Source organism: Rhinatrema bivittatum, chromosome 6, assembly GCF_901001135.1.
Source record: "Rhinatrema bivittatum chromosome 6, aRhiBiv1.1, whole genome shotgun sequence".
Classification (NCBI taxonomy): Eukaryota; Metazoa; Chordata; class Amphibia; order Gymnophiona; family Rhinatrematidae; genus Rhinatrema; species Rhinatrema bivittatum.
In genome coordinates this window covers 249,782,752-249,926,930 of record NC_042620.1, presented here as the reverse complement: position 1 = coordinate 249,926,930, position 144,179 = coordinate 249,782,752, and the positions used below count along the sequence as shown (strand labels likewise).

The 144,179-nt window shown below is 43.7% G+C and overlaps 2 protein-coding genes across 6 annotated transcripts; one reads left to right on the top strand and one right to left on the bottom strand.

Annotated features, from left to right (window-relative positions):
- Nucleotides 1–27,024: 27,024 nt before the first annotated feature.
- Nucleotides 27,025–73,308, bottom strand: ELOB (elongin B). Of its 3 annotated transcripts, none has more exons than XM_029606778.1 (4): nucleotides 73,238–73,308; nucleotides 62,994–63,128; nucleotides 62,682–62,790; nucleotides 27,025–31,623 (listed from the first exon to the last, which is right to left on the bottom strand). In XM_029606778.1, exons 2-4 carry the CDS (start codon nucleotides 63,114–63,116, stop codon nucleotides 31,511–31,513), a joined length of 345 nt encoding a protein of 114 aa, XP_029462638.1. In that variant the 5' UTR covers nucleotides 63,117–63,128; nucleotides 73,238–73,308; the 3' UTR covers nucleotides 27,025–31,510. The 3 variants fall into 3 exon arrangements, with proteins under 3 accessions (XP_029462638.1, XP_029462636.1, XP_029462637.1); XM_029606776.1 differs by having other exon boundaries at nucleotides 73,117–73,254; XM_029606777.1 differs by lacking the exon at nucleotides 73,238–73,308 and adding an exon at nucleotides 72,572–72,697.
- A 9,468-nt stretch (nucleotides 73,309–82,776) lies between these two features.
- Nucleotides 82,777–142,888, top strand: PKMYT1 (protein kinase, membrane associated tyrosine/threonine 1). Of its 3 annotated transcripts, none has more exons than XM_029606773.1 (8): nucleotides 82,777–83,423; nucleotides 83,959–84,449; nucleotides 94,754–94,860; nucleotides 115,834–115,973; nucleotides 132,773–133,047; nucleotides 135,180–135,278; nucleotides 136,907–137,050; nucleotides 141,969–142,888. In XM_029606773.1, the coding sequence occupies exons 1-8, from the start codon at nucleotides 83,067–83,069 to the stop codon at nucleotides 142,144–142,146; spliced, it is 1,791 nt and encodes a 596-aa protein (XP_029462633.1). In that variant the 5' UTR covers nucleotides 82,777–83,066; the 3' UTR covers nucleotides 142,147–142,888. The 3 variants fall into 3 exon arrangements, with proteins under 3 accessions (XP_029462633.1, XP_029462632.1, XP_029462634.1); XM_029606772.1 differs by having other exon boundaries at nucleotides 82,792–83,423; nucleotides 115,834–116,006; XM_029606774.1 differs by lacking the exon at nucleotides 136,907–137,050 and having other exon boundaries at nucleotides 82,832–83,423; nucleotides 115,834–116,006.
- The last annotated feature ends 1,291 nt before the right edge of the window (nucleotides 142,889–144,179 follow it).

The window sequence follows — 144,179 nt, the reverse complement described above, 5'->3', positions numbered from 1 at the left end:
AAAAGTGCATCTTTGAACAAAACTGCCTGCCCTTCCTGGAATATATCATCTTCGATCGAGGATTTACTATGGATCCCGAAAAGCTTCAAGGGATTTGCGACTGGCCCCAGCCAGTAGGCCTCCGCGCCTTACAAAGATTCCTCGGATTCACAAATTACTATAGAAGTTTTATTGCTAACTATTCCACATTAGCTGCCCCACTCACGGCTATGACTAGAAAAGGAACCAATCTCCAGGTTTGGAGTCCCAAGGCTTAAGCTACATTCCACACATTAAAAGAGGCTTTCTGCAACATCCAGACCCAAACCACCCATTCGTCATTGACGTCGACACATCCACCATTGGAGCCAGGGTGGTGTTGAGTCAGCACTCCTCCAAGGGTACATTGGTACTATGCTCCTTATATTCCCACAAATTTTCACCAGCGGAGCAAAATTACACAATTGGAGATCGTGAACTTCTCGCTGTCAAGCTAGCACTCCAAGTGTGGCGTCCATGGTTGGAAGGAGCACAACACAAGTTTACCATATTCACAGATTATAAAAATCTTGAACATCTAAAAGAAGAACAATTATTGAACCCAAGACAAGCCCGATGGGCGTTGTTCTTCGAACGATTCAATTGCGAGCTGCGCTACCAGCCAGCATCATGTCTTGAGCTGACTATATAAATGACTATACAGCTAATGAACTCCCTTAGTTGCAGTATTATTTGTTCTTTGACAGATCGCTGCGTTGTAAGGTAATGACTGGTTCTTCTTTGTGTGAATGCTAATAGTGGAAATGGTTGGGTAATTATGTTGTAAAGATTTTAAGATTTTAAGATTAGTAAGGTGTTTACACATTGTTTTATCGCACTGTTATCACTCTACTGTTACGTAATCATTGAATAGCATTAAGAGACGTCCTAGTGTTTGGTGCGATGTTTCTTGAAGAAGTGCTTATACTATTGATATTGAATAAATCCTTTTAGAGATCGCTAAGGCTTTTTGATTAATGGTTGTAGCATTTTTAAATATCTTGTATGTTTGAATATCTAGTATTTTTAAAGCTTTGCATTTTACTTATTGATTTGACTGCAGAACACATTTGACTGACATATTTGGATGAAAGTGATGTCATTTTTTATTTTGTCTGAGTGACTATATAAATAAATACATAGCGAATGAACCCTCTGAGTTGCTGCTTTGAAAAGTTATGACTCTCCCGAATTAATGTTAAGAGTTGAAGTGGTTTTGTTAAAGAATTTTTTGAGATCAGTAATATGTGTGTGTATATATATAATTTTTACCTATTTGCTGTCACTTAATCATGTTTTTTTGATTGAGCATAAATCTTAATTGATACAGTGACATTTTTTCCCCTTTTTTTAATTCACAAGGTAGTTTCTATACTGTCCTATAGAGTGATGAGCATACATTATTAGTTTCATGATGCTATACACTGTCATACTGCATATGTTTGTGCTAATGATAATTAATATAATTATAAATATATTTTAATATTATGTATTTTTTAAGGATATGATTACATTAGTTTTGAGTAAGCACAATATTCAATTTGCTGTTGAGAATATGAAGTCAACCTAATCATATATAAGAATTTATAATATATGATTGTTAATTTGTATAAACAAATTAAATTGTGTTTTTTGTTTAGTTTTATTGCAACAAATAATACACAGATTGGTATATTGACTCTTACTGTGGTGAGAGTATGTTTACAGCATAAAGGTAATTATTCCCGTTTTTTACCATTATATACGATTCGCTGGTTTGCATAAGTATGAGAAATTGATAAGCACATCTTTAAGATTTTGCTAGATAATATAAAAATGTTTGGTTATGCATGTCATGAATGGATGCTTTTACATTTTTATGATAGTTCATTTTATGAAAAATGTTTAATATAGAAATAAGTATTTCTTTATGCTTTTTGTAAAAAGTGTTTTTTATGATATAGGTTTTGGGTTACCCGAAGTGTTTTAAAAATCCTTTTATAAAAAATATTGATTGTTTTTTAACTTTTTTAGCCCCTGATGCAGCCTTGTTGGCGAAACTCAGTTCGAGACAGGCACCTCTAATAAAATCTTCCACGGTGTAAGGTAGTCCCTTTGTTGTTTTTTGCCTTGGCTACGTGGGACCGCCTTCCGATTTGCTTTATTGGACCTAAATTCATTGGGCCATTCCCAGTTCTCTGTGTCGGAGTAGTGACATACCAACTTCAGCTACCAAGATCCATGGGTATCCACAATACCTTTCATGTTTCTTTATTGAAACTTCTCGTACTGTCATGGCCATCTCATGAGGCTCCTCCTCCTCCACAAGTCTCCGCAGAACGAGAAGAAACTTTACAGGCACGAAAGGTCCTAGATGTCCGGAAGAGACACGGCCATTGGGAGGGCTTCGGGCCTGTGAACTCGTCGGAGCCTTCCCACCACATCTATGACAAACAACTCCTCCAGGACTTCCACCAAGACCACCCTGACAAACCAAGGCAGGTAAGGGGGAGGCCTAGAAGGGGGATACTGTTGTACTTCCTGGCCGTGTACTCTCCGAGGCCGGGCCTGCTCACCTCTCTCGGCCTTCTACGAGCGCAGGCCTCCCTTTTGCTGTCGGTCCCGGCCATCCACATCGATCTCCTCTTCCCGCGGCAGCTCCGGCAGCATCACAGGCCTCACAGCGGAGCTCTCGCCGGGGCTCCACGTCCAGCGCCTCCTCGGCCCTGCCCCTAAGTGCACAGCCAGCATCACGACATTTAAAGGGCCAAGCGCGGGAAACCAGGACCTGGCGCTCCCCGATGACGTATCCATCCCTCAGTATATAAGGCAGGGCTCAGACCTATGATCCATGCCTTGGCAATTGGGTTGATCACGTTGTGATAGCAAGTTTGCCTTCCTGTTCCAGTGTCTCCCCAGGTAGTACCATTCGGACTGTCTTCTCGGTACTGACCTCTGCCTGTTGCTTTGACTACGTTTGATCGCCGCCTGGATTTGACATTTGCCTGTTTCCTCGACCACGTCTGAACGCTGCCTGAACTGACCTCTGCTTGTCCATTGACCATGTCTGCACACTGCCTGGAACTGACCTCTGCCTGTCCACCGACCACGTCTGCACGCTGCCTGGAACTGACCTCTGCCTGACCACTGACCATGTTTGCACGCTGTCTGAAACTGACTTCTGCCTGACCGCCTCCTGGAACCTGACCTTTGACTGACTGACCATCCACGGACTGACCACTGGTATTGACCCCTGCTTTGGCTGACCACGCTATCCTTAACTCTGGCCCTGGTCCTCGCTCTTCATTCAGAGACTCTGTTCTGGCCTTCTCTGGCTCCTGAACTCCCTGACCTGAACATCGACTGGGCACCCTTGTTTGTGGTGGACACACCCCTGAATTTTATCTCTCAAAGATCCTGCGAGGCCCACCTAAGACCAGGTGGCCGAGGTAACCAAGGGCTCAACCTGAGGGAACCCCGGGTTGCTATTGGTGAAGCTCCAGCTAGCCTCTGTCTCCTCCTGTGCTCCGCCTCCTGGTGGCAGGTGCTTTCTGGGTCCGACCAGGGAGCCTACCAATCCTGCACCAGGCCAAGGGTCCACCTCCCGGCACAACAGAAAAAGCAGAAAATATTAAACAAATACTCAGTTCGGTGTTCACTAAAGAACACTCTGGAGGAGGACCATTGCTGGCTGGCAAGAATCAAATGAGAATGGGATAGATATACTTCAACAAATGGGGGGTGTATTTGGGTGGAACTAGCAAAACTGAAAGTGGACAAGGCCATGGGATCTGATGAGATACATCCCAGGATACTAAAGGAGCTAAGAGAGGTGCTGGTGGGTCTGCTGAAATACTTATTCAATATATCCCTGGAAATGGATGTGATGCCACGAGACTGGAAAAAGACAGTGGTGGTCCCATTTTAGTTCAGTAGTGGGAAAATTAATGGAGACACTGCTGAAGGAAAGGATAGCTAACTATCTGCAATCCAATGGGTTTCAGGATCCAAGGAAATATGGTTTGCATCAGAGGAAGGTCTTGCCAAACAAATCTGATTGACTTTTTTGATTGGGCAACTAGAGCAGGGGTTCTCAATCCAGTCCTAGCTAGTCAGATTTTCAGACTAACCACAGTAAATATGCATGAGATAGATATACAATGGAGGTAGTGCATGCAAATCTCTTATACATGTTCATTGTGGATATCCTGAAAACCTGATTTGCTAGGTGTATCCTGAGGATTGGTTGAGAACCACCAGATGAGAGAATTAGTTCAAGGACAAGGACTTGTAATTTTTCTGGATTTCAGCACAGCTTTTAACACTGTCTTGGAGGCTCATGAGCAAAATTAAAAGCCTGGGAGTGGGTTATAAGGTGGTGGAATGGATTACAAATTGGTTGACTGACAAACAGCAGCAAGTGATAGTAAATGGAACCTACCCTGAGGAGACAAGAGCGATAAGTAGAGTACCCCAAGGATCGGTTCTAGGACCAGCTCTGTTCAAGGTCTTTGTGAACAAAATGGGTTAGAAGGAAAATGACTTTTTGTGGACAACACCAAGAGCTGGAACAGAGTGGAAACACCTGAAGTAGAGAGAATGAAAATGTATCTAAGAAATTTGTGGAGTAGTTGAAGAGTTGTAAACTGGGATTCAATGCCAAGACATGCAGCATCCTGCATTTGGGGTGCAAAAATCCAACAGGGACAAGGCAGTGGCTATGGCCAGATGGTTGCTGGATTACAGAAAGGCATAACTAGCAGGAAAAATAAAGTAATAATGCCCCTGTTCAGGTTCTTAGCAAGGCGTCACCTGGAAAACTGGGTTGAGTTCTGGAGACCGTATCTCAAAAAGGTCAGAAACAGGATGGAAGTGGTCCAAAGAAGGGCACTGGAAGACCTATGTGACTGAAGGACCTAAATATGTATATCCTGGAGAAGAGGAGAGACATGGGAGATATGATACAGACTTTTAAATACCAAAAGGGAATCGAGTCTTTTCCAGTGGAAAGCTGTAGAACTAGGGGTCATAATATGAAGTTTCAAAGGGGTAGTCTCAGGAACATCAGGAAATATGTCTTCACAGAAAGGGTGGTGGAAGCATAGAATGCCCTTCTGGAAGAGGTAGGGAAGATAAGAATGCTAATGGAATTATAAAGGGAATGGAATAAAGACAGAAGATCCCTAATGGCTAAAGAATGGAAATGAAGGGGTAACCTGTAGTAATGGAGATAACTTGCATAGAGGGGAAGTTACTATCCTTAACAGAAGTCACAGATGCAACCTGCACAGAGCAGCAGTTACTCCTAGGCAATTCCTCCTAGCAATTCCTCCTAGGCAGACCACTTGGGCCTTTTTCTGCCATCATTTACTGTGTTACTGTGCCAGTTTCCTTAACCTATGGCTACTGACTTTAAAGAGATGGCCTGACTACAGCAGTGTCTTGGTAATGCCAAACTTTTTCAACTTTACAATGTTGAACCTGACAGCGTCCCAAAGGATATTCAAACACAATGAGATTTTCTTACAGCGTTGCACATACTGTCCCCCCTTTGAATATCATTTATTTATTTTATTTATTTAATCGTTTTTGTATACCGACATTCGATCGAGATATCACATCGGTTCACATACAACTGAACAGTAAATAAGACATGGGCTGCTTATTTTTACATTTATAACTTAGAACAGTTAGCAAGTAACTAATTATAAAACATGTGCCGCTCAATATAATACATGGGCTGCTTCTTTTTTACATTATAACTTAGAGGAGTGGTTAACAAGAACTAATTATAGTGCATATAATACATGTGCAAGGGAATTGGGGGCTTGCATCATGGGAACATAGATTAGGAACGGGTTGCATTTCCAGGTTAGGAGGGGTTTACAAGGGGCTGTTTTGTCAGAGGGGTGAGGGAGACCAGGTGATGCGGAATAGGGGTGAGGGAGGTAGGGGGGATGCTTTTACCTGGATTGTCTAGGGCTGAGGAGTGTGTTCTTGGTTATGTGGGGTGGGGGCTAGGTCTTTGGCGGGAAGGCTTTCAGGAAAAGCCATGTTTTGAGGTGTTTTTTGAAGGTTTGCATTGAGGTTCTGAGCTGGGGTGGGAGGGAGTTCCATAGTGTGGGGCCGGCTACTGATATGGCATGTTTTCTGACTGAGGAGAGGTGTGCTGCTTTGGGAGGGGGGGGGGGCGGCAAGGATTCAGGATTTGGTGGATCGGAGGCTTCGTTGTGAGGTGTGGGGGAGGAGTGCAGTGGTTAGCCAGTCCATCTTGTTGTTGATCATTTTTCGGGGGACGAGGGCAAGGGTTTTGTATTGGATTCTGTAGTTGATGGGTAACCAGTGAAGGTCTTTGAGGATGGGGGTGATGTGGTCGCATTTTCTGTTGTTTGTGATGGATCTAGCGGCAGCGTTTTGTAGTACTTGTAGAGGTTTGAGGGTAGAGGCAGGGAGGCCAAGGAGGAGAGAGTTGCAGTAGTCAAGCTTGGAGAAGAGAATTGTTTGGAGGACAGTTCGATAGTCTTGGGCTTGGAGGAGCAGTTTGAGCTTTTTTAGGATTTGCAGTTTGAAGAATCCGTCTTTGATCATTGTGGAGATGTGTTGTTTGAGGTTTAGTTCGTTGTCGATTGTTATTCCAAGGTTTTTTACGGCATGCTTGAGCTGTGTCCCCATGCAGTTAGGTGTGGGGTCAATGGGGAGGAGTGTGGGGTGGTCATTTGCTATGTATATGATTTCAGTCTTGTTTTGGTTGAGGGAGAGGGATAGTTTGAGAGTAGCTCAGTTATTTTAGGCAGGAGTTGGTCCCAGGTTTTTAGTGTTTTCAATGGTTTTGTTTAGGGGAAGTAATATTTGTAGGTAATCTGCATAGACATAGTATGTGAGGTTCGATTCTGAGAGGATTTTGCAGAGGTGGAGATGGTATAGGTTGAATAGTGTGGATGAGAGGGATGAGCCTTGAGGGACACCGTGAGGCAGTGGTATTTGGGGGGATTCTGTTGCGTTTATTTTTATTTTGAAGGTTCTGTCTGTGAGGTATGATTTGAACCATTTGATGGTGGTGTCGCATAGTCCGATTTCCATGAGTCTGTTTAGTAGTGTTTAGTGGTTGATGGTGTCGAAGGCAGAGGAGATTATCCAGGAGTATCAATAGGTTGGATTGTCCACGGTTGAGTCCTCGAAGGATGGTATCGGTGAGGTTGAGGAGGAGCTGTGCTAAATAGTTTCCTGAAGCCATGTTGTGCTGGAAGTAGGATGTTATGGTCTTCTAGGTAGTCTGAGAGTTGTTGACTTTTTTCAAGGATCTTGACTATGAAGGGGAGGTTGGAGATGGGTCTGTAGTTAGCTGGATCAGATTTGTCGAGGTGGGGTTTCTTAAGGATGGGTTTGACTATGGCGTTTTTGAGTTTGTCGGGGAATATGCCTTGCTCGAGGGATAGGTTGATTATATCAGCGATGAGATTGGGAACGAGTTTTAGGAGTTTGATGGGGATGTGGTCCAGAGGGTGGGTGGCAGGGATCATCTTTTGGATGATGGATTCAATTTTGGTGGATGCTGCTGGTTAAAAATGTGACCATGTGATGTTGTGTGAGGAGGGTGAGTTTGGTGGCTCCATGTTGACTGGGGGGGGGGGGGGGGGGGGGGGGATCTTGGCAATGATGTTGGTGACCTTGTCCTTGAAGAAATGTGCTAGGTTTTCACAGTTGATGATGGAGTGTCATATGATGTTGCATTCTGATATGGGTTAGTCAGGTCTGAACGTAGGAGAAAAGGGTCCTGGAGTTAAATTGGAATTCATGGATTTTTTTGTGTAGAAATTTCGCTTCACTTTGTCAAGGTTGGTTGTGTACCTGTGTAGTATTGTTCTGTATTTGTCTTTCAGTTCTGGAGTTGGCATTCTTCTCATTTCTTCTCTGCTTGTCTCAGTGTTCGTTTTGTGTTTTTTAATTCAGGGGTGTACCAGGGGGTCTTGTGTTTGGTTGTTGTTTTGATTTTTTTTCTTAGGGTGGAGCATTTAGCTTTGGCTATCTCTGAGTTGATGGAGAACCATGAGTCCATGGCGGAGTTGGCGTCGTTCTTATTAAGACTTTAGGGCTTTGGGTAGGAGTTCAGCAAGGTCATCGCTGGAGCAAGGTTTGATGAAATTGATGATGTTGTTTGGATTGTTTGGTTTCGTGAGAGGGTGTGTAGTTGCAACTTGATTTGTATGAGACTGTGATCGGACCAGGGTATTGCGGTAGCTGTGGGTGGGTGGAAGTTAGAGATTTTGTTGTTGATGAAGATTAGATCCAGGGTATGTCCGGATTTTTGGGTGGGGGTGTTGATTAAATCCAATTGCGGACATGGTGGTGAGGAGGAGTTCGCAGGTGGGAGATAGAGAGGTAGTGTCGATGTGGAGATTGAAGTCTTAGTATGATGGCGGGTATGTCCATGTTAATGTTGGTGGTTATGGTTTCGATTAGAGGAGATAGGTTGTGTTGGAGTAGGCCTGGGGGTGCGTAGAGGATTTGGAGGTTTTTGGACTTGAAAAGGTTTGTCGCGAGGGGGGGGGGGGGGGAGGTTGAGTGGTTGGGATGAGAATTTGAGGTTTTTTTGTGCTAGGAGGAGTAGGCTGCCACCTTTCTTTTTCGGTCTAAATATGGAAAAGATGTTGTAGATGACTTTGGGAAGTTGGTTTAGTAGAACGGTGTTGGTGTTTTTGAGCCAGGATTCAGTGATGCAGATAATGTCAGGGCAGCTGTCTAGTAGGTCATTGAGGATGGGTATTTTCTTGGTGATGGATTGGGCATTGATTAGGAATAGGGTGAGGATAGGGAGGACGGGCCAGTGGAGGTTGGGATTAATGGGGATGTTGGTGAGGCGTCTGGCGAGGAAAGTGTGGTGGGTGTGGGTTTTGTTGGGTTTGAGAGGGTGATTAGGTTTAGGATGTAGTATAGCCATGTTGGGGTTGTTGGAATAGGTGATCGTAGTTGCTTTTTTTGGTGCTAATGAGGGAGGGAGGACTGAGGGTGGTAGGAGATTGGGGAGGAGGAGGGTGTTCGAAGGTGGCGCAAATGGGCGTATTAAGGGGCAGGTCCCTTAGTCACGCTCTTCTGGCACGTGACGTGGAAGTCCGGTGTGGGCCCTTGAGGGCTCGGTGATGTTGCTGACACTGACAGCAGTGGGCGGACTTGCCATTGTTTGGGAGACATCCGTAGGGTCTGCGGGTGAATTGGGGGTCGGCGAATGGCTTCAGTGAGCCCTTAACCCTGGCAGGTTAGCGCTGAGCGCGCGGGCTAGTGGAGGGCTGGCCTGGAAGGGGGGCCTTTTTGCTAGCTGTCCCTCGATGTAACTTGATCAGGGAGAAGAGGAAGCTTTGGAGATTTGGAGGGGGCAGCACTAAGGGGCAGGCCCCCTAGTCGTGCTCCTTCGGCACGCGATGCACGGCTCAATGGGGTGTTTAAAGTCCCTCGTCGCTTCTTCGCCGTGGCTAGAGAGACGGAGTCGATCTCGGCAGACAGAGATGAGGTAGGCCTGTAGGGTGGGCCTATGAGGTGGGCGGGGCTCTCCGATGGCGGCAAGGTCTCGGGCCCGGCAGGCGCAAGAGGGAGTTCTTCTGGCAGCTCCTTGTTCGGGATGTTTTGACCTTTCCTTCAAATTCATGTCATATAAAGGAAAATTAGTTCTTACCTGTTAATTTTCGTTCCTGTAGTACCATGGATCAGTCCAGACTGTGGGTTGAGCCTCCTTTCCAGCAGGTGGAGACAGACTAAAACTGAAAGGATATCCTATATGAGGACAGAGCCTATCCTGTAACCCTTCAGTATAACCATTGTCAAAGCAGAAAACAACAAAACCAGAATAGGATCAAGCAAGTAACCAGAAAGCTCAATGGAGCAGATGTAGAACAATGTAATAGATATGGTATGACTAACCGCTCTTGCATATACTTGGTGCTTGAGCAACCAAGCTTCCGGTGTATTTGCTCAGTATTCATGCACAAAAAAGATGTGTGGAAATCTACAAATCTGCAACAGAAACAAGCTTTGAGAGGACAGAAAAAAAGACAAACAGGGAAGGGTGTCTGGACTGATCCGTGGTACTAAAGGAACGAAAATTAACAGGTAAGAACTAATTTTCCATTCCCTGTACGTACCCGGATCAGTCCAGACTGTGGGATGTACCAAAGCTTCCCTAAACCAGGTGGGACTGAGACAGTCCCGCTCGAAGCACTTGTAGCCCAAAAGAACCAAGAAGCGGAGCTTGCACCTCCAGGCGGTAGTGTCAAGCAAAAGTATGCAAGGACGTCCAAGTGGCGGCCCTGCAAATCTCCTGCGGAGAGACAGATTGACTGACGCCCAGGACGTAGCTTGAGAACACAGTGAATGAGCCGTAAGGCCCTCCGGACCCGCCAGACCTCGACAAAGATAGGCCAAGGAGATCGCTTCCTTCAACCACCACGCGATAGTGGTCTTAGAAGACGGCTTACCCTGAATGGGCCCACTCCAGAGGACAAAAGATGAACCGAGACCCGAAAGCCATGGGTAACCTGGAGATAGCGAAGTAGAACTCGTATGGTATCAAGTTTACGGAAATCGTCCCCAGTCGCAGGGGAAAACGCAGGGAGTTCTGCCGACAGGTTGACATGGAAGTTAGAAGAACCTTCACTAAGAAGGAAGGAAGGGCCTGTCGCGAGGGATACCCCGGAATCAGAAAATCGCAAAACAAAAGATTCCCGACAGGACAGCGCGTGGATCACTGAGATCCGATGAGCAGAAGAGATAGAGACCAGAAAGACAGTCTTAAGCGTAAGAGCTTTCAAGGTAGCGTGACGGAGAGGTTCAAACAGAGCCGCACAGAGGGCCTGAAGGATCAGATTAAAACTCCCCGACGGGCAAGCGGCCGAGAAGGTGGATGTAGATGCTTGACGCCCTTCAAGTGCCAATCACATCCGGGTGGCCCCTCAGTGATGACATTCTACCCGACCCAGGAGAGAGCCGAGAGGGGAGAAGATCTTCTGGGGGAAGAGAGGACTAACGAGATCGGGGCGGAGAGCGCTGAGATACCCGACTCCGCACAAACAGCTTTAAACACGTTCCAGATACGTGCGTACGCCAGGGAAGTCGACTGTTTCCGGGCCCGCAGCAAGGTGAAGACCTCCTCCTAATAGCCCTTGCGCCTTAGGCGTCGTCTTTCAAAAACCAGGCCGTTAGACAGGAGCGAGCGGCCTGGTCGAAAAATACAGGTCCTTGACGAAGGAGCCGAGGAAGATGGTGTAGCTGCAGAGGTCCGTCCGGCGCTAGGTTGAGAAAATCCGCAAACCACGGCCTGCGCGACCATTCTGGTGCTACCAGAACTACGGAACCCCGGTGGAGTTCCATTCTTCTGAGAACTTTCCCGACCAGGGGCCACGGGGGGGGGGGGGGGGGGGGGGAACGGGGACACACGTACAGAAGGACGTCCGCCGGCCAAGGGAGAGCCAAGCATCTATGCCCTCCGAGTCGTGTTCCCTCCAGCGGCGGGAGAACCAATTTACCTTGGCATTGCAAAGGGTCGCCATGAGGCCCAGGTGGTGGGGGACCACCTGTCGACGATGAGATTCATGGTTGCGTCAGAGAGTTCCCATTCCCCGGGATCGAGCGACTGACGACAGAAAATCGGCCTGAACATTCCCCTTGCCCACAATGTGGGAGGCCGCTGGGCACTGTAGATGTCGCTCTGCCCAGGCGAAGAGACAGATGGTTTCCAGGGCCATTAGCGGACTGCGGGTGCCTCCTTGGCCATTGATAAGCCACAGTGGAGGAGCTGTCGGACAAGACCCGTATCGCCTTGCCGCGGATGAGGGTGAGAAACTCTAGAAGAGCTAGGAACATTGCCTGAGCCTTCAACCGAATGATGTGCCAGCGAGACTGAGCTGCCGGTCAGATCCCCTGGGCGTACTGGGAGAGGCAGACCGCACCCCAGCCCGAGAAGCTGGCGTCCGTGGTTACTATCGTCCACTGAGGGACTTGGAGAGGCTTTCCCTGTAGCAAATGAGGAAGGGAAAGCCACCACTGCAAGTTGGCAACGGTAAGGCCCAAAAAACAGGAGGACTGTGTGAAACTGTTCCGACACTGTCTGCCAACGGGACAGCAAAGCTTTCTGGAATAGTCGCATATGAGCAAAGCCCAAGGGACAAGGTCAATGGCAGAAGCCAAGGGGCCCGAGTCCTGCAGGCAGACATAGGTCCTCGGAGAAGGCAGCAAGATCCGACTCTGAAACCAGCCGATCAACTTGAGAGCCCGCGCGTGAGGCAAGAAGACCTTGCCCAACCGGTTGTCGAAGTGGGCTCCCAGGAACTCTAACTCCTGGGAGGGCTGAAGGTAGCTCTTGGAGAAATTCAGTATGCACCCGAGAGACGCGAGGAGAGCTAACACACGATCCACCACCTGCCGGCAACAGCCTTCGCCTTGGCCCTGACGAGCCAGATGTCCAGGTAGGGGTGAACAAGGATCCCTTTCTGGTGGAGAGCTGCTGCTGCCACCACCACCATGACTTTGGTGAAGGCACGAGGTGCCGTCGCGAGACCAAAGGGAAGCGCCTTGAACTGGAAGTCCCGGTGGAGGATGTGAACGCGAAGAGACTACTGTAGCCGTGATGAATCGGAATATGGAAATACGCCTCTGTCAAAGCAAGTGAGGCGAGGAACTCTCTGGGGTGAAACGGCACGAGGACCACTCGCAGACTTTTCATGCGGAAAGCGGGATCTTGAGAGCCCGGTTGACTCTTGTGAGGTCTAAGATTGGACGAAGACCCGTCCTGTTAGGGAATGACGAAATAAATAGAATACTGGCCTGCGGCAAGTTTGCTGTCTGGAACCGGGACCACCACGCCCAGACACAGGGGCCAGGCGGGGGTTTGCTCCACCGCTTGCCGCTGGGACCAACCGCACGGGGAAATAGAAAAAGGATCTCGAGAATCTCGAGCAAAGTGAAGGCGTACCCGTCTCTGAGGACGTCGAGGACCTACTGGTCCGACATGAATTTGACCCATGCCACGAAAAACAGGGAGAGTCGACCGCCTAGGAAGGGGACCGAGGAATGAGTCAAGTGAACTTCATTGTGTGGCAGGCATAAGGATGGAGCTCGTGGGCTGGCCCTCGCGAAAGGGACGGCACCCACGGGGAGGCTGCGACCAAGACGGAAACCCCCCCGAGGAGTTACCCTGCCCGTGTGGGGTATACCGTCTCTGGCCCAGATAACGTGGACGAGAGGGTGTAAAGGAACGGGATGGTTTCGGATGGTCCTCCGGAAGCCTATGGACCTTACTTTCCCCCAAGGAATCCAGAGTTTCTCAAGGTCCTTGCCAAGGAGCAGCTTACTCAACAGCAACGTGCTCAACCGGGCTTTGGAGGATGGATTGGCCAACCAATGGCGCAGCCAGAGGAGCCGTTTGGCAGACCTCGCCGAAGCCATTGCTTTGCTGGATGTGGAGAAGGTCGTATGCGCAGCCTCTGCCCACGGGGGCCCCAGGTGCAGAGCAACTTTGAACCCACCTGAGACCTGCCCGCAGCATGAAACTGCTGCAAATAAGCGCACGCACCCCCGGGGCCAGGACATAAAAAATGCGCATCACATGAGCCTTGAGCATGTGGACCTGGGTGGCTTTAAAAGTCGGGAAACCCTCCTGTATCGTGATCGCATAAGTAGTCCATGGAGGGATTATTGTCTTGTTTTGTTTTTTTTAAATCTAAGCATACCTCCGGGAGGGGGAGCTTGTCTAGTGCACGGCCCGCCCAGAGTCCTATCTCGGGAGTGTTCCATTCCCGCAGGCGCTACAACTTGTGCGTGGGATGAGTGGGGAAGGCGTTTGCTGGATCCCTGATTCCCACCAGGACCGGGTCCATATCCTTGGGCAAAGAGGCCGTAAGGGAGTCCGAAGACCCTGGGGTCGTCCCCCTCCAGGGTTGGAAGGGTATCCACCACATCCGGATTGGCGGCAGGATCCGGGGGTACCGGATCCACCGGGAGGTCGGGGGAGGGGCACCCCCAGGACCACCCGTGCCCCAAGGGACCCCGGGGGCTCCGCAGCTGGTGTAACCGTCAACGGCGCGGGGGGGGGGGCAAGGGGGGAACCTTCCTTCTCCTCCTGCAGGCTAGCTAAATAAAATCTACGCAGGAGGAGGGCAAAATTAAATACAAAACGAGCCCTGGAAGTCCCGGGTGGGGGAGGGAGAGGGTGACAGAAAACCCATCCTGGGGGGCCAGGGGGCTAAAATCGGGGGGTAGCTGCAAAAAAAAAAAATCAGCCCCCCAGCCCCAGGGAGCTCCGAAAATGGAGCCGACAAAAAATCCAAAATGGCCACCATTCCCAGGCTTTCCCGACCTGGGAACGGCCTGGCCAAGCTCTGGGGAGTCGATCCCTGGGCTAAATTTGCCAGCCCTGCCGTGGAGGGACCTACCCTACCTGGCAGGGAGGCACAGAAGAGGCCCCCTCTCAAAAAAAAACAAACCACGAAGGGGCTGGCAGAGAAGAGGCAGGCTGCCTGCCGCGGCAAAGAGAAAGCCGCTCTGAAGAAAAAAAGGCTGCAGAGAAAAGTTTGATTGACAGCCTGGAGGCCCGGAGTGAAGCTGGGGGGAAATCTGCTGACTCCTGCCTGTCTGGCTGCCGGTTCAAGCCCAGGTGGGGGACAAAGACACAGAATATTGGTCTGCTGCTGTAGGAGCACTTTCAAACTTAAGCCTGTTTCTGTGTCACTTTTTTTTTTTTTGTAAAAAGACTGAGCATAGCAGTGTAGCATTAAGACCCTTCGGCAGCTGGGGGGGGGTGGGGGAGCCCTGGACAGATTCGGTCCCCACACCTGGAAGCGGTAACGGACACAGGCTATGCACTGCACAACGGGTAAAGCCCCCCTGAGTCCGGCAAGTGCCAGGAGACGGAACAGTCTCCTGAAGAAAAAATCCACACAACTTCCTGACTAAACTTTTTAACTTTAAGAGGAAGAAAACAACTACAAAATCCCTAAGGAATAAGTACTTGCTTGATCCCAGAAGGAAGGAAGAGAAAGAAGGCTGACTAGCCTAGATCAGGAGACCGAAGGGAGACGTGCTGCACCTGCTGGAGACAGACAAATACAGAAGGGTTACAGGATAGGCTCTGTCCTCATATAGGATATCCTTTCAGTTTTAGTCTGTCTCCAGCTGCTGGAAAGGAGGCTCAACCCACAGTCTGGACTGATCCGGGTACATACAGGGAACATCCATTATTCAAATCAGCTCTACTACTATCATTGGACACAATTCTCTTTTACTTACTATGGACCTTGTTTAGCTTTTGGTTAAAAAAAAATTTCCTAATCTCGGTTTGTGTAGACTTATGCAATGTAGGTTAGTAAAACAAAGACCTTCTTTATCACATTTTGATTTGTATTTTTTAGACAGCAGAATCTGAAAAAAGTACAAGAGTGCACATGCTTTTATAAGGCACTACAGAAACAAAGATGGAGACTTAGAAGCTAAATTCTCAAGTGCCTTCAGGATATCCCTAATGATATGCATAAATATTTGCATACATAGGAGGCAGTGCATGCAAATATCCCTAATGAATATGCATGATTTATCTCAAAAACCCAAATGGACAAGGGGGGGTGGCAAGGATCAGTTTGAGCACCCCTGACTTATTTGACCTTTTGAACAAAGCCCACTAGCCTACTTTGGCCTCAGCACCTCCCTGCTACTTTTCCAGTCTGTACCCCTCCCCCCTAGTTTTTTTTTTTGTCTTCCTTAGATCCAGTCTAAACCGTTGGGATCCCAATAACAGATAGCTGTCAATTCCTTTCTGGTCCAGCATTCAGGTTATGCAGCCGTAGCCACTGATGTGGTCATGCTGCCTAGATAAGACTGGAGTTAAGTAAAAACAATGCTCTGCCTTTTTTAGTGATCTGCTCATGTGAAACTATGATGCTTTGATATCAAACAAGATTTCTCTATTCCCACTAATGTCTATATTCTCTTATGGTGGTTCGTTTTTACTTGCCAAAAATCAACCTGAGCTATTAACACTCATGTAAGCTGAAATAATTTAGTCTTCCGTGGGATAAAAGGGAAATTCCTCTTTAATAATGTAATTAAAAACCTCTTACAAAAACCCTAAGTTACAGCATTAAACCTGATTTCTCAGAACGGGGTAGACTACTAAGACTTAATAGGAGCCAACAATTAGAGTATTATGCATAGTTATCTTTCATATACAAGTAGTGACACATGCTAACTCCTCTACTCTAGACTAGAGGTGTTCAAATCAGTCCTTAGGGGACCACCAACTAGTCAGGTGTGCAGGACATCTCTAATGAATATGCATGAGATTTATTTGTATGCACTATGTATGCAAATATCCCTAACAACTGTACATGAGAAATATCATGAAACCCAACTGGCAGGCGGGGTTTGAACACCCCTGAAATTAGTAATGAGGAGGATGAAAACAGAAGCAGAGGAACAAGGAAAAGTGAAGTGTGTCAACACACTTTGCAAGGATGATGTAGGAAGAGCCTGGTACAAGGAAGCAGAAAAACCCTCCCCCTGCACATAATACAGTAAAAGGGATATAATCAGTTTCATAGGAAAGTGGTTTTCTCAATACAAACAAGTAGCAACTCAGCTAAAGAAAATGTGGTCAATAAATTGAGGAAGCTTGAGTATCATCAGACAGGGGTCATGTGGACTGGTGTTGAGTAGTTTTAACGTGAAACAGGCCTCCTTTAATCCTCAAACTATAAACATGGGTGAAGGGGAATCATAATATAAAACAAGCATGAATGGATACTCAGACTATGAATACAGGGGATAGATCATAAATAAAAAAAGGACAGACATGACACAGCCATCCTGTTCCATACCCCAAAGATCCTGTTTGGCAGGGCTGGATAAGGAGCAAAAGCAGTTATCTAATAACATGTCCTGTTAATGATGACCATTGCACAGTATTTAGTATTTGAGGGCAGGCTGCAATTCAAATATACACAAACAGATAATTTTCAAAGGAGTTATACATAACGAACATATTATAGTAGCAATTTAACCTTGTTAACTGCACATAGGTGCATGTGAGATCTGCCACCTTTACACTAGGCAGCCAGGTTATTAAATGACCCTTAAATCCACCAGCCATCCCGCTATCTACATGCCTAATAACTGAATCCTACAATGGCCATCCTAATCCTACCTTCCTGGGCATGAGCCCCTGAATACATATCCTCCATGTGAGAGGATACTACATCAACTTGAGGGCCTAGTTACAGGATTGCTTCCTGCCTCACCAAGATGATGCTGTCTTTCCAGGTAACCTTTTCCTCCAAGGCAGCACAGGGGCTACCAGAGTGGAGGTAGGACTGTCGTATGTCACTGAAGGTCTCCTCTACATACCCATCTCCCTTAGCTCCTCCAGACTTGTTTCTCTAGCTTCTAGAGATCAGACTTGGTCTCTAAGGGCTAGGAGCTCTTTGCAGTTAGTGCATAGATACAACCTCTCACCAACTGTGAGAATCATACCAATGGCACTCAATGCAAGACTGAATAGCCCTCCCTCTTGCTGTTGGACTATCTGCATCTTAATTTTGGTATTGAATTTAAAATTCATAAGGGAGTAAGGATGAAAAGCTAAAAGTGCATTCAGTCTATTGATTTATTTTATATTTGACTGTCAGTGACCCTCAAAACACATGAATTAGTCTACTTATAACTACCTAGTTACCCACCTTGACTCTTGTTTTGAATTAAATTCTTTCTGTATTAAAGCTGTAGTAAATTTATAGTAAGGGGGTTTGGGGTGACACCGTTCTTGTCCTCTTCTGCTGTAAGGAGTGCAGGGCCTCCAAAGGCTGGGGCTGTGGAGTCTGAAGCCTGGATAGCTTGCGATGAGCCCTGGAGCTCTCTCCTGTGGATGAGCCTTCCACTCCTGTTCTGCTGCCTCTCAATTCACCCATGGACCTGACATTCCTGCCTTTGTTTGAGGAATTGGAACGGAGTTCAGAAACCTTATGGGGTAAAATGTGAATGGGCTCAATTAGGAGTCAAGTCTTGCCCAGTGGGGAAAAAAAGCTCTAGCTTAGAACAAGGGAGCTGTCCAACAATAAGAAGGGTTGAATTAGACATGATCTGTGGAGAATGTCATCAGGGGGAACTGGACGGAGCTGTCTCTCCAAGCACGTAGAGCTTTGAGTTCTAAAGTCATTGCTTCCAGAATCTCCTGTTTATTTTTGGCCGTGCTATCACAGAGAGGTCTGTATCCTCATGTATGTCTCCTCAGTTACAAACAGAAGTTAATAATCTCTCATTGCTACCTGTAGCGATTTTCAAACAGTATATTTCAGTACTTTAAAAAAAACAAAACAAAAGTATCAAGAAAACTGATCAGCCGATTCATGGCCTGCCCTTACAGAAGTTTCATGTCTAATGCGGACAACTATGAGCTCTGCTACCACAGCGTAGGTCCAAATCATGATCAATCAAATTGTGCAGCCTGTGGTATGTCTCCCTCTGCCCAGAGGGCAGAACATGAAATGCCTACTCTCCTCCCTGGACAGCTTATCAATTTGGATAGACTGAAAAGATTCTAGAAGCAATGACTAAGCAGGAACTCCCGCAACCACGCAGTAGAGCTCAAAGCTCTAGTAGCTTGGAGAGTTTCATGTGGTGCTACTTGATGACATCACCCATGGCTCAAGTCTACTTCATTCTGCCAAGGAAAATACTGTTTCTGGTAAGAAAACTTGCATCATCTTGCTACAAGTCTCAAAGGGGATAGGCTAGAGCAGGGTTGGTCAACTCAGATCAAGAGCCACATACAGGCCTGGTTTTCAAGATATCCACAATGAATATGCATGAGATTGATTTGTATAGAATGGAAGGCATGCATTAGGCATGAAGGCTCAATTAGGTACTCCACAAATATAAGCCACAGCCTTGTGCACTCAAATAGCTGCGGACTGGTACATCTACATCACACCACCACCCGACAATCATGCGCACGAAAATGTAGGGACGGCCTATCACGCAGCTTGAAGAACCAAGCCTGGAAGCAGGGCCTAGCCAGAGACCGTTCAACCTACCACTCCTGCGCCTTCACCACATCTCACTAAACTCACCAGAGAGAGGGAAGAAGGAAAGATGCCAACCAATGTTTTCTTTCCCCTATTCCTTCCATTCCAGGACTTCTTCCTCGGTGTAATTAGGTGGTATCTTTCCTTCTTCCCTCTCACTTCTGCTAACCCTGCTGAGAGCTCAACCAGGCCTCCTCCACCTTCGAGGCAGACGGTGAAAAGCCTTTACTGCTGAGCCTTCCTCCTTCTCACCTGAAAAGGCTGCAGCACTAAGGGCCCTCAACTGCAGCAGGGACCCACTGGTGTCATCTTAGGCATATAAGTGGCACAATGAATTTTATTTCTTCTTAAAACTTCTTTTTTTTTTCTTTAAACTACAAGCAATCCCCCATAGCGAAATGCATGTCCACCAGCTGCTGGAGACAGAATACTGGCAGGCTGTCAGGACAAGGCTATATGTCTGTAACATCAGCTTTTATTCAGTCTCCATCTACTGATAATGGTACATAACGCACTTGTCAGCCTTGGTCTGCCTGCGTGCAGAGGATGAAGCAGTGGATTTATTACACCACTGGTGTTTTTGGTGCAGATATTCTTCTGTGGCATGAGAACTGAAATAGACAATAATGGCACCAGTGCTTTGAATACATTTGACACCGACAGACTGTTGAGACTTGGTACTGAGCAAATTCTCCACACCACCATGTTTTAACAGCACCGATCAATAATAGGTCTCAAACTTCGACAATGGCACCGCACGTGATCTCTTCCTCAGGTCGCTATTGGGCCAATGAGAGTGAGGATGTGTAGCCCCAATCCTTGGATTTTGACTATTTGACATTCAATGTTGGTCTCCCTGCTGACAATCTGAAGGTAATGAAAAATGGTATTTAACACTGAGCTCTTATAGATCTGGGATCTTGGAGACAACTAGCCCCTCAGAAAGCAATTGGCCATCTGCAAGAGACATGTAAAAAGACATAATTCATATACATCTTGACATTTTGATTGCAATTCAAAATTCAAATGTTTTCAAACAGCCCCCACCCCTCACCCATAGCGTTCCTTTTATCTGGACATCTTGAACTTAACTAAATTAGAAAAGGGAATTTTTTTTTTTTTAAATTTGGAAGAAGTTTGTGCAAAAGTAAAGAGAAAACATGTAATAACGAGAACTAAAAGATAAAATATGGAGAAAGCCTGAAAACCCCCCCCCCCCCCCCCCCCCATTAAGCAGCAATTGCTTCCATTTGACTCAACAGAATTATGAATGCAGAGGGTGATGGGGCAGCAGATGCACAGAAGGCTTAAATTTTTTCCCACCTCACTTGGGTGGATGGTTTATCCTGCTTCTTCATATTGGGGAGGGGGGAAGTAGAAATCATGGATATGTGTTATTTAATAAATAAAGTTCATATTATAAGAGCCATATGCAAAAAGGAGGCTTCTTTCTATAGCAGTCCTAGCTCCTGCAGGCCTGAAGTACAGGACCTGCACCCCATACCATATGATCAACTACCATTTCAGACCGTGTATCCAGATGGACTCAGGACCTATGGGGTCATGGGTCCGTGCCTGCAGATGGAAACAGCAGCATGTTTCAAAGCTGACATTACCCTAGATACACTGTCTCCAGCAGATGTGGATGGCTGTAGCTTTTGGAAGAAAAAGGTTCTACTTTTAAATTGGAGAAAAGAAACTCCTGCAGTGATAGCTAAAGGTCCCTCTACCACTTGAGAATTCCTGAGGTGATTTCAGAGAACCCTGAGAAGTGTGCCTTGGTCCAGTAGCCGCTTCCCCGCATGGACTTTGCTGCTGAAGCTGAAAGGCAGCACCTACCAAGCCAAGCACGGCGGTGATGCCAAAGCTCTCTCCTCCAGCAGCAAGTGACCATCTCTGTACTCTGCCGGCAAGTGCTGAGCCCAGGTAAAAAAAAAAAAAAAATTACCCTCCCTAATCAGACTGTGGAAGGGTTTCAGTAAATTGCCTTCAGTCTTCTTGCTTGTCATGCCATACAGACGTCACTCCCAAGGCCTTTGGGGTAAGGGGAAGTGGACTTCCGCAAGGGTTGAGTAGTCCCCTGGTGAGCTAGGCTCCGCTTTAGGCTTGGTCGGCCTGTTGTATAGTAGGCCTTGGCAGCACCACTTTGCATGCATTTTTGTGCCTGTATTGCCCATCATAGAGCTTCGGTATGCACAGGGGGTGTTGGCTCTGTACATATGCAGTGCACATAATGCCACACACATACATTCACACTACTTATTAGGCACAGAATACATGTAAAGCCGGGTGCACGGGCTATGGTATAGGCACCTGCAAGCCATGCACATAAAGTTTTAAGCGCAAAGCATCTGAACTCACACTGTGAGGACTTTACTGGGGCCGCTGTTTGCTGTGGTTGTTGTTGTGTTTGTGATTGTGGTTTTCCCCTCCTCTGCTAGTGTTGTGGAGGAAGATGAGTCTGCTGTCTTTGATATGTAAAATAAGACAGCATTCTAAAGGGTTGATAATTCCTCTACAGTCTTCTAGAGAAGGGTTGTCTACGAGCTGTTTGATAGTATCGTTTGGAAGATGTTGGTGTTAAGGATTGTACTGCGAGAGCTTGATCCTTCAACTTGCTGACTATCATAGAAATGCTCACCGAACTTATCTCCCATACAAGGGAGATTAGCTAATTTCTCATGTAAGTCATCTCTAACAGCACTGGCTTTTAACCAAGCCAGTCTGCGTGCTGCTATTGCTGTGGCTGATGCTCGAGAGGAGTTTTCAAATCCCTTCATAGACTGCTCGAAGCAGATGACGTGAACATTCTTCCATGTCTAAACTAGAAGGAACGTTATCCCCAGTCGAGGTAAACATTCCTTTGGTTGCTTGAATACATTCATACATATACTGCATCATGTAGAATTGATGATGATAAATGCGAGCTATTAACATAGCATTTTGGTAGATTCACTTACCAAAATCATCTAAGCATTTATTATCCTTGCCAGGGGGGCTGGAGGCATGTGTTTTTTACTTTTTGGACCTCTGTAACGCTGATTCTACAACGATGGAGTCATGCGGTAACTGTGGAGTGGAATATGTAGAAAGTTTTTGTAGCTTAAACTTCAAGTCCATTTTCCTAGATACCGCTGAGACTGTGAATGGTGTTCCCCATGATTTTTGAAAGATCCTCCGGGGCAGAATACGGTTCAGATGGCTGTTCTGGCGGATCTGAAGGGTAGCCTGTGGATGAGGAAGGCGAAGATTGTGACGCTACTGACTCCCCTTGTGAGGAGTGGGAGCGAGTTGGAGACGAAGGCTGTGGTTGTATTGGAACAGGTGTTGGTTCTACGGGAAGAACTGTGGCTGTTCTGTCAGTTCCCATGGACTAGATATGTCTTCTGGTGGCAACATAAACAAAGACTGCTGCGTTTCGAAGAATCCTGCCAGGCAGTGTGAGAGATCCCAGAATGCCTTTTTGGTTTGTGCTGGCATCGGAGGGCGCTTATGAGATGTGCCCAATGCTGGCGGGCCATCCAGTGGCTGGACAGACTGCAGGGTAGGAGGTCTCAAACTAGTATTCTCTACTAATGTTTTAGCGTGATTCCCTGATTGTCGTCCGGAGAATTCCCTGTCTGTAGACTTTGAGAGGGAACGAGATGAATTAGAGGATGAAATTGGTATTGTTCATCCCTCCGAAGGTCTTGACCTTCCTGCATGATTGGAGGAAGATGAAGCTGGTGATTTGTCTCCAGTATAATCTGAGGAGCGGTGACGTTTACACCCGTGAACATGTCTGGAGGAGGAAGAACTTCTTTTATTATGATGTTTCGACCTCTTTCGTCTATGCGAATGTTCACTATCCGTTGGAGAATCCCTCCCGGATATTGAGCGTTTTGAAGATGTATGACTTCTGCCCGCCGAGGACTGTCTTTCATGCCTCGATCGGGGTTCTATGTGCTTTATAAGCTGTCGTCGTACCTGCATCAGTCCTGGAAGTAGTCCCGAGACCTGGCGTGACGTACTCTATATCGGCTCCAGAGATTGTTGCACCGGCATTCGCTTGTGCCGGCCTCAGTGTTATCTGCTCCGGTTCTGGTCGGCATCGGCTTCGGCCTTTCCGGCGCCTGCGTCTTGGGCGCAGTCTCCTGTGTTCTCGGCGCTGGATTCGATGCTCGCAGCAACATCTCCGGCCTCTTAAGGCCGAGCGATGCTGTTTCATCGACGCTACGTGCATCAGGCGGGCTTTGGGTTCCGATCGGGAATCTGCACTCTGCGATGGATCCCCGTGTGCCCATACGATCATCGGCACAGTCTTTTTTGAGTTGAGGGTGAATACTCCCTCGAAATCTCCTGTTTTGATACGGGGTTTTGTTTTTTGTTATGGTGTGACCCAGATCCTGGGTCTTCTCCTGTTCCATGGCCTTACCTTCGGTCCGGAAGGCCTGCTGGTCCCACGACGAGGCTCTTCTCTTCTGGGGTGGTGGCCGCGATGCCGGCCCTGGTGAGGAATGACTCAACGGCCTATTTGTGAGCTTGAGTTCCATCATCCTGTAGGCCCTATGACACCGGGCTCGCGGGGACATCCGTCCACAAAAATCACAATCTGACTGATTGTGATCCGGTCCCAGGCAGTGGTAACAGCGATCATGTCAGTCGGTGACGGACATGATCTTACCGCAGGGACGCTGTTTGAAGCCCGAAGGCTTTTTCGATATTTTCTTCTAAAAAAAATTTAAACTGTGTGAGGAGAATATAGCTCCTTGTGCGCTCCCGCACGCGGAAAAAACAGACTGAGGAGAATCTGTTACTTCCTGCGCAGCCGCAGAGTCTGAAAAAATCTACACTCTACTACTTAAGCTCCGCCTCCCGGGCCCTGATTGGCAGTTCCCCATGACAGCAGGGCTGAATTAGCCATGCTATCGACTGGAAACAGCTGTACAATCAGGAGAGTTCTTAACCTCCCAGGACCTATCCAAGGCCTACCTACATATTCCAACAAGAACATCAACACTTCGTATGCTTTGCAGTCCTGGGTTGCTGTTTTCAGTTCTGGGCATTGCCCTTTGGCCTAGCCACCACCCCCAGAACATTTTCCAAGATTATGGTGGGCATAGAGGCAGCGTTGAGAAAAGGGAATCCTGGTGCACCCATACTTTGACAACTGGTTGATCCATCAAAGTCCATGGAAGTCTCTGGGTGACCAACAGAGTGACCTCCTTGCTTCAGGAACTCAGCTGGGTCATAAACCTGGAGAAAAGCAATCTCAAGCCCTCCCAGTCCTTGGAATATCTGGGAGTCCGGTTCAACACCAAACAGGGCAAGGTCTTCCTCCCAACCACGCACATAAGGAAGTTGATATCTCCGCCCAATGGTGTGGAACTACCTGCAAATCCTTGGTTTGATAGTGACAACCCTGGAAGTAGGGGCATGGGCGAGGGCAAACATGTGACCACTTCAATGCTCGCTGCTATCACATTGGAACCCACTCAAGACTATTTGATTCACCTCCACTTACCAACTGAAGTATGCTCTCGGCTTCAGTGGTGGCTGCAGGAAGCTCATTAGGGCAGGGGTGTACCCCTGGCCCCTCTAAACTGGCTGGTCCTCATGACAGACATGAGCCTGTGGAACTCACTGTCAGGAACTGATAGCCGAGAGGCATTGGTCTAGAAAGAGGGCCTCTGGAACGTAAACCACCTCAATACTTGGGCAGTCAGATTGGCATGTCTACAATTTAGTCACATACTCCAGGCTCAAGTGGTCTGCGTACTGTCTGACAACGCAACAACGGTAGCCTACATCAACCACCAGGGTGGAACCAAAAGAAAGTGTCACAGGAACTAGATCTCCTTATAGAATGGGCAGAAATACATCTACAGCTGATCTCAGCCTCCCAACATTGCAGGAAGAGACATCAGAGCAGACTTTCTAAGCAGGTAGAGTCTGGATCCAGGAGTGTGGGCATTGTCAGCCAAAACCTTTCAGCTGGTAGATTGCTGGGGTCTCCCATCCATCAACCTACTGGCCACATCTCATAATGCAAAGGTTCCCCCGATTCTTCACTTGCAGAAGAGATCAATCTACGCTGGGGATCAGCACTTGTTCAGACCTGGCTGGAAGAGAAGCTGCTAGATGCCATCCCTCTGTGAACCTTCCTGGGCAGGGTCATTCACAGAATCAAGTGCCACAGGGGATTAGTTCTACTCGTAGCTTCAGACTGGCCCAGACATCCATATGTGGAGACCACCCCTCTACCTCTCACCACCCAGGCCCCTGCTACAGCAGGGACCGGCTCTTCATGAGGATCTACTCGATTCTGTCTTACAGTCTGGCCCTTGCGAGAGCTCGCCTGATGAAGTGAGGCTAATCAGCATCAGTAATTGCACTTTGTGTACGGAAGTTCTCTACGCGCAGGTCTGCAGAGTACGTGAGGCCTGGTGCAAGGAACATGACGTTTCCCCTCTGCCAATAAAAAATTCCACTAATTCTGGAATTTTTGCAGGACTCTGAATAAAGGTTTGACCCTTAACTCTCTCTGTTTCAGGGGCTAGGTGAACAGAACCTGCATGTGGGCTTATCCGGACATGGCCCATTTTCTGAAAGGGGTGATGCACCTCCTGCCACCCCGACGGTGGACGGTTTCCTTGTGGAATCTTAATCTAGTATTGGAGTTTTTGGCATGGCCCTCCTTTTGGCTACTGTGCAGTCTTTCTTGTGTGTTTATTAATCCTGAAAACTGTGTTCTGGTACCTATATGCTCAGCATATTGCATCTCTGAACTACAGGCATTGTCAGGTGAGGAACTGTTCCTCCGGATGACTCCAGGAGCATTACAACTTCGTACGGTTCCAGCCTTCTTGCCCAAGGTAGTCTCAGAGTTTCATTTGAATCAGTTCATTTTGTTGCCATCCCTAGATAAGCACCTCCAAGGCAAATCTCCACCTCCTCCACCATTTGAATGGCAGTAGGCTTTTGGTATAAGTTTCAGAACTGGTTCGAAGGATGGACCAGCTGTTTATCCTTCACTGTGGAAGGAAGCAGGGCAAACCAGCTTTGCGGGATACCACAGCTCGCTGGATTAAGGAGGTGGGCACAGAAGCCTATGTGGAAGCAGGAAAGCCATTATTCCTTCAGGTTAAAGCTCATTTCACTAGGACTTAGGTAGTCTCATGGGTGGAAGCTAGACTGTCTCCTGTCAACATCTGCCACATGGCAACATGGTCATCCTTCCACATCTTCTATCACCTGGACTTCAGGCCCAGGACGACTCAGCCTTTGCAAGGGCTGTGTTACTCGGATCACAGGCAGCCGCCCGCTGTGATCAGGAGTAGCATTTGTACATCACATTGGTCCTAAGTCCATCTGGCTACACACTATGAAATTGAGAAATTACTTACCTGATAATTTTGTTCTCCTTAGTGTAGACAGATGGACTCAGCCTCCTTCCCATGGCTGCCCAACAACAGTGACAAGGATTTACCTGTGGAATGGATATCGATTACGGGTAAACTGTCAGTCCCTAGATCAGGGCATCTATAATCTTACCCGGGGGGGGGGGGGGGGTCAGTGTTTGGTTGAGTACACTTACGGTTTCCTGTTTTAATCCAGTTTTTTGGATAGAATGTCCACAGTGGCTTTTAAAGAATACTGAAGGACTGAGGTCACTGCAGAGCTGTTCTAGTGTGACATTAGGTTTGAAACCTGACTCCATCTCCATCTGATAGCAGGGGAGCATAAACCCATTGGTCCTAAGTCCATCTGTCTACACTAAGGAAAACAAAATCAGGTAATTTCTCCATTAAGCCATTAGGATAGCTTGTCAAAATATTTTAGTACTCTTACAAAAGAGATGCAACATTACAGCAAAGTAGATGCTAAAAAATGACTTCTAAAGTGTCTTCAATATTTAGGCCCAACCCTTCCTTAGACAAAAACCAAGAATGTACACTATTCTACAAATTTCACACAAATTCAAGAACACAAGTCATTTTAAATCAGTTTATTGTCAAAAATCTGTTTTTCTGTAGGTCTGTGCACTGCAACCTAGGAAAGGTTTCCTTAACTATGGTAAAAGATGGGAGTCCAAGAAATGTTCCTTTCCCCAAAATTGACTTTTGAGCAGCAGGCCCCCATGTTCTCTGTTTGCAGGTAGCTCAGAATGACATTAAAGAATGTGGATAGTAACATTAAGAAAAAATGTGTCCACTCTGAGGAAGAGAATAGTTACAAAAAGGTTTACATACTAAATAATGGAAGAGTACAAAATGTGTTCTAGATTAAGATTAGAAGATTCCCCATTAACTAGCAAAGGCTGAATTAGTCTCCCTTTAACTTCTCAAGGTGTAGAGATGGCTCCTGCTCTTAAGGAAATAAAAATAAGTTCATGGCTGAATGGCAAAATAAGAACTGGAACACCATGGCATAGGATAAGGATCCATCTGGTAACCTGAGATTTAATACCTTCCTTTGCACCCAAGCTCATCAGGAGAACCGAAAGAGTAACCAGAAAGAAGCTGGAGAGGCACATTTTGATTGGACAAAAAGGCTGCAATAATTGAGTTATTTGTGCCTGCTACTTGATCAGCCACTAATATAAGCAAGTTAAACAAAGCTGCCAAAAAGCAGAAAATAAATCAAGGGGCACTTGTCTTTGAGCCTGTTAAAAAAAACCAAAAAAACAAACAGAGGGAGTGGCTGGAGGAGGAACAGTTTCAGTAAGATTATCAAAAGGCTTTAGGTAGAAAACAGCATGAGCCCATCCTGGGTTTTTCTCCCATTCAGGATGAAATACCATGTACTGCAGCCAGCACACCACTTAACACAATTGGCATAAAGGTCTGCCATGCTCAAGGGCTCATTGGAAAACAAATATTCCTGCTGTGATTCCTCCTACTTAGTTTTTGCAACAATACTCAATTCTAAGTAGGAGAATCATGTAAAACAAGTCATGGGGAAAAAAATGTTCTGGGTGCCCAACATACACCCACAATATTCATGGGCCAGGCCATGTATATTGTGCCGCAGCAGGCAAAAACAGACACTCCTATTGAGCATCCACTTCCTAACCCTGACAGCCACCTTTCCTGGGCATCTGATAAGGCAGCAGTAGGGCTGGACAGTTGCCCCTAGCGATTCCTTTTTAACCACAGCAACTCATTTTAATATTAAAGCACACTCCCGGGAGAGTGTGATTGGTCCTCTATCATGAGAGCCCGTTTATTGTATCAGGCTGATTGTGCAGCTGGACTTTTATTTGTACATTTTCTGTTCGTTGGGGGAACTGCAAGGCCCAGCATGTAAGTGAAAGATGAAACATTAAATACCAGCACTAGTTCAGGCTGTCCTTGATAGACTGTTGGCCCCAAAAGACCAGGCCTTAAAAAAAAAAAAAAAAGGGACAGGCTGAACCAGTCCTAGTTTTAACCCACTTCGTATATAAATACCGTATGCAATCCTTGCTTTTCTTAGGGAAAAATCAGACTTACAAGCCCATGCATGTAATGAGAGTAAAACCAGATCTGTATCGGTCTATCCTTAAAAACATGGATATGGCTGGTAACCTTAAGCAGGAGGCTTTTAAATGCAAACAAGAGATGGGGCAGCAGGAACAGCAGAGAAAGGAGTGGAGCAGATATTACGATTCTATACTAAAATCCAGGACATTTGCTTCCATTTTCCAATTGGTCATTCTAACAGACTGTATCTAAAAATTATTTAGATGGCAAATACACTAGGGCACAGTTCTACCTGAAGCACTATGTAGAGCTACTGGGACTTATGGTGATATTCCTTTACAGCCCTGGACCATCAATAGAAACCCCTGGGATGAAAGCTCTACTCTTGGGCTCTAAGCAGTTAGTGCATATGATGTTGGGTAAATCATTAGAGGACCAATTTATAAGCCTTCACCCCCCCCCCCCAAATAGATGTGGAATGGGAAGAAAGCATTAAAAAAAACAAAAACCAGGTCCCACCTCCCTGCACCTGTTTATCCAACTGTTATTGGGTACTAAAAATTCCTTCTCATCATTCCATTCTGGAAACTTATGAAAACTGGGAACCAAAGCTAGTAAAGCAGAGTGTAAGAAACAGTAGAAACCACCATAAATGTAAAAATAAGCATGACTGGCAGACAATATGCTAAGCAAGATTCACAAACCCCTACAGAAAGGGGACAGATAACGTTTTTCTTTGTACAGCCCATTAAAACCAGCTATCTAGGACAGAAACCAAAACAATTGCACACGCCTTTTCCGAGCTTGAACATACCACAACAGAAACCCCCACTGCATGCACACAACTTATACCTCATTTTTAAAATATTTTACTAACACCACACATACAATAAGTAGGACTCTGGTATTTTGTAATTACCAGCTGAAGTTAAGATGTATCTTCATGAACAGTCAAGCATAGGCTTAAAAGTTTTATAGGAGCTGCCCTCCTGGCTCTGGACACTGCATTGTGAACTGTGGTGCAGGGCATACTGGTTTAAAGTCTCCTCTGCAGAGGCCAGTCAAGCCTGGGCACACCGTGGAGGTTGTACATTTAAGCCTAAGGATGCAGGGAAAGGCAACAATCACTTCAGTGGTGGCCTCTAGACCAACAAGCATCCTTAAGCTGGGGCGGACAAAATTAGGGAAGAAAGCAACAGGGTGTAATAATAAAATTCAGGCAGCAAGCAGTTACAAAAAAAACCTATTGAAAACATCCCCCCCCCCACACACACATATATATATACAGCAAGAAGACAGAAGGGAGACCTCCTCCCTAAGATTAGATCTATAGCATCATTTCTACATTTCTCTTCTCATCCTGCCTTCATCTGTTCTAGACTAAGCAAAAAGGGCACCTGGGGATACTTTTCACTATGCTTACATTCACCCTGACAGTCATTTTTTCCTTTAAAAGCAGAAGTTGATTTTCCCCACACATGTGGCTTAAAAGGTAGCCGACACACAACTTCTTATAACCTCCTCCTGCATCTGCACACTGGCTTACAGGCAAGTAATCCCTAGCCCAGAATAGATGTTGATGAACAGTGACTGTTCTATATCCCAAGCATATGTGATTTACATAGGGTAACAAGACAGCTCCAGATCATGTAAGAGGATCCACCAGTTCTTTTCTCATTGCATTTAATCATCCTCAGCCCTTCAGCTCCATTTCTTTTTTTATTCAAAGAATCTCTTTGCATTTTGTATACTGCATATTTAGTTTGGGGGAAGTATGGTGTACAGAAAGTTTCCCCTCCCCTTTATTCATTTTACTTCCTTTAAAAGGTGACAAACATACATTTCCTTCTTTCAATATGAGCAAATACAGATTTACAAACTCACAGAAAAAGGATTTTAACCCAGTCTAACTGTACTGTCTCATCACTGACCTGATGAAGGATGAATAGCTGTTGAAAGCTTGTCACAAAAAAAAAAAAAAAATATCACCTACAACTTCTTGATTCTTGTGTCTTACAATTCAAATTCCAGAACTAATGGGGTTATAGGAGGGCTTACCAACCATAAGGTGGCAACAGTGCTCTAATGCAGAGAGGAAATCTAAGTTTCTTCAGTACTAAACCAATGAACTCCGCTCCATTCGGTCCATCCCTACTTTTTGCACACATGCACTCTTTCCACACTAGTTCCAGCAATCATTGATAAAAAGAGGGGAAAAAGATTAAATAAATGTAGTGCAGCTGTAAAAGAAAAAAGTGCCCAGTACAGTATAGTTTCTATAGTCGGGGCACTGCCATAATAAAAGCCTTGCTTTGTTACAAGTATCTGCCACATTCCCTCCTTGAATTCTCAGGAGCATTATGGATTCTCACATGTACATTAGACCCAGTTTTATCTGTACTGCTCAAGTAACACTTGCTGCACTAATCCAATGACAGGTTATGTGAGATAGCATTGTGACCCTTTTGGGGGGACTGTGGCTTTTCCCAGATCATCAAGGAAGGTATTACATGATAAAAACAAACCTTAAGTGAAAGGATTACTTGATACAGAATTAAGTGTCTGCTACTTTTCAGTGCTTGCATAGGGGAAAAATAGGAAAAGGCATTCTTTTATCTTTCATTTGAGAATTGGTGAGGGGAAGGTAGAAAAAGGCCCGCAATTAAAGGGGAAAGCAATACACAGAGGAAAGGAAGAAGAAAAAAAAATCAAAAGCATATTCCTTCCATATTCTATGGAGGAAGTCAGCCAAAGTTATACAGAGTACCACCATCAGATGACAATACCCCTCACCAAAACAGCTAGAAAATATTTTGTTTAGGTTCGTTTTAATATTTATGCTTTTACCATAGGCGCTATTGGCAAAGGGAGTATTACCAGATCGAGTCCAATGAATACACGCAGCTACTTTATGGAGGGTAGGTTAGGGTGAGAGTAGCTTGTTTTAACAAATGTGGGTCCCATTTCTGTGCCTCCATCAATGTACACTTGATAGCCACCCTCTTCCCCAGACCCTCATTGCACAGTTTGCTCGTTTGCGCTGCTTCCAGAATCCTGGGGTTTCATGACATCTGGGAGCTCAGGGGGGCTGGAGAAGGAGTCAATACGCAGGGGCTCAAAAGAGTCATCTGCAACAGGACAGAAAAAACAAACAAACAGGTTAAGTCACTTGGGAGTACATTCTGTACTGCTTGTATACACCCTGCCTCTCAAAGATCAGGTGAACTAGTTAGTTGCCAGCGTATTAACAATATTTTCACTCACGTCCAATCAACTAAGAAAGTTACAGAAAAGAGGAGCAGGAATAAAATCTGTACAAGACTGAAATACCGTATTTCCACGCATATAACCCGCGGGTAATGTGCGTTTTTACCTACCCCGCATGCCCCCCGCGGGGTATAAACGTGGGCGGGTTATCCAGAAAAAATTTTACAACCAATAAAGTTTCCCGACTCTGAATAGGCTGCAGCTGAGAGGAGTCCGTCCTATCCCTGCGCCCGGCCGCTTCCTGATTGGTCGCGTGTTAAATCTAGGCCGCAGGCGGGTGGGCGCTTGTTCCAGGCGGCGGCGGCGGGGGCGGGTGGACGCGCGTTAGTTCGAGACGGCCGGCGGGTGGTCGCGTGTTAAATCTAGGCCGGGTCGCACAGGCGCGCATTCATTCACTGCCGGTGGGGGCAGCCCCCACCGGCAGTGAATGAATGCGCGCCGAAAGCAGCTTGTTCCAGGCGGCGGTGGCGGGTGGACGCGCGTTAGTTCGAGGCGGGTGGTCGCGTGTTAAATCTAGGCCGGGTCGCTCAAGGCAATCTAGGCCGGGTCGCTCAAGGCAGTCACATGCCGTGACGTCACGGCATGTGACTGCCTTGAGCATCGAATCGCAGGGGTCGCATTCATTCACTGCCGGTGGGGGCTGGGGCAGCCCCCACCGGCAGTGAATGAATTCATTCATCCAGGCGGAGGAGCCGGCTGCTTTCAGCTGCCGCTGCCGGCTGCTTTCGGCGCTCAAGGCAGTAGCGGCGAAAGCAGCCGGCTCCTCCGCCTGGATGAATGAATGCGACCCCTGCGATTCGATGCTCAAGGCAGTCACATGCCGTGACGTCACGGCATGTGACTGCCTTGAGCGACCCGGCCTAGATTGCCTTGAGCGACCCGGCCTAGATTTAACACGCGACCACCCGCCTCGAACTAACGCGCGTCCACCCGCCACCGCCGCCTGGAACAAGCTGCTTTCGGCGCGCATTCATTCACTGCCGGTGGGGGCTGCCCCCACCGGCAGTGAATGAATGCGCGCCTGTGCGACCCGGCCTAGATTTAACACGCGACCACCCGCCGGCCGTCTCGAACTAACGCGCGTCCACCCGCCCCCGCCGCCTGGAACAAGCGCCCACCCGCCCGCGGCCTAGATTTAACACGCGACCACCCGGCTCCCGCCGCCCGCCTGGACCCACGCGGCCCTCCGACAGGTATTTAAAAATTTATTTTTTTTTTGAATTGCGGGTTATATGAGGAGGCGGGGTATATTAAAACTTTTTTTCATAAATCTTGAAAACCTGCGGGTTATGTGTGTGGGCGGGTTATATACGTGGGCGGGTTATTGTCGTGGAAATACGGTAGATACCACCATGCCTCAACCTTATGGAGGAAGGTATACATTTTGCAATGCACAGAGCTGTGACCAAAGTATCAAAATCTCTCTTGTTCTGAATGACAGTATAAACAAACAGGTTTGTCCAGCTATACAAACACCACACACATTCAACCATTCTAGTGCTATCTTCAAAATTAGAACAGCATTTGTCATTTTTACCTTAAATTCACTGCAAATAAAATTTTTATCACCTGCAAAGTGCTAAAACTGAAAACTCTGCAAAACAGGTATAGCAAACCTGTAGACTTGGAAACTTCTTTATGCGATATCTTTTTAATATGCCTCATCCCTGCTCTATAAAGATTACCTCTATGGAGGAGAGGGTAGTTTAATTGCCATCGTTCCATAATCTTTTGCCCCTCTCTGAGCCTCCCAATAATCTATATAAAAGGTAAAAAGATGTGTGTCTGGAGTCAGAGCGCTGCCCACACTTCCCAGCGAGTCTAATTCACAAAACTGTTTCCGCTGCCTCACTCCGTTTGACTCCCAGATTAAAAATTTGGGAACAGGTCTGGGGTGACACCCCGTCCAAGAACCTGTGTCTCTCCCCCCCACCAAATTGTGGTTTGCTCACAGCTTCTGGAGGCAGAAACCATCATTTCCTGGCACTGCCTCCCCTTCTTTGACTTACTTACTGGGGAGAATCATAGCATTTGCTAGTACTGAAATGAAAGAAGCAGCACATTTTAGTTAAACTAGAACAGGAAATTCATGATTTGGAAGGGCAGCATAAACTAGATATACTAAATTATGCCTTTATGAGTACAGTAATAAACCAGGGGCTCTAACGGTTAGAGCTGTTAAAAAGAACATGCAAGGCCCATACCCTAAAACTGCAGAACAGTAGGGGAGACTTTACATATGCATTTAAAGAAACCGAGCAGGTACTGATGCAACACTTTATTCTCAATCAGGGGTGGCTGATGTGCGAGACGTGCAGGGCTTCGAGTCACTAAATCTGCTAGCAGTGAAAGACGTCCCTAAAGAACTTCTCATGGCTCCTCTCTCTTGGAAATTCAATCAGTAGTTAAAGATTTACCCAGTAGAAAGTGTCCTGGCCTGGATGGGTTTCACGTGGACTTTTATAAGAAATTTAGCACCCTGCTTATTACCCACTGTTCAATGCTTTGGGGGGGGGGGGGGGGCAGAAGGTTGGCTGATGCAAATATAACATTGATACATAAGTCAGGTAGAGCAGTGGATGATAGCTCTTACAGACCCACTTTTGCTTCTGAATTCAGACCTTAAGATACTAGCAAGAGTGCTGCAGAAGAGATTGAAGCAGAGATTCTCCCAGAGCTGATACATAGTGATCATATGGGGTTTGTCAAAGGGAGAGTTTCAGTATCCAATGCTAGAAGGGTGTTCAAGATATAGCTAGAATGGCATTGTCGTTAAGATGCCGATAAAGCCTTTCACAGAATATCTTGCTCCTATCTCTGCAGTAATGGAGACATTTGGGCTTCTGAACAGATATATGGATTGGGTGAAAGTGTATGAAAGACTTCAGGGAAGGTCAATAGTAAACTGCTCACTTTCCCTATTTTTTCCAATTGCCAGAGGAACTACCAATAGGGATAACCATAATTGGTGCGCCTATTTGACCTGGCCATAGAGCCTTTAGCAGTGGCAATTAGGAAAAAAAGCTAGATTTCAAGGTATATGGCTGGGGTGGGGAAGCATAAAGTCACTATGCTGACAATGGTCTGCTTTATATGATCAACCCTCAGGGCTCTGGCCCAGTTCTCATGGACTTACTTGCTCGTTATGGATATCTGTCGGATTATAAAGTCAATTGATAAATCAAATTTTTCCTACGCAGGGAAAAGTGGCTATCCCAACCAGCATGTCTGCCTTTAAAGTAGCTAGAGGAGGGTTTAAGTTAGGGGTGTGCATTCGTTTTCGCCGTATTGGCGATCCACAACGTATATTACACTATTCGTAGTATTCGTGGGGAAGTGAAACGTATCTCGATTCCCCATGAATACATGAATCTTCCCCGAATTATATGGCCACCTAAATAAAAATTTAAACAAACCCCCCACCCTCACCAAAACTCCCTGGTGGTCCAGCGGGGGGTCCGGGAGCCATCCCCTGCACTCACACCCTCGGTGCCGGTTTCATCATGGCGCCGATAGCCTTTGTCACAGGGGCTACCGGTGGCCATGTGACAGGGGCTGACCAATGGCCATCAGCACCATCTTGTGCTCCTACCATGTGACAGGGGCTGACCAATGGCACCGGTAGCCCCTGTGACCATATGGGCAAAGGCTATTGGCGCCATTTTGAGTACTGGCATCAGACGGCTGGAGTGCAGGTCGCTCCAGGACCCCCAGGGACTTTTGGCCAGCTTGGGGTGGGCCTCCTGACCCCCACAAGACTTGCCAAAAGTCCAGCGGGGGTCCGGGAGCGACCTCCTGCACGCCGGCCGATGCCAGTACTCAAAATGGTGCAGATAGCCTTTGCCCATACTATGACACAGGGGCTACCGGTGCCATTGGTCAGCCTCTGTCACATGGTAGGAGCACAAGATGGTGCAGATGACCATGTGACAGGGGCTGACCAATGGCACCGGTAGCCCCTGTGACAAAGGCTATCGGCGCCATGATGAAACCGGTACCAAGGGTGTGAGAGTGCAGGGGATTGCTCCCGGACTCCCCGCTGGACCACCAGGGAGTTTTGGTAAGTCTTGGGGGGGGTCAGGAGGGTGGGGGGGGGGGGTTTGTAGTTAATTTTAATTTTAGCTGGGACACGAATAGAAATCGCTGTATTAACGCATCGGGGCGCCATACGGCCGAATGCAACATATGTGCTCCCCGACGAATCCGAATCACAAATGCAACGTATGGCGTCCCTCTGCACATCCCTAGTTTAAGTACCTGGGAATTTTTATAATGCAACACCTGCCTGATCCGTATAGAAAAAAGTGATGACATGGCGATAGGGCAAATTAAAAAAAAAAATAAATAATATTGCTGGCTGGGAGGACTTGCCCATTACATGAGTGAGCCATTGTAACTTATTGAAAATGAATGTCTTACTGAGACTGTTATATCTCTTCCAGCACCTGCCGTGTAATGTCCCAGCCAGGGATTTTATTGAATTACAAGGGGTAAAGGCCGATTCATATGGAAAAACATGCAGGCTCAAATGAAGTTGAGCACATTGTGGTTAGCTAAGAATTGAGGGGATATTATTGAGTATATTATTGGTCTGCTCAGATTCTTTACTTGAAAGGAGAAATTACTACTTACATGATAACTTCCTTTTCTTTAATGAAGACAGGTAAATACACTAGTGGGTTATGCACCTTTACTAGCAGATGGAGACGGAGCAAAGCTGACCCCATTGACATCTGCCCACCAGTATTCTCTGCAAAAGCCAACTGTGGACAACTAAACAATACATGAACATAACTATTAACAGTCAACCATTCAAGCACCCAGTTAATAGGAAGATAGTGAGCTCAGACAAGGAGTGTAATATCACTAACCTAGAGAATGGATCTGACACTTACCAGTGATCCCCAAAAATGCAGCCACTCAGGGCAATCACTATCTGGCTGCCAAGGGAAGGAAAGTAGATTAACTGTCCTCATTAAAGAAAAGGACATCATGTAAGTAGTAATTTCTCCTCTTAGCATTCAGTCAGGTTAATAAACACCAGTGAGATGTAACAAAGCCACTCCCGAACCGGGCGGGTGGCTGCCTGCAGTCTAAATATCACTGCACACGCGAAGGTAGAGTCCTCCCAGGCCTGCACATCCAGGCAGTAATGTCTGGAAAGGTGTGTGGGGAGGATCACATCGCAGCTTGGCAAATCGATGGGAGACAAAAATCTAATCTCCGCCCATGACCCTGCCTGAGCCCTAACTTGCTAGGCAAACAACTGCTCAGCATCCACATATGCAGCCGTGACCACCTCCTTAATCTAGAGGGCTATTGTAGCCCATGATGCCGGTTCTCCCTGTTTACTCCCATCGTGGAGTATAAACAGCCGGTCCATCTTCCTGAGAGGTTTAGAAACTTCCAAATACCTCAAGATAAGCCTCTTGCTATCCAAGGTCCATAACAGGCAATATCACTGGGCAACAAATTTTTACAAAAGTCATGTTACAGAAATGAAATTAGTCAATTCTTATAAATTTCCATGTGCTAAACACGAATGTGACTGTGAAAATGCAAAATTGGCTCTAGTTTTTTTGTAATATGCAATAATATAATTACATCTTGAACTGCATGCCATTAGTAGGAGACCTACGGTTAATACTGTTTGAAAAATGAAGTCAGACTACGTCTTAGATTTCTTTGCTTGTCTCTTGTACACCTGTTCGGGAGCATCTCTGCGGAGTGTCCAGCTGTAGTCAGCCAGCATGAATATTTCAAATGCTCACCCTTTCTGACTGGGCTTCATATAGTATACTGCTGACGTCAGCTTACTCGGCAGCAGCATGGCAGTAGAACTGCATTGCATCAGAAAATGATGTAATAAACTCTGGATGATGTGTGCATGATGGTATTATGCAATATTACATCCTTCTAGGCTTTACAGTCCTACTGGATAAATTTACATGACTAAACATAGAAAGTGAACTATATTAAATATCTTCAAAACGAGAGCCAATAAAAACTTTTCATGGTCATATTCATGTTCAGCACATCAAGATACTACAGAGTAGGACCTTTTTAGGTCAGTAACACTTTCATTGCTGCCCAGTGTATTCATCCACATTTCTCTCCCTATCCAGAGTTGGCAGGGAAATTGATTAATTCAAGTGAAAATGAGACCACATTTGGCAAAAGAGATGGAACAGTAAGCAGTTGAACTGCCCCCACCGGAGTCACTTGCAGAAACTGTTCCCAGTAAGACAAAGCCTGCAGTTCGGAGACTCTGCAAGGAACAAATTTCCACAAGAAACAGTTTTCAAAGTAACCTCAAGAGGATTAAGACTCAAGGGCACCATTAAGCACAAGGGAGGACAAATATGTTTCACCCCTTTTAAGAATCTGGCCACATCCAGTTGGGCTGACAAGGGTCCACCATTCACCTGGCCTCAAAAACAGGCAAGAGTGGCCACCTGTAACTTCAAAGAATTAAGGGTCAACCCCTTAATCCATTTATCCTGCAAAAAAAACAAACAAAAAACAAAATGAGCGGGATCTTAACCGAACAAGGATGAACCCCACAATCCTCATACCAAGCCTCAAACACTCGCCAAAACCGAACATAGGCTAAGGAAGTGGAGAACTTTTGTGCTCAAAGCAAAGTGGCAGTCTCAGCAGTGGAGTATCCACACTTCAGCAACTTAGCCCTCTCAAAGGCCATATTGTAAGACAAAATAGAGTCTGATCTTCATGAAGAACAGGCCCTTGCCGTAGCAGATCCCTGTGAACTGGTAATCAGATAGGAGTCCCCATCAGAAACTTTTGCAGGATCTACATACCACGGTTTCCTGGGCCAATCTGGTGCTACCAGAAACACCACTGCATGTGACTCAATTCTCCGAATCATTCTGCCCAACAAGAGCCATAGGGGAAAAGCATATGGAAGATTGCTTTCCAGTCACTCCAGCATAAGGGCATCGATATCCAAGGCCTTTAGATCTCATGACTGAAGAAGCAAGGAACCTATGCATGGTGAGATGTTGCCAGCAAGTCTAGAAATGAGAGGTCCCAGTGGTCCACTATGATCTGAAATGCCTCATTTGACAATTCCCATTCTCCTAGAGTCAGACTGTCTGCTTAGACAGTCCACTCTTACTCTGTCTTTTCCTGCAATGTGAGGCAGAGATTTCCTGAAAATGTACTTCCACCCATTCCAAGAGTTGGGCTAGTTCCTGTGACACTTGCTGGCTCTTGGTTCCTTGCTGGTGATTTATATAAGCCACTATCACTGCATTGTCTGACATTATTCGAACAGCTCAACCCTGCAAGCGGTCGATAAATCACAAGCATGCCAACCGAACAGCTCAGGCTTCTAGCCGATTGATGCTCCACAGAGACTTCTGTATTCAATGCCCCTACATTGTCAACTCCTGACAGTGAGCCCCCTAACCCTGGAGGCTCGCATCTAATGTGAGTACTATTCAGTCCAGTGTTTGTAGGGAAACGTCCTTCCTTAGATGATTCACTTGTAACCACCATTGCAATTGGATGTTGATCTCCACTGGTAAGTGAAGCCATATCGAGTAGTCCTAAGATTGTGGGCTCCAACAAGCAAGCAGTGTGTGCTTAAGAGGATGCATATGTGCCCTTGCCCACATAACTACCTCTAGGGTGGCTGCCCATCACCCCGAGCACCTGTAGAGAACACCACACCATCTGGCGTATTGTTTCTATCAATAGTTGCACCTGTGCCATCAGCTTCTGAATGCGGATCTCCAGCAAGAACACCCTGCCTTGCTTTGTGATGAAATGAACACCAATAACAATCCCGTGTTTGGGATGGCTGTAGATTGCTCTTGGCCAAGTTTACCATCCAATCTAGTTCCTATAGTAAGGAAGTCACCTTGTGCGAGACCTTAAGGCTCTTTCATACTCTTGGCCGGAATCAACCAGTCGTCTAAGTATGGGTGGACCAGAATGTCATCCTCTTAACACTGCCGCTAGCACTACCATGATCTTGGAGAAGGTTCTGTGAGCAGTGGCCAAACCGAACTGTCTTGGTTCTGTTCTGATAGGTAGCTCTAAGTAAGAAGGACTTTAAGGGGTGCCCTTAAAAACGTTACCCTCGTGACCTTAAAACCCCATGTCACACAAATTAACACATCAGTGCTCCTGAGTGATCTACTGAGCTCAGTTATGTCAGATCAGAACCACGCAAATGACTCAGATATATTCTCAAAAGAAGAATATGTTTAGTTTACATGAGGGAAGTATATAATTAAATTTAATTGATTTAATCAAGTCATAGCAAGTCATAGGACAAAAAATAAAGTTCAAAGTGCTTGCTTACCAAAGAGTTAAAATGCAAGAGTCTCAGGCATGCCATCTGAACAGAATAGCAGCAGCCCTGAGTGCCTGAACCTTACTGTATTTATACCTTCCCATTGTGGACCCTTAATAGTTTATAGTAAGTCCATGTTCAACTAAAGCAGAAATCTTGTGACCATGTGTGTTACTAGACCAATACATGTATATGTCCAAGAATATATAGCTATAAACCCCCCCCCCCCCAACTTTGATCTTACATCAGATACACTATGCAATATAAAGTGTTTCAATACTTTTCATGATTAAATAGATCAGAGCTTTCCAAACTGAGTGTCACAACACATTAGTGTGTCGCCTGCAGTGTGCAGGTGTGTTGCACAAGCTCGGTCAACTCAGATGCGAGTTTGGGCTTTTTTTCCTCCCCTAGAAATTCACTTTTTTTTTTCAGTTCGTGGGTTGCTTATTATTGGGCGATTTTTGCTGTCAATCGCGCATTTTTTTTGGGCTTGGTGGGTGGGACATGAGCCCAGCTGTCCCTGTCATTGGCTGCTGCTGCCGATGAGGCCTGGCCACGAGGAGTACCGACTGCAAGCAACAGTGTTTGGTGGTCATGGAAGGTGTTATGCACCACGGCAGGCTTGAACCCTGAAGGGAGTGAAGCACTAAACTGGCAACAACCAAAAAAGAAGAGGAACAGGAGTGTGGGGGCCAGACTTGTGCTGGGGGGGGGGGGGAGAAATGAGTGTGTAGGACAATTTGTTTTATTATTGTTATTCATAAATTATAACATTAATCTTGGAATATTATATATTTAATATAAATGAAACGTTTTCATGAGATAGGTGGTGGGGTGAAACATTTTATGTAAATGTTTAAGGAAACATACATAAATTGTCAAAATATCTTTCGTTTGTTTAACCTTTAACCTCTAGTTTGCTAGTAGACTGAATTACTGTTTCATGAAATTATGTTTGTCTAAAAAGTGTGTCACCAACATGAAAAGTTTGGAAAGCTCTGAAATAGATTGTAATAAGTGCAATAAGTACATGCCCATCCTGAAGGCAAAAGGTCTAAAGACATTGTTTATCCAGAGTTCAGTTTTATAAACTCTGCCAGACCAGGACAAATCACTCTTAACAAGACACTGGCTGGTTTCCCAGTCCTAACAGCCTTGCAGGTGTACATCATGTGCTGAGAGAAATAAAAGGAGAGTGAAGGAAAAAAAAAAAAAAAAAAGGTTAAAGCTTGATCTACAAACTACATGACCAAAAAAAAGGCTAGGCAGGGCCACACTAGTCTTTCTTAGGTCAAAAATTATTTAGAATGAGACAATATTGGCTTTCATAAGCTTGCATTTTTAAGGTACAGGGAACCCAGATGTGTCAGAAGTGTAGTACTCGAAACTGATGTCGCTCAAACAGCAAAACGCAGAAACCATTGATGCTCCAGCCAGATGGGAATATGTAAGGTACGCCTCTGACAAATCCACACGTAAGAAACTCATGACTGTACTGCCACTATCAATGAGCATAAAGTTTCCATGTGGAAACGAGTCACCTGCAGATGACTTGACTCTTGAGATCCAGGATGGGGGTCAAAGGAACCCACTTTCTTGTGTACAAAGAGATAAGTGGAATATTGGCCCATATTTTCTTGAGACATGGGTACTGGGACTATAGCCCATAGGCTGAGAAACCTTGACAACATGCAATCCACTGCTTGTCTCTTCTGTGCAGAGCTGCAGGGAGACACCATGAATATGTCCCAAGGAATGCTTAGAAACTCCAAAGCATAGCCATCTCTTATCACCTCCAGAACCCACTGGTCTGATGCAATCTCAACCCACCTCCGATAAAAACAGAGGTGACCCCCTATCTCCTGTTCCTGGGGGTGGGTCAGCACACCTTCAATGAGAGGTTCAGGGGGCATCACTGCTGGAGCCTGCGACAAAAGGACCAAGACCTACCCAAAGGTTGAGCCCTCTGAGAAGCTGCTCCTCTGTAGGGCTGAAGGCATTTGAAACCCCTAGCATAACTCTCATGCCGAAATAGTACAGCCTTGCTTCTTATCCTCTGGTAACCAAGGAACTTGAGACTCGCCCCATTAATTGGCTATTTTTTTGTAAGATTACACTTTGAAATTGTATCAGTGGACCAATTCCATTGCTTGGTAACAGCACATACAAGCACATCCACTTTCAGAAAGCACAACTGCTCTCTTGCAGCTGGCTCAAGGGATACATCGCTTCCAAGGCTCATCCCCCTTTAAATGTTAGCTTCCAGGGCACCCCATTCAAGAGCAATCAATTCTTGAATAACCTCCATAATGGGGAAGAAAATGCTTTATGCAAGAAATTAAGAAGGGATTTTTCTTTGGCTCAGACATGGAACCAGACCCCGGGCCCCCCCTAGCATCTTCAAAGTCTGGGAAATCAGAGCCGGCAACTCATTTCTATGAAAACTTTGTTCTATACAGCTCTAATCCCAGAGGAACTTCCCCATCCTCCAAGGATCAGTTTCATCATCCATGCCATTTGAGTCCCTATCAGTGTGACCTGCAGCAGGTCTAGACATACTCTGACGCTTACCCGTGGCACAAGACGTGCGGGAAGCCACAGCCTGTGATCCTGAACTGTTTGTGGCCCCAGCCAAACCTAACTGTGCCTGAAGAAAGGACTGCAGCCCTGTACTCCTTTCTTACTTCAATCTCCAGAAGTTACCAAAAAAAAAAAAGACACCCAAGAAAAAGCAGAGGGATCCATACCAAAACCAGGGGGTGTCAGTCTTGTACCCACTGAAACAGCTTTGCTGCTAACGAACCAGTTAGGGGAGCCCCAAAGCCAAGTGAAACCTCTGACAGTTCCCCCTTCCTCATCATGCTGGGAAGGACTGGGCTTAGCAAAATCAGTTGGAGACTGAGCCTCTAAGCAGCGCTGACATCAGTTAGTGGGTCCCAAGGCTGTGATGCCTGAATATGGAAAGTAGTACAAAGTGTAAGGTGCTTAAGCTTCTTTGCTACTGGTGCCATATGGATAAATACCTATCTGTGTACTCCCAAAAGCTTCCAACAGTGCGCCCAGCTGCGTTCTTGCAACAAGTGTACACCACAGACACCTAAAATGTAGGCACCCACCTGAGCGCTCATCTAAGTGCACACCTGGGTGTGCAAATACAAACAGTTTTGCAGCAGCCTTGTGCACAGAAAAGCACGTGAACACTGCTGCGGCCTACCACACAGCATCTAACCAAAGCCTGAGAGCAGGCCTAGCTAAAAAGGCTGCTCAACCCATCAAGCTCCCACGACTCCAAGCTCCCCTGGAGATGGGAACAGACATTTGATCGGTGTGCAGAGGTCAGAGACCAGAAGGGATGGAATCCCTAAAATTAACTCCCCCTTTTCTTTTTACTCGTTATCGGACCTCAACCTGTCCAGGCTGAGTATAGTGTGTCTCCGGATGCAAAGGGAGAAGGCAAATGCCTTCACCTCCACTCTGCTTCCTGCACCCGCTAGTTTCTCAGCTGTTTCTCTCTCTACAGCCAAGTCCACGCTGGAAAACCAGCTACCAGACAGAGGCACTCATCTGAAGGAGAGATCTGCACATATCACCTCAGGAAAACTCAGAGGGACAATAAGTTATCACCACAGGAGAGCAGGGCAAATTAATTTCCTTTTCTCCTTCTACCACATTTTTTTCAAGCAATCCCCAATAGGGAGATGCATGTCCACCATCTGCTGGAGACAGAATACTGGTAGAGGTGCATAACCTGTCTGAATGTTAAGAAAACATGGTTTCAAAATAGTGTGGAGAGTTGGTTGTCTCTGGAACACTAAGAGGCTAGTATAGTAAACCTGGCCACTGCCCTTCTTGCCCAGGACTTCCCCTCTTGGTAAAGTGGTGTGCTGGTCACACCCTATATTAGCTCATACATTGATGGTTTAGCATCAGGTTGCAGGTTCCTGGGTCTCTTCAGAGAGGCTTTCACCATTAGCTTCTTGGGACTGGAGGATGTACTTTTACTGCTGATATTAGGGAATGGGGAGAAAGGGTTGCAAATTTAAGCTGCATAACGAATCAGGAAGTACTTATTTGCAGCTTAGACATGCGTTGTGCAGGTTTACGGACCTGGAACATCCCCTGCAGCAGAAGAACAGTATGGAGGACTTTCTAAGCAGGGTTCCCTTAAGAAAGGCATTTCTATTACCTAATGGGGTATTTGTGCTAAGATTTACTATATGTGCCTATATGTAAACCGTTGTGACTATTCTACGGTATAGAAAAGATTTTAAATAAATAAATTTGTTAAGACCATGCCCCCTTCTTTAATTGAGAAAGGGAATGCAGACCTGGGTTTGGAAAGCAATATGGCAATCTGCACCTCGGGTGGAATTGCTTATTAGGTTATTACACAGAACATATTGAACACCTTTGTACTTTTCCAAACCATTTCCTGCGACTGATATTCATTGCTGGAGGGGATGCAATGAACCGGGCTCTTATTTTCATATGTGGTGGTCTTGCCTGGAGATGCAGCATTTCTGGATTGAAGCCTCACAAGAAATCTCAGATATTATTGGGGAAGAAATATATGACCCCCACATTTGAGTCATCTTGGATGCCAGGGCAGATCGCTGATAATCTGACAGCACAAGACACTGGTAGCTCAACTTCTCCAGGCAGCAAAATTCACTATTGCTACTTATTGGAAATATACACGCCAGACTTGGATTGCCAGAAACACCGAAGTAAAGACATTGAGGATATTGAACTTCTTTGATATGTGTTGAAGGTGAAAAGTTTAAATATGATCACCTGTGGGGCAGTATATTGAATATTATGCCTTGGGAATGTGGATTGAATTGTTGTAAATTTCTTTTAGACTGACCCCGTTATCACTTTGCTCACAAATGCAATTTTACCTAGTTTTGTTCATGCTAATTTCTTCTATAAAAGGAAAATTAGTTCTTACCTGTTAATTTTCATTCCTGTAGTACCACGGATCAGTCCAGGCAGTGGGTTGAGCCTCCTTTCCAGCAGGTGGAGACAGACTAAAACTTGAAGGATGCCCTATATCAGGACAGAGCCTATCCTCTAACCCAGAGCTTTCCAAACTGTGTGTTGGGACACGTTAGTGTGTCGCCTGCAGTGTGCAGGTGTGTCGCGCAAGCCCGGTCAACTCTGACGCAAGTTTGGGCTTTTTTTTTTCTAGAGATTCACTTTTTTTTTTCAGTTTATGGGTTGCTTATTATTGGGTGATTTTTGCTGTCAATCGCGTTTTTTGGGGGGGCTTGGTGGGTGGAACAAGCCCAGCCATCCTTGCATTGGCTGCTGCTGCCAATGAGGCCTGGCCATGAGGAGTACTGACTGCAAGCAGCAGTGTCTGGTGATCATGGAAGGGAGTGAAGCACTGAACTGGCAACAATCAAAAAGACGAGGTACATGAGTGTGGGGGCCAGACATGTGCTGGGGAGAGAAAGATGAGTGAGTGGGGGGCAAACGTGCTGGGGGGACAGACATGTGCTTGAGGGGGAGAGATATGAGTGTGTGGGGGCCAGACATGTGCTGGGGGAGGAGAGAGATGAGTGTGTGGGGAACAGACAATTTATTTTATTATTGTTTCTCATAAATTATAACAATAACATGAATCTTGGAATATATATTTTTAATATAAATTTAAGGTTTTCATGAGATAGGTTGTGTCGTGAAACATTTTATTTATGTATATATTTAAGGAAACATACATAAATTGTCGAAATATGTTTCGTTCGTTTAACCTTTAACCTCTGGTTTACTAGTAGACTGAATTACTGTGTCCCGAAATTATGTTTGTCTAAAAAGTGTGTCACCAACATGAAATGTTTGGAAAGCTCTGCTCTAACCCTTCAGTATAACGTTTGTCAAAGCAGAAAACAAACCCAAGAATAGGGTCAAGCAAGTAACCATAAAGCTCAAAGGAGCAACTATAGAATAATGTAGAAACATGGTATACCTATACGCTCTTGCATAAACTTGGTATAAAAAAAAAATGACCAAGGCTTCTGGTGTAATTGCTCAGTAATCTTGCACAAAGTGAAATATAAAAATCTGCGAACCTGCAAGAAAACAAGCTTCGAGAGGACAGAAAGACAGGGAAGGGCGTCTGGACTGATCTGTGGTACTACAGGAACGAAAATTAACAGGTAAGAACTAATTTTCCTTTCCTGTACGTACCCGGATCAGTCCAGACAGTGGGATGTACCAAAGCTTCCCTAAACTGGGTGGGACAGAGACGGTCCCGCTCGAAGCACTTGCCGCCCAAAAGAACCGAAAACCGGAGCATGCACATCCAGACGGTAGTGCCGAGCAAAAGTATGCAGAGACGTCCAAGTGGCGGCCCTGCAAATCTCCTGCGGGGAGACAGATTGACTCTCCGCCCACGAAGTAGCCTGAGAATATAGAGAATGGGCCTTCAGACCCTCAGGAAGCGGACGACCTTGACAAAGATATGCCGAAGAAATGGCTTTTTAACCACCGCGCAATTGTGGTCTTAGAAGCCTGTTTACCCCGGTTGGGACCACTCCAAAGGACGAAGAGATGGTCCGACACGTGAAAGTCATTGGTAACCTGGAGATAGCGAAGCAAGACTCGTTTGACATCTAGCCGAAGGTCGCCACCAGCCGTACCCGCAATCTCCTCCGGAGAAAACGCGGGTAGTTCTACCGACTGGTTGACATGGAAGGCGGAGACAACCTTAGGCAAGAAAGAAGGGACAGTCTTGAGAGAGACCCCGGAATCAGAAAAACGCAAGAAGGGCTCCCAACAGCACCGCGCCTGGAGCTCGGAAATTCGGCGAGCGGAAGAGATAGAGACCAGAAAGACAGTTTTGAGTGTTAGATCCTTGAGCGTAGCGTGGCGAAGAGGCTCAAAAGGAGCTGCACAGAGAGCACGAAGGACTAAGTTGAGACTCCATGATGGACACGTGGCACGAGAGGGGGGGGGGGCGGAGGTGTTTAACACCCCTCAGGAAACTAATTACGTCCGGGTGAGCTGCTAAGGAATGACCGTCCACCCGACCCAGGAGAAAGCCAAGCGCAGAGACTTGAACGCGTAGAGAACTGAAGGAGAGGCCCTTAGAGAGACCCTTCTGAAGAAAGGAAAGAACCAGAGGGATCGAGGTAGAGCGCGCCGGAACACCCGACTCCGCACACTCGGACTCAAAAACTTTCCAGATGCGCACATAGGCCAGAGAAGTAGACTGCTTTCAGGCTCGCAGCAGGGTGGAGATGACCTCCTCCTTTTAACCCTTACGCCTCAGACGCCGCCGTTCAAAAGCCAGGCCGCTAGACAGAAGCGATCGGCCTGGCTGAAAAATACAGGCCCCTGCTGGAGGAGACTAGGAAGATGACAGAGGCGCAGGGGCCCGTCCACCGCTAGATTGATGAGATCCGCGAACCACGGTCTTTGCGGCCACTCGGGAGCGACAAGAATCATTGGTCCTCGGTGGAGTTCGATTCTCCTGAGAACTTTCCCCACCAGGAGCCACGGGGGGGGGGGGGGGGGGGGGGGGGGGGGGGGGGGGAGAGAACACGTACAGAAGGACGTCCACTGGCCAAGGCAGAGCATCCACGCCCTCTTGAGCCGTGCTCCCTCCAGCGGCTGAAGAACCGACTGGCCTTGGCATTGCGCAGAGTCGCCATGAGGTCGAGGTGAGGAGGGCCTCACCTGACCACTATCAGAGCTCCCACTCTCCCGGATCGAGCGACTGACGGCTGAGGAAGTCAGCTTGAACATTTTCCTTGCCCGCGATGTGGGAGGCCGCAAGGCACTGTAGGTGTCGCTCCGCCCAAGAGAGGAGACGGCTGGCTTCTAAGGCTACCATGGGACTGCGAGTGCCCCCTTGGCGATTGATGTAGGCAACTGTGGTGGAGTTGTCTGACAGGACTCTTACCGCCTTGCCGCGGATCAGGGGAAGGAACTCCTGAACAACAAGGTGTACCGCCAAGGTTTCCAGTTGATTGATGTGCCAGCGAGACTGAGTCGGCAACCAGGCTCCCTGGGTGGATTGAGGGAGGCAGACCGCACCCCAGCACAACAGGCTGGCATCCGTGGTCACTATCGTCCACTGTGGAGCTTGAAGAGGCATCCCTTGCAGAAGATGAGGAAGAGACAGCCACCACTGTAAGTCGTTGACAGTAGAGTCCAAGAACGGAAGGACTATGTGAAACTGCTCTGACACTGGCTGCCAACGGGATAGCAAAGCTTTCTGCAACGGACGCATATGAGCAAAGGCCCAGGGAACGAGGTCGATGGTGGAAGCCATGGATCCCAGAACTTGCAGATAATCCCCAGGCTGTCGGGGAAGGTAGCGCAATCAGATTCCAGACCTGATAGATCAGCTTGAGGGCACGCGCCCGTGGTAAGAAGACCTTGCCTACTCTGGTGTCAAAGTGGGCTCCCAGGAATTCCAACTCCTGGGAGGGCTGAAGCTTGCTTTTGGAAAAGTTCACTATCCACCCGAGGGAAGCAAGGAGATCCAGTATGCGATCCGCCTGTTGACAGGAAACTGCCAACTTGGCCCTGATGAGCCAATCATCCAGATAGGGGTGGACAAGAATCCCCTCCCGACACAGAGCCGCCGCTACTACTACCATTACCTTCGTGAAAGTGCGGGGCGCGGTCGCAAGGCCGAAGGGAAGCGCCCGAAACTGGAAGTCCTGATTGAGGATGTGAAAGCACAAATATTTTTGGTAGTCGCGGTGAATGGGAATATGGAAGTACGCTTCTGCGAGATCGAGGGAAGCGAGGGCTCAGCACTTACCAGCTGAGTACAGAGACAATCTCCAGCTGTGGGGGAGAGGGCTTTGGCCATCACCGCTGTCTTTCAGCTGCTTAAGCAGCAAAGTCCATGCCAGGAATCGGCTACCAGACCAAGGCACACCTCGAAGAGATCTCGGAAATCACAACTGGGGGAGGGACTTTTAGATATCACTGCAGGACAGCAAGGCTCAATGTTTCTTCAATTTAAAAAGTAGAATTTTTCCTTCCAAAAAGTACAGCAATCCCATAGAGATAGGTACATCCATCTGCTGAGACAGAACACTGGAGGGCTGAGGTCACTTCAGGGGTGTATGTAAGGTGATGTCAGCTTTGAATGGAGTTGGATCCTCCAACTCCTATCCTTGATGTAAGAGAACCTCTTTGGAAAGCAATGCCAGTGGTCAGTCTCATTAGATACATATAACCAAGGTTTCCTTGGCCAGTCTGGAGCCACCATGAGAACTATCAATTAATAATATTCTATTTTCCTTAAATGTCCAGTAAAAGAAGCATGTCCCTTGGCCATGGTTGAATCAAGGTTATTGATTTCGCTGGAGCCTCACTCCTTCCTGCGGCTGAAGAAGTCAGCCAGCTTTGGTGTTCCCAGGATTGCTCCACTGTCCACTACTAAATAAAAGGCCTCCCAGCTGAGTTCTCATCCCCAGGATCCAAAGTATTCTATCATTCATTGTGGATATCCTGAAAATATGGCCTGTTTGCAGCTCTTGAGGACCAGAGTTGGCCACCCCAGGTCTAGGGTCTAAACCACTCTGGTCAAGACTGCTTGACTCTCCTGGAACGACTTGGCTTTCATGAGGCAATAAATCCAGGTATGGATGAACCCTGCACAAGAAGGCTGCCACAACCACCATTATCTTGAAAAATGTCTTTAGCTCTGTGGCAAAACCAAAAGGCAAGGCTCTGAACTTAAAGGTTCACCCATACAGAAAAATGAAGGAATCTCTGGCAATTTTCCCCAAGGGGAATATGGAAATACACACCTGAGAGGGACCAGGAAAGATACTCCCATTGCCATGATAGGGTAAAGAATTTCCATAAAGAAGCACAGTAACCGGAAATACCCGTTGACCCCTTTGATATCTAGGATTGATCTGAAGGATCCATTCTTTGTGGTTCAAAAATAAATGGAGTACCACCCTTGAGCTTATGCTTTAGGTGGCAATGGTAGGGCTGCTTACAACTACTGAAGTCTTTTCCAGGATTACTCATACTATTATTCTCTCAGACTGACTTGCAGGGAGACTGGAAAGGGAAATAGAAAAATCTAAGTCTCCTTTCTGACAGATTTTGAGAACACAATTGTTTAAGGCGTTGGTCCACTCCTAGCAAAACTGAAGAAAGCACCCACCCATTGGATGACCTTAGAAGGGACCTGTTGATTCTCAATGAGCTACTCAGTGAGCCAAAGAGTTTCTAGAACTATGACACTAGGATCTCCCTGCCTCCAAAAACCTATTCGACTGAGCCAAAGACTGAATCCCCTGGCTTCACTGAAGTGAACACAAACTCTACCACATTGAATTATCAGACAAGATCTAACCTTCAGGAGACGCTGGGTTTTCAAACTCCTCTAGATCCTTAAGAACATAAATTGCCCTACTGGGTCAGACCAAGTGTCCATCAAGCCCAGTATCCCGTTTCCAACAGAGGCCAAACAGGCCATAAGAACCTGGCAATTACCCAAACACCAAGAAGATCCATTGCTACTGATGCAATTAATAGCAGTGGCTATTCCCTAAGTAAACTTGATTAATAGCAGTTAATGGACTTCTCCTCCAAGAACTTATCCAAACCTTTTTTGAACCCAGCTACACTAACCACATCCTCTAGCAACAAATTCCTTCATTAACCTTGCCAAGTCTTCTCCAAACAACTTCCCTTTGAAGGGAAACTTACTAAGCCAGGCCTCCGAAGTATCTACTGCTCAATTTCTCAACCACAGCAATCTGAGTTACAACCACAGAGGCTGCCCACCAAGAAGAGATCCTTACAAGATCATACAAAGTCATAATGGTGGCTCAGGCTCCAATCAGGTCACTTCTAGGCTGTCCTGAAATGGCTTTAGCCAATGTACCAAGACTTGATCCACAACCTGCACAAATGGAAGACTGGGCTGCTAAAGACTGTAGACTGATCACTCTCAAGCTGCTCTCCCCAGCACATCCAACCTTTTGCATCTATGGGCTCCCACGTGACAGCTGGCTGTGCACCCTTTCCGTTCCCACCGGCTCCTGCAACACCGCCAGCCACTGGCCCCACCTCAGTCACCTGCCGGGGGGGGGGGGGGGGGGGGGGGGGCGGAGCCTGCACCACGTGACAAAGGAGCTCCTTTGTGCATTCAAGTGCCCTGTAACTGACTCATTGTGAAAACCCGGTCTTTCCTATATAGTCCATCACTGGACAAGGCAGATATGGAGAACCGTCTTCTTTACAGATCCATAACAATTCTATTCCTCTAATTTAATAAAAATTCCTCTCACTAAGCTGCCTTTGGCTAAAGTTCCTTCTAATGTGTCACTTTGCCTGATTAATCTCCAATCCATCTGAGCAAATGTCACCTGCTGTATGATTTCATTCTCAGAGAGAAACTTGATTTCTATTGTTTTACTGAATCCTGGCTACTAGATTCTGACCATCAAAATTTGACCCCCCCCCCCCTCTCCTGGTTATTCTGCTGTTTCCCCAACTCTGACCCAAAAAACATGGGGACGGGTTACTCATCTTCAAAAGTAGTTGGTGTGTTAAAACCAAGCACTTAAAATGGTAATTCAGGCTTGGAAAGGCTAATAGTTTCCTCTAGCCAGTTTTCCATTTGCTTAGTTTATGCCCCTCCCAAACTTTTATATTCCGATTTGTCTCCATTCTTCGAGCATTTGTTACTCTCAAAGTTTGATTTAAACAAGATGATCATCCTAGGAGATTTCAATCTATATACTGATGCATCTCCTCTCTCCAATCAATGCACTTTTTTTTTTTTTTTTTTTTAAAACACATTTTGCAGTTTCTTGGTTGGTCTCAAATTATTCATGCTCCCACCCTCAATCCAGGCCATATCTTAGACCTAGTTTTAGTCAATGAGTCCTTTTCTCACTTGTCTGAATCATTAAGTATTTCACCTGTGCCTTGGTCGGACCATTATTGTATTAAAAATTTCTTACACATCTCTAATCCCAATCACATTGCCAAGACTTCCACTTTGCTCTCGGAGTCTCATTGACACCACCCTATTTCATGTTACCATGTCTCCCTCTCTCTCAAATCTGTCCTACAATAATTTTTCCGATGCCCTGTATTGGTGGAACCCCATTTTTATGACTGTGCTTGAACAAGTTGCCCCCATCAAAACTTTTGAACCACGGAAATCCAAATCTCATCCCTAGTTAAAAAACTGCTAGATGCTCTTGGGAAGTGCTGAGCACCTTTGGAGGAAAGCTCCTTCCTCTGAATGTACACAAAACATTTCATTCACTTCTTAGAGAATATCAAGTTCTTACCAATTTGGCTATAAAGGAATATTTCTCCAAAAATAAATGAAATAGGTTACAATCCCAAAGTACTGTTCCATATTGCCAAGAGACTATTTCAGCCACTTCTCAAAATTCCCTACTCAATGCTCCTTCTGCTGAAAATTTTTCCACACTTTAACCTGAAAACTGAAAGAAAAAAAAAGTGCACATCTTTTCCTGGAGTACCCAATTGTCACTCATCCTTCTCCTCAAATCTCTTTGCGAACACAGTTTGTTTCCTCTATTGAAGTTGAAAATTCTATAGTCTAGTCCAACACACCGTGTCCTATTTGCTTTACTCTTCCTCTTGTAACATCTTAGCCCTAATCTTATTAATGTGTCTTTCAGTGAAGGTTCCGTACATGCTTCCTTAAAAAAGGCCACAGTATGTCCTTTGTTAAAAAAAAAAACCCCCAAACAAAAACGCAATCTTGATCCTTCTGATCCAGGCAATTACAATCTCTGCCCTACCTTTTTTCACTAAAATTCTGGAATCTGCTGTATTAAGTCAAACAATCATTTAGAGAAATTTGAGCTACAAGATCATCAATATGGCTTTTGATGTTTATTTAGATTTTTTTTTCTATACCGAAGTATAGCATATTGCCTTCATGCCAGTTTACATTAAACAAACAACTTAGTACATATAACATTTCTGTGTGTTAACTTATTAATAAGTTTACAAAAACTGGATACATTTAAGTCTCGGATATAGATTATTAACAGGAAGACAAGAAGAATAACGTAAGTCAGTTATGAAGAGAGGCACTTGAAGGTTGTTATATTTATTTATTTATTTTTGGTTTTTATATACCGGAAGTTCCTGTATAATATACATATCACTCCGGTTCACAGATAACAGAGATAACTATCGCCGGGATGGCGGTTTACATGGAACATATCGAACAGTAAATCTATTATAAAGTAGAATACAAACTAAGATCTACTAAGAACACATAAATAAAGCAAATAAACATTACAAAATTGCTGTGGGATGGGAGGGTTGTTATTCTTCCTGCTCTTAGCTCTCTGGGAAAGCTTGTAGGAAGAGCCAAGTCTTGAGTTTCACTTTGAGATATGAGATGTAATATAGCGATGTTAATTTACATTGATATATTTGTAATATAGCGATGTTAATTTACATTGATATATTTGAGATATGAGATGTAATATAGCGATGTTAATTTACATTGAAAGAGAATGTTCCATTTACAAATTGAAAAGAGTTAAAAAGATATACTATAAAATATGGGGGGGTGGGGAGGAATGGTGGGATATAAAGTATATATCCAGAGAGAGTAGAAAAGAAAGGAAGATCAGTGGGGATGAGGAACTGGATATGAGAGAGATGGTTTATCCAATGCCATCTATGAAAGTTTGTCTAAATAACCATGTTTTGAGTTCTTTTTTGAAAGATTTGCAGTCATTAATAGAGGATAGACAGTTTGGCAAAGAGTTCCATGCTTTTGGTCCTGCAATTGAGAAGGCTCTATTTCTGGTGTTAGGTAGTTTGGCAGAGAGTAAAGAGGGGATGAGTAATTTGATATTTTTGGAATTTCTTGTTGAGCGAGGCGTTATGTGAAGTTGGATCAAGTGGTAGAGGGCATTGTTGTCAGCTTTGTGTATTTCATTATGAAGTAATATTAAGGTCTTGTATATAATCCTTTGATCGATCGGCAACCAGTGAAGATTCTTCAGAACCGGAGTGATGTGGTCAAATTTCTTTTTGCCGGTGAGAACTCTGGCTGCTGCATTCTGCAACAATTGAAGTGGTTTTAATGTTGATTTGGGGAGGCCAATGAAGAGTGAGTTGCAGTAATCAAGACTTGAGAAGATTAGAGATTGTAGGACAGTTCTGAAGTCTTGTGGGAATAAAAGAGGTTTAAGGTGTTTTAGAATATGAAGCTTGTGGAAGCCTTCTTTTGTTTTCGTTGTTATACACTTTTTGAAGTTCAAATCATTATCTATCCATATTCCAAGGTCTTTTACAAAAGTCTTCAGATGGATTATGGTGTTATCAATTTGAATATAAGGCATTGTGGTTATTTGACTGGATTTGTTTCGATTAATGAAGATGCATTCGGTTTTGCTCATATTGAGGCATAATTTTAATTGGTTTAGAAGATTTCTAATTGAGATGAGGTAGTTTGTTGTAAGGTTAATGGCATCTTCGATGGTGGAGGTTATTGGGATGATTAATTGGATGTCGTCGGCGTATAAAAAGAAAGTAATGCCAAGGCTTGAAATAAATTGACAGAGAGGGAGTAAGTATATGTTGAAAAGGGTGGCCGAGAGGGCAGACCCTTGTGGTACTCCAGTTTCTAGTGGACAGGGTTCAGAGGATTTGTTATTCAGGGTTACTTTGAAGATAGGAATGAGGAAAACCAGCCTAAGGTTGTCGGATAGGCCTATATTTGCAAGACTTGAAATTAATTTTTTGTGATCAACTGTGTCAAAAGCTGCAGAAAGATCAAGAAGGATTAAAAGGTGGTTTAATTTGTCAGATTCTCTTATAATTTTGTTCGAAAAATTGAGTAGGAGGGTTTCTGTGCTGCGGTTCTTTCTGAAACCGTGTTGAGAGGGGTGAAGAATGTTGTAATTTTCTAAGTGCTCATTGAGCTGTTTCAGGGCTGCTTTCTCAGTCATCTTGGCGAGTAAAGGAAGGTTTGATATAGGCCGGTAGTTATTGAGATCTTTTGGGTCCAGATTCTTTTTTTTCAGAATTGGAGTGATTGTTGCTGTTTTTAGGATTGTAGGAAGTTTACCCTCTTCAAGAGATTTTCTCTCTCTTTTGCTCACTGATAAGATAAGAGGAGGTCTTGACTCTGGTCAACAATTTCTTCTTGTTTCATTAAACATCTCTGCAACTTTTGACATGACTGATCACATCCTACTTTTCCACTTGCAGGAATGCAGCCTGGTATTATTCTCAGCTGGTTTCACTCTTACCTTTCCGATCAAATTCAATCCATTAAATTTAAAAATGAATTCTTCTCTCACTGCCATTAAAACTGGGACTCAAAGATCCGCACTGCCCTCTACACACTAACATTTACCTTGCCCCTATTTGCAAAATTCTCTCCACTTTAACTGATTGCTATAAACTACGCTGATGACACCCAGTTTTTTTTACATATTCGCCCCTCATGGCATGACACCTCAATACAGTAGACCCTCAAGTTACAACCGGATTGACATACGAACAATTTGGGTTACAAACAAAATTTTAGTTTTGCGTTACAACCAAAGTCTTGAGTTACAACCTGAATGCCGGCCAAGGCCATGTGTATCTGCTTGTGCGTGGGGTTGCTTCTAATTGGGTGTTTTTTCCTGTCAGTGCTTTTTTTTGGGCTAGGTGGGTGGGACTTCTGCTCTGCTGTTGCAGTGATTGGCTGCTGCTGCCAATGAGGCCAAAGAAAGTTTGATGCTTTAACCACTTTTGAATGGCGGAAAAACAGATACAGTGGACCCTTGACTTACAACTCAATTCGTTCCAAAGGGCTGGTTATAAGTCAAGACCATTTTTTCCATAAGAAATAATGGAAATACCCATAATGCGTGCTGAATCTCCCAAAGCACCCCTTATCTAACATTTTCATAATAAAAAAGGGTTGTATAATGTGTGTAATTACCAGAAACACCTATCCTTTTCCTAGTGTACTCACCAAAAAGTTATAAAATGTGCCTAGCCTACCAATCTCCCCACAAAAGAAGAATCACCAACCCCACCCAGCGAAACAATCATCTGGTCCAACTTTGAGCCCATCGCCTCTACTGAAGTAAAGAAGATCATTCAGAAATTAAACCTAGCATCACACCCCATCGACACAATCCCAGTCAAGACTCTCAAACTCATCCCCGAAATCTCCAAACCCATCGCAGACATAATCAATACCTCACTTGAACAAGGCATCTTTCCCGAAGCCCTGAAATGTGCAATAATTAAACCAATCCTCAAAAAACCTCAGCTCAACCCCTCCGACATCTCCAACTATAGACCTATCTCAAACCTCTCCTTCATATCCAAGATCGAGAAACATGTGAACCTCCAACTCTCAGAGTACCTAGAAAATCACAACCTCATGTTCCACAACCAACATGGCTTCCGAAAATCCCTAAGCACCAAAACCCTGCTATTATCTCTCACAGACACAGCCCTAAGAGGCATAGACGCCGGTCGCTCCTACTTACTCATCCTACTGGACATCTCTGCCGCCTTTGACACCGTAAACCATGACATTCTCATGACACGACTGGAGGAGATCGGCCTCAGAGAAAACACCCTCAACTGGTTTCAATCTTACCTCTCCAACCGATCCTACAAAGTTCAACTTAACAGCTGCGAATCAGACCAATACCCACTTCCTCACGGAGTTCCCCAAGGTTCCTCCCTCTCATCAACCCTGTTCAATATATACATGCTCCCGCTTTGCAAATTCCTCACCAGCCTGAACCTCGTTTTCTACATCTACGCAGATGACGTCCAGATTCTCCTCCCCATCAAAGAAAGCTTAACCAACACCATCGCACTCTGGGACACCCTTGCCACCCAAATAAAGAACCTCCTCTCTCAGATCTCCCTCAACGACAAAAAAACTGAAATACTACACATAACTAACAAATCCTCTACTAGAACCGACAGTGACCTCTCCTCTAGCCAACCACACACCCCCCTCACCAATGAGGTCAGAAATCTCGGCTTCACCCTCGACTCGGACCTCAATATGAAAAAACACATCAGCAGGACAATCAAAGAGGGCTTCTTCAAGCTACAAGTCCTAAAAAAACTCAAACCTCTCCTCTTCCACCATGATTACCGCACTGTGCTACAATCCCTCATACTTTCCAAGCTAGACTACTGTAACTCCCTCCTCACCGGACTGCCTGCCTCCACATTAAAACCCCTCCAACTGCTACAAAATGCAGCAGCCAGATCACTCACAAACATCAACCGCTCAGCACACATCACCCCTATACTAAAAGAACTCCACTGGCTCCCCATACCCCACCGGTCACAATACAAAATTCTCACCTTACTTCATAAAACCATCAGCAACCAAAACATCAAGTGGACAAACGACGCTCCCCAACTACTCAGCCAGAAAAACCTGCGATCTCAAAACACAGGCCTTATCATCCCTCCCCCCAAACTAGTACACCTCTCCTCCACCAGACAACGCACCTTCTCTGTAGCGGGCCCCACACTCTGGAACAAGCTTTCCCCCCCAACTCAGACTGGAACCCTCCCTCCATTCTTTCAAAAAGAAATTAAAAACCTGGTTATTCCTAAACGCCTACCAACATCCCACCTAACCCCCCCCCCCTTTTAACACCCTCAGTCTCCCCAACTCAAATGTTTATACTGATACACGTGCCCCCTCAAGACTCTCCGCCACTCGATTATTTAAAGCTCGTTCCCTAAATTTTTATTACATTGTATACTTAGTTCCAACCAGTTTTTGTTAAATGTAAAATAGTACGACCCTTGTCATACTATTCCAATTGTTATGTGAACCAATATGATGTACGCCAACGAATGTCGGTATATAAAAGCAAATAAATAAATAATAAATATTGGGTTATCCAATACTTCATGTCCACTACAGTTACTAAAACTCGGCTGCGCGTTTGCTCTCTGTTTTAAGACGAAACAATCACATCATATCTACATTAACTGTACTACACTGGCTTCAAATTCATGAAAGAATCAAATACAAGATCAGTATGTTAATTTTTAAACTGCTAAACAATCAAACATGCTACTGGGCCAATGCTATTTTGAGATTCTGTCAACCTATGAGATCGTTGCGCTCTTCCCAACATGGTCTCGAGAGACCATCTCAGAGTAGGTAGACTCCATGTTACCTGAGAGTGTGCTTTTTCTACTGCGGGGCCCACCCTCTGGAACTCTTTTCCCATTGACATTAGACAATGTGAATCTATTAAGAGTTTCAGAAAACTAGTTAAAACCTCTTTTTAACCTTGTTTATTTTTAAAGTTTATTTTATTGATGTTTATTGTGTTTGTTCTTTTTTATTCACGAGTTGCTTATTGCATACTGTGTTTTACTCTGCTCTTGGTTGCATAATTTTATTATGACTATTCTTGTTCATCGCCTAGTCCATTTAAAATTAGGCAATTCATAAATAATGTAAAATGTAAATGAAAAGAATGCCCATTTAAGAAGGGATTCCATCTTTTATCCTGTGATACTACTGACACCAAGGCATTCATTTTTGGAATCTAAAATAAAAACTATCAGAAGAGGATAAGGTTTGCTCAGCATCCTGCTCTAAGTTCACCTTCAAGAGATTACCGTTCTTCTACCACCATATGCTTAAGCCCTGCACAGTCCTAGGCAACTCTGAGATTATGCTGGGACTAAAAAATGGAAATCCAAGAAGTCTCCAGTGTCCCCCCCCCCCCCCCATAGCGCCAAACCCAGACAGCCTACTATCTCCAATGCAACTTCCTTGATGAGGGGGGTCCCACTACCTTGAGGAAACACCAGGGAGGGGCCTCCCAAAATGGTAGCCATTTTCAGCAGAAATCACTCTCCCGCAGCCATTTCAGCAGCACTCTCCAACGCTGGGCATTTTCCTGCATGAGGGAGAAAGATTCAGTCCCTGCACTGGGGAGCTACAATGCAGGAGGGACAGCAGGGTCCTGAGGTACTAGAGACATGCCAGTCCCATACAGCAATGGACATAGACCATGATTCTCTATCCTCTTGAACAGAAAATGCTAAGGAGCTTGAGTAGTTCTGCCTCTACCCATGACATTACAGCTTCAGTTGTCTCCTCCCCCCAATGCATCCAGACCACTGGAGACTCCTCCCTTACAGAGCAGCTAGAGAGCTCCAAACCACCTCCTCACACTTACATCTGGAGAGACAGTGGGATCTAACAGCTATAATTAAAGAAACAAAGATTGTGCCTTCCTTTCTTTTTTTTTTCACAACATCCTCTTGCAAGACTGTTGATAATAGAGAAAGCCAGTGATAGTAATGGAGGAGAGAAGTCGGGGGGACAACAAGAAAAGAAAAATGGCAAGAGGACCTAGTCAGAAGGTTCTCTTGACCCCCTCATTACTTCAGGATACAACCAGGGCCCGAAGGCACCAGAGAACCCTCTTAGAAGCCGCTCAACTAGGAGGTCTCCCTGGAAGCATATGCATTGGCCTGCTGCAACCAACATACACAGAAGACATATCCTAAGAGCCTAGGAGCTCACTACTATCAAGGGATTCAGACCAATGATTGTTGCTCTGGAAGCAGCACAGAGTTGTTCTCAACTGAGAATAAGACAAAACCCAATCCAAGGAGCCAGATATCCTGCTGCACTAATCCAGTACTTTCCCTGCCACCTGCTGGACACAGAATACTGGCAGGTTTTTCAATGCTGTTCCACTACTAATAGCAGTGATAAGGTCACTGAAAAAGTTGTGTTCTCTGACTCCATCTACCAATGGCACCTGGACTGGTCATACAGGATAAAGAATAATTATTTCAGAGGAGTCAGGGGTGATGTGTGCATACTTGGAGTCTAATACATTCTGCAAGTACGGTTGGATGTGGAGGAAAGTAATTCTGAAAGAAAATGTTCCAAATAAATGTAAAGAACTTTTACTCTAAAAAAGGGACCACCACCTTTCTGCCCCTTTAACTTAAGTCATCAGTAGATACTTTGCTAAATGCTTTTGCAAAACTGGTGCAATGGCAGTTGCTAAGATCGATCTCTTCAAATTTTGTCACGGCATGAAGAAATGATGGGTAAAGTTAATGAAACATGAATTTCAATTAGTTAAGTACCATATATTCAAGTGACTTATGATATAGTTAATGACAATACTAGCTTGGAAATACAGGGAATATTTTGGAAAAACAAAATTCAGGTTTGATTTTCCTTGAATGTCAAATGTTTCAGGGGCAAATTGTTTAAAAGTTAAATGAATGAAATTTGGAGATCCATGAATCAATATTGCTACCTCTGTAGCAAGCTACTATAAACCAGGTTCGTTCCCCACAAGCTTACATGCTAAAGCCTTACAATGTGAACAGAACTATGTCTGGACCTGAGTGATGTGTTTTGATCTGTCAAAAAGTGTTTAACCCTGCAAAGACTGCAAGCTGCCGCAGGCAAACTGAAGGAATATAAAATACAGAAAAAAACCTATGCGCTCTCCTGTAAATGAGCAATGTTCTGCAAGAACCAGCATCCACTCAGTGTGGAGTTGGGAAGAGGGCTATACAGTTTAGCCTGCCCAAAGAACAGTACTACATAGGCAGAGGAGGAAGCCAAAGGAATGCTGGGAGACTATTTAAAGGTAGAAAAAATGCAATTTGGCTGGCTATGTCTGTGTGAGAGGCAGGGATGGCCAGGAGTTGGAGCCTGGAAGAGAGAAGTACATCTGGCAACCCTTCAATCAGTTCTTCTCCTGAAGAGCTAATTGAGAGGCAGAGACAGAATCTATGCTCTGAGGAAAGAGACCGTCGTTCTTGCTTCAAAACCGAGCTACATGTAAAATCCCAACAAGGGACAGAGGAGCCAAGAGCTGAGACACAAAGATTTCCTTTCCAGAGATATCCAGGCCCAGCAGCACATGGCTGGATCAACCTTCCAAGAGACTAAGTTAAGTAATCTAAACTTCACACAGAGTAGAGGAGAGGGGGAGGATTAATTCTTTGCCTTTTGTTACAAATTCAGTATCTCATCTTAACTGCTTCAGCCTTTCAACTAAAGTCAAGCATAATCCCTTGTTGGTAGGTCAAGACATACAAGATAGGGCTGGCATAGAGAAGATGGACCATGGTCTCTAAGACTGAAACCAGGCCAGCTTCAGGTTAGCATCAAGTAAACCTTTTGGGGAAGCTCCCCAGGAGAGAGAGACCTTTCACACACTGCAATGCTCATCTATTTGGTTTGTCATCCAGCCAGCTCCACCATCAAGAGGAATTCATTTTCTTGCTTGTTTTTCCACACAATTGTGTGTTTGGGACAAGGTGCACTCTTCATAAACTGGTGACATTGGGGTGGACCTGTTCCCACCCCCCCCCTTTTGATTTTCAGGGGTAAAGAATTCTTGAAAGCTGTGTACTTCACTGTTTTTCCTCCAACTTCTCTCTATTAGTGTTCCTTAAATTATTATTCTTTTAACCACCATCCATTAATATGTTGTTTGCCTGGGCTAACAGGCTGCATACGCACTGCTATTTCTGCATTGCTTAATTTAAAATAAGAAAACTAAGTTTATATTATATTTCACCACTGTACTTTTCCCATTTAACATTCTGGCTGGATTTACTATCTACTTACACAATACTAATAGTAAAAGGATTAATTACAGTTTTTTTCTGTTGTGTTGATTTTATCTGGTCTGTTGGTGCCATAAGTGAGAGGTTGTTTTGGAAGGGCACAGAGTTGTGGTATCGGGGGACCGGGGCCCTGTTGCATCCTCCACTCAGGCTACAAACCCGAAGAAAAATGTTGATAAATATGTTCTCATACAGTACTCCCCAAGCTAAGCATAAGGGTATTTTAAAGTCTGGACCCGGGGGGGGGGGGGGGGGGGGGGGGGGGGGGGAGCCATGCCTCAAAGACAAAATTGGAGACCATCAGAATTTATTCCCATGCCATTAGATAAAGTTACTCTAACTGTTAGAATTTGAATACGACTGGATCTTGACTTTTTTTTCCTAGATGAGAAAATATTTTGGGGATACATGTTTGTTTTCAGATGTAACAAATTCATAGGAAGCCATTTTTGGACTTAAGATTCCAAGTGACTGCTTGGCGATCTCTTTTCTATCTATCCATGTAAGTGCAAAATTGTTAACCAGCAGAATAATTATACATTGTTTTAAGTCTATGCAGCTTCTTTCATTTCACCAGAGAACTAGCATGATGCTCACTAACTGGCTATCTTCTCTAGAAAACCAATTATGGTTTTTTATTTTCTTTTCTGGATAGAAAATTGTCTTTATCTCTGCTTTTTGCTTCTTCCTATACTTGAGAACTTTTCTTTGAATGATAAAAACTGAATATTAATTTTGAGGTTTCTAAAATTTATATTTTTTCTGCAATAATTAAAACTAGTAAATTTGAAAAAAAAAGCAAAGCCTGATCTTCTGCAGCTAGATAGTCTTAGACTGGTGTTACAAAAATGATTAAACTTTAGCAAATTCACCAGCTCCATGTTATATGAAAAAAAGAAAAAAAAAAAAAGAGGAAGACAAACAAGTGTATTACTTGTATGCAGCACTGAATAAGGAATCTTATTGGCTACTTACCAGAGGCTCTGAAGGCCAGACCAACAGTGGCTGGGGCCTGAGGACGGGCCGTTTGGCTGGTGAAGCCACAGTCTCCAAGGGTCTTGCTGTCATCCAGAAGCTGGTCTTCCTGCAGACATGGGGAGGGGTGCATGGAGAGGGGGAAATGTGAGAACTCCCAGCCCCTCCCTCACCAATATCCCCCTCCCGAGTCCCACCCTCCCTCACACTGTATAGAATAATGCTCCTGGAATTGGGGGGGGGGGGGGGGGGGAAGGGAGGTTAATCTTCAGTACTCCCCCATGCCCCCCCAACACTCCCTGAACTTCTCACCTTATACAGTCTCTGCTCCTCAGGGGACCTCTTCAGGATCCCCTCCACAATCCTTTTCAGTTCATACACGGTAGTAGACTCCTTGGCATCAGTGAAAATTGTGGTCTTTTGGCGCCGGATCATCAAAAATACATCCTGGAGAAGAAAGGCACAGAACAGTGTGGACACCAGCTATGGAACAGTAGGAATTAGCTCGATTTGAGATCTACTCTTTACGGAATATTTTAAAAAAAGTCATCTACTGATCTTATTAATACAAATATTAGGTCTTTTGTCCTCTTCCAACACCTTTGGAAGATCTGTTCTTCCTGTGTCACTACCACCCCAACTCTTGGCCTCCTCAGAATTCTCTCCACCCTCTCTCAATTCAAATCTCTTCTCTTTTTCCCTGTGTTCTCCCAATACATTTTCCCCTCATTCTATCTTCCGATCTCCCTCCCCCACCGCCCCAATTCACTCTTCCTGTGTTGCCTTCATTCTCCTTGCACCAACCTCTATCCTACCCTTAGACTCTGGCTCCTTTCTATTCTCCTTCATACAGCTTTAGGCATTTTTTTTTTTTTTTAGAAACATAGAAATAAGGCCCATCTATCCAATTAATTATAATTCTCATCACTTCCTTAGAGATCCCCTGTATTTATCCAATGCTTTCCTGAAATCAGAAACCTTTTGTCTCCACCACCTCCACTGGGAGGCTGTTCCATGCATCCACCAGCTCTATAAATTATTTTTTTAAGATCTCGCCTTAATCTAACCCCTCATGAACTCTCATTCTAGTGTCCTTTCCATTGAAAAAGGCTCACCTCCTCCAGTGCATGGAAACCTTTGAGATATTTGAATCTCCCCTCTCTCACTTTTCCTCTAGGATTGGAGAAATTACCTGATAATTTTGTTTTCCTTAGTGTAGCTAGATGGACTCAGAACCAATGGGTATTGTGCTCATAGCAGATGGGAGACAGATTTCAAAGCGGACGTCAGCCTACGTATACCCATGCAGCATGCTTAGCTCTTCAGTATTGTCTTTGAAAAGCCAGTGTGGATATATGTTGCTTAATACTTTATTAACCTTGAACTGGTTCAAATGATTATATATATTTAAAACTTTTTGGAACTGGAGACCGCCAGGGCACTGAAACAATAAACGCTGATACCTGGGTAACTGCTGGTGTCTTGAACTACGGGCCATGGCTTACCCATACTTGCTCAGTCTTGAGATTTGATATCTGAGGTTCTCTATTTCTGGAGCAGCTGTGGGTGGGATGCTGAGTCCCTCTGTCTACACTAAGGAAAACAAAATTATCAGGTAAGTAATTTCTCCATTTCCTAACGTGTAGCCAGATGGACTCAGGACCAATGGGATGTACAAAACCTACTCCCCTGCAGGGTGGGAGGCTGCCCGTGGCCCACTTAGTGCTACCCTTGCAAAGGCTGTATCCTCCCTGGCCTGAACATCCAGGTGGTAGAACCTGGAGGTGTGTAGGAGGACCATGTCACCGCCCGACAGATCTCAGCTGGTGAAAGTAGCCTGTTTTCAGCCCAGGAGACTGCCTGGGCCCTTGTAGAATGCACCTTGACCTATAGAGGTAATGGTTTTCCTGCCTCTATGTAGGCTGCATTAATCACTTCTTTGATCTAGTGGGCTATGGTCGTCCGCGATGCCGCTTCCCCTTGTTTCTTGCTGCTGTGAAGAACGAACAGGTGATCAGTTTTGCGCAAGGATTCAGATCTCTTCAGGTATCTGACTAGGATTCTGCCGACATTCAAGTGGCGAAGGAGGCGCGCGTCTTCCAAATCCCTGTGCTCATCTGGTGATGGTAAGGATATGGTTTGGTTCCGTACACAGCTGTATGGTGCCCGGGGTGAACCCGAGGAACGGCTCGACAGGATAATGCTTGAAGTTTGGAGATGCGCCAAGCTGAGCATATAGCGATCAAAAATGCTGTCTTTAAGGTCAAGAGACGAAGAGACAGGCCACTTGTTGGTCTGAAGGACTCCCTTGCTAGGAAGTCTAGTACTAGGTTGAGGTTCCATAGAGGCATTGGCCACTTTAGTGGTGGTAAGTTGTTTGACTCCTTTCAGGAAGCGAGACATCAGGATGAATTGATAGTCTGATGCTGTGCACATCAGACCTGAAAAAGGCCAGTGTTGCGACTTGAACCTTGAGGGAGTTGAGGACAACCACTTCTGCATGCCATCCTGTAGGAATTCTAGGATCGTGGGAGTCTTGGCTGTCCTCGGGAGGAGACCGCAGTCTTATTTATTTATATATCTATCTTTATATACAGACTTTCAAGTTCATTTCAAGGCGGTTTACATACAATTGAGTTGCAGTAGCAACACTCAAAAATTACAGAAATATAAAACATATCCTAATACATCTTACATTACCATGATGTAGTTAAACTAAAACATTTTACAAAATAATCGTAGAATCCCACCCATTCATATTATTACTAAAAATTACCCTACTTTCCATACATTTGACCCCCCCAATCATATCTTCCCTATTGCTCATAAGTTTTACCCTCCTCTCCAATCCCTTATCCATCTAATCTTCTCCCTTTTAACCCTTCTTCACACCAAGCTTCAAATACTCTCCAGATCCATATCTTCATAGTGTTTGGGTAATTGCCAGGTTCTTATGGCCTGGTTTGGCCTCTGTTGGAAATAGGATGCTGGGCTTGATGGACCCTTGGTCTGACCCAGTATGGCAATTTCTTATGAAAGACAGATGTGGAGAACTTGCGTGCCCGAAGCAGGGTGTCAATCACGGCTTTTGAGTAGCCACGCTTCTTTAGGCTAGTCCTCTCAAGGGCCATACCGTAAGAGAATCGAACCTGGGCTTCGTGGGAGATCGGTCCCCGATGAATCCCTGTATGGCGGTAGACGTAGAGGATTCCCCGCCAATAGTCTTCGCATGTCTTTTAACTTTCAGAAAAGGACTTAAGACCTGGCTCTTTCAACAAGCCTTCCCTGAACCAGACAATCAATAGTTGGCCTTCATTGCTACTCGGTCTGGCACTCCATTTTTCAATGAAGGAATAAATGGACTCTGAGACATTAAGGTTAAAACACCGTCTTTAAGTTTTTAACTTGTACTTTCTATGGTAAAATTTCTTTTACCGGCCTATCTTCCTTCCAGCTTGTTGCAAGCTTCCAAGTTCTCTCCCCTTGTTGATTGTAATTTTTGACTTATTCCTACTTATTGTTATCTTTCATTTACGTGAATTTGTTACTCTTGTTGTTTTCCCTTTGTTAAACTGTAAACCGATCCGATATGGTAATTTACTATGAAGGTCGGAATAAAAAACTGTTAAATAAATAAAATAAATAAATGTCCGCGTACCATGGTCTTCTTGGCCAATCCGGGGCGACTAGTAGGACTAGTCCCCTGTGGTGTTCTATCTTGTGGATAACCCTGCCCAGTAGTGGCCAGGGTGGGAAGGCGTACAGGAGGCTTTCCTCTGGCCAGTTCTGGACGAGAGTGTTGATTCCCTGAGATTGTGGTTCTCGTCTGTGGCTGAAGAATCTGGGGACCCAGTTATTGCAACAAGTTGTTAGTAGGTCCATGGCTGGGAAACCCCATCGATTTATTATCAACTGGAAGGCTGTGTCTGCCAGCGACCATTCCCCTGGGTCTAGGCTTTCTCTGCTCAGGTAGTCCACAGAGATATGTCTTTTCCCGCGATGTGGGAGGCCGAAATCCCTTGTAGATTTATTTCTGCCCACCCCATGAGGGGGTCTATTTCCAGAGACACCTGCTGGCTCTTGGTTCCTCCCTGTTGGTTGATGTTTGACAACGCAATGACCGTTGCCCACATGACTGATGGACTCGCCTCGGAGTCTGTGGCTGAATTGTAGGCAGGCTAGTCTGACTGCTCGAGCACCTAGGCAGTTTATGTTCCATCCCACCTATTCCTTGTTCCATTGTCCCTGAGCCGTCAGTTCCTGAAAGTGGGCTCCCCACCCTCGCAGGCTTGCGTCCGTGGTAAGCAAGATCCACTTCGGTGTGGATAGGTTTACGCTTCTGCTTAGGTGTTCTTCCTGTAACCACCATTGAAGCTGCTCCCAAACCTCTGTCAGTAGGTGGAGGCGAATTGAGTAGTTCTGGGACAGTGGATTCCATCATGACAATAGGGAACATTGTAGCGGCCTCATATGGGCCCTTGCCCATGGAACAACTTCCAGAGTTGATGTCATGAGGCCGAGGACTTGAAGGTAGTCCCATACCTTTGAGCGGACAGAGGTCAATAGCTTTTGTAACTGACCCATCAGCTTCCTTCTCCATGGAGGGGGGGAGGAGGTAGACCTTGTTCTGTTTGGTATCAAACCGGACTCCCAGGTATTCTAGTAACTGGGAGGGCTATAGACAGCTGTTGGTTGTGTTCACGACCCACCCGAGTTCTTGTAGTAGATTCTTGACTCTGGTGGTCGCGTGGCAACTCTCCTCTGGAGACTTTGCCCTGATCAACCAATCATCTAAGTAAGGATGTACCAGGACTTCTTTCCTCAGTACTGCTGCCTCTACCACCATGATTTGGTGAAGGTTCTGGGGGCAGTAGCTAGTCTGAAGGGTAGCGCTTGGAATTGATAACGATGGCCCAGTATCGCAAAGCGCAGGAAGCACTGGTGGTTCTGATAGACCAGGATGTGAAGGTAGGCTTCGGATAGGTCCAGCGAGGTTAAAAATTCTCTGTTGTATCGCCATTATAATGGAGCGCAGTGTTTCCATGCGGAAGTGTGGAACCTTCAGGTAACGGTTGATGGCCTTGAGGTCCAGGATAGGCCGGAATGTTCCTTCTTTCTTGGGAAAGATAAAATAGATAGAATAGTGGCCAATATTTTGTTGAAGGGTGGGCACTGGAGCTACTGCCTTCAGGCTGAGTAGTCTTGCTAGTGTGGTTTCCACTGCCAGCCTCTGAGTGGGAGCAGCATGGCGATTTCATAAATTTGTCTAGGGGATGCTTTGGAATTCCAGCGAGTACCCCTCTTGAATGATAGGACCCACTTGTCCTAAGTTATCTCGACCCATCTTTGGTAGAAGAGAGTAAGTCTTCCCCCTATGTCTTCTTCCTGTGAATGGGTCTGTGTCTTTTCGTTGTGGGGTACAGCCGGGACCTGCCCCTGAACTTGCTCCTCTCTTAATGTGCCTGTTCCGAAAGGACTGAGACCTTCCTGAAGGACGAAGTGCTTGGGTCTGTGTATTCTTGTAAGGTTTAAAGCGCTGCGATCCTCTACCCTTGGTTCTTCTGGGGGAGGCGCGCTATGTTCTTTTGTCCCTGTCCTCAGGTAATCGGGGTACTGGAGATTCACCCCATTTGTTGGCTAATTTCTCCAGTTCGCTCCCAAACTGGAGGGATCCTTTAAAAGGCATTTTTGTGAGGTTCGCTTTGGAAGTCGCATCAGCCGACCAATTCTGGAGCCATAGTTGTCTTCTTACCACCACTGCAGCGGCAACACCCCTGGATGAGGTGTGCACGAGGTCTGCAGTAGCATCGGCGAGGAAGGAGACCACAGGCTCCATCGCTTCTCCGGACGTATTTGCGTCTCTAGCGAGGATCAAACAGGAACGTACCACTAATGCGCAGCAGGAAGCAATTTGTAGCATCATTGCTGAAACAAAGGACTGCTTAAGGATGGCTTCCAGCCTTCTATCCTGGGCTCAGTCAGTGCCGCTTCCCCCTCCACTGGGATCGTAGTGCATTTTGAGACTGCACAGATCACAGCATCCACTTTGGGGAAACATAGAAGTTCCTTAACCGTGGGTTGCAGTGGGTATAGGGCTTCTAGTGCCCGCCCCCCTTTGATAGTGGCCTCTGGAGCATTCCATTCCAGGTCAATCAGTTCCTTGATGGGCTCCAACATAGGAAAATGGCATGAGACCTTACGGAGGTACACCAACATGGGATTCTTCTTTGGTTCTGATTTAGGTTCCGTGCCTAAAAGACCCAGTATCTTCATAGTCTGGGACACAAGGGCTGGTAATTCGTCCTTGTGGAAGAATCGGAGCATGGTTCATATGGCTCAATCTCTGGGGGAATTTCTCCTTCTTCCAGGGAGCCAGTTTCCTCTTCTGAGGTGTCTGGATCCTCATCCTGGACGCTATTGGTTAGGAGAGGCATGTCTCAAGGAACCAGGGAGGGGCCAGGAAGTGCTTGAGCTTCCGGCAGGGTTTGAGTTAGGTGGGTAGTAGGGGCTGGTTGTGCCTGGACAAAATTTTGTAGCCCTTTAAAAAATTCCACCCAGGAGAAGGTTCCTGGGTCCATGTTGATCCCAGGGGTGATTGTAGTGGTCACCCCGGAGGAATTTTCCTGTGGGGGCACAGAGTTGGAAATACCTAGGTCTGGGAGGCCATTATCAGTGGTTCCGGATACCTCTTCTGGCTGTAAAGTGTCTTGATTTGGTTCTCCCTGGTTTTGTTCACACTGTTGGCACAGAAGGGATTCCAATTCAGGCTGCGCAGCTCTTATGTGGCAGGCTGGGCAAAGAAAGGGTCCCTTAGCTTTCTTGGATGGCGGTGCCATTGTTTGCGAATGTAAGTCTTAAGAACTCGTCCGTGCGTGGGGTTTCGTACGCGGATGCGCTTAGTTGTGCACATCGGGTGTGTGAAGTTACGCTGAAGGATCTAAATATGTATATCCTGGAAGAAAGGAGGTGCAGGGAAGGTATGATACAGACCTTCAGATATCTGAAAGATTTTAAGAATGCACAAACTTTAAACCTTTTCCATCAGAAAGGAAACAGTAGAACTACAGGTCATGAAATGAAACTCCAGGAGCGATGACTCAGAACCAATGTCAGGAAATATTTCATCACCAAGAGGGTGGTGGATGCTTGGAATGCCTTTCAGAAGGAAGTGGTGAAGTAAATTGTCAATGAATTCAAAGGGGTATGGGATAAATACTATAGATCCCTAAATGCTAGAGGATGGAAATGAACAGGGTGCACGAGGGTAACCTGCACAAAGTGGCAGTTATTTTCCTTACAGAAGGCATAGGGATTTCTACCCTTAACCAATAGCCTTGATGCTTGTGATGCAACTGCAACATCACTTCCCAATTCAACGGTAGAGGGGGGAATAAAAAGGGGAATTGGATACAGATGAAAACCAACATGGGCCCTGACTTTTACCATCTGGGTACTGACATGCAGACATAAGGAAAAAACCACAGGATGGCTTCTACGGCCAAGTCCCAAAGCAAAAAACATCAAGAAGGCTCCTCATTCTGTGAGAATTTTGCTAGCAGTAAAAGAAGGACTAGGGGGCACTCCATGAAGTTAGCATGTAGCACATTTAAAACTAATCAAAGAAAATTCTTTTTCACTCAATGCACAATTAAACTCTGGAATTTGTTGCCAGGGGATGTGGTTAGTGCAGTTAGTGTAGCTGGTTTAAAAAAGGTTTGGATCAGTTCTTGGAGAAGTCCATTAATCAAGTTGACTTAGAAAATAGCCACTGCTATTACTAGCATGGGATATACATAGTTTTTGGGAACTTGCCAGGTACTTGTAGCCTGGATTGGTCACTGTTGGAAACAGGATGCTGGGCTTGATGGACCCTTGGTCTGACCCAGTATGGCAATTTATGTTCTTATGTGTGTGCGGACAACAGAGCTTGTGCGGACAGCACAGTTATGCACAGTTTTGCTCGTTGCTGCATGCACAACCCAGATGTGCACGCCACTGTGTGCTCACCCTGTAGATGAGCGTTTAAGTTAGGTGCTTCGGGCCTCTAGCCTGCCCCGAGCGTACTGCTGGTCGAGGGGGGGAAATGGCACCTAGGGTCTCCATGTGTGTGGACCCTTGCACCGAATTGGGGCCTGACCAAGGAGGGCTGCTCAACCCGATTTTAAAGCCTTGTCTGAGGAAGGACTGTATGGCTATTCGAGCCTTGAAGACTGGAGACTTAGAAGTAAAGGTTTCTACCTTACCTGGTCTCGGCGCTTACCGGTCGCGTGCCAGGTGGTCTCCAGCTGCGGGGGGAGAGGGTAATACCTTCACTGCCATGCTCGAAATCTGTACCCGCTGCCTTTCAGCCACCCTGGGGGCTAAGTCCACACTGGGAATCAGCCGTCAGGCCAAGGCTCACCTCTGAGGGATACAGAGAGTCACCTCAGGAAAGTCTCGCCTGGGAGGAAGGACTGTTAGATTTCTTCTTTCTTGCTGTAAATGTTACACTATTCTTGTTTGGGATAGTGTCCACATCTGCTATGGAGACGGAGAAATACTGAAGAGCTAAGCATGCTGCATGGGTATATGTAGGCTGACAGCTTTGAAATCTGACTCAGTCTCCCATCTGCTATCAGAAGTGCACAATACCCATTGGTCCTGAGTCCATCTGGCTACACGCTAGGAAAATACATGTTTAGATCTTTAAGTCTATATCCATATGCTTTAGAACAAAGGACAATGACCATTTTAGTAGCAATCCTCTGGACAGACTCCATCCTGTTTATATCCTTTTGAAGGTGCGGTCTCCAGAATCGTATACAGTATTGCAAGTAAGATCTCACCAGGGACTTTTACAGGTCCATTCAGCTATCCCACAAAATGAAGTAACCCACTACTTCCCTATTGTATATATGTCACTGGGGTGGGAACGAAAGAAAGGACAGATGGATGGGCAAAAGAACAGATGATGAAAGAACAAAAAATGAAAAAAACAAAAGAAAAAGAAAGATGAGGCAGTGTGCCACTGAATCCCTCTGCCTTTAGCAGTATGTCAGGAAACGCACTGTCCCCACCACAGCCAGTAGAAGACGTACACAGCAAGCATACCTTCTGGCCTAGAGTTTAACAGTATAGACCTTCCGTTGGTACACACATTCTCTGCACATAACCCAACACTAACCACCTCACAGGCTGATGCTTTACGTGCATTTGAACACTCATTTTGTAAGCATAAACTCACAAAATGAGCATTCAAAAACGTAAGACCTGCTTAGATCCCTCACATGGAGATTCCATGCAAGTGACAGCACCGAGTAGTACCCCCCTCCCAAAGCAGAGAGGTACCCTGGCCTAATCTGATTTTCTTAGTGCTGGAAACTTAACTCGTCGGTCAGAGGTGGTTACGTTTCCAGAGCTGCTACTCTTGCACTGAAAACCCTTAAAAACACAAAAAAACAAAGAAGCCAGCTTTTATCGAGCTAACCGCTGCCACTTAGCCGGATAAGTACTGACCTATCCACCTACGTGGCTACAAGTTCGCTGCTTAGCCAGCTAAGGGGCAGCAGAGAAATAAATCAGAAGTTAGGCTAATTGGCGATGGCTGCCACTTAGCAAGATAAGCATTTCTCCTCCCAGCTCCGTATTGGGCGCTTAACTGTACGATGACACCCTCCCCCTCCGGAATTAAAGTGCGCTTTCGGTTTAATCGGTGCGTTAAAACTGTTCACTGGAAACCAGAACGCAGTTTCTTTTACGCTCAGATTACTACATCGGTCCGTCAATGCCCACTAAAAAAAACACTCGTGTAAATATAAAGCCAGCATTCCCAACATGCCATGGGCGATTGCCATCTTAGGACGACGGAAAAACCGCGAGCGTTAAACGGTTTTCAAAAGTTTCCAGCTAACCCGAGGAAAACAGATTAGCAGATTCACTTGGAAAGAAGTTTCGCTGCGCGACCGCGCGATTCATCCCATCCTGTGAAGTTCAAAACCCCGTCGTTTTCCCTTCTCTAGCCAAGAGTCACCGGCAGCAGCATAAAAAAAAAAAAAAAAAAAAAATCTCGCCCCTCCCAGGAAAGCAGGTGGCCGCCATATTGAGAAGGTCACTCTTACTAGCAGCCACAGCAACTACGGGTTATTTCCGCCCGCTCCCAGAAGCCTTGCATTCTGCTATTAACACCGTTTCAAATATGTCCGTGGGTACGCACGTGCGGAGGGAGGTGGGAGGCTCCCGGGCGTTATAAACGGGTTTGGATGCCCATGGCCCGCTACAATCCCGGGGGGGGGGGGGGGGGCCGGCGAGGGAAGCGGCTACCATCTTGAAAAGGTCGAGAGGAACTACGTACAGCTTCCCCCTTTCAGCCATTCTTTACGCTAGGCTAGGTAACTCCCTTCCCAGAAAGCAGCTTGTCCCGTAATATCCTCGTTCCCTTCGTGGGACGGTAACTCACCATGGTTGCTGCAGGAAAAAGATGAAACAGAGGAAGAAGATGCGCCGCCGGAGGTTCCGTGCGACCGCTCGATCAAAACAAACCCCGCCCCTTTTTCCCTATACGCACTACGGGAACTTACGTGTGACGGCGGCTAGAGGGGGTGGGGTTGACGCTGTATAAGGAAAAGGGGAACCGCTGGTGTTTAGGCAAAACTTGTCAGGTTGGGGAGGGAACGGGGCAGTTGCAACGACTTTTATATTTGGGGGGGGGGGGGGGGGGTGGTAACGGAAAAAAGTCAGCACGTGCTACTTTTAGCTTCCATTTTGGGAGGGGGTGTGGGGACTGTTTCTGGAAGCGGTGGTATTTGTAGCAGCCTAGCTAGACTGTGATGTCAGATAAAGGGGCAATTTGGACGTGCTAATCCCCTTATAGAATAATAAGGGGTTGTGGTTGCACGTCCAAAACCCTCATCCAACCATAGGTGAAACCCTGTGCTCAGCTGAGCACGCCGTATGGCATTGGCCCCAAGGAGTGTAAGGCTTATGCGTGGGGGAGAAGGGACTTTGGCAGGGTAGTTGCAGGGCAAGGGTAGCTTTCACTACCCATCTTTTTAGCCTAACCGATTAACTTGAAAGGGATCTATTTAATTTGGGCTTGATGGACCCTTAGTCTGATCCAGTATGGCAACTTCTTATGTTCTTAAGGGTGATGTGGTGCTGTCCCCTCGGGCAGCCAGTACAGTAGCCTTTCTTGCCCACCCCTTCCAACACAACTGGGAATTGGTATTGGGTTGCATTATGGGAATTTATATCACATCTCCCTAAAGTGGACAAATGTCAACTAGGCAGAGTGGCCATTTTGGACATCTGTCATTTTCTATGAGGCCAATGTAGTAAGCTGTGTCAAAACTGCACTAAAGAATTTTAACTTCCGATGCAGTAAGCTAATAGTATGCTAAATCATATTTTATTCTAAGCATATATTCTGCATACATTTTTAGGACAATGCACTTTTTAAAACTCCTGATTCATTAGGACAGTGCTTCCCAACCTTTTTAATCTTAAGGCACCCTGTTAACAAAAATGTTCTGCAGTGTACCAACCTCCATACAGCAGGCAATTCAGACATTGACAAGAATCATATGGTTAAAAAAGAGCTAGGGAAACCCTAAAAGCCCCAGGGCTCTCTCCTAAATTTTAAAATTAAGGGAGAAAGGGGGCAGAGATACACATAAACTCATCACAATGGGCCAAGTCCCTCTATATAGAAACAAGAGAAAGGAGAAGATGTGATGTGGACAATCGGTTAAGTTAGTTACCTTGGCTGCCAGAGCTCCTTCTACCAGCACTCAGTCATATCCAGTGCTCAGTGGATGCCTTTCCTATCTCACTCAATTTGGGGATATGATAGAGGCTGGAAGAATTCAAAGGAATAGGCTCAGGAGAGGGAAGATAAGGCAGTGCTGTGTGCACTGTGCAGCACAAAACGAGCTTGGCTATCTATGCTGCCCACTGATTACCACACTGGAATAATACTGTAGCTAGGAAGACAGGGCATGCATGATTACACATGTCTTCAGAAAGGAACTCCTACACATTTAAAAGCCACTGCTGGTGTTCTTTGCTGCTATGAGGTCAGACAATGGTGACTGTTCTGTGGCACACCTGATCAGGTCTGAAGGCACATTGGGAAACACTACGTTATGCACATAACACATGTTTTCTGAACAACAATATCTTCTGCACAATACACAATTTACACACACAAACATTGTTTATGCATAGTTTTTTATATGCATAAATCTTAGTTAATGTGCACAAAATATGATTTAAGGACATAAAATGTTGTGCATCTAACTCGTACTACAAACTTGAGTTGAGCAGAACTTTTGTGTTCCTAACTCATGTTTTGTGCACACCATTTTTATGCTTACAAATCAAGTTCTGCACAGAATGCACACCAATTCTATTTTATGCCCAGAAAACATGAACCATGAAATCCAGTTTCATCTCAATAGACTAACACTAGCCCAAATTTCCAGCATTAAGAAAACATGAGTTTAGCCTGCTCACCTCTTTATATTGGGAAGTAATAGCTAATATCTTGATTTAACATGGGGCTTGAATAGAGGAGCACTAGATTGTGTGCTGAACATCAGTATTAAGCTCCTTGCTTTGTTTCCCAGCCCTAACTCTATCCTTATAGTTACCCACTTTTTAGGATCTTAAATTTAGGTGCCTAGTAAAACTAGGAGCCTTCATTTAGGAATTCAGCCCTAGTAAATATTCAAAAGGGTCAATTTAGAAGTGCAAACTCCTTGAAAATGGAATCCCTAAACTCATTGTTGCATCGGGAATGAAGCTGTGTGTACAAACATATGCATACAACCGTTTGCTAACATGTGCATAGCCTTGCTCACCTTATTAAGGTCCGCCAATAAAGGCCTTCTTACAATACCTACTGTAAGATCCGCCCACTTGAGTGAGTTAGAGACCGTGCCATCTCAATTGCAGGGCCAAAACTTTGGAACGGTCTGCCACAAGATTTAAGACTTCAGCCTAACTGAAGACATTTAAAAAAGACCTAAAAATGTGGTTTTTCCAGGAAGCTTATGGGAATGATATTTAAGATACAAGCTGAGATCCAGGATACGAGTCAAGAGCTACATAATTCTTACGCCTTTACCTTTCCTTTTTAGTTGTGATAATGGATATTTCTTTTTAGTTTTGTAATTTTTTATCTTATATTGGACAAGTTTATGTAATTTTTATTCCTATTTATTGTTTATTTTGAGCCTCTTTTACCTTGTAAACCGTGGAGATAGAAATTTGTTTTCTGTATAACAGTATAAAAAAAGCTGTATAAATTAATTAATTATTACACCGAGGCCAATGTTAATATGCATTCCAAAGACCCCCAGTTGATTTATGACTTTTCACTTCTTCAGCACCAGGTATTCTCTGTGCTTATCCCATGCTTTCTTAAATTCTGTTATTGTTTTTGCCTTCAACACACCCTGGATCTACCACTCTATGTGACAGAATATTTTCTGATGTTACTCTTGAATATGGAGACATATGGCCTCTTTTTCTAGAATTTCTATCTACTGAAAAAAGGTTGAGAACTTATTTTAGAACTTCTTGTGCACTATATGTATTTTTGAAGATTTTTTATTTAATATTTTTTTAAATTTTGATTTAGTTTGCTTTTTCATAGGTAGCTCAAGGCAAATTAAATTCAAGTACAGTAGAAATTTGTATTTCATTACATTTACTTTCTACCCAACATTCCTGTGCTCATACAGCAATTTAACAATAACAACCCATAAAACACAAAACCTCCAGATCACTACCATACATATACAAACACATGATACAAATAAAAGTACTTCACTACTGTAATTACAAAACTATACATACATGGAAATAGTTTTTATTATATATACTGAGGAGAAAGACCTCAGAGCTGAAGCAACAAGGTGCAAACCTTAAAAGACTCTGATTTCAAATTATAGATCAAAAAAGTAAAATGGAGATTTTTTTGACCGATGATTTTACATTAGAGCCTTTTATTCCCATTTTTTGAGGGATTATTTAACAAATGAAAGTACTACATTTCAAAAATTATAGACCATTTATAGACTTTTGTTTGCGCACCAGGGGCAAACAAAAGTATGCCGGATTTTAATAGATACGCGTGTATCCTTTAAAATTTGGAGTCGGCGCGCGCAAGGCTGCCCAAAATCGGCAGCCTGTGCGCACCGAGCCGCGCAGCCTGCCTCCGTTCCCTCCGAGGCCGCTCCAAAATTGGAGCGGCCTCGGAGGGAACTTTCCTTCCACCCCCTCCGCACCCTCCCCTCCCTACCCCCCCACCTTTGTTTTAAAAGTTACGCCTGCCAGAGGCAGGCGTAACTCACATGCACCAGCCGGCACACAATTCCCCGGCCCGGGAGCTGTTTCATAGGCCTCAGCCACGCCCCCGAAATGCCCCTGGGCTGGAACCACGCCCGCGGCCCTGCCCCTGAATGATGCGCCGCTGTGACATGCCCCCCAACACGCCACCCCCAGGAAAGCCCCGGGACTTATGCACGTCCTAGGGCTTGTGCGCGCCGCCAAGCCTATTCAACAGAGGTTCGGCACGCGCAGGGGGAACTTGGGGCAGGTTTTCGGGGGGTACGCGCGTATCTTACGTGCATATCCCTTTGAAAATCTGCCTCATAATATTTTGTCTGTCGATAGTTTCCCTCACACTGCCTTCGTTGTTTTTGATTTATACAGTTGTGATCATAAGTTTACATACCCCTGGCAGAATTTATAAGATGTGTAGCACAGTAAGAAAACATGAGAGATCAGACAAAGCACATGTTATTTTTAATATGTTTCAAATTAAACTGTTATGCATCACAGAATAGCACAATCATTAAACAAACCATGACAATAAAGAAAATTATAAAATGGTCCTGTTCAAAAGTTTGCATACCCTTGAATATTTGAACCAATAATATACACTCAAGTTGACACACACAGGTTGAATTGGCAATGAAGGATAGGTATCCACACCTGTGCCTTATTTGATTGTAATTAGTGTCTGTGTATAACTAGTCCAGTGGTTCCAAACCCTGTCCTGGGGGCCCCCCAGTCAGTTGAGTTTTCGGGATATCCACAAAGAATATGGGTGACAGAAAATTTGCATATTATGGAGGCAGTGAATGCAAATTTTCTTCCATGCATATTCATTGTGGATATCCTGAAAACCTGACTGGCTGGGGGTAGGGTTGGGAAACACTGAACTAGACAATGAGTTTCTTACTTGAGAAACCCTTGTGTAAGGGCAGCCAATTCTGATCCTTGACAGCTACAAATAGTGCACATTTCCAGGAAATCCACAATGATTATACATGAGATAGATTTGCAATCACTGCCACCACTGTATGCAAATTTCTGTCATACATATTAATTATGGATATCCTGAAAACCTGGCTTAATTTTTGGCTCTAGAGGGCTGGAGTTGGCCATGCTGCCCTTGTGCATTTCATTTCATCCAGGGCTGCACTGACTTTGGTGGTTACTGAAGGCTGGGGAAAGCAAAAGAACTCTCAATTGATCTGTGAGCAAAAGTAGATCAACTTTATAAATTAGGAAAAGGATATAAAGATATCCAAAAATTTGAAAATGCTAATCAGTACTGTTCAAACTCTGATCAAAAAGTGGAAAATTATGAATTCTGTTAATACCAAGAGAGATTTCAGACACAACTGCCAGGAATATTTGTCGGGATGCAAAGAAAAACCCACAAGCAACTTCTACTGAAATACAGGTTTCTCTGAAACAAAGTGGCATGGGTGTTTAAGGCTGCACACTAAGGGGCGGATTTTAAAACCTCTGCGTGTGTAAATCTGGCAGGGCCTTCGCGCGCCGGCGCACCTATTTTGCATAGGCCGCCGCCAAGCGTAAAGCCCCGGGACGCACGAAATCGGAGCGGCCTCGGAGGGAACAGGCAGGCCGTGCTGGGCTCGGCGCGCGCAGGTTGCACAAATGTGCACCCCCTTGCGCGCGCCAACCCTGGATTTTATAAGATACGCGCGGCTACGTGCGTATCTTATAAAATCTGGTGTACTTTTGTTTGTGCCGGTGGCGCGAACAAAAGTACCAGCGCGCGTATTGTTTTAAAATCCGCCCCTTAGGAGGTACTTGAACAAAAATGGGCTGCATAGTAGAGTTGCCAGAAAAAAGCCATTGCTTCACCAACGCCATAATTCAAACAGCACCTAGAGAAGCCTCAAAATTTCTGGTACAAAATAATTTGGAATGTTGAGATCAAAATTTAAGTTTATGGTCATAGCCATAAACGCTATGTTTGGAGGAGTCAACAAGGCCTACGAAGAGAAGCACACCAACACTACCATGAAGCATGGAGGTGAATTTCTGCTCTTTTGGTGATCTGTGAGCTACAGTGGCACAGGGAATTTAGTCAAAATTGATGGCAGGATGAATGCAGCATATTATCAAAAATACTGGAGGAGAATTTGCATTCATTAGCCAAGAAGCTGCACATGGGGCACTCTTGGACTTTCCAACATGACAATGATCTGAAACATAAGGCCAAGTTGACCCTTCAGTGGCTGCAGCAGAAGAAAGTGAAAGTTCTGGAGTGGCCATCACAGACTCCTGACCTGAACATCATTGAGTCACTTTGGGGAGAACTCAAACATGCAGCTCATGCTAGACAACCAAAGAATTTACAGGATCTGGAAGCTTTTTGCCAACAGCTTTACCACATGAGCAAATAAAGGGCCTCACTGACAACTTTCACAAAAGACTGCAAGAGTCATTGATGTAAAAGGGGGTAGTACATGATATTAAGAATTAAGGGTATGTCAACTTTTGAACAGGTCCAAAGGGCAAAGAAGGAGCGCCACTGCATGCAATCAATCAAATCAGACAAACAAATGTGCAGAAAAATTCAAAGTCCACACATGATTTGAAAGGAAGAAAATTATTATTTTAAAACGGCAAACTCCACAGTGTTATAAATGCAAGGGTTCAAGAAGGGGTCCTCCGATACGGACCCGTGTTTCGCCGCGAGGCTGCGTCGGGAGGGACTGGGAGTGACTCTGTCCATGAAAACTATTACAGAAAAATTAAAACACTAGTCTTGTCCCTCCCGACGCAGCCTCGTGGCGAAACACGGGTCAGTGTCGGGGGACCCCTTCTTGAACCCTTGCATTGTATAACACTGTGGAGTTTGCCGTTTTAAAATAATAATTTTCTTCATTTCAAATCATGTGTGGACTTTGAATTTTTCTGCACATTTGTTTAACTTTTGAACAGGTCCATTTTATTATTTCTTTTATTGTTATAGTTTGTTTAATGATTGTGCTATTCTATGATGCATAAAATAGTTTAACTTGAACACATTAAAAATAAGTCTGTTTTGTTTGATCACTCATGTTTTCTTAAAATGCTACACATCTTTCAAATTCTGCCAGAAGAATGTAAAGTTGTGAAAACAACTGTATTTGAGTATTGTTGTCAAAGAAAAAGATCAGATTTGTTTAACATAGTTTCCTTTTGGTAAAACTATATTACTTTGGATTCTGCAATTCACTGAATTCAAGATACTTAACTATCTTTTGTTTTAGTAGAGTTTCTAATCAATTTTTCTACCTCTAAGGTCAGACTAACTGGTCTTTGGTTTTCAAGCTCCTCTCTTATTAACCACTTTTATAAAGAAGGCCAATATGCACCTTTCTCTAGTCCTCCTGTATAGCTCCCATTTCCAAAGATCGATTAAACACAGAGCTGTAGGTAGGAAATTTGGTACTTATGGACAGAGCTTAATTTGTAGGGGAATGGCCAGAAACACATTTCTGACATTTCTTTTCAGGTTTAAGATGCAGAGTAGCAGGAGGGTTACATAAGAACATAAGATATGTCATACTGGGTCAGACCAGGGGTCCATCAAGCGGTGGCCAATCCAAGTCACAAGTACCTGGCAAATACCCCCCTTTCCTCCAGGCAGTTTGCAGGGAAAAGAAAGGAAGGGGAAGAGCCTGGAGCATATAGAGAAGAGCTACTCTGCTGCCTAATCCAGGCCCTCCCCTTATTCTCTCTCCCCCCCCCCTCCTTTTGTATTGCAGGGAACAAAAGAGGAAGGGTGATATTGAACCAGTCACTGCAGAGCAAAGAACAGGCATATAAAAGGTTTGAATTAGCACAAGTTTGAAACCTGTGATCAGTAGTGCCAACTTCAAGGCTTCAACCCTGGCCTTGATGAATGGCATTAGTCCTCACAACTTTCAAACTTGTGTTAATGCAGCCCCTTTTTTGTGTCCATTACCTAGGGGTTAATTTGTGGCAGAATAACTCATGCCACTTTTTGTCTGGGACCCAAGAAAGTGTAAATCAAATCTGGCAACCCTGCAGCAACAGAACAGAGCCATAGTTGGATGGATCATACATGGCTTCTCTTGGAGGAAGCAGAGAGTTGGGAGCTGCTTACCCTGAGACAAAGACAGCTATATGGCTTTGAATTTTGTGGAAGAACATTGGTCAATTTAGGAGGCTGTGAGGGAGACTAGCCAAGGTACAAAAAAAATATGGGGTGAGTACCTGTCAGCCCCATTGTTTTGGACAATCCTGGGTGTATTGGCTTCCTGTTTATCACACCATCATCCTAAGCCCTGCCGCCTCTGCTGCTGGTCACCAACCTGATGAAAGCAAAAGGTCCAAAAGAGTGAATGGGGGGAGTGAGTAAAAGGATCAAAAGGCAGGAAAGGAGAATGATGGGATGTGGGAAGGCAAAAGATTGAGTGGGAGAGGCTGTGGGTTGGGTGAGGGAGAGGGGGAGTGAGTCAGGGTATCAAAGGTGTTGTGGGATGTGAGTGAGGGGGATCAGTAGAGGACTATGAGATGTGAGATTATCAAAGTTGGAGCCAGTCTGTGAATGAAGTGTTCAGAGGGGGTGGAAAAAGAGTGAAAGATAGGAGATAGGATTGCATGTGGTGGGGGAGGGAAAGAGAGAAAAGAAAATGAGTGAGAAGAATACCAAAGAGGTAAACAGCAGGCCATGCTTTTGAATTACGGGCCCCCATACCCCTGTCCAAGGAGAATGAGGACAATGGAAAATGCACACCAGTCTGCTCCCACCCCCCAAAGCAGAGGTGAGCCAGCTGATTCTGGCTTGAAGAGGCCTGTACTTTACTAGCCAAGGAGGAATAGGAGAGTTACTGGAGAGAGTGATTTTCTAGGAAAAGGGGGGGCTTGAGGATCACCAGGGACTTAAGAGGTTTTAGGACCACTGGGGATTTTATGGAGGGGGTCTGGGGATGGAGAATCAGGATCACAGGGCAAAGGAGGAGGGGGTCAGAGAGCCTCATGCATAGCCACAGGTTAGGAAAATGGACGCTTGTTAATTGAGCATCCGTTTTCCTAACTGGACTGCAGGTGACATTAAAAAAAAATGTTCCCTTACTTTTTTCAGTTCCTCCGACTTAATATCACCACAATATTAAGTCAGAGGAACTACAGAAAAACAGTATTTTCTGTTAACTTTAGGGGCTCCTCAAGAATGCCTGCTCCAGAGCAGGCGTTAATTTTTGAGGAGTAAAAATGCGTGCCATGGGAATATTTTTTTTTTTGCATAACTGGGTAATATTAACTAATAGCCTCATCAACACGAATTTACATGTGATGAGCACTATTAGCAGCGCAATGGTTTGGACATGCATTTTTCTCACACTATTCCCCTTATTGCATAAGGGGTTTTGGACGCACCTAAAGCCATGTGCTCATTCAGGCCTGTCTTATCCCCAAGCTGAAAGAGATTAGACTTCACTGGGCACTGGATGTGACCCATTTTTGAGTGTTGGGAGCAGCAGTAATGAAGGAACTCTGGCAGCCACAATAAGCTGACTTATCCCTTCTTCTGCGAGAGCTGCTATACATCATGACGAGTTCCTGCCCATCTTTGCCCCGCTCTCCCTATGTTTTAAAATTTGGAAGCAAGACTGGTGGGGCTTTCGGTGCTTCTCCAGCTCTTCTTTTGGCCATATGAATCCTCTCCATGTCCGTATTGTCTGTTCTGTAGAGGCTGGTGTGCCATACATTTTTTTTAAATTAAAGTAGACCACCGCTGGACAGGAAAAGGTTGAGAAACACCGTTCTATCCAACTCTCCGGTTCCTCTGTCCTGCTGCAACAGTCTCTTTCTGCTACCGCCCTGCTCTTCCTCTCACTTCTGATTGGCTGTTGCTACCAATGAGGTCATCACTCTGCGACTGCTGGTTGAGCTGCCCGAGGAAAAGAAAAAGGCGCCAATAACAGAGAGGGTTGCTAGCACTCAGCTACCCCATCGCCCAGTCCAAAAATATTTCTGCCGTACAACGGAAAAAAACAATCTGGCAACACTAGCCAGGATGCCACTGCGTGAGTCCGCTGTTCCCTACCGCTAGGGTGCACGAGGCCCGCCATGCCGTTGCCCCCAGATGCCATGGGGGACTCTTCTCTCAGCCGGACCCCTATTCCCGTGCCAGCCTATTTCAAACAGGCAGAAAGCAGCTTCTCACGGAAGCGGCAAGGGCGCCCCCTTTGTTATACGCTGCCTCCCCGTCCGCCTGCCAAGAGTGCCCCGCCCATCAGTCGTCTGTTCCCACATCGCCATCAGTCTTGGAGCCAGCCTCGGCCACAGAGTGTCTCTTTCCGTAGCCCAGAACGACAGCCGCTGCACAGCCGACTCTATGATGAAAGCAGACGTGAACTCTTCTTTGAGCAGTGCTTCCAGAGGATCTGCAAGCTAGGACGAGGCTCCTTTGGGGAGGTTTACAAGGTGATGGAAGGAGCCTGCTGGCTTTGGTCAGCTAGTCATCATTTGCTTGTGACATTTCTCTGTGCTCTGTCCTTATCAGGAAGCCATCGTTCGTGCAGTCTCTGTTTATGTTCTGCCCTGTTTTCTCTCTCATTATGTGACTAACATGCATAGAATCTCTGTATGAACCATTCCTTCCTGTCCTCACTGGAAATATTTCCGTGCTGTGTTCAACTCTGAGGGAACTATCGTCCATCTAGCCTCATTCTGAGTCCCATTCTATTTGACTTTCATCAGAGAGCTGTTATATTCATGACTTTCCTGTGTACTCTGGCCTTTCTGGTTCTTGTCAAAGATCTATGGCTCAAAGTCTCTCTGCTTGCTCATTGTATGATTGTCATCAGGAATCTCTCATGTACCTCTTCTTATTCCATCTGGCTCTGGTTAAGGAGGTGTCACAGCCTTTCTTATCACTCTCATCAGCGAACCGTTATCAATATATGAAGTATTCTGGACACACTACATGTTAATAAGAAGTGTTATTCTGCATTCCCAGGTCAGGAGCCGGGAGGATGGCCAACTCTATGCTGTTAAACGCTCCATGGAACACTTCCGGGGTGAGTCAGACCGGCAGCGCAAGCTGGCAGAGGTGCAGAAGCATGAGCGGGTGGGCTGGCACCCCAACCTTGTGCGCTTTGTGCAAGCCTGGGAGGAGAAACGACAGCTGTACATCCAGACAGAACTCTGTGAGGCCAGCCTGCAGCAGCACTGTGAGGAGCAAGGGCCCCTACCTGAGCGCCAGGTCTGGGCATTCCTCTGTGACTTGCTACATGGCCTGCACCACTTGCATCAGCGTGATCTGCTGCACATGGATATTAAGCCTGCCAATATCTTCCTGTCCTCTCACAGTACCTGTAAACTGGGTGATTTTGGGCTGATGCTGGAGTTGGGCCGTGGTAGCCTGAGTGATGCTCAGGAAGGGGACCCCCGCTACATGGCTCCCGAGCTCCTTGATGGAGAATACACCAAGGCTGCTGATATTTTCAGGTGAGATTTCAGGGTCTTTCATGGGGAAGAAGGTATTTTTCTGCCAGACCCACATGGGCTCAATAACTAGCATTATAATGGCTCATTAGTGATATTGTGGAAGAGCTTTTGGGAATGTTTTGCCTTTATGAAGATGATACCAAAATCTGCAACGGGTTAGACATGAAAAGTGTAGAAAGCATGAGGAGGGATCTAGTAAAGAATGGTCTTGAGTCTGGCAGCTAAGACTTAATGGTTAAAAATGCAGAGTCATGCATTTGGGTTGCAAAAACCTAAGGGAGCGGTACAATGTAAAGGTTGCAGTTCTGTGCACAAAAGAAGAGCAGGATTTGGGGGTAAATATATTTAATGTCCAAACAAGTAGATAAAATGCAAATAAAAGCATGAAAGATGCTTGGGTGCATAGGGAAAGAAATAAGCAGCAGAAAAATAAGACGATATTGCCTCTGTATATATCTTTCTGGTGAGACCTCATTTGTAATACTTTGTACAATTCTGGAGACTGCACCTTCAAAGAGATAAGAAACATAAGAAATTGCCATACTGGGGCAGACCAAGCGTCCATCAAGCCCAACATCCTGTTTCAAATAGTGGCCAATGCAGGCTACAAGTACCTGGCAAGTGCCCAAAAACTAAGAAGATTCAATGCTACTGATGCTAGTAATAGCAGTGGCTATTTTCTAAGTCAACTTGATTAATAGCAGGTAATGGACTTCTCCAAGAACTGATCCAAACCTTTTTTAAACCCAGCTACACTAACTGCCCTAACCACATACCCTGGCAACAAATTCCAGAGTTTAATTGTGCGTTGAGTGAAAAAAAATGTTCTCTGATTAGTTTTAAATGTGCTATATGCTAACTTCATGGAGTGCCCCTAGTCCTTCTATTATTCAAAAGATTAAATAACTGATTAACATTTACCAGTTCTAGACCTTTCATGATTTTAAACACCTCTATCATATCCCCCCTCAGCCGTCTCTTCTCCATGCTGAACTCTTTAGTCTTTCCTCCTAGGGGAGCTGTTCCATTCCCTTTATCATTTTGGTTGCTGTTCTCTGTACCTTCTCCATCGCAACGATATCTTTTTTGAGATGCGGCGACCAGAATTGTACACAGTATTCAAGGTGCGGTCTCATCATGGAGCGATACAGAGACATTATGACATTTTCTATTTTATTCACCATTCCCTTCCTAATAATTCCTAACTTTTGCTTTTTTGACTGCCGCAGCACACTGAGCTGACTATTTCAATATATTATCCACTATGACGCCTAGATCTCTTTCCTGGGTGGTAGCTCCAAATCTGGAACTTAACTTTGTGTAACTACAGCAAGGATTATTTTTCCCTATATGCATCATCTTGCATGTTAAATTTCATCTGTCATTTGGATGCCCAATTTTCCAGTCTCACAAGGTTCTCTTGTAATTTATCACAATCTTGTGATTGAATAATTTTGTATCATCTGCAAATTTGATTACCTCACTTGTTGTATTCCTTTCCAGATAATTTATAAATATATTGAAAAGCACGGGTCCCAGTATAGATCCCTGAAGCACTCCACTGCTCACACCCCTCCACTGAGAACATTGTCCATTTAATCCTACTCTCTGTTTCCTGTCTTTTAACCAGTTTGTAATCCACGAAAGGACATCGGCACCTATCCCATTACTTTTTACTTTTCCTAGAAGCCTCTCATGAGGAACTTTGTCAAATGCCTTCTGAAAATCTAAATACACTACATCTACTGGTTCACCTTTATCCACATGTTTACTAACCCCTTCAAAAAAGTGAAGCAGATTTGTGAGACAAGAGTTGTCTTAGGTAAAGCCATGCTGACTTTGTTCCATTAATCCATGTCTTTCTATACGTTCTGTGATTTTGATCTTTAGAACACTTTCCACTATTTTTCCTGGCACTGAAGTCAGGCTAACTGGTCTGTAGTTACCCGGATCACCCCTGGAGCCCTTTTTCAATATTGGGGTTACATTAACTACCCTCCAGTCTTAAGGTACAATGGATGATTTTAATGATAGGTTACAAATTTTTACTAATAGATCTGAAATTTCATTTTTGAGTTCCTTCAGAACTACCATCTGGTCCAAGTGATTTACTAATCTTCAAATAGTTAGCTTAGAGGGCAGCTTCTAAAAAGGGGCAGAGGTCTTCATCATAAAGCATTTAAGGGCAAACTTAAGTTCTAAATGACCATATAGACAGACATGGCCTAAAGAGAGAGATCGTGGTTTTAGCAAAGGAAAGTTTTTGCCTTAGAAATCTATTAATTTTTTTGAAGATGTAAATGAGCATGTAGATAAAGTTGGGCTTGTTCATTTATTATTTACGGATTTTTTATATACCGGGGCACGTAAATAACATCACCTCGGTTTACATTCAAACATTAATTCAGCATAGTGCTTTACAGTATAACATTATAACTGAAAGAGTACAAAACCATGTATAACTTTGTATAAAGAAAATAAATATCACATTTTTTTTGGTTGTCTGTGGAAATAAACTAGAAAGCAAAGAATAGGACTCAGTTCATTAATAGTAGGCTTTTTTGAATAACCAGGTTTTTAAGTTTTGTTTACATTTTTTGTGGCAAAATTCCTGGCGTAATTCCGATGGCATGGTGTTCCATATTGTGGATCCAGCAATGATGAATGAACGTTCCTTCGTAGAAGAAAGATTGGTCAGATTAGGTGCAGGGATCTTCAGTTTAGCTAAATGCTGGAATCTGGTTGGGCGGATTGATGTTTTGAATTGTAGGTGATCAGTGAACCAGCGCATATCTCTGTTGTGAATGGCTTTATGTATAAGCGTCATGGATTTATATATTATTCTGGATGCCACGGGTAGCCAGTGTAATGACTGAAGTGCTGGAGTGATGTGCTCGTGGCGGCTTGTGTCGGTGATGATGCGGGCAGCTGCGTTTTGTAACATTTGCAAGGGTTGAATTGTAGTTTTAGGTAGACCTAGTAGCAATGCATTGCAGTAATCAAGCTTCGATAAAATAGTTGCCTGTAATACAGTGCGGAAGTCATATTGGTATAAGAGAGGTTTAATACGTTTTAGTGTATGTAGCTTGAAGAATCCACTTTTAACTGTATCCGCGATGAATTTTTTAAACGTGAGATTGCTGTCGATGATGCCAAGGCTGCGTACTTGCTATGTCATAGAAGAAGTGTCTTGTGAATGACCAGTGTAGCTCAGTGTTGCATTTTTTGGAGGTGAAATAATGATAAGCTTAGTTTTATTGGTGTTAATAGCCAATTGGTTGACCGTGAGAATTGTTTTAATTTCTAATAAGGCTGCATTCCAAGTGTTCAGGGCATTTGTGATTGTGCTAATAATTGGTATGAGTATCTGAACATCATCTGCGTAGATGAAGTGTTGAAGACCCAGTTTTGAAAGTAGCTGGCATAGTGGTGTAAGGTAAATATTAAATAATGTAGAGGAAAGAGAGGATCCTTGGGGGACTCCTTGAGAGAGATTTCTTGGTTTGGATTCACTTAGTCCACTTTTAACACTGTAAGTTCTGTTGCTCAGGAATGACTGGAACCATAGTAGTGCTGAGCCCGAAATACCTATTTCAGAGAGGCAGGTTATGAGGGTATTGTGATTAACCGTATCGAAAGCTGCTGATATATCAAGAAGGGCGATGATATATGAGTTTCCAGCGTCTAAAGCTTTTAGTAGCACCTCTGAAAGTGATATCAAAAGCGTTTCCGTGCTGTGGTACTTTCTGAACCCAAATTGGGATGGGAAAAGTAGTTGATGTTCATTTAGGTAATCAGTTAGTTGTTTGTTGATGACTCTTTCCATAATTTTTGAAAGGAAGAGTAGGTTTGATACTGGGCGATAGTTTGCTGGATCAGATGAATCAAGGTTTGATTTTTTCATCGTAGGAGTTATGATAGCATGTTTGAGTATAGAAGGAACTATGCCTGTGGTGATGGATTTGTTGAGAATCTTTGCAATGGGTTTTGCTATTGTTGAACGTATTGAGAGAAGAGTCTTAGTGGGCATGATGTCTGTGGGGTGGAAAGCTGGTTTCATTTTCTTTAGAATTGACTCAACTTCAATACCAGTAGTGATCTCAAGATTAATAAGCTTAGTTACGGATTTATTTTGTGTGGCAGATGTAGCTTGGTTGGTGTGAGTAGAATCGGTATAGAAAGGGGGATTGTTGATGCAGGTGGAGTTGAAGTTAATGTTTGAGTTCGGTGCAATTTGTGACTTAAATCGCATTAAAATGGATTGTATTTTGTTATAAAAGAAAGTAGCTAGTTCCTCACATTTTGAATCATTGTCATTGTTTTGGCTAGTGTGAGCTGGAGCAGTTACAAGGCTTTTGACATATTGGAAGAGTGCTTGAGGGTTGAATTGGTATTGATGAATTCTGGCAGCGTAGAAATCTTTCTTCATTTTATCGGTGGTTTGGCAATATTTGTGTAGCAAAGATTTGAATTTTAATAAAGTAGTAGAATTTTGGTTTCTGCGCCATTCTTTTTCTGTTTTACGAAGCTCCGTTTTCATAGCTTTTAAAACAGGAGTATACCAAGGGGTTTTTTTTTATTAACTTTTCAGTATTAATTTCTTTAGATTGTATGGGACAGAAGTTCTCTGCTATATTACTGGTAATTTTAAACCAAGATGATGTAGCTGTTTCAGATCTGTTTTAAGATCTTCTGATATCACATTAATAATTTCATCTGTTTGACCTTGTTTTCGGAAGTAGATAGTTTTTTTGCTGTGAACATTAGTTGGTGAGTGTTTTATTGTGCAGCAAGTGTTTTATTGTGCAGCAAGTTTTATTGTGCAGCAATCCGGAAGTGGTCAGACCAGGGAATAGGGGTGCAGCGGGGAAGTTTAGTTTCAATAAGGGAGTTAGTGAAAATGACATCAAGGGTATGACCTTGTTCATATAGTGTATTTGTATTTTCAGAAGGCATTTGACAAAGTCCATCATGAGAGACTCCTTAAGAAGTTACAAAGCTTGGGGGTAACGTGCACAGAGTGGCAGTTACTACCTTGGGAAGCTTGCTGGGCAGTCTAGATGGACTATTTTGGTCTTTTTCTAATGTCATTACTAAGTTACTGTGAGATGGGGACCGTGTTCTATTGTGGACCTGGAACAGGATAAAAGAGAGGAACCAGAGGGTAGGACTAAATGACAGTTTTCCAAATGGAGAATGATCAATATTTATTAATGGAATACCACAGGGATCTGTACTGGGACCTATGCTGTTTCAACATATTAATAAATGATATGGAAAAGGGAGTGAAAAGTGAGGTGATCAGGCTTTCAGGTAATACAAAATTATTCAAATTTGTTAAAACAGCAGTGGATTGTGAGAAACCGCAGAATGAATGTGCAAGACTGGGCATCTGCCATGCTTGCTGGGCATCTGCCCAGGCTTGCTGGGCAGTCCATCTAGACTGCCCAGCAAGCTTCCCAAGGTAGTAACTGCCACTCTGTGCACGTTACCCCCAAGCTTTGTAACTTCTTAAGGAGTCTCTCATGATGGACTTTGTCAAATGCCTTCTGAAAGTTGAAAGTTAATATGGAAAAGTTGAAAGTTAATATGGAAAAGTTGAAAGTTAATATGGAAAAGTACAAAGTGATGCACATAGGGAAAAATAATCCCAGCTACAGGTACACAGGGTTGGATTCTGTATTATGAGTCACCAGCCAGGAAAAGGAGTCCTTGTGGACAATACATGACATCCTCGGCTCAGCGTGCTGCAGCAGTCAAAAAAGCAAATAGAATGTTAGGAATGATCTGAAAAGGAATGGAGAATACAATGGAAAATATCGTATTGCCTCTTTCTCAATATATGGTGTGACGCCCTATCTCAACAAAGATATGGCAGAACCAGAAAAGGTTTGGGGGGGGGGGGGGAGCAATAAAAATAAAGGAGTCATTCTGTCGCCTTTATCATGAGGAGGCTACAGGTTTGGGCTTTTCAGCTTGGAGAAGAGATGGCTGAGAAGGGACTTGATAGAAGTTTATAAGATCATGAGAAGGGTGGCATGGGTAAATAAAGGGTAGTTATTTATCCTTTCAGATAATACTAAAACAAGGAAACAATTCATGAAACTAACAACCAGCAGATGTAAAACAAATCATATAAAGTACATTGTCATTCAGTCCAGAAACAAGCTGTGGAATCTGTTGCCAGAGGATGTGGTCAAGGTGACTAGCATAGAGAGATTTAAAAGAGGTTTGGACAAGTTCTTGGAGGAAAAGACCATAAAACATATTAGCTAGGTAAGCTAAGGAAAGCCATTGCTAAACCTGGGAGTAACGAGAAATAGATTAGGGCTTCCCAAACTGTGGGTCAGGACCTCAGCTGGGGTCCCAAGTGCCTCAAATGGCATTGCAGGGTCTGTAAGCTAGCATGCACTCACAAGTCTGCAGTGACCCCACCCTCACGTGATTTTTCGTGCTAACAGGAAGCCATACCCATAGCCATGATAATTGAGTGTATTCTCTTTGTTGCTTTATTTATACTTTGATGCTCCATACATACTAACTGTAGTCAACCAGCAGGATGAATTTCTATTAAGCACCCAACCACAAGTAATGTCTTTTGAAATAAACTCTTATATGTTACCGAATTCTAATGGCACCACCCATGTTATTTATGAACTATATTTTCCTTTGATATAGGTGCCCATCTGTAAACCATTATGATGGTGAATAACTTAATGACGGTATATAAAAACTCTTAACTAAATAAATAGTATATGTAGCATTAAGGGGAGGGGGGGTGGGCGGGAAGTACTTTTTCAGTTACAAAATTGTACAGCTGTCTTGAATGTTGTTGATTCATATTGTTTATTGTCTCAACCGTTTTGTAGTTACATGTTTTTGACAGCAATAAAAAATTCCTAATTAAAAAAAAATTGTTTCCACAATGATACTTCAACCCATGCTCTTCCATTCAGCTTTATAACTACAAAGACTTGAGTACTGGATCCAAGGCAGTCATTGTAAAATGATATTTGCTCCGATTACTGCAGCTATAGACGAGACCTGTGAGTGGGCTGTTGACTCTGGCTCCTTGCTTGCAACCTCAGAGCAGTCAAACCTGCAATCCTCTTTTGAACTGCAACAGCGAACACTGAACATAGATGAGAATGCCTGAAACCCCCCCCCCCCCCCCCCCCCCCACTAGACCCTTCAAGGTTCGGCGTGGATAGGTCTTGAAGACCATGGTCTGCTGAATTCTCCTTCAGTTTACCTGAATTCTACTGGAAAAGGGTCCATTGGGGCCCTGCAGCAGACAAGTGCTTGCAACCTGATACCGATAGCCTTTTCTGCACAAGATGTGGCTAAGCACTACTCTTCTTCATTCTCTCACTTCATCACAGCAATGCCTGTTCCTGGAAGAAATGTCCATTTGACAACTGCAATCCAGAAGAGCCTTAATCTTATCAGCTGCTGAATATGCATTCAGCTCCCGATTGTAATCACTTCATCTTTATAGCTAATGCCTTTTCCACTATTCCAGCACATCTTATCTCTGGAATGAACTATTGACTTGTCTCACATTCTTGACTCAGCTGGATGGTGTTTCCAGTACAATTCAGGCGAAACATTATGACCTCATAAGGATGACTACCTGCAATGCCTTCACACTATTGAAGTTCACCTTAGTGAAAACTTCACCCTTCTCTCTAGCTGAAAGAAAACTGCAATCTATGTATCCGGTGCCGAGTGCTCTTTCAGGCTACATGTGGTGCTGTGGGCTGCTTGGACTATCTAGTCCATCCTCCCAGCTCGGTGCTCTTTGCTTCCCTTGGCAGCCATCTTGTTTCCTGCACAAACTTGTATTTATATAGAGGCATTCTCAGCAGTCAACTGCCAGCTTTGTCCTACCTCAGTCCTCTTACTCTTGCTCCTGCATTTGGAAGACTTCTTTGTTTCCTAACTTTACAGCCTGCACTCCTGCTTAGTCTCCTCTCTGGCTTCTAGTTTCCTAGTGATCCAGTTCCTTGTTCAGTTCCAGGCCTATCTGTTTCTCTCTCTCTTTTTTTTTTTTTCACCTCTCATGTCTCACTGGCCACCAGCACCAGAGGGCCTGACCCGAAGGGAAGGTGGCTGGCAAAGATTGAAAATACCCATAATTCTGCTTCCACAAACATCAACTTGGATTCGCCTTACAGATATTAAGCCATTCACTCCTGGGACAGCTCAGTGACAACAACCAATTTTATCAATACCAACCCTGGAACTTTAACAAGATAATCTTGTCAACTTATATTCCTGTGGATTTCAACCGTTTATCATCCAAGAATCATCATCTGTTTCCGAATTTATGAATAATACTTCATCCAACCATGGTTACCAAGCCTCCACTCATCTTGTTCTTGAATCTACTTCATCTTAACCCAATCATGTGATTCATATAAATGGCCCCAAAATCACAGAAATCCTCCTCAAGAAAGAAATGACAAGTATACCCCTCATTTGGACACTGAGCACATAACTATAAGAGCTGCAGATGTCTTTCAAAAGAGCTTTTAAAAGAATGTTGTCTTCCATCACTTTTGATTACACCATTTCCAACTTCTCTTCCATGATTACTTCTGCTTCCAGTTATCATCCCGATATCCATCCTCATCATCATCATGTGAAAAGAAGATGAATAGCACCATTGAATCCATCTAGTTGTTACAAATGTATGCATTATTTAATTCCGAACCTCTGAATCTATGAACTAGTGAAAAATGTTTCCTCCATTGTAGAGAAAAGAGCCAATGAAACTAGCAAAAACTAATAAAAGCCTCAACAAGAAGTTTTCTTACTTGCTGGGGTGGTTTAAAAACAACAGAAATTGTTCTCCTTTCAGGAAGAGTCTGTTTGATGGAATATGAACTTATGGTAAGGCATTTAAGTGTATGTGTAAATAAAATGATATGTGGGGGCATGGTATGCTATATTTAAGAAAGTATAAGGTTAGATCTGCTTAGCTAGAATATTTTATTACTGCCTTGCATTTACTCTGACCTGTAATAACCCTCAGAAAATTTAAGTTTTGGAAGTCTAATGTTGCTATAAACATTTACATTAACTAATCTGAACTTTATTAATTGTTGATTATATATAAACTATGAACAAAAGACAGCTGGCCATTTCCTGCCTCCCCCTCTCTTGGGAGGATCCATTTTCGGTTCAGAGCTTCAAAACTGCAAATAACTTTTAATGTTAATATTTCCTATGAACTTAGTCCCAATGGACCTTCTTATATTTATCGTTTGAATCAAAATGTATTATTTTGTCATACTAAATATGACAAGGGGAGAGGAATGTTGGGATGCTTTGAAAAGGTTTTCCTATGAAACTGCTATAACTGCACTGTAAATTTATACTGATTAGACTTGTAGAATTATTGAAGATTGCTGACATGCCAGAATATGCTGAAATGATAGAATGTAGGCCAAAGGTTAAAAAGTATGTTGAGTTCAAAATGACATACCTGCCTTCTGCGCTTAATTTACAATAAATCACATGACTTACAAGAATCCCAGCCTATTAACATATGAGACAAAATTATAATTTCAACAATTAGGAAAATAATATGCAAACAAACTAGCTTATTGGTGTGTAAATTGGAGGTGGTAATCTATTTAATTTGGTATGTAAACAATGCTCTCTGAGACTTCTTCTGAATTGCCTTGCTGGTAATCTCGCACTCTCCTGGAATAATCCAATATTTTATCCAAAATAAAAGATCTTTCTTCAAATGCTTATTCTGGTTAAACCACAATACTACTTGCCTAATGTTATCCATGTAATATTACTTGGATAATTTTCAAACCTATGTTTGAATATACATAGGGACCTTTGTTTTCAGTTTTTATTTTATTTTTCCTGGGAATGTCAATGTTAAAATAAAAAGAAATCAGTGGAAAAATGACCTTGGTATAACAAATAGGAGAAAAATCAGTGGAAAAGTCATTTTTCATCTGATCTTTTTTGTTATAACATTGAAATTCCAAAGAAAAATAAAATTAATAACTGAAAACTAGGGTCTCTAAATAAACAGCAAGATAACAGTTCACCAGTCACATGTACCATCCCGCCTCCCTTTCTGGAGTTGAGTTCATTAACTTAATTATAGCACTGAGGCATGCGTAGAGAGATCTTCAGGTCTTTACTGGAAAGCTCTGGAAAAACGTTCTGTGTTGGTATTGTCAGTTGATGTCACCCATGTGTGTGACTATTGAACTGCTATCTTCAGAGAACACTTGTTACAGCTAAACAAATTTGTTTTCTCTGCCTCTGTACAGCCTGGGGATGAGCATCCTAGAGATTGCCTGCAATATGGATTTACCAAAGGGAGGCGAAAGTTGGCAGCAGCTCCGCCAGGGGTATCTACCCCCTGAATTCACTGCTGGTAAGAGACATACTTAATCCATTGCATAGGCTGGTAGGGTTTTTTTTTATATACTATGTTAGTAGGGAGTGGTTCCATTCCTTAGATCATTTTCAAATTTTTGATTGGCTATGAACAGTTTTGTGATGAATAACGCACTTTATTTACTTTGCCAGAAAATCATAACACTTGGGATTGCAGTGTGCAAAAGTCATTTTTATACTGTCTCCTGAGATGTCAATAATAGTTGCATCAATTCTCTGAGGACAAGCAAGATGGCAGGGCTCACACATGGGTGATATCATCAGATGGAGCCCAGCAGAGAAATTTGATATCAGTTTGTAGAAATTGTGAGCATTGTCGCACAAAAAGGATTAGGGGAATTATAAATGTGTGGTTGATCAAAATTTGTCCAATGCAAACCACACCACCATTAAATGTGTACTACTCTGTTTTTAATAGTGCTTTAATGAAATCAGTCAAATATCATTTTTTATATTTTTCTTTTGCATGTAAAAGATATAAAATAAACCTTTTATTATTATTTACTGACCAAGTCTTTTAACATACTGACTTATAAACAACGGTATTCCTTTCTATCTCTCTTTTTTTTTATATAGCAGGAGGGAGGGGGCTGGCGATAGTGCTAGAGGTGGTTCAGGAGACTTTAATCAAGTGGTTCTCCCTCAAGGGTTCCTCACACTTTTCTGTTGGAATTAGCATTGCTAGCACTACAAGAAAAATTTTTTTAAGCTTTAAGGGCACGTATTACCAGCAAATCACGGGGCCTTTATGGCCCCAGGTCTTGCTAATGTATACGTCCAGGACTTTGAAAAGAAATGGCTCACTAATTGCCCATACAAGTACAACATCAGATTTTGGAAACTGTATGTAGACATGTTGTGGACAGGAGATGTATCCGGGTTAAAGAAGTGCCTGTCATGGTTGAATGCACGAGATTCTAATTTACATTTTACTTTCATCTCGAGTAAAGAACAGGTATTGTTTCTGGACATCAGAGTTTGTTTGGAAAATTCTTTTTCCATACATCAAAAGGCAACCGATCGGAACACCCTGCTTCATTACAGAAGCTTCCATGCTAGGCATCTCAGACAATTTACCCAAAGGGACAATTCCTGTATCTTAGACGCCTCTGCTCTATGGTAGAGGAATTCAAAATACAAGCAGCAGACATGAAACAATGCTTTACTGAACAAGGATATCCAAATCATATCATCAAAAAGCTTATAAAAGAGCACAGTGGGCCAACAGAGATCACCTTTTGTCTTCATCAACAAGACATAGAACAAAAAATAGTGTGTGTGTTGCCATACATTCCATATACACAAGCGCTTCAATCAAGCATTCATCCAGCCTTTCATCAACCACTCACTTTTGCTCTGACTAGAGCTCAGAATCTTCGAGATTAGTTGGTTCATTCGGCTCATTACACACCCGATCACAATCATGTCTCTGACCCTATAAAATGTGGGATTTTTTCTTGCGGACATTGCAACATTTGTAAACATACGATGCGGGGACTAGAATTAAAATTAGCACATTGGAAACCTCTTAAATTTACACAATCATTGTTTTGTTCCTTGGAAGGAGTCATGTATTTAGTATTACATTCAGGTACTGTAGGTATTTCATTCAGGTGTACTGTAGGTATTTCCCTATCCCCAGATAGGGGGGTCATTTTCTATCGCTTATCGCATGCGATAGCTTGCTGGGGGCAGAGTCGGGGCGGCGAGGAGGCAGACGCTGCAATGTCTTTGCTGGCAGTGGTAAGGTAAGCACCGTTATTGTCGCCAGTAGCGAAAGCCGGCAGCGATAACACCGCGGTGGTGCGATGGCTGCTGGCTTTCGCAGGCCCGTCCCCTGTTTCGCTGGATTCACCATTCTGCGTTAGAATGTACCTGAATCCACTTGAGTTTGTACCTGAGGCAATGGAGGGTAAAGTGACAGTGGGACTTGAACCCTGGTCTCCTGGTTCGTAGCCCACTGCTCTAACCACTAGGCTAATCCTCCACTCCTTGTCTTTTATATGTGGGAAAGACGACACGCATGTTTCGAACATACAAGATTGCATTAGCAGGCAAAAACTTGAAGCACTTTTGGTAGCCCACTGGATAGAGGCGTCTCATAACATAGAGGAATTACAAACAGTATGCCTCATCCAACTCCATCACTCTCCTCAAGGAAGTGAGTTTGACTTGTGGCTATTACAATTAGAACAATGTTTCATTTTCAAATAGGACACAGTTTGCCCTAAAGGCCTTCATAAAGAAATTGAATGGGTGCATTTTTCTGAAATGGATCGTATAGTGATTAAGCTTTCTCTTAGTGCCCATCCGAATAGTAATTAGAATACTGATAGCTTTTTCCAAATCTCATTGTAAAACATCTAAAAAGACACATCATATGATTACATTTATTTAAAAAAAACAAAAACACAAAAGTAGCAAGAATAAGGCATCCATTTTATTTATTTTTACAAATGAGAACCACTGCTTCATCAGGTTAAATTTCCAGCATCTCTTTATTAGAAAGTTCTTTTTTGACAGTCCGTGTGGGGCTTCAAGAAGCGGCAGTTTGTTTAAACAGTCTTTCAAAACTCCTCCTGGTGACAGATGACTTCATTAGAGAACCTTCTTCATTGGTCCCTTGAAATATAAAACCGTGCAGTAAGCTACCGCAAATGCTTTCAACATGGCAGTGTGCACCCAGACTCATTACAGATGAATAGTAAGTTGATGGTTGGTTAATTTTATTTTATTCTTTCATATTTACACTTTTGGAGAATTCATAAGGCATAGTGATAATTGTTTGAGTAGCTCTCAAGCCCCTGAAGCAGACGGAGTCCCGTCGAAATGCTGGCAGTGTCGGGCAAGGAAGTAGCAAGCGGGGATGTTTCAGCGACAAGCGAGTAAGTGATTTCCAGCGCCGCTGATTCCAAGCTGTTAAAAACTAAAAAACAAAAAATACTGCCAGCCCCTCCTCCTACTATATAAAAAAGAGAGAGAGAGAGAAAGGAATACGGGTTGTTTATAAATCAGTACATTAAAAGACTTGGACTGTAAATAATAATAGGTTTATTTTATATCTTTTATATGCAAAAGAAAAATATTAAAAATATTTGATTGATTTCCCTAAAGCACTATTAAAAACAGAGTAGTACATGTTTAATGGTGGTGTGGTTTGCCCAGCTCCATCTGTGATACTGTTCCGGATAAATTTTGATCAACCAACACGTTTATAATTCCCCATATCTTTTTTTTTTGTGTGACTGTTTAGTGAGTTGGGGATTGTTCCAGAGGCTTGTTTGTTTTTTTTAGTGGAAATTGTGAGCATGCCATACTGCCACACATTCATGTGGTGGCCCCTTCAGTCTCATATTTTCCATGGAACCCAGCTAAGAGGGAACCTCCTGCTTCCTGAGAAAACAGGATTCATCTTTTGTGGCGCCTCATGGTCGTCTTTTGTTCAGGGTAGATTTTATTGATCTGCTTTCTAAGTTTTCTTTATTTTCAGCAGCTGTGTGGTGCACTGGCATCTGTGCATTCAGGTGGCACTGGTCACATTTTTATCATAAAGTTGTTTGATTTTGCTGGACTTATTTTTCGCCTGATGCTCTTTTTGGAGAAGAAGGTTACAATAAATTCTCCCTGTACCAGAGGTTCATGTCTATCACAGACCCTCCATGAAAAATGTGTCCTTTGTCTGGGGCCAACAAAGACATTAAGGGGTGTCCCCTTTGTTCAGCTAAGTTCCCTAGGGGGCACTGACTCAGCTTGACCTCATAGAAAAGCACTTCGGGATGTATTAAGTCTAGCCCATCGGTATCTGCATTGGAGGCACCAACATCAAAGGACCCAAGAGTTGCATTGACAACTGGTGGTGCATCAATATTGGGAGGGTATTGAGCCCTTTTGACAATGAGTGCCAGGAAGGATCAGGGGTATAGATGGTCTGGTGTCACCTTTCTCTTGAAAAAAGTGAAGTGTTTGTCATCTACGGTTCCAGAGTTAAGGAATCCTGATGATGTGCACTAGGTGAAAATCAAGAAGCATCGTCATTGTTGAAATGTCTTCTGAAGTGTTCCCATGGTGAGGAGAGCTCATCCTCTGTTTTGTCCCAGAAATAGTGTCAGTCTCCAAGGTTCAAGGTGTCACCCATCGACATACCAGAAACATCTCTAGTATCCCAGGAAGACATGGCCTCCCCTCCTGCTTCCCAAGCCATGTTGGCATCGGCAATCTTTGAGGAGGAGCTGGAGAAGATCCGGTAGACTTTGGAAATAAAGATGAAGAGTATCAGTGTCCTGGCATCAACAGCATTGGGGACTCTGCAAATGGACATCCAGCCAATACTGGAATCTCTACTGATGCTGGTTCTCCAATGATAAGCAGGGATGAATTAGTCATGATGTGGGTGATGGTATCTGATGGTGCCGAATGGACCCGTCTGTTTTAGCTCATAGAGCTTTTGCGCATATACTGAGCATGTGCAGGAGTTCTTGTGCAAGTATTATCTTGTGAGCTCTTCAGTCTTTTTTTGTCTGAGCTTCACCATAGATATATAACCTATCTCTCTGTTTTTCCTTATTTGAAAGCCTTCTTATAGCTCAGTTTTTTTCTAACTTTTTAGATTACCGTACTTTGTTGCCTTGCTGCCTGGGCAGCCTCTCAAACAGCACTTTTCAGTGCTATAAAAAAAAAAAATCTTCACAGAAAATGTCTGGCGCTAAGAAGCCCACCGTCAGTGGCTTCAGAGAGACTGTGTGTGGTAAGATGTCTATCTGTAATGGCCACAATATTTGTTACCGATGCTTATGACCTGATCACGACCAGTCTAACTGCTATCACTATGGCCAGATATCTCTGTGCTCTCAAAAGTCCAGAGCCTGGAAAATGGAGGAATTGCATAAGTCTCTGAAGAACTGGAGCAGAGCATCTTTTAGTGCCCTGAGCATCACATTGAGCAGGCCTGGAGCCCCTCTACTTTGTTGGGGTCAATAAGCAGAAAAAGTAAGCAGAAAAGCCTTAGTGAGCCCGCAAGGCTTGGAGGTGAGTAAATATAAGAAGCACCACTCTTCGGAGCTGGTGTTGCCATCATTGCTGAAGAAGCATCGAGCCTTTGCATCATTGGTGTAGTCGACACAACATGCAACATTTACCTGAGCATAGAGTCTTGACACAGATGATGCTTTCTTCCTCGATGTCTTGAACTTTGGGATCGGTTCTGCTGCCAACATAATTATTCCTAAAATCACCAGTTGCAAAGAGAATGGCAGGTGTGCAGGGAGATATACTTCATTTACTGCCCCTTTTTTTCAAGGACAATTTCTCCATTGAGGCTACCTGAGCAAGGGCTTCGACTAGAAATGCCAGATCTATCTGCTTGGTAGTGCTGTTAATTTCTAATTGCCTACCAGGTCAAATATTACAAAGCCCTGAGGGTTGTCAAAAAGATTGCATCTTAGTTTCTGAGGAGCATGTTCCATTCCCTATTCCTGGCCAAAAGGCATAGCAGTCCCTGGACCAAGTGGCAAAGTTGATGAAGACTTTGCCTCCCCGATGACAAAAAAAAAAAAAAAAAAGGAGGGCACACTTCATCCTATCTTGTCCAGAATATTGGATTTGCTCTGTCAAGCAGGAGACCATTTTACTCTAGACCCAAGGGTACTCCCTCAAGGAGGTTTGAGTCCCCGCCACTCTCTCACAATGGAGGACATTTACCAGGAATACTTTCCTCCTCATTCGCCCACATCATCACTGGGATCCTGGATCCAGTGCTCTTTTACTCCATGGCTCAGAGAGAGGATCAATGGGAATCCATCCTCCACCCTAGCTGAACCTCAGAACGTTCGTCTTCAATGGAGGACCTCTCTTATTCCAGATTTCTAGATAAGTTGGGAGTCAGTGTCCATAAGGATAAGGACCCATGCACAGAAAGCTTCAGCCTTCTCAATTCTGGATACTCTGGTGAGCTGGAAGCCAATCCAATCCATTCAGTCCTGCAAGAATTACGGACAAAAATGTGGGAGAATCCTATTTCCTGCATTCCAGTAGCCAGGAAATTAGACCTAAATATAGAGTCCAGAAAACCCCAGGTTTTGGAGTGGATTAGCTGCCTCACCAAACAGTCATAGTGGAGTAAGCGCTAAAACAAGCAATGGAAACAAGAATATTTTCTAATGCACCATCAGGGAAAGATCCCAGACTACTAGACAACTTTAGTAAAATGGTGTTCCAAAGTTCCATGCTTAATTCTCGGATATCCGCACACCAGTTCTACATGGTGCAGGACTTAAAAAATTGTGCTCAAAAACTAAAACCTTCCTTGCTTCAGGGGAGGGTATTTGTGCATATCTGCAACCACTCATAGATGTAGAAATATGTATATGCCATCTTATTCGAAACACAGAAACATGACAGCATACAAGACATTTGACCTGATAGCCCATGTGACATCCATCTCCACTGGGGTGTCTGCATGACTTGCTTAAGGGCCAGCGGCTTGCACAGTGATGTCCATGAAAAACTAATGAATGATACCTGCCTAGGAGATCATTTCTTCAGAGACAAACTCTGAGAAACAGTAGCCCAGATCACGGAGCAACATGTAGCAGTCGAGACATTCTCAACCAATTTGGAGCAACACTCAACTGCAATAAGTCCCTACTTTGCTTTTAAGTGTTCCTAATTTTAGAGATGCCCCCTCTAGCAATTCCAGCAATAGTGGGCTCCTCCTCTGTTTCTGCAACAGCAACAATTTCTGGCTTGAGGTTGACTGTGTGAGAGGCACCAACCAAAAGCAATACAACAAGCCCAGCCTAAACCTGGGCCAGGTTTTTGACCAATCTCCAGATCAAGTTCTCAACCTCTTCTCTACCTGGAGGAGTGGTGAAATATCACCAAGGATTGCTGATTACTCAAGATTGTTTAATCTGGTTACAGCTTGCATTTCTCCCAATTTACAGTGCTTCCTCATTGCTCCGTCTGGATCCATCTCACTCAGCTCAGCTCTGTGAGAAAGTGGACTTGCTGCCCTAGCAGTGGGTGATAGAACCTGTTCCGCCCGGTCAACATGGCCAAGAGTTTCTATACCTGCTATTTCCTTATCCCAAGAAATCTGGGGGCTTGAGACCCATCCTGGATTTATGAAATCTGAACAAGCATCTAGTATGGAAGAAATTAAAGATGAACTCTGTCCACACCATTCTGCCCGTTATCAAGATAGGGGAGTCCATGTGCCCTAGATGTGAAAGACACATGCTCACATACCCACTCGTTCATCCCACTGGTTTTGTCTAAAATCTCCACATAGTCACACGTATGTGCCTCTTTGGAGCCTCCACTCCCTGGTTCTTCATCTTCAGATGTAGCTGAATCTTCTCATTCAGAAGTTACACATCTACCCTTTTTTGTTTGCTGAGATAGAGGACCCACTTCTATCACCACATTCGTCTTAATGGTTCTGGCCAAGCGTGCTATCATTCCCAGTGGATTCACTTTTTGAGTTCAACAGGGATCCCTTCTGATCCACTTTCAGATCCTTCAGATCATACATCTCTTCATCTCATCTGTAAAATCTTTTCTTATTCAGTTTATTGAAAAATTGGGCAAAACCTTCAATATCAGTGTACAAAAGGTCAAAGATTTTTGCGCTGAGGTAATGGAACTGCTATAAATTTTGGACATCCCATCAGACCTAGTAGCTTTCCTGACATATACTATCTTTGAATATTTTACAGATGAAAATGTGGGAAATGCCCATATCTGGCATTAAAGCAGCCAGAAAGCTAGACTTCAAATATAGGATTTGGGGGGGACCCCCCATTGAACTGCATGTACTTTTTCTTTTTTTTCTAAATTTGAACGGTGGCTCCTCTTTCCTGTCTTTTGCTTAATGTGCGGGGGCTCTCTTTTCTATAAAAAGAAAATGTATAATACAGCTGGTTAGACGGCAACAAGCACAGATCCTTTTTTTCCAGGAAACCCACATCACTCATGCTGAACATGCCAAACTTCACTGTGGTTGGGTCGGTTCAATTTATTATTCCTCTTATAATTTGTGCAGTCGTGGGGTTTGTATTCTTATTGATATGAATTTACCCTTGACTGTTAATAACTCCTTGAGTGATTCAAATGACAGGTATGTTTTCTTAGACTATACTCTGGGCTCATTTCACTTTACTTTAGCCAATATTTATGGCCCGAAATATAGGCCAATCGGAATTTTTTTATGGATCTGGTTGATTCTCTGGTCAGCTTTGATTTCAATTCTCTGTGTATAGGAGGGGATTGGAATATATATACCCAGACCTCAAGTTGGACATGTCTTCCACCCCCCCCCCCCTCAATAAAATATGAGAGAGATCTTTACCATTAGCTGGACAGAAACTATGGAGCTCTATGCCAATGGAATTAAGACTAGAAACCAGTTTTTCATCTTTTAAAAAGAATCTCAAAACATGGCTGTTTAGGCAAATGTTTGAAGATACAAAAGAGAGTAATATATAACATTGTTGGCAAGCTTTTGGAGACGAGAATGAGAATATTTTTTGCTGGACTTTATTGAACCTTTTATTATTGTGTTTTATGTTTTAGATTTTACTTGATTTTCTTTGATTTTATTTTGTTTTAAGAGGTTATTTATTTTATATGTCAAAGGTGTATTCTCATTGATGTATTTTATGCTATATTTAAATTTTGTAATATTTTATGCTGTAAACCGATGTGATTGTTCCAGAACACCAGTATATAAAACCAAATAAATACAGTTACTGTTCCATCTGTTGCTCCTCTGAGGAATCTCGTGACTACTTTACAACTGATAGATATATGGCGGGACTCTCATGTGGGAGTCAGGGACTATACTTTCTTTTCTCCCAGACACGGTACATACAGTCATCTGGACTACTTTCTTTGTTCCAAAAATTTTTTATCCTGCATTAACAGTTGTGAGATCCTGCCATGTACTCTCTCAGACCACCACTCGATTCAGTTAAAACTTTGTCAAAGATCCCGTCTCCTCCACATCTTCCTGATGGCTTAATACTACTCTGCTAGGGGACAAGCAATTTTTAGATTTGGTCTCTAAAGCGATTTCTGAGTTTAATCAGTACAACCCTGAAAATGAATACGACCCAACTTATGTTGGGCGGCCTTTAAGGCCTTCCTAAGAGGAAAAATTATCAGCTATGCTAGTTTTAGGTGTAAAGAGAGACACAAGCAAATGATTGAGCTAACGACCCAGATTGACAGGTTAGAAGCTCTCCACAAGCAAAATTGTTCCTCACGTACATCACGTAAATTGGAAGGGGTGCGCCGGGCTCTCTGTTCTCTTGAAATAGGGAAAATGGAAAAAGCTATTAAATTCACTAAAGTTAAGTTTTATGAACATGGAAACTAACAATATCCTTTTTAAAGTAGGTACCTCCGGATAGTAAAACAGTCTTTATCTACCGGCTCACCTTCCTAGTAGTCACGCCAGCCGTCCGTCTTCCATCTAAGCAAGAGTATCAAAGGTCCAGTCTTTCCAAGCAGCCGGTAGCATGGTCCTTCTCCTTCAGTCCCCGGCAGGAGACTGAAACTGCTGGGTTAGGGAGTCTCTTATACTCCATGAACAACAACTCCTCTGCCAGCTGATTGGCTCAGGGGGAGTCCCACCCTTAACCTCCCACACCTGTGATTCTTCTGTCTTTGTAACATCCGGGGGAAGGAACAAGGGGACTTCCTTAGCTTGGTTTTGCTGTGTTTTCCTTCCCCCCCCCCCCTCCTGGATCTTTGGTTCCGGGGATTTTAAGTGACCTCTCGGGTTTGGGACATAGACCCCGTCACACCTTCTCTTCAAGGTAGATTCTTTTCACTACCAATACAAGGTACTCCCATTAGGCCTATCAGCTGCTCCCAGGATTCTTCACCAAGTACCTTACAGTGGTAGCAGTCCACCTGAGATATCTGTGAATTCTGGTGTTTCCATATCTGGATGACTGGCAAATAACATTCTTTCTAGAGAAGGAATTGCAGTCCTTACACACTATGATCTCACTACAGAACCTCAGATTTTTAATCAAGTTCAAAAAAGTCCAACTTGGTTCCAACAAACGAATCCAGTTCTTCAGAGCATGGATGGATTCCTTGCAATAAAGAGACCATATTTGTCCTCCAAAAAAGCACAAATGCTGCATGTCCTGATTTGAAGTCTTCCATTAGTTTTCACCTGCATAGCCTGCCAAGGCTTGGTTGTCCTCTGCCATTTGGCAGCAGCGATACATATGGTCCCACTGATCTGACTGCACATCCGTTGTCAGTGGGGCTTTACGTGAACACAGTACGTCACATTTTTTGGAAGATTAAACAGGAGGTCCACTGGTGACTGCTTCCTTCCTTTGGGATAAAGTCCCCCTTCCACCTCTTCCTTATGAAATCATCGGGGTGATGGATGCCTTCACTGAGGGATGGGGGCATATACCCAGTCCTGTCAGACACAGGGCACCTGGTCTGTCTTCAGATCAGTTTTCTCAAACTAAGAGCGATCAAGAATGTGCTCTGGACGTTCACACATGGCCTGCAAGGTAAAAAGCATTTTGCTTCAAACCAACAACCAAGTTTCCATGTTTTACAAAAACAAATAGGGTGGCACGGGCTCCTGGCAGCACTGTCAGGAGGCACAGAAAATGTGGTAGTGGGCGATTGTCCATTGAGCGACTCTTCAAGTCACAAATCTACTTGGAATATTCAATATGTTGGCGGACTGCCTCAGCAGAGTATTTCAACCTCAAGAATGGTCTCTGACAATCCACAGCCAACAAACTCTTTGAGTTGTGGAGTCATCTGTTGATCGACCTGCTTGTGATGGAGCAAAACCGGAAACTTGACCAGTTTTGCTCCATTCTTCCACATGATCTCAGATTAGCTCAGGACACTCTCCTATTGGATTGGGGAACAAGCCTCATGTACGCTTTTCCATAACTACCTCTTATTGTGTGGGCAATACAGCAACCACAGCCGCATGATTCTCAAAGCTCCAACATGGCCCAGACAAGTCTAGTATGCATATCTTGTTCAGCTTTCACTGCATCCTCCAAACTACCTCTGTTCTAAACCTCATCTTTTCAGTCAGGAAAATGGCAAATTGCTTCATCCAAATCTTCCGCCCCTGAACTTTACAGCTTCGATATTGAACACAAGATAATTTCTGACCTCATACAAAGGCAGATGATGTGTCATTACATGATTGGCTACTTTCCCATAGCAACAGACGAGTCCCTACACTATTGGCTTTGGCTCAGGGGGTGTGCACGGATCATTTCATTGGCTGCTGAAATCTATACCTCCTGACTTTGTCCTGCCTCTGACTAGGGAACACCCAGCCCTACTTTCAGGCTATCAGGAATAATTATAAGCCAGAGAAATACATGAAGTCAGGTATCCTCTCCTTGGCAGAGACTTAAGCACAAGTGATGCTTTTATTCAGGCAAAGGTCAGGGAGAAGGGAAGTTAAGTGTTTAAACCCTGATGAAATGGCTTGCTGGCAAGCGCATATTTCCCACAACTATATACTAATTCCTTTGGTGCTCTGATTTCCTCTCTTGGCTTTCAATACCATTTTTATGCTGATTACTCCCAAATCTACCTATATACACCAGAAATCCAATCCCGGATCTCGCCCTGCCTGTCTGACATTGCTGCCTGGATGTCCCGCTACCACCTTAAACTCAACATGGCCAAGATGGAGCTCCTTATCTTTCCCCCCCAAGCCCACCTCTCCTCTTCCTCCTTTCTCTGTTTCTGTGGGTAACACGGTCGTCGTCCCTGTCCCATCAGCTCATAACCTTGGAGTCCTTTTCGACTCCTCTCTCTCTTTCTCTATGCATATCCAAAACACTACTAAAACATGTGGTTTCTTTCTTTACAACATTGCCAAAATCCAACCTTCCTTTCTGAACACACTACCAGTACCATTATCCACTCTCCCATTTCTTTCCGTTTAGACTATTGTAACCTGCTCTTCACAGGTCTCCCGGCAAGCTATCTCTCTCCATTGCAATCTGTCCTAAATTCAGCTGCGTGACTTATCTTTTGCCAAAGTTGCTATGCTTACATAACCCCTCTTCTGAAGTCACTGCATTGGCTCCCTATCCATTCCCGTATACAGTTCTAGCTCCTCTTTCTCACCTACAAATGCCTTCACTCTGCAGCACCTCTCTACCTCTCCTTTTATCTCTCTCTATACCTCTCCTCGTGCACTCCACTCGTCAGATAAGTCACTCCTATCCATGCCCTTCTCCGCTACTGCCAATTCCAGACTCCGTGCTTTCCACTTGGCTGTACCATGTGCTTGGAATAGTCTTCCTGAACTGGTGCATCATGCTCCCTCTCTTGCCATGTTTAAATCCCATCTAAAGTCCCACCTTTCTGAAACCACTTTTAAATCTTATGCCTGATTGTCTGCTTTTAGTATTGACTAACTTTCTTTTCTTTTAACCAAATCTTTTGTCTTGTATGTTTGTCTTATTATATTGTAAGTTCTATTAAGCGGGGACTGTTTTTTTGTATGTTTGTACAGTGCTGTGTATGTCATGTAGCACTATAAAAATGTTTAGTAGTAGCAATAGTACTACTTCTGGGTGACGCTATTCTTGGAATTCTCTCTGTTCTTCCTCAGGACTCCAGAGCACTCTTGCTTTATTCCTTCATTATTTTCCTCAGTCTTTAACATCTCCTCTCCAAACTCTTTTTTGCCTCCTCTGTCATGTTTTTCTGCCTGCTCTTGCTGTCCCTTCTTTAGCAGTCCCTTCTTTAGAGAGTTGCATCACCAGGCCTTCGCATTCTTTGCTTGCCACGCACTAGGTCTGATCTTGCTCTTCTGAGTATACTTCCACTCTCTGCTCCAATGGTTCCGTCACTGAATCCACTGGCATTTTATTCTGCCTCCTGGTAGTGCCATCCTCAGGGCACACTCTTGTGGCTATCACTAGTTTCTTTGATGCTTCTCAAGGCCTCCCAATAGTACTTTTCACTTTCCTTGTACCTCTGGGTTTTCATGCTCCTAGACTGTATATCCCCAGTCAGGTGATTCACAGGGCGACTATGCTTCCTCTGTTGCCAGGTGCACCGAGGCCTGCTGTGTCTTTACTTTTAGTAAGCTGTAATTTATGTGAGCTGCTGTAATTTCCTTTAGAATAAACTCCCAGGAAATCTGGTCCCTTCTGATTCTCTCTTGAAATTGCCTCTGGGTCTTTCTGAGGGCTTGATTACAGTCCTCTATTTTATTCTAGTGCAGATCAGGATGGCTTGTTTCCAGAGGGTTCTATCCTACTCATTGTTCCCTTCTTTTCAAACAAGCAAAAGGAGAAAGACTATTCAACTATGCAAAGGAAAATGACCACCTTTTTTCTTTTCTCTTTCCTCCAAAACCAAACAAATACCAGTCTGTTCGGTTCTAACTTACTCACTGGTCGTCTGACTCCTGAGCAGAGCTACTACCTTTAGCCCAATTTAAAGGTAAACTCTTCAATTTACTACTGCACCTAGGCCCCTGGGAAATTCTCTCCTTTGTATGTATATATTTTGCCCTTACTGTTTGTCTGTTCTGTGCCTTGCTTAGGTCTATACTCCTTTGCAAAACAAATATAGATATATATATTCTCTCTCCCATTTTTTTTTTGTTTGAGCACTGCTCTGTGCTGCTTCACTGCCTGTCTGGCCTGTGCCCTGCTTAGGTATAGACTTTCATGCAAAGAATAAAAAAAAAAATTCTTTTTTTTTTCTCTGATTTGAGCTCTGCTGTGTGCAGCTTTATGTTTCAGAATTTTCTGTAACACAAATTTTAACACAGTTCCAAACACTTCTTTTCTTCTTGAGGCATGGATTTCTGGCTATGCACTGCTTAGCTCAGAAAGTCCCACTGCTGCCACCATATGTAGCACAAACGTGAGTGGTCAAGGCTTTTCCTTTAAATACTTTTGTTTAAAGTATCAAACATCAGCATTTCACATTTAAAAATCAAAAAGGCTAGCTATGTTCCAGGGACTGCCTCACACTCTGTATGCTTTCTCAGGCACGGTTACAAAATACAAAAAGGCCAGGGTCTGCCTTATCCTGCTTACTCACATAGTTTAGCCTCACAGTTCCAAAACTTGTTCTCAGGCTAGCTATTTCAGGGGCTACCTATTTCCTCTGTATTCTCGTAGCTTCAACTTCACGAACAATGATGTCAGCAATCTTATAGGAACTGCCTTCTTCTGGAGTCCTGGGGGCCTGCCTAAGCCTCCTAGGCCTGCATTCTTATTTACAGCATGGAGTGCTCCCTGGGACCATAATTCCTTACCGCACTCAGATTTACATTTATTAAGGCATGGGCAATAAATGAAACATACATAATCATGTAAACATAATACAACAAAACAAGAATAAAACAAATGGATAATAAAATAACACCAAAATCCTCATCCTAAAACAATAAATATGTCACTTAACTAAACCAAAACTTAAGGTGGACTGGGCCAGATATCTGGAGCCAGTCCTTATGTTATTCTGGGACTCTTGGATATATGCTCTGTCACATTGCCATTTAAACCGTTAGACACCACATCACTGAAGTACCTCATGTAGAAAGTAGTTTCCCTGTTTGCTATACATAAGAACTTAAGAACATGCCATACTGGGTCAGACCAAGGCTCCATCAAGCCCAGCATCCTGTTTACAACAGTGGCCAATCCAGGCTACAAGTACCTGGCAAGTACCCAAAAACTAAGTATATCCTTTGCTACTGATGCAAGTAATAGCAGTAGCTATTTTCTAAGTCAACTTGATTAATAGCAGGTAATAGATTTCTCCTCCAAGAACTTATCCAAACCTTTTTTAAAACCCAACTATATTAACTGCACTAATCACATCCCCTGGCAACAAATTCTAGAGTTTAATTATGCATTGAGTGAAAAAGAACTTTCTCCAATTAGTTTTAAATGTGCTTCATGCTAACTTCATGGAGTGCCCCCTAGTCCTTCTATTATCCGAAATAGTAAATAACCGATTCACATTTACCCATTCTAGACCTCTCATGATTTTAAACACCTCTATCATATCCCCCCTCAGCTGTCTCTTCTTCAAGCTTGAAACAGTCATAACCTCTTTAGTCTTTCCTCATATGGGAGCTGTTCCATCCCCTTTATCATTTTGGTCGCCCTCCTCTGTACCTTCTCCATCGCAACTATATCTTTTTTTGAGATGCAGCGACCAGAATTGTACACAGTATTCAAGGTGCGGTCTCACCATGGAACGATACAGAGGCATTATGACATTTTCCATTTTTTTCACCATTCCCTTCCTAATAATTCCTAACATTCTGTTTGCTTTTTTGAATGCCGCAGCACACTGAGCTGACTATTTCAATGTATTATCCACTATGACGCCTAGAACTCTTTCCTGGGTGGTAGCTCCTAATATGGAACCTAACATTGTGTAACTGTAGCATGGGTTATTTTTCCCTATATGCATCACCTTGCACTTATCTACATTAAATTTCATCTGCCATTTGGATGCCCAATTTTCCTGTCTCACAAGGTGGTCCTGCAATTTATTACAATCTGCTTGTGATTTAACTACTCTGAATAATTTTGTGTCATCTGCAAATTTGATTACCTCACTCGTATTCCTTTCCAGATCATTTATAAATATATGGAAAAGCACGGATCCCAGTACAGATCCATGAGGCACTCCACTGCTCACCCCTTCCACTGAGAAAATTGTCCATTAATCCTACTCTGTTTCCTGTCTTTTAACCAGTTTGTAATCCACAAAACGACATCGCCTCCTGGATTGGCCACTGTTGGAAACAGGATGCTGGGCTTGATGGACCCTTGGTCTGACCCAGTATGGCATTTTCTTATGTTCTTATGTTCTTATCCCATTACTTTTTACTTTTCCTAGAAGCCTCTCATGAGGAACTTTGTCAAATGCCTTCTGAAAATCCAAATGTACTACTTCTACCGGTTCACTTTTATCTACATGTTTATTAACCCCTTCAAAAAAGTGAAGCAGATTTGTGAGGCAAGACTTGCCTTAGGTAAAGCCATGCTGACTTTATTCCATTAAACCATGTCTTTCTATATGCTCTGTGATTTTGATCTTTAGAACACTTTCCACTATTTTTCCTGGATCTGAAGTCAGGCTAACTAGTCTGTAGTTTCCCGGATCGCCCCTGGAGTCCTTTTTAAATATTGGGGTTACATTATCCACCCTCCGGTCTTCAGGTATGTTAGGTTAGGTTACAAATTTTTACTAATAGTTCTTAAATTTCATTTTTGAACTCCTTCAGAACCCTGGGGTATATACCATCCAGTCCAGGTGATTTACTACTCTTCAGTTTGTTAATCAGCCTACCACATCTTCTAGGTTTACCGTGATTTGTTTCAGTTCTCCGGAACGGATATCTTCCCATCATCCTCTTCAGTAAACACAGAAGCAAAGAAATTGTTTAATCTTTCCATGATGGCCTTATCTTCTCTAAGTACCCCTTTAACCCCTCGATCATCTAACAGTCCAACTGACTTCCTCACAGGCTTTCTGCTTCGGATATAGTTAAATACTTTTTACTGTGAGTTTTTGCCTCTACGGCCAACTTCTTTTCAAATTCTCTCTTAGCCTGTCTTATCAATGTCTTATATTTAACTTGCCAACTCTTATGCTTTATCCTATTTTCTTCTGTTGGATCCTTCTTCCAATTTTTGAATGAAGATCTTTTGGCTAAAATAGCCCCTTTCACTTCACCTTTTAACCAAACTGGTAATCGTTTTGCCTTCCTTCCACCTTTCTTAATGTGTGGAATATATCTGGACTGTGCTTCTAAAATGTCCACACCTCTTGCATACCTTTTACCTTTGTAGCTGCTCCTTTCAGTTGTTTTCTAACTGTCCTCATTTTATCGGTTTCCCTTTTGAAAGTTTAGCACAAGAGCTGTAGATTTACTTACTGTCCCCCTTCCAGTCATTAATTCAAATTTGATCATATTATGATCACTATTGTCAAGCACACTAACTTCTGTTTATTAGCTGCCTTAATGACTATTAAAACCAAAAACACACTAAATAATGTACCCCAATAGTTTACTTCTCCCCAATACTTAAAAAAATTTTCCCAAGCAAAACTTATTTATTCCTTTCAGCCACCAGCAAGGTGATCCTCTCCTCTCAGTGCTCCCACTGTATTGTGGGTTACTGAGCTCTTCCCTTGCAATATATTTTGTGCTTCTAAGGTAAATTAGTACAAAACAATCCCTTTGGAGATTTACACTACAGTTAATTTGTCCTGAGTAACTCACTGCTGTTCTGATTAACAAATGATGGTACCTAATCAAATCAATCACACTACCTTAACACCTTTCCAAGGTGAGTAACTGAACTTTTCAACCTTTTTACTTAGATATACACTGCCCCTAGCTTATTTCTAGCCTCTGGTTACGGGTTTTTTTTTTTTTTTGTTTGTTTTTTTTTTTAAATATATAAACACACTAACTTCTGCTTATTAGCTGCCTTACTATTAAAAGCACAAACACACTAAATAATATACCCCAATAATTTACTTCTCCCCAAAACTTTAAAAAAAATGTCCTAAGCAAAACTTACTGAGTCCTTTCAGCCACCAGCAAGGTGATCCTCTTCTCTCAGTTCTGCCACTGTAATCTCAGCGCACAAGTAAGAAAGGTACAATCTTTAGTCCACTACATGCCTTACGTGCAATTTTTCCACAATAAAGTGGTCCTTCATATGAATCAAAAATTCCTAGAGGAAATAGTCTTCACTTTCCATATCTGTCAATCCTTTGTACTGCCAATTTTCTTCCCTTGGCCGTATACTCATGATGGTGAGAAAACCTTCACACTTTGTACTGTAAAAAAAACCCTCTGGCCTACTATAAGAGAAAAACTGTGTTCCACTACTGTCTAGACAATCTATCAAATACTGACAGTAACTTTGGACAGACAGTATTGAACAATATACTCTCATAGTAGTCCACTCTTCATAGTGGAATTCCATTTGTTTTTTCAGTAACGCTCCACTGCAACCCTCAGCTTGGGACTTCCCACATATCATGGCTAATTCAGCCTGCTTATTAATGGAAAAAGCAAGGTTGCTTACCAAAAATGGTGTTTTTCATAGGATAAATTAGCCATACTTGCCCTCCTTCCTAGAGATTTGACTACATAGCTAATTAGCTCTGAAACAGACAAAGGAGGATTTTGCGGCAATACCTGTGTGGGAACTCTCACACATGCTTAGTAGAGCTCAAAGCTCTATTAGCTTGGAGAAATGAGTCCATTCAGTGCCACCAGATTATATCACCTAAATATCATGGCTAATTCATCCTGCTATCTATGGAAAGCGCAGTTTATGGAACGCAATCTTTCTTTGCCTGCATGTTTCTATTTTTAATTTGTAGTCCCTTAATTCTGTATTAAGGAAGGGTCGATCTGTGTTCTGCATGTGTGACTGAGGTACAGTATTTCTGCTAGTGTGTAGCTTCGCTATAAGGATTTGTAGTAGTCCGGCTTGCTGTTACCCTAGTAGAGGTTGGGGCAGACAGCAAGTAAACAGGGTCTAGGCCAAAACTGGGGCAGACAGCAAGCAGAAGAGTTGTCAGATCCAAAGCAGGGGTCTAAACCAGGAGGCAGGCAGAGTCGGACAGACAGGTCTGAGACGAGGCACAGGGGGACCAAGACACGAGAAGGGTAAGACAGGCTGGACTAGGAGAGACAAGGAAAGGTAACATGGAGGTGAGGCAAGGCAAGGTAACACACAGAGACAGCAAGCAACACGCACTGCAAGGCAGGAGGACCTGTTGCTGAAGCATCAGTTAGGAATGTAGCTGGGGTTTAAATACCCAGCTGTGCTGACCACATCAGAGGGCGCCACAGGACTCCTTCCTGCTATGGGGCCTTGAAAATCTGGGCAAATGTGCACACGCGTCTAGGGGAAGTTGCAGCACAACTGGCCAAGCACTCGATGGAAGGGTCTTTCCTGTGCGGAACTCTGTCAGCGACTTGCGGGTCTTGGCAGTGTTTGGGGGTAAGTGCGGCCAGTTGTGGGGCCTTCCTGTGGCTGGCCAAACATTACAGTGTCTATCCGAGAACCAATCAGGTTGGGGAATTCACTGAATCTCAGTAATCAAAATTAGGGACTGCTGCGCCATCTCAACATCAGGGCCCTGGTCCCCTACTATTGCTACTACTACGGCTACTACTACTTACCATTTCTATACCACTGAAACTTTCTGAGGATGTGTCTCATGTTCTGACTTCCAGGAAGGACTGCACGAGGAAGTCCTATGGATCAAAGTGAAGATTTGCTCTTTGGTGTGAGGAAAATGACTTAGATCCTTTCTCCTGCTCTTCATAAAAATTGCTTGATTACCTTCTACAACTTTTGGAGTCAAGTCTTAAAACCAGCTCAAGGTTCATCTTGTTGTAATTGGCGCTTACCTCCACCATGCATAAGGTAAACCCATCTCTGCACAGCCTTTAGTTGTCAGAATTATGTGAGTCTTGCTTCATTTGAAGCCTCCCATTAAGTCTCCCATTATGTCATGGGACCTCAATGTGGTATTGACTGAACTGATGGAAGCTCCCTTTGATCACATAGACAGACTCCTGTGATCTGAAATACCTAACCTGGAAGGTCATATTTTTGGTGGCAGTCACTTTGGTCTTCAGAGTCGATGATCTTCAGACCCTAGTGACTTATCCACCTTTTACCAAGTTTTTTCACAATAGGGATGGTTCTGCTTGCACATCCTAAGTTCCTTCCTAAAGTAGTATTGGACTTCCAACTTAATCAGTCAGTCGTCCTTCCAATATTCTTTCCTTGGACTACAAGAGTCTTGGCCGCCTAGCTGGAGTTGAGTCTAGCTCTTAGAAAGTCCTCTCAGCTTTTTGTTTATTTTGAAACCAACAAGCCTGAGATTGCCAAATGCACTCTACCGAATTGACTAGCGGATTGCATCTCCTTCTGTTATGCCCAGGAAGGCCTGAATCTGATGGGCCATGTCAAGACTCAGTGCCAGAGCTATGGCGGCATTATTTGCCCACCTAATATCAGCCTCTGTTGAAGAGATCTGCAAGGCTGTGATGTGGAGTTCTCGCCGCACATTTACATTGCACTATTACATGGAAAGGGCTCTCAGCATGATAGTATGTTTGCCAAATCTTTTCTGAGGAGTCTCATTGAGGTGTAGAGTCCAACTTCATCCCCTATAAAGCCCCTTATTTTGTTTCTAGGCTGCCCTTATTTGGAATAAAAAAGGCTTATTTCCAGCCAAAAACAGCTTATGCCCATTGGCACTGTTTTGGGGGTTTTCCCCTTTTTCATTCAGAGCAGTCTGTAGCTAGGACTCCCCCCATATATGAGGACTTCCATTCTGCTTGTCCTTGGTGAAAGCAGAGTTCCTTACCTGTAACAGGTGTTCTCTGAGGACAGTAGCATGTCAGTCCTTAACAAAACTTTTCCAAGTTTAAGCTAAATTATAGACTGAAGGGGCCCCTGTGTGGAAAAGTGGCAATATGGTATGCTGCACGTATCCAGTAGGGCATGAAGTTTCCAGAAACTTTGATGTCAAATTTCCATGCTAGGCTCCGTCTGCTGATGTCACCTGTTTGAGAGGACTGACATCCTGCTCTCCTTGGAGATCATCTGTTACAGATAAGTAACTCTAACCTCTCATATTGTAAATCTAAAATATGATTGCTTTGATTCCGAGGTTCCTAGGACTGAATTGCTGAGTCTTTGAATGCGTTTCTTGGATCTCCTGAGGTTTTTTAGAGCTGTATGACGTGCTTTTTGATATGCATATAAGGCTCACCCAGGGTTCCTTAGAAATAAATTATATCTTGATAATGTGTTCGGAATTATCTGGTAACCAGTTCTCATCCTTATCTCTCTCTGGTCACTGTGTTTTTGTGTCTTCCTGTCTATTTTTGCTGTTGAAGGCCTGTCTCCAGAGTTGCTGAATGTCCTCACCACTATGCTGGAACCTGATCATAGGAAGAGGGCAACTGTAGAGAATCTGCTGACCTCCCCAGTCCTGCGTAGGGTGGCTATGTGGCGCAGGTTGATGTTGACCACTCAGGTGGGAATCAGCAGGGCCCTCTCCTTCTGCCAGGTGTGTAGGAATGGCTGTCAGCTCATGAGAGGAAGGAGCTGGATATTAGATATAGTGAAGTTATTAAATGGGTTTGGTGGGATGGGCAGGTAGTCAACATTTAGCCATTCTAGTTAGAACAGTCTGAAATTACAGTGTTTTTAGACAAGAAGCCTATTATCCCACTTTGAAATGTTTATTTCACCTTTGACTTGCAAGCATTTTTCGACGGGTGAGTGCTGGTGTGCTGATGATTGTGAGGCTCAACAAGGTGACATCAGCAGGAAGAGCTCCAGGAACGATTTCTCCTCAGAACAATGTCAGTGCCCTATAAGCATGCCTTGGTCCTTTCTTCCTTTAGACATGACCCTCCCCCCATAATGCTTTAAAATATATTTATTCTTTTTACAGTATTATATGGGGTAATTTTCAAAGATGTAAGTGCATAAACCCAGGTTAAGGATGTAAATGTACTTTTGAAAATCAATGGTCTGTGTATGTACAAATAAAAATTGAATGCAGTTTTGTGCATACTTTTATGTGCATTGAGTAGAGGCGTTCTGGGGGGTAGAGATGGGGCAGAGTGAACACTTATGCACATAATTGTTTATTTTAAAAACTTTGTGTGTAAATTATAGCACAGAAGTTACCCTCTGCTTATAGGAGGTGTAACACATTGCAAAGTAATTCATGTGCATATTCTGCCAATTACTCGAGGATTTTCAAAGTTAATTTATGTGTGTAGGTTTTCTTTGAAAATCCTTGGTAAAATCTACATGCACACTTTACTGCTGTGCAAGCTGTTTGAAAATTGTCCTTTACGGAGTCCATTTCCAGCCTCTGTGTGGCTTGGCTAGTTAGGCGGATAACTTTATCCAGCTAAGCAGAGTATATTCAGCGGCGCAATTTCACCACTGAGTATACATACTATCTTAAATATAGCCAGATACATTTATCCAGCTATCTTTAGGACAGGTCTGTGACTCAACCAGAGTTAGCCGGATAAGTTATCTAGCTTACACTGCTCCTCCCTGGATTGCCTCCTCTGAATGCCCCCCACTTAACCTGGCTAAGTTGTGCCATTTAGACGGATAACACCTTTAAGTTACCCGTCTAAATGGCTTTTGAATATCAACCTCTATATTACTAAATTCTGGGTTATTTTGGTGAAAATAAGATATTGGGCCTTGTTACTGAAATCAATCACACGTTTATAAAATTACTCTTTTGGGACAGTCAATTTCAAGTTGCAACATTTTGACTTAAGACATGGTTTTCAGGAACAAATTTTGTCCTAAGTTCAAGGACTACCTGTATTGTTTTGGGAAATGTATTGTTTATTATAAAATTAAAGCTGTCTGGCATGGTTTATTGATGCAGTCCTTAGCTCAGTGTTTTCAAATAGGAAAACTTGGCTCTAATCCTACCTTAGGCTTCTATTTCTCATTATAGCCAGAAAAATGAAGTTTTCAAAACATCTTCTCAGGGAGCTCTGAGTTACAGGTAACCATTCTGGGAATTAATTTGCGGGGGGTGAGAGAGAATGGGCAAAGTATACTTTCATTCTTTCCTACCATCCTAAGCATTAGGGTAGTTCTGGTAGACTCAGTCCATTTCTGCCTTGTCATCTGAGAGCCATCATGCATAGTCTTATTTGTAATGGCTATGAAGCTCTGGGCTTAAGCACAGGTTGCCACTTTTTGCCAGTGAGGTACTGGATATATAAAATTAGAGTTTCAACTCTCTACCGGCTTGTTAGTCATTCTTCAAAAGGTTCTCGGTCTTACACATTTTTCTTTTGTGCAAAAATCAACAAATTTGAATTTGCCAATGAAGCCATTTATTGAAGTATGTTTTTCTTTAGAATGGAATATCTATGATATGGAGAAGTTTTATTATAAAGATCATAGAGTTGTATTGAAGTCTTTCATTAATTTTGTGGGGGGGGGGCATGGAGGGAGTATGATTTAGCAATATGGGACCCAATGTAGTTAACCTATTGTTGAACAAAGAATTTTGTATTTAGCTGTCTGTATTTGCTTTAGAGCAGAATTGTCTATTGGTATGTTTGTATGTTATTGATTTTCTATAATCCAGTTACAAAAAAAAATAAGGAAAGAGACTACCATATAAGTTGGGTCATGGATATGAGAGTATAGTTTTGAATTGATGGATACTGTTTTTATATTGCTCTATTGCCCTCCTGAAATTTTTGCCAGTGATTTGACAGTAGTCATGAGCTTTTTAAACTCATTATTGGTTCAATACCCAAGAATTATTCTATTGGGTAATTTGAACCTTCATTTATGTTTAAGTATATTTTATTAATAACAATAGAAACAACCTTCATTTTACAGATTTCTTATCCTCCCTTGATCTAGTATCTATTGTATCATCTCCAACACATTGTGATGGAAACATTTTGGACTTGATAATATGTCCTGAAGAGTTTGTTCTTTCTAAAGTAATTGATGTAAGGTCTATTCTAGCAGTATTATGGTCCAATTACTATTTGATTTGGTTCCAGTTAACATTAGCAGATAAAAAGTCTAGATGGTTTAATTCACTAACAAAGCAGTTAGTAACCAATTTTAAATTAGATGGGCTTCTGTAAAGGATCACTTTCCTAATGACTCAATTGATAATTTGGCTGATATTATTAAGAACATAAGAAATTGCCATGCTGGGTCAGACCAAGGGTCCATCAAGCCCAGCACCCTGTTTCCAACGGAGGCCAAACCAGGCCACAAGAACCTGGCAATTACCCAAACACTAAGAAGATCCCATGCTACTGATGCAATTAATAGCAGTGGCTATTCCCTAAGTAAACTTGATTAATAGCCATTAATAGACTTCTCCTCCAAGAACTTATCCAAACCTTTTATTAACCCAGCTACACTAACTGCACTAACCACATCCTCTGGGGAAAAATAGCTGTTCCCCATTAATCCAGCGGAGACATCGAAATCCAAGTTGTAGAGTTCTGTGGTTTGATAGTGTATTGGTTCAGTTGAAGTAGGTGATGAGGCATCATGAGAGAGCTTGGAAGAAATCACAGACCAAGGAAAAGCATCAGTTGTTTACTTCTAGGCGTCAGGAATATAGAAATGTTTAGAATACAGCAAGGAAGAGGTACTATACTACTGTGTTGAATAATTCACTTAATCTGCCATCTGAGTTATTTAATACCATTAAATGAATTTCTGGACAATCTCATCCGGACAAAACTATTTATAATTTTTCCTCAGAAGAATTTGCAAGTCATTTAACATCCAAGTTGGGTGCTATTGGGGAGCAGATTAACAGTCAAATCAATCAAAATTCTATTTTGGTGGCTATGTCTGGTAATGAGAAACCTTTGGGTGTTTGGCATTCGTTTGAAGAAATTGGGTCAACGGAATTTGAGAAGATATTGAGTTTAGTGAGAAATTCATACTGGCTGCTAGATCCTTGCCCATTTTCCTTATTGTATATCTTACAAGAAGAGGTTAGTGAAAGTATGGCTTCACTAATTAGCCTCTCTTTAAAGGAAGGAATTGTTCCTAGGAGGTTTAATGAATAAATATACATAGATACCTGAGTCTATTTAAACACAATATTTCATTTTATTATTCACTTAATTTAACATTCACATAAAACCCTCTAACATCATTCACTCATACCACATTCATCCACATAATACAATATTGCACTTATCCCTTACACATTAAAATACATACATTTCATATTACATACATGTAATCAGTCCCATTATCCAGTTATTTCACATAATTGCCTAACATTTGTTTAAGTGATTCTTTTTTCAAATAATGAAACTCCCGAAGCGTCCAACACTGCTTCCTTTCACCGTTCCCTTTTCTCTCGATATTAATGAAGTTCCCGACGAGAGACTCTCGTTTCACCACGAATGGTTTCCTCAGGGGATCACTATTAATCTGTTATTTCTTCATTACCATTACAGGGAACATCTATATTATTCTTGGCTTTTCTTTGCCTGCTATCTCTTAAATATCTCCTATTCTCTCCGTTCATATTATCAATTGGCACCCTTCTGAACCAATATACTCGCTTTATACCAATAAATACACCAGGAAGCCTTATACTACGTTATTCTCATAGGGTTCCATTACCGTTCTGTTTTTGTTCAAATGCTCCGCGGTTTCACCTAGTTCTTCTTCTATAATTCCAACATTTCAATCCCGAGTTTCACCTTATCCTTTTATTCAACTGCAGAGAAATTTCCACACCAAGTGAGCTGGTGTGGAAATTTCAGACCCCAACTCAGCCCTGTCATCATGGAGCAATATCACAGAGAAAATAGCAAACAAATTATGTCCTCTGTCAACAAAAAAACTCAAACCAGGAGCCCCAAAGAGACAACCTTGGTTCACAAATGACCTTCTAAAACTCAAACAAAATGTCAGAAAGAAAGAAAACAAATGGCGCAAAACACCTTGCCCCAGCTCACTATCCGCGTACAAATCTGCCCTCCACCACTACAGGAACTCTACTTTAAGATCGAAAAGAGATTTCTATGCCCATAAGATTCATGACCTCGTCTACGACGCAAAAGCCCTTTTCTCCTATGTATTGGAACTTACTCTACCTAACACACACTCTATCCCTCTCGACCAAGCACAATCCAAAGCTGATGAACTGGCTATGTTCTTCCAAAGCAAAATATCCAATCTCGTAACCCTCTTGCCCCCTACACCCGCCTCTCCCTATTAGCTCCTACCACTTCCTAAATAAAAGAATCTCACTGGAATCATTCGAACCCACTACCGCCCTAGAGATTCAATCTCTACTAAAGAAGATGAAACCTTCCTCCCATCCTCTCGATCAAATCCCATCAAAATTTCTCCTCCTAATACCTGAAACCATCGCCAAACCACTGGCAGATATCATAAACTGTTCATTAACACAGGGAATTTTCCCAGACGCCCTAAAACTTGCTTCCCTCAAACCCCTCCTAAAGAAACCGGATCTGGATCCCAACAATCCAAACAACTTTCGCCCTATTTTCTAACCTTCCATTTATAGCCAAAATCATGGAAAAACTAGTCAATTCACAACTCTCTGATTACCTCGAAGATCACAGTATACTGTACCCCACCCAATATGGGTTCCGCAAGGCATTAAGTACTGAATCCTTACTCCTTTCACTAACTGACCACCTCATCATGGGCATGGACAAAGGACAATCTTTTCTACTAATTCTCCTTGACCTGTCAGCGGCCTTCGACACTGTTAATCACTCCATCCTCCTCAACCGTCTATCGAACATTGGAATAACAGGCATGGCTTTCACATGGTTCAAAACATTCCTCTGTAACAGAGGTTACAAAGTCAGAATCAATAATAAAGAATCCCCTCGCTTCAGTTCCTCACTAGGAGTTCCTCAAGGTTTCTCCTTGTCCCCTACTCTCTTCAACATTTACCTTCTTCCTCTTTGCCAGCTCCTAACTAACCTTCAACTAAAACATTTTCTATATGCTGACAACGTACAAATCGTGATCCCCATCAAAGAATCTATTACTAAAACACTTAAACACTGGGAAAACTGCCTCCAAGAGATCAACCAACTTCTAGCAAACTTAAACCTGATACTAAACTCTGCTAAGACTGAACTCCTCCTCATCTCCCCGGAAAATAGTACTAATCCACAAAGTGCACCAACTAACACCATTGTTAACCAAGCAAGAGACCTAGGAGTAATAATAGACAACTGCCTGAATTTAAAAACATTCATTAACAACACAACGAAGAACTGCTTCTATAAGCTGCAGGTTTTAAAAAGAATCAAACCTCTCCTCCCCTTTCAAGACTTCAGAACAGTCCTCCAAGCCGTAATATTCTCCAAGATAGATTATTGCAACTCTATCTTGCTAGGTCTCCCTTCCTCATCCATCAAACCTCTTCAGATGCTCCAGAATGCAGCAGCTAGAATCTTGACAAACTCCAGAAGAAGAGACCACATCACCCCTATTCTCAGAAATTTACACTGGCTACCAATACAATTCAGAATTCTACACAAGTCCATCACTATCATCCATAAAACCATCCACACCCAAGCCCCTCTTGACCTCCAAATCCCCCTAAGACTACACACTTCATCAAGACCTATCAGGGAAGCCTACAAAGGTTCCTTACTTGCTCCCCCATCTAAATCCACTCACCATCTTGCCTTCAGAAATCGGGCCTTTTCCACAGCGGGACCATATCTATCGAATACCTTACCCCCTAATCTCAGACTAGAACCATGTTTACTAACTTTTAGAAAAAGGTTCAAGACTTGGCTATTTAAACAAGCCTTTCCCGACTCTAACTGACTCTCCACAACAACAATAGTTTTTTACTGTAAAAGTACTGTAATTTACTCCTAATCTTGTTTCATCCCTTCTCCAGTTCCAACTACCCTGTTTTATTGTAACATTTTATTTTCCTTTCCACTTGTTATTTGCTTAAGGTTATTGCATCCCCTGTTACCTGTAAACCAGCATGATATGATTGTATCATGAATGCCGGTATAAAAAAGCTTGAAATAAATAAAATAAATAATCAAATTTGCAGATGATACAAAATTATTCAGAGTAGTTAAATCAAAAGCAGATTGTGATAAATTGCAGGAAGACCTCGTGATACTGGAAAATTGGGCATCCAAACGGCAGATGAAATTTAATGTGGATAAGTGCAAGGTGATGCATATAGGGAAAAATAGTCCATACTATAGTTACACAATGTTAGGTTCCAGATTAGGAGCTAGCACCCAAGAAAGAGATCTAGGCGTCATAGTGGATAACACATTGAAATCGTTGGTTCAGTGTGCTGCGGCAGTCAAAAAAGCAAACAGAATGTTGGGAATTATTAGAAAGGGAATGATGAATAAAATGGAAAATGTCATAATGCCTCTGTATCGCTCCATGGTGAGATCGCACCTTGAATACTGTGTACAGTTCTGGTTGCCGCATCTCAAAAAAGATATAGTTGCGATGGAGAAGGTACAGAGAAGGGCTATACCAAAATGATAAAGGGGATGGAACAGCTCCCCTATGAGGAAAGACTAAAGAGGTTAGGACTTTTCAGCTTGGACAGCAGAGAGGGGATATGATAGAGGTGTTTAAAATCATGAGAGGTCTTGAACGAGTAGATGTGAATCGGTTATTTACACTTTCGGATAATAGAAGGACCAGGGGGCATTCCATGAAGTTAGCAAGTAGCACATTTAAGACTAATCGGGGAAAATTCTTTTTCACTCAACGCACAATTAAGCTCTGGAATTTGTTGCCAGAGGATGTGGTTAGTGCAGTTAGTGTAGCTGGGTTCAAAAAGGTTTTGGATAAGTTCCTGGAGGACAAGTCCATTAACTACTATTAATCAAGTTTAATTGGGTAATAGCCACTGCTATTAATTGCATCAGAAGCATGGGATCTTCTTGGTATTTGAGGCCTGGTTTGGCCTCTGTTGGAAACAGGATGCTGGGCTTGATGGACCCTTGGTCTGACCCAGCATGGCAATTTCTTATGTTCTTATGAATGGGTAAATGGATAATAGAAGGACTAGGGGGTACTTTATGAAGTTAGCATGTGGCACATTTAAAACTAATCGGAGAAAGTTCTTTTTCACTCAGTGCACAATTAAACTCTAGAATTTGTTGCCAGGGGATGTGGTTAGTGCAGTTAGTGTAGCTGGATTTAAAAAAGGATTGGATAAGTTCTTGGAGGAGAAGTCCATTACCTGCTATTAATTAAGTTGACTTAGAAAATAGCCACTGCTATTACTAGCAACAGTAGCATGGGATAGACTTGTTTTTGGGTACTTGCCAGGCTCTCATGGCCTGGATTGTCCATTGTTAGAAACAGGATGCTGGGCTTGATGGACCCTTTGTCGGACCCAGTATAGCTTCAAGACTGGTTGCTGAATAGCGGTTCTAAGGTCTACTTTCTTGGGAAGACTCCTTTTGGGAAAGACCTTGAGAAGAGAAAGAGCTGAGGGAGTCCAAGCTCCAGAGGTTTCTGGAGGATTTCCCAGGAGAGACTGTGCATTTGGATCCCACCAAACTTGGATTTAGAGAGGTGAGGCAATGCTGTCCAAGAGAAACCAGAAAAAAGATTTCTCTTTGCAGCAGAATCACTTTCCTGGCAAAGTCCAACCCTTTCATGGGTAAAAAGAGGGCCCTGAGAAGGGGAGCACAGGGAATGCCTGAAACTCACAGTGAATGTCAAAGGTCCACTCCCCTATTGTGTAAATAAATGGTTGGCAGGCCAGTTTTTACAGGGAGTGGACGTGTCATATCAGGTCAGTGGGTCTTAAATGTGGAAAGATGTGGCTACTTCTTAGAGCATTGTAGATTTTTTATAGCACCGTCTGGTCATTCCCCCTGAAGCAACATCAGAAGGTTTCATTTTAGAGTGACTACTCTAGGTGGGGTCCATAATGCAGGTCCCAATTGAAGAACGTGGCAAGGAAGATAGTCTAGCTACCTTGTCATGCCCAAGGAAGACCTCAAGCTGGTCTGCAGAGCACTGTGTATCCATTTCTGCATGAAAATCTCTATAGTTTGTAATGGTGATGGGGAGGCAGGAAGAATTCTTCACATCTTTGGATCCCATGGAGACGTACCTCCACATGCCTATCAAGGCAGACTATCAGAAGGTTCAGGCAGGTCTCTTACAGTTTCAAGCACTTTTCTTTTGTACTAGTTACAACATTGTGGACCTTCTCCTAAGTAATCATGATCATAACATGATTTCCCCTGTGTTCCAGGAAGCTTCAATAGGAAGACATTCTGATACACAGGAGAAAATCTTCATGGCAGCAGAAAGAGTCAAGAAGCTTTGACATCATATTTGAACACTTAGAAAACTGCATTTCTCTACTAGAGGAAATTTGTAGCACATCTCCTAAGTATTTTCAAAGCAATTGTATTGCTGACAAAAGCCTAGTAACTGGAAAGTTTAGAAAACGGAGATTTCTAGATCTCATCGCGTTTACAGAGTGCAAGCACGTTTACAGAGTGCAAGCACAAAAGATGTGCTTGCACTCTGTAAATTAATCTGTGAGTCTACCACAAAACAATGGTTTTCTAAATTAATTAAATGTGTTGTATGATCCTGAAGCATATTTTTTGTCTCAATATTAAGACCCAAATTGAGCCATAGCTTGAGCTAAAAGCTTCTCCATATTAGTAACTGATCTCCATACATCAACCAAGGAAACATTTTTAAGAGCAGGTATCTCTTCATTAATACCTTCTGCCATTATCACAGCTGAAGTTGGAGAAGTTTCAATCTTCCCACCAGCGGCAATTACTTCCCCCTCTTGACTTTTATTTTGCGAATTATCTTCTATTAATGATATCACACTTAAATCATTTAAATCATTATCAGTTCTTAACTCTTGATTATGAGGTCATGAATGTTGGCCAGGACTCTGAATAGAGCCCGATGAAAAGGAGACTTCCGGATTGGGATTTAAAGTATCATAATTTACCCTGCAAATAATATGTGTGTCCATAGGTCCCCTTACCGTCGAAGAAGTTGGAACTGAGGTAAAAACCTTTATCTTCCTTTTCCTGCCCATGTGTCTTCAAGTAGGAGCGTTTTCCACTAAGTGGCAGACACGACAAGGGGCGCGCCCTTTGGCAGTGCACCGGCAGCTGCGCACCGCAGGCCCCTGGTTTTTATCCAGGCCGAAGTCACGGACAGCTGACATCACAGGGGGCTTGGCTTAGGTCGCTCCGTCCGGGTGATGTCCTCTGATGTTAATCGGGGTCGCAGCAGTCCTTCTGGCCGCTTTCCTCTGGCAGGAGAGTCTCTCTAGATGCACTCCCTGTAGACCCACCGCAGGCCCCTGGTTTTTATCCGGGCCGAAGTCATGGACAGCTGATGTCACAGGGGGCATGGCTTAGGTCATTCCATCCGGGCGATGTCCTCTGATATTAATCGAAGTTGCAGCAGTCCTTCTGGCCTCTTTCCTCCAGCAGGAGGAGAGTCTCTCCAGATGCACTCCTTCTGAATCTAATTCCTCTTATCCCCCTGCCGTCTAAGTGGGGAGCAATGTTGCAGTTGCATTAAAAGCATCAAAGCATTTTGGTTAAGGGCAATAATCTCCATGCCTTCTGCTAAGGGTAGTGACTGCTGCATCAGCAATCAACCCCTCCCCCCCCCCCCCCCCCCCCCCCCCCCCCCCCCCCCCCCCCGCAAACTTATCTCATTTCCATCTTCTAGCCTTTAGAGATCCACAGTGTTGATTCCATGCCCCCTTGAATTCTTTGTTTTTTTCTTCTTCACCACCTCCTCCAGAAGGGCATTCCAGGCTTCCATCACCCTCTCCATGAAGAAATATTTCCTGATATTGGTTCTGAGTCGTTCTCCCTGGAGTTTCATTTCGTGACCCTTAGTTCTATAGTTTTCTTTCCAACATGAACAGATAGGCTATTGCGAATTGTGAAGGTTATAGGCTTGCTTGTATAAAAATGTTTTTAGGGCCTAATTGAATACTTTCCCACATTAAATCGATCTTAGAAAGTAACCACTGAATTCCAAATAAGTGGACCTGCAATTGAAAAAGCCCTATTTTTTGTAATGCCCAGTTGTGCAAGCTTGATAGATGGTACTTCTAACAGCATTTTACCCTCAGATCTTAAAAGACCTAGTGGATTTGTAGACCCTCAGCAGTGCATTAATACAACAGTCAGAGCTCCCATGTAGGATTCGGTGGATTAATGATACTACTTTGTACTGGGTCCTTACTGCAATGGAGAGCCAGTGTAAAGAGGCCAGAATTAGAGTAATGTGCACATGCATAGCAATTCCGGTTAATATCCTTGCTGCAGCATTCTGCAACAGTTATAATGGGTGCAAAGCAGTAGCAGGGAGACCCACATATAGTGCATTACAATAATTGAAAGGACCAACTGCAAATGTTAAGACTTTACATCAGACATGGATGTAAAGAATACCATTTTGGAAGCCCAGAACAGATATTATTCTATGCATTATAAAAGGCAGAAGGAAGGCCAAACAACTGCCAGCATAGTTAAAAGGTGAGGTGAAAGAGGCTATTATAGCAAAAAAGAACATCTTTCAAAAAATGGAAGAAGGACCCAAATGAAGACAGGAAACAGAATAAGTACTGGCTAGTTAGATGCAAGGCATTGATAAGGAAGACTACAACAAAATTAGAAAAAAAAAAAAAAAAAGCTTGCTGAAGAAGCAAAAACTCATAATAAAAGCTTTGAGTACATTCAAAGCAAAAAACTTGCAAGGGCGTCGGTTAGACTATTAGATGATCGAGGGGTAAAAGGTCCACTAAAGAATGACAAGGCCATAGCAGAAAGATTAAATTAATTCTTGATTCAAATTTTTATTGAGGAGGATATAAGGCAGATACCCATGCCAGAAGTGATATTTAAAGGTGATGATTCAGAGGAAATAAAACAAATCTCAAAGAACCTGGAAGATGTAATAGGGCAAATTGACAAAGTAAAGATTAGCAAATCACCTGGACTGGATGGTATACATCCCAAAGTACTGAAAGAACTGAAAAATGAAATTGCAGACTTATTATTTGTCTTTAATCTATCATTAAAATCAGCTATGGAATCTGAAGACTGGAGGGCAACCAAAGTAATGCCAGTTTTTACAGTGTTCCAGAGGTAATCCAGGAAACTACAGACCAGTGAGCCTGACATCATTGGCAGGAAAATTGATAAAAACATTTATAAAGAATAATATTGCTGAACATATAGATAGTCATAGTTTAATGGAAAAAGCCAAACATGGGTTTAGCCAAGAGAAGTCTTACCTTACTAATCTGCTACATTTTTGAAGGTGTGAATAAACATGTGGATAAAGGTGATCCAGTTGATATAGTGCATCTGGACTTTCAGAAAGCATTTGACAAGGTACCTCACAAGAGACTCAAGGAAATTAAAAAGTCTTGGGATAGAAGGCAATCTTCTATTGTGGATTGAAAACTGCTTAAAAGATAGAAAACAGATACAGCTAAATGGTCAATTTTTTCATTGGAGAAATGTGACTAGTGGAGTGCCTCAGGGACCTAAACTGGGACTACTGCTGTTTAACATATTTATAAAAGACCCAAAAATGGAAATAACAAGTGAAATGGTCAAATTTGCTGATGATACAAAATTATTCAAAGTTGATAAATCACAAGAGGACTGTAAGAAATTGCAAGATGATCTTGTAAGACTGGACATCCAAACAGTAAATGGCATTTAATGTGGACAAGTGCAAAGTGATACACATAGGGGAGAGGAACCCAAGTTATAGCTACATGATACAAGGTTCCACATTGGCAATCACCACCCAGAAAAAAGATCTAGGCATCGCGAATAAATTGTGTGTGGTGGTGGTCAAGAAAGCAAATAGAATGCTAGAAATTATTAGGAAAGGAAAAAATAAAACAGAATATCATAAGGTGTCTGTATCGCTCCTTAGTACGATCATACCTTCAATGCTGTGTGCAGTTCTGTTCACCGCATCTCAAAAAAGATATAGAGGAATTAGAAAAAGGTACAGAAAAGGGAAACCAAAATGATAAAGCTGATGCAATGATTCCCCTATGAGGAAAGGCAAAAAAGATTAGGCCTCTTAAGCGTGGAGAAGAGACGACTGAAGGGAATTATGATAGAGGTCTATAAAAATATTGAGTGGATTGGAATGGGTAAACGCAAATCAGTTGTTTATGCTTTCAAGAAGCACAAATACTAGGGAACACGCTCGGCCCCTTAGATTGTAAGCCCTCTGGGGATAGGAAAATACCTACAGTACCTGAATGTAATCCACTTTGAAGCACTGAAAAAAAAAATGTGAAAAGCTGAATATAAAAATCTAAATGAATAAATTTTCATTGGTGTTCCTAGTGAACTTCCAGAAATCCCATTTATCTTCAACATGTCAGTTTGACAATATCTTGCTCTTTGATAAGTTTATTTGTTGTCCTTTTCTTGAATAAGAAATTTCTCCCTTATTCGCCCTTATAGAGAAACTGTTGTTTTCATTCTATTGATAATTTTTCAAAGTGAATTCCCTTTTTAGAAACTAAGGTTTGATTTTTTATTTTCTGCCCACTGTACCAAAAGCCTGCCTTGCAGGGATATGTTCATTGAATTGAGGCTGCTTGAAACCAGAAAAAGCAAGTTATTCTGAGCACAATTGCTGAGCAGCTCTTCAACAGAGAGAACCACATTGCTCTAAATTTTGAAAAATCTCTCTCATTGTTTTGAACTTGCCTGCCTATACACTTTGTGCTACTGATTTCAATAAGGTCAATATTCAAAGCCATTTAGGTGGATAATTCACAAGTTATATAAACTCACAAAAACAAAATTGGTCAACTGGTCATATAACTTGATCTTCTATAAACTCATACTTTATGTAAAAAAACCAACCTCTTTTTATGCAGACATTTATGTGGGACCAACAACCCTAAGCTCTTCAATTTTATAAAAGAGCCAATTCAGGAGGAAAGTCCACTTTATTTAATCCTATCTGTATTTTTTTGTTATTTTGTATTTTTTCAAAAATATTTATTTAGAAATCACCAAAAAGTCCCGCACATTCACAGAACAAAATTCATTTTCAAATGAGCATCAAAGTATTCCTGCACTTATCTTGTCATCAAATGTCTGCTCCAACCCTGACACAATATCATGTTTCGAACTTCTGTCTACCTCAGGGGGAAAAAAACAAATCCACTTACTCACATTCATATATTGTTTTATGATTCTCGTCCGGGACCAATTCCATATCTTCACTCCAGTAAGGTTGGTCTTAAAATGCTGTCTGCAATGCAGCACCGTTATGTCCTGCTCTGACTTTTTTTTTTTTTTTCTTTCTCTCCAAGTTGCTTGCTTCCCTAGCCTGTGCTGCTGCTTAGGCCAGGATTGCTTAGCACAAGTTCCTGCTGTGTGCAAGGCTTACAGCCAGTCAGGGGGAAACAATTTTTTCCTTTCTTCTCTTTTCAGGTGTGGGTCTCTGCCTGTACAATCACTTAGTGCAGAAATCTCTGAACTGATACCATATGTGACACCATGAGCGGTCTTTGGCTTTGCCACAGGCCAGATTCCATCTGAACTCTGGCTATCCTTTTACAGTTTTATTAATTATAATACAAAATTAAGAAAACACAAGCCTGCTTACCCCAGCAGTGCTGGAAATAGAAATGCAGTAGTTTACAAAACTAAGTCATTTGTTAAAGTTCCTGCTTTCTCCTGGTCTTGTCTGGGGCCTCCTGTCCTCTCTGGGATCTGTCGTCTTTCCCCTCTCCCCAGGAGAAACATCCTGCAATTCCCCTGTGGGCTGTCTTAAGGTGGATCAGGCTAAAATGTCTGGTTCTTGACTTTTAAGGAAGGTCTAATGTGCACTGCTTTACAAAGATATATTTCTAAACTCCTTATCATAATATAAACTCCTTATCACAAGGTAGGGAGCCCTGCCTCCCTACCTTTAAAAAAGACTTAAGACTTGGCTGTTCACGCAAGTCTTCCCTGACTCAAACTAATGACTTCACCTTCTACATATTTAAAACAAGCAGCTCATCTCTGTCTCCTTGTACATAGTTTTTAGCCATTACTATTCTCTTTCCTTTTATCTCCATCTTCTCCCAGTTCATCATTCCTTGTTAATTGTAACTGCTTTTTCCTGCACGATAGTTCTAGTTGATGTATTTATTGCACTCCTGTTCATATGTAAACCAGCATGATGTGATTTTTATCATGAATGCCGGTATATAAAAACCTTAAATAAATAAATAAATATAGGCCTTCTATATCGAAACAAATTAACATTGTTGGATCATTGTTGGATCTCAAGCCTCACAAAGTTACTTTAGAGGTTTTTTCATATGAATTGATATTTTCATTTTTAATCTATAATTTCTTATTTTAGCTCTTGTTAATTCAGTTGACTCATAGGAAATACGCAAGAATCCAAGTTTCATTATTTTACATTGTAAAAAATGGGTTTCTCTGTAAGAAATAAGAACCATTATTTCCTTTACGTTATCTGTAAACCGATGTGACATCTCTGATCTAATGTCGGTATATAAAAATGTATAAATAAATAAATAAATAACTGTTATCCAATGTAAGAATTGTAGTGCCTTAGCTTTAAGGCAGACCATTTGGAGGCTTAGAGCTTGAGAACTAGCTACCATTGGAAGAGCTTTCATCACTATACCGCATCCAGAAAATCCTCCCCCACTCCCAGAGAGGATTCAATAACCCAGAAATAAAAGGTTAAGTGTGGTCTCTTGTAGGGCAAGATCTGAGACTCAGAGACACCCTCTTCTCCAAATGATGCCCATTCCCAATGCCTTTTCTGCGCTGGAAATAACAGTGCTCCAGAAATAGAAACTGGAGTGGTATTAGAAATAAAACATGATACCCAATGTGTACTCAAACCCAAAAATACTTACAAAAACCCCTCAAAACAACAACAAAAAAAAATCCTCCCGCTGAGAAACTCATCAAAGGTGCTCACTTGGGGACACATTGTGAGGCAGACACAATGGTTAAATGCTTTCCAGGAATCTCAGCTAGCAGAAATCTAAATCGGATTGAGAATGCATGTAAAGAAGAAAGTAAGGATCATTAAATTGATGGACCAGTGACCTCGCTTAGGATTCCTGCTAAATATAGCCAACATCTCTGCGTAGCTCAATTTCTGGTTTTGTAAAATTCTCTATTGGCCTCTGAGCAGAAACAGCCAAAATAAGTTCAGTGCTTCCTGCAGCTCTTCTCCCCGTCCTCTCTTAGGCTGCCACCAGTGGCTTAGGCAGAAATCTCTCCGCGTGCTAACTTCATCAGTCAGGCTTCTTATGACTAGGTACTTCCTTAGGCCAAGAGGAACTTCGTAAAACAGGCCGCTTCCTCCCAAATCCAGATTCAGGTACCTCTCAATTCAGTTGTGTCCAGGCCCCTGACACAGCATGATCACTTTGCACAAAACAGTCAGTGTGGCCTGCTACCGCTACAAATGTGATCTGTCCTTTTTATGGTCATCTGGCCACCCACCCCGCATACTCACTGCAGTGCCCTGCTTGGTCTTTGAAGCGTTGGAGGTTTCTGCAGCTGCAAAGTGCTGATCCAGAACCTTCAACTCAAGTACCAACAAGCTTTTCTGTTTGCCCACAGCAGCCAGCAGTAAAGGCACACAAGAGCTCCTGTGCTTCGGGGCCGCCTGTAGCTGACCCCAGCATCATGCACTATGCTTCCCATCAGTACCATATTCCTGCGACTGGGTAGATATCACAGTTTAGTATTTATTATCCGCACTCTTCGCACATAAAGGTTCAAGGCAGATTACAAGGTAAAAACATGCATGAAACAAAATTTGATTGAAAAACAAAAAATCTAGCATGGAATGGCTGTAAGCAACAAACCTGCAAAATTTAACCACCAGGCTTGGGGGAAAGAAAGGTCAAGTAGTCATTTTGATCGCTGAATCTAAAGCCAACCACCTATCCCCATTTCTTTCCTTCATCCCATTTGTCTTTTTTTTCAGGGAGCCGTCACACATAACCTCTTTCTTTACTCTTTTCCGTCCAGCTCTTACAGGAGGGGAACCATCATAAACTGCGCCTCTTCCTCCTTTTACATCTAGTTGTTGTCTGGGAGCTATTGTGCACAGCTCAAATGAAGGGTTGCAAACTGAGAAAGAAGTAAAGCATGACTAAGCTTACTTTACACTACACTGGCTGTGCATTCCTTTTTTGTTTTACTCCTGAGTAACCTCCCTGTTTTCTTTTTTCTTCACCAGTGGCTGCTTTCCTTCCTCTTGGTGCTGTGGCTGGGCATCACCTGGCCGGCTCACTGGTTCCTGAGTTGCTGGAGCAGCCCTAGAATGGCTCCCTCTTCTCCTGCTTCTACTCCCACGCAGCTCATAGACAGCAGCATATCCAGTGACTGGGAGGATGACAGCCTTGGAGACGATGTGTTCGACCTGCCGGTGAAAGCTTTCTCTCCTGGATTCCTGCCCTGCGCCCTGTCGTACCATGAAGACATAGACACAGGGGACCTGCAGACCCTCAACAAGTGATTCTCTTTATTTCCATTTCTGAAGTATTAGATTCACATCTAATCTGGTAAAAATCCTGCTAGCACTTACGGAAAGCCTCACTGTTTTCTGTGTGTGATCTGCACCTGGATTATATCTCTGCCTTTCAGGACCTGGCTATCAGTTAAAAATAAAATGTCCCCAGTATTCCTCCCACAACTTTTCATGTCTGTCTAAGTAAAATGCCCCATTTCCTGGCGTGTAGCCAGATGGACTCAGAACGAATGGGATAGTATCCACGTGCTAGCAGTTGGAGACGGATCTGACATCAGCACGGGGTATATATATCCCCACAGGAAGCGCAGCAACTTAGTAATTTCCGTCTCCAAAGCAGTTTGGAGAGCCTGCACGCTTGCTGAGCGTGTTTTCCAAATCTACTTGTTCTTTTTCTACTTACTGAAGAAAAGAGGTTACTCGGAGCCCGTGATAGATACACTCCTCCGAGCTCGTAAGTTTTCCACGTCCCTCACCTACGTAAGGATCTGGAGGGTATTTGAAGCATGGTGCGACACTCACGGCACCAATCCACATGCGACCACAATCCCTATTGTGTTGGATTTCCTGCAGGATGGACTTCAGAAGGGTCTCTCCCTCATCTCCATCAAAGTTCAGGTGGCTGCGCTGTCTTGCTATGGTCCCAGGAGGGATGGCAAGACCATCGCCAAGCATCCAGATGTTTCTCGTTTCCTGCAAGGAGTCAAGCACATTCGTCCGCCACTAAAGTGGCCTGGGCCCTTATGGAACCTCAATCTTGTTTTGGATTTCCTCGCGGGATCCACCTTCAGACCCCTTCGGGGACTGTCTCTCCGTTCTCTAACCTTGAAGATGGTGTTCCTATTGGCGGTATGTTCGGCACGCCGCATCTCAGAGCTACAAGCACTGTCCTGCCGTGATCCCTTTCTCAGAATCACTCCTGAGGCTATCCATCTTCGTACGGTTCCCTCCTTTCTACCTAAAGTGGTTTCACAGTTTCATCTTAACCAAACCATATCCTTGCCTACCACGGCGGGTTTGAAGAAATCAGAAGAAGGGCGTTTATTACACCATCTCGACATTGGCAGATTGCTGCCCAGATATCTGGAAGTGACACAAGAACTACGAAAGACGGACCATCTGTTCGTCCTGCACAGCGGGAGGAAGCAAGGGGAAGCCGCCTCGCGGCCCACCATCGCCCACTGGATTAAAGAAGTTATCAGAGCAGCTTACGTGGAGGCCGGGAAGTCTCCGCCTCTACAGGTCAAGGCTCATTCTACCAGAGCACAAGCAGCATCTTGGGCAGAATCCAGGATGCTGTCGCCTGCAGAAATCTGTAAAGCGGCGACGTGGTCCTCCCTCCATACCTTCTCCAGGTTTTACCGTCTGGATGTCCAGGCCAGGGAGGACTCAGCATTTGCAAGGGCGGTCCTACATGGTCCTCAGGCAGCCTCCCGCCCAGGCTGGGAGTAAAGCTTTTGTACATCCCATTCGTTCTGAGTCCATCTGGCTACACGCCAGGAAATGTTGAGATTACTTACCTGATAATCTCCTTTTCCTTAGTGTAGACAGATGGACTCAGCATCCCACCCAGCTGCCGGTGTACATGGGTTTCACCGATTCAAGGTAAGCCATGTCTTTGTTTACATAAGAGCATACACTATACCAGGTGTTAATGCCTTCCGGTTGTGAATGCTGGCGGTCTCCAGCTACTATCAATCGGTCAGGGGAATCCTGTTTCACTTTTCACTGAGCGTCAGTACACACATCCATAACAGCTTTTGCAAGGAAGATTACTAAGTTGCTACGCTTCCTGTGGGGATATATATACCCCGTGCTGACGTCAGATCCGTCTCCAACTGCTAGCATGCGGATACTATCCCATTCGTTCTGAGTCCATCTGTCTACACTAAGGAAAAGGAGATTATCAGGTAAGTAATCTCAACATTGTTTCCTGTAATTGGATTATATCTGTATAGACTGGGTGTCCTAATAGCTGTTATATGTTTATGTGCAGGATAAGGCAGCGAACACGTAATTGGGGTTTTGTTTTGGGGTTGGTTTTTTTTATGTATTGCAAGGGTGATATTTTGGCTTGCATTTCAGTAACCAAAATCTTATTCTTTTTCTCTTTCAGTGTCCGGAATTCTCCAGAGGTACTCACTTGCCCCTCACTAGGCAGCACATCCACACCTCGAAACCCTTCTCCTGAATATAGCATCAGAAGGAGGAAGAGGTGAGGCTCTAAAGGGGAACCAGGGGCTTAAATCAGAATATAATGACCTCAGACTAGGGAGGTAGATAACTGGGACACCTGTTTTAGTGGTACAGAGCATGAGGCAGGTTTGCATTGTATTACATACCTCTGACTATCAAGACTGGGCTACCCCTGCTCATAGTATTTAAAAGATCAAGGTGACTACTAAAGAGTGGAAGATTCACCTACTCTTACTCTATATCTTCTTATCCCAGGTACACAGCTCCTTCTCTATAGGTTTAGATTGTGCAGGAAAATAACATGCTGCAAGCAACTGAAGCAGTTTATTATATTTTTAAATTTTAAACATTCTCATTCATTTTTTTTTCTTAAGTGTTGGGAATCCCTGCCCGTGTGGCTGAATTCGGCCTGCTTGTCCTCAGGGAAGCAAAGTTGCTTGCTTATAATGGGTGTTTTCCATGGACGCAGGACAAATCAGCCACAAAAGGGGGATGAGCCTGTGCGGGTCCTTCCTGTGCAGCTACCATGCAAGTCTCCTCAGTCATTTCATAAGCTGTGGGGAAGAGGGTGGAGTTGTATGGCTGATTTGTCCTGTTGTTCACGGAAAATACCTTTTACAGGTAAGAAACTTTGCTTTACAATAGGTAGGGCAATTGGCCAGACTTAGTGCTTCAAGAAGTCCTTAACTTCTGATAGCTACTATGTTAAATGAGTAGGCTGTCCTGAAGCAAACTTGAGGCCTAGATTAAGTCCCCTAGGATAAATTTGACTATTTCCTGCATAGTAAGGAAGACTTCCATTCTTACAGAAAGATCCCACAAATCAAGGCATGGATTCCACTTTGCACAGAGATAAAACTTTAGCAGGAGTTGTGCATATTTGAAGGTGACTGATATTTTGGCAACTTTTCCCGCAATCACTTTATGCTTTTTTCCTTTTTGACTGGGGCAGTTATGCTCAAACATAAATCCTGGGTCCTCCTGGGGGTAGATGCCACCAGTGTTGTACAAATGGACTGATTTGTTAGACTTATCGGAGCCAGCTGGGTCATTGGCTCTGGGATTGCAGATCGCCATAGGACAAAAGTTGCAGAATCTCTGAAAGACTACAGACAGTGTAGCAAAGCTGGCCTTTCCCAGCTTAAATCTATCAAAGGTACACCAAACAGTACAGCGAACTGATAAAACTGAACAAAAACAATCTAGAGCGGTGCTCTGTCGCTGTCAATAAATAAACTTCTAGATAATGTGTATTATATTTTCTAATTGTTTTAATAAAGTGTGTGCCTACACAATGAGTGGAGTAAAATTTTATCAAAAAATATAAACTTGTTTACCTAAATGTTAAATGGAGTTAGAGAAAGGTTTCATACATAGTGTAGGTGCCCAGCACCACTATTAAGTGGTCTATAATCATTAACCTTCCTCCTCCTCCTTAAATTCTTTTTAGTGGTTTTTTTTAAAATTTATATTGTCCCAAAGAAAACCTGAGGACTCTTCCGTGGCAATGTAATATTTTTATATGCGTGTTCTGCAAGTATTAACTCTATGAGACTCTAAAAGATGTTAATAAAGAGTGAAAAACCAGACTTCCCCGATTATGGTTGGTATGTCCGTCTTCTTATTGATGGTCCCGACATGTTTCAGATGTGAAAGCCTTTCCTCAGGGGCCTTGATGAATCCCGAAAACCAACTTCACGGAGTCTGTAACTCTTTACTCAGCAGTTCCTCAAGAGCTGAAAGTCTCTGCCACAAGGTGATCTTCCTCTGTCGATCGCCGGGAAGATTTAGGTAAACAAGTTTATATTTTTTGATAAAATTTTACTCCACTCATTGTGTAGGCACACACTTTATTAAAACAATTAGAAAATATAATACACATTATCTAGAAGTTTATTTATTGACACTTTCCCAGCTTAAGACATTTCATATACATTGTAACATAATAGCATAGTAATGACCACAGATAAAGACCAAATGGTTCATCTAGTCTGCCCAGCAATTTGCTTATGGTAGTAACTGCCGTTCTGTGCATGTTACCCCATGCATTCTGTTAAGGATCGTAATTTTCGCTCCATGTAGGTTATCCCCAAGTGTTCAGTTAAGGGTAGTAACTGCCACTCTATACAGGTTACTCCCATGCAGAAATGTTACATCATCCCTGCCTTTTGAGATCGGCAGTGTTTGTCCCAGTTACTACCCTTAACTGAACACATGGGGATAACCTACATGCAATCCCAGAGCCAATGACCCAGCTGGCGGGAGACAGTAGCTTACCTTCCACCCAGGATACTGCCTGGGCCCTAGTGGAATGAGTTTTAACCTGAAAGGGTAATGGCTTCCCTGCCTCTACATAAGCTCCTGTGATTGCTTCCTTGATCCAGCGAGCTGTGGTAGCTTGTGAAGCTGCCTTGCCTTGTTTCCTTCCACCATGAAGAATGAACAAGCGGTCTGTTTTGCACCCCGGTTCCGAGATTTCCAGATACCGCACTAAAAGCCAACTGACATTTAAGTGGCAGAGGAAGCGGTAGTCTTCCGTGTCCTTGAGTCTTTCTAGGGATGGTAAGGAAATGAACTGATTCAGGTGAAACTCCGAGACTGCCTTAGGCAAGAAGGAAGGAACGATGCGAAGCTGTAACACTCCTGGAGTTATCTGGCAGAATGGCTCTCGAAGATAAGATAAGGCCATCGCGGAAAGATTAAATGATTTCTTTGCTTCGGTGTTTACTGAAGAGGATGTTGGGGAGGTACCTGTAATGGAGAGAGTTTTCATGGGTAATGATTCAGATGGACTGAATCAAATCACGGTGAACCTAGAAGATGGGGTAGGCCTGATTGACAAACTGAAGAGTAGTAAATCACCCGGACCGGATGGTATACACCCCAGAGTTCTGAAGGAACTAAAAAATGAAATTTCAGACCTATTAGTAAAAATTTGTAACTTATCTTTAAAATCATCCATATTACCTGAAGACTGGAGAATAGCTAATGTAACCCCAATATTTAAAAAGGGCTCCAGGGGCGATCCGGGAAACTACACACCGGTTAGCCTGACTTCAGTGCCAGGAAAAATAGTGGAAAGTGTTCTAAACATCAAAATCACAGAACATATAGAAAGACATGGTTTAATGGAACAAAGTCAGCATGGCTTTACCCAGGGCAAGTCTTGCCTCACAAATCTGCTTCACTTTTTCGAAGGAGTTAATAAACATGTGGATAAAGGTGAACCGGTAGATGTAGAATACTTGGATTTTCAGAAGGCGTTTGACAAAGTTCCTCATGAGAGGCTTCTAGGAAAAGTAAAATTTATTTTATTTATTTATTTTGAGTTTTTCTATACCGGCATTCGCGATGGGAATCGCATCATGCCAGTTTACAATTAACAAGGTGTGACAAAGGAATATAATAAGAACATTAACAGGTGCTAAAAGAAAAAGTAGCAGTTACAATAAAACAGGGACATAATACAACTTGGAACGGTGAAAAGGCGATAGTAGTCATGGGATAGGTGGCGATGTTCTTTCGTGGATTGCAAACTGGCTAAAAGACAGGAAACAGAGAGTAGGATTAAATGGACAATTTTCTCAGTGGAAGGGAGTGGGCAGTGGAGTGCCTCAGGGATCTGTATTGGGACCCTTACTTTTCAATATATTTATAAATGATCTGGAAAGAAATACGAACGAGTGAGATAATCAAATTTGCAGATGACACAAAATTGTTCAGAGTAGTTAAATCACAAGCAGATTATGATAAATTGCAGGAAGACCTTGTGAGACTGGAAAATTGGGCATCCAAATGGCAGATGAAATTTAATGTGGATAAGTGCAAGGTGATGCATATAGGGAAAAATAACCCATGCTATAATTACACAATGTTGGGTTCCATATAGGTGCTACGACCCAAGAAAGAGATCTAGGTGTCATAGTGGATAACACATTGAAATCGTCGGTTCAGTGTGCTGCGGCAGTCAAAAAAGCAAACAGAATGTTGGGAATTTATTAGAAAGGGAATGGTGAATAAAACGAAAATGTCATAATGCCTCTGTATCGCTCCATGGTGAGACCGCACCTTGAATACTGTGTACAATTCTGGTTGCCGCATCTCAAAAAAGATATAATTGCGATGGAGAAGGTACAGAGATGGGCTACCAAAATAAGGGGAATGGAACAACTCCCCTATGAGGAAAGACTAAAGAGATTAGGACTTTTCAGCTTGGAGAAGCGACGACTGAGGGGGGATATGATAGAGGTATTTAAAATCATGAGAGGTCTAGAACGGGTAGATGTGAATCAGTTATTTACTCTTTCGGATAGTAGAAAGACTAGGGGGCACTCCATGAAGTTAGCATGGGGCACATTTAAAACTAATCGGAGAAAGTTCTTTTTTACTCAACGCACAATTAAACTCTGGAATTTGTTGCCAGAAGATGTGGTTAGTGCAGTTAGTATAGCTGTGTTTAAAAAAGGATTGGATAAGTTCTTGGAGGAGAAGTCCATTACCTGCTATTAAGTTCACTTAGAGAATAGCCACTGCCATTAGCAATGGTAACATGGACTAGACTTAGTTTTTGGGTACTTGCCAGGTTCTTATGGCCTGGATTGGCCACTGTTGGAAACAGGATGCTGGGCTTGATGGACCCTTGGTCTGACCCAGTATGGCATTTTCTTATGTTCTTATGTTCGACACGACAATGCCTGAGGTTCAGAAATTCGACGAGCCGAGCATATCGCCACCAAGAACACAGTCTTCACTATTAACAGGCGCAGGGATAGACTGTGCAGCGGCCGAAAGGAAGGCCCTGCTAAAAAATCCAACACTAGGGATTTCAGAGAATGCTATCCTGGAGGTTCTGGATTTAAGCTTTCTACCTAAGAGCCTAAATTTGACTTCCAGAACCTCCCTCCCACATTTTCCTATGTCGTTGGTGCCCACATGTACCACGACAGCCGGCTCCTCCCCAGCACTGTCTAAAATCCTATCTAGGTGACGCGTGAGGTCCGCCACCTTTGCACCAGGTGCATGTTACCAGGTGATCCTCACGCCCACCAGCCACCCAGCTGTCTACATTCCTAATAATCGAATCACCAACTATGACAGCCAACCTAACTCTTCCTTCCTGGGCAGTAGACCTTAGAGACACATCCTTGGTGCGAAAGGAAAATGCACTACCTGGAGAACAGGTCCTTACTACAGGATCCTTTCCTGCTGCATCAGGTTGATGCTCTCCGATCATGAGACCACCTTCCTCCAAGGCAGCACCAGGGCTGCCAGTCTGGACTTGGCTACTATGTCCCTGAAGGTCTCTTCTATATACCTCTCTGTCTGCCTCAGCTCTTCCAGGTCTGCCACTCTAGCCTCCAGAGATCGGACTCATTCTCTGAGAGCCAGGAGCTCTTTGCATCGCATGCACATGTACAACTTCTCACTGGTGGGTAAAAAATCATACATGTGACACTCTATGCAAAAGACTGGGAAGCCCCCCTCTTGCTGCTGGACTGCTGCCTTCATCTCAAATTTGTTCAGTTCCTAGTAAAGTTTTAGATTGCTATGGCAGTAGGAATGTGTCTAATTAAAGTCCTTTAAATGTATTAGTGAATTCACTATATGTCTGGTAGTGGCCTACAGGGGAATGATCAAACTCTCAATAAGGTGTTTTTTTTTGTTTTGTTTTTTTTGTAAGTGGCACCTGCCTATAAATTAAAGAATGAGCTAGGGGTGGGTGGGAGGATTGGGAAATACAAACAGTCCAACTTCAGTTAGTCAGCCAGAGTGACTCACTGCTCTCTTGATTAACACTGTTGGTACCTAATCAAACCAAATCGCACTACCTCAACACCTTTCCAAGGTGAGTGCTGAACTTGTCAACCATTTTTACTTCTCTTTTCTACTGGCATTCTTCCTATTTAAAGAGAGAGGTTTGTAGGGGATGATGACAGGCCAGGAGCACAGCTGTCACCATCCCTGTGCTACCTACAATATCACTGCTGTAGCTCAGGGTGGGAAGGAGAGAAGAGGTCCTACATCAGCCACAGAGGATTGCCTTTGGCAAACGGTTAGGAGTCTGGTAGCCACAGATGATATTCTCACTGGGCAGAAAATTGCCAGTAGAGACTATCAGCAGAGGTAGCCTAATTAGTCTTGGCAGTTCAGAATGAATAGAAAGGAAGAAAATTTTAACAGGTATGAAAATTTCGGTATGGGCTGCAGTGCTGTGGAAGACAAACACTTCTGTACTTGAGGAAATACACCAGATGGAGAATAAAAGAGCCAATCTGAGCAAAAGGAGGTAGCAGACATGCAAAAAGGAACAGGAAGAAGGGGGCACAGCAGGAACAGAAGGTTTAGAGGTGTGTTGTAATAGAAGGCAAAGGGAAAATGGAAGAGATAATATGGTAATGTAGGTAAGTAGTTGGTATAACACTATGATAGATGTTAAGGAAGCAAAGGATAGTGGGATCTGGAAGAGGAGGCACATTTGAGGAAGAGAGAGGAACTAAGAGAAGTAGGTATGATAGGGGAGAGAGAAGAAAATGAGAGAGGAGACCAGGTCAGGGCAGTACTCCTTATATTGTGTACATAGTACTGTAGAAGGTAAGTAATCTGCTTACACCTTGCTATGGCATCTGGTACTGGGACAAGAGGGCTTGCTGAAACTTTGAGCTGTAGATACAAAGAGACCCTGGCACATCTTCCTTTTATCTCCCAACAGGTCGCTGTGCACCAGCCCCAACATCAGCCACATCAGCCAGGAGTCCCCGTGCAGCCACAAGACCTCCAGCCCCAGTACCTGCCATGCCTCAGGCTTTGTGGAGGAGGACTGTCAGCATGCCTTTGAGCCCAAGAACCTGCTCAGCATGTTTGAGAATGTCTCTTTGGAGCGAGACTAAATGGAGCAGCAAGGGGCTCACAGCCCACTGGAACAAAAGCCAGAATGATGACTGGGAGTCTGCTAAACTCTAGGACTTATGCAAAGTGTGTAGGAGGCAGCAGCAGCTTCAGGGCGGGGAGATGAATTCCAGCAGTTGCATTTTTCAAGGAGGAGGAATGATGTTATTCCAGTGTTGGGGGGCTGAAGCTTTATAGATCTCATTTGTCTTTAGGAAGAGCCCACTACCTGCTTTATTGCGATTAGCAATGCACTCTGTCACTGGTGTGCTACCTGTGATCTTGCTACAGGTGCTGTTGCATAAATTATTCTGGGGTGAGAGAGAGTATGTCATTGAAATGGAAGAAACAGGTCAGGAGCAGTGAGGACAAACATTTCCAGTTATAAAACAGCATGGGGTTTTTTACTTCCCAGGTCTGCTTTTCATGGGAAACAGAATTTGAGGGTTTTTTTTTTCTCTTAGGATTTTCTCATGGCTGATTCAAGGAGGATTTTGTTTGGTGGTGGGGATTTGAAATTTGTGTTCCCTTTTTCCCTATCCTCCTTGTGGTTCTGCAGCATTTCTTTACTGCTTGACAATACTTTCAAGCTGAGGGTCATTTTCAGGCATTTTTTGCTATTACTGTTTATACTTCAGTTATAAATATTTTTAATTAGTGCTTTTCAAATGCCTTTTTGCGATAAGTTTTAAAGATGCTTTGGTTAAAATACATTTTTGCAAAATAAAAGCAGTTATATGATAAAACAAATTCCACTTGTCTGTGGCTTTTCAATATTGCTACTCTTTTTTTTTTTTTTCACCCAGTCTGAATCTGTATTTCCTCCTGCCATCACACAAACATAGAGGTAACATTTTCAGCCCTAGGGAAAATGTGTTTTAGTACAAGGTCACATGCTGGGGGCGATTGCTAGCACAAGTCATAGTTTGAGGTTGCCATTTGCTGTTGAAATAGTGATTCATAATATTGTGAGAAGCTTGACAAGCTAATATTGCACTAGAGTAGCAGGAAGTGATCCTGTAGCAAGGACCTGCTCTCCAGGTGATGTATTGTCCTCTCACACTGAGGACAAGTCTCCCAGGGCTACTGCCTAGGAGGGAAGGGTTAGGCCGGCCATCATAGTTGGTTATTCAATTATTAGAAATGTAGATAGCTGGGTGGCTGGTGAGCGTGAGGATCGCCTGCTAACTTGCTTGCCTGGTGCGAAGGTGGCGGATCTCGCTGAAAATCCAGAACCTCCAGGGTGGCATTCTCTGAAATGCTTCCTGTTCCATGTGCAGGTCCCCAGAGGCAGGCAGAACTCCGGAGTCTGAGTTCCCCAGTTCCATACAAAACTGAATCCCTCTTTCCTGCACCCTCGTCTCATCCACGCATTGAGACTCCGGAGTTCTGCCTGCCTCTGGGGACCTGCACATGGAACAGGAAGCATTTCAGAGAATGCCACCCTGGAGGTTCTGGATTTCAGCTTTCTACCTAAAATCTTAAATTTGGCTTCTAGAATCTCTCTTCCACATTTTCCTATGTCGTTGGTGCCCACATGTACCACGACAGCCGGCTCCTCCCCAGCACTGTCTATAATCGTATCTAGGTGACGCGCGAGATCCGCCACCTTCGCACCAGGCAAGCAAGTTAGCAGGCGATCCTCACGCTTTGGAGAAGGGGGAGACTTTTCCGAAAGGATAGGTTCCACCTTAATCAGAGTTGGAACCAAGCTGCTGGCACTAATTTTTAAAAAAGAGATAGAGCAGCTTTTAAACTAGAACAAGGGGGAAAGCAGGCAGTCACTCAGCAGTGCATGGTTCGGAGGAGTGTATCCTGAAAGATACTAATGAAACAGGAGAGTTAGAGCATTCCAACAGAGAGGTGCCAATAACAGCAAACGTAGTCTATGTGCCTATATGTAAAAAAAATTACCTGAGCTAAAGATTTCCAAATTATCCCTATCAACTGAAAAGCAGGTTGTTAATAAAAACAAAAACCACACTTTGAAATGTCTGTAAGCCAATGCCAGAATTCTAAGAAGTAAGATGGGAGA

Coding starts and splice junctions, on each gene's coding strand:
- ELOB (XM_029606776.1), bottom strand. Junction 62,791..62,993: donor AGGAGCAGAGACTGTATAAG/GTGAGAAGTTCA, acceptor CCATGTCTGCAG/GAAGACCAGCTTCTGGATGA. Junction 31,624..62,681: donor TCTGGCCTTCAGAGCCTCTG/GTAAGTAGCCAA, acceptor GTCCTGTTGCAG/ATGACTCTTTTGAGCCCCTG.
- PKMYT1 (XM_029606772.1), top strand. CDS start 83,067: ATGCCGTTGCCCCCAGATGCCATGGGGGACTCTTCTCTCAGCCGGACC. Junction 94,861..115,833: donor ACCCCCTGAATTCACTGCTG/GTAAGAGACATA, acceptor TTGCTGTTGAAG/GCCTGTCTCCAGAGTTGCTG. Junction 133,048..135,179: donor GACCTGCAGACCCTCAACAA/GTGATTCTCTTT, acceptor TTTCTCTTTCAG/TGTCCGGAATTCTCCAGAGG.